Raw genomic sequence first — 144179 nt, 5'->3', positions numbered from 1 at the left:
TGCTGAATATTTATTATTATTTTATTGTTATTTTTTTAAATCCTGAAGACATCGCGTATAGAAAGCCATACTGCCTGCTGACCGGAGTCAGAAAGCAGAAATGCTTCTGCCATAGACGAAACCGGCAGCGTCGTCTTATACAACTATTAGTCTTCGTTCAAAAACAGAATAAATGTTTAATGTAGCACTTAAATTTTGTTGCTTCTATGCATATATTTAATTATTTATTAATTTTATAATTAAATGCTTTGTCATTTATTCAACATGGGCTATATATGGTATTAAAATTAAACCCCTCAAAATCAAGAGGTCTTCGCGACCCTCCGTGAATCTTTGGCGACCCATAGGTTGGGTCGAGACCCATAGGTTGGGAACCACTGCTATAGTGTATCTGTATTTCATACAATATCAGTAGTGCAATAAAAGAGAAGGTGTGTAGTTTGAGAAATGGGACGTAGCTGCCATCTCCTGGTTAAAATAAATAACTAAATGCACATATAAATAAATATCTAATTAAATAAATGAATAAATAAATAAATGTTGAAAAAAAATACATGCATAAATAATTGTATACAATTATTCATGCATGTATTTTTTATTTCAACATTTATTTATTTATTCATGTATTTATTTACCTATACAATTATTTATTTTTTCATTCATTTATTTTAACATTTCTACATTTATTTATTCATTTATTTCCACATTTCCACATATTTATTCATTTATTTATTTACCTATACAATTATTTATACGTGCATTTATTTATGTATATATTTATTTATTTCAACATTTATATATTTATTAATTCATTTATTTATTTCTACATTTATTGCATTTATTTATTTATACTTATGTCCTTTTTGGTTCTCCATAGTAAATACGCGTGCTTTCGTTTTTCACACTGCTAACCTGCCATGCAGTTACAGTGTCCGCTCACAACTTCTCCCTCCTTCTGAGCTACAAACCATGCAGAGTGCGTGTTGGATAGCGTTTGACTTGCTACAACTTCACCATACACTCTAGTGATGCCTTTTCTTCTATAGGAACAAATATTCCCAACTTTTCCACTAAGAAGGTAATTATATGCGTCCAAAGTGCGGTACGCTTTCACTGCCTCCCTGGTGTAAACACACTCCGTTTCAGCAAGGTAGTGATACACATCTGCGTAGGTCACTTCCCTCTTCAATCCTTATCAAAATGATCAGGAGAAGAGGTTTGATCATTAATTATTAATTTCTGACCATAGCGTGTTTGCTCTGTGTTCTGGAGATTTGCGAAATATGCGTTCGTCATTTTGACAGCTGAATATTTGAAAACAGCTCCACCGCAAGCATCGAAGGAACAGACATGTGCAGTAGCTTTGCTAGTGTTTTCCCTCATCGAAACGGTCTATAATAATCACAACTCTACCAAATTTTCACACGTTTTTTTTTTTTTTTTTTTTTTTTTTACAAACAGCAGAGATGTAGTAATGATTCAGGACGCTGTGACACATTACAAATACATGCTTTCATGCTTAAATACTTTATATTATGCTCTTTAACAAAGACAGACATATGGTATGGCATAGTAATAAGTGCATATATATATATATATATATATATATATATATATATATATATATATAGAGAGAGAGAGAGAGAGAGAGAGAGAGAGTTTCTATAGAGTACAGCTCAGTCTTTTACTATTATACAAAATTCAATTAGTAATGGTACCTGCTTTTTGTCTCTTCAGGATCCTCATCATGTTGGCGTCCTCCACCTCAGTGTCGGGGTCGAGGCCTCTAACAGTGTCTGAACTCTCATATATAACCACCGTTATCTCGTCTCGATCTGCTCTGTTCAGCTCCTCAAAATAGATCAGATCCTCATAAACACTCAGAGACATGTCTAATCTCTAAAAGACTGAAACACTGAATTACTGCGTCTCTGTAGAAACACTACAGCAGTGCTGCACCGCTCACCTACTTTAACTACAACAGTGGTTTTAATAAAGGAAGTGCCCAAGTGCCATCAAATATATACAGTTTCTTGTCTGAGCTGAAGGTGAAGCTGATCTTAATCTCTCATACACTACTACATTTATGAGATTACAATATAATCTGAATAGAAGTTATTTATGTATGTTTACATGTGTTTATATTTCCATGCATGGTTCTGAACATCCAGGTGACCGGAATGGAAAAAACTGGAGGCAACGAGAGGTTCCGTCCCAAGGCTATTAAAGCAGTCCAGGTCAGCAGAGCTTTCCCTATGGTGGAGTTGGCAGGAACTGAAGGACATCTGCTGGTACATCGGTACTGGACTGATAATGACATTATGGATGCAGCCTCTGGCCTATCCGACCCCCAACAATTCGGAGAAAGAAAGTTAAGTGAACTTGAGGACTTTATGTCATGTCTTGTCGCCCAACCTTGAACGAAATGCGGGCAGACATGTTGGATTACAACATGTTGACGATGGTAGAGCAAGGAGGGGTCAAGGCAGTGGCAGAGGCACTGGGAGAGATAGATTTGCTGGCAATTGGCCAGCTTCCCAGCCAAGCCAGCAGCAGCAACAAGTCTTCGAAGAAGGAGAAGACTGGACTAACCGATGCTACAGCTGTGAAAAATATGAACATTTTGCTTGGAACTGCCAAGATCAGGCCCAGGGCTCCGGAAAGACAACCGACCAGTATGTCAAGTGATCTCCCTGGCCAGAAGTAGATGCACCGTCCCATGGAAGGACCTTGGTCCATGGGCTTAACGGGTGGCCAGGGCTAAAGATTGGGTGAACACGGAGTGCCCTGACATGCAGTACAGGGCCTCCACCAGAACATGGAGGCACCCCTTTAATTACCATTTGAGGGCAGAGCCCACTGTGGAGCTTTTTTGGCCAGCTCCACTCGTGCAGGCAGCCTCACTCACAGAAGAAGAGGAACAAGACCTAGTTTCACTTCCTCCTCAGCGGTGGGCCACTAGTAAGCATGATGTGGGTCTAATAAAAGATTGTGAACCAGTGTCCATTTCACCAAAGTCTTCCTATAGGACTAGACAAGCTCAGTATCCTTTAAAACCTGAGGCAATCGAAGGCATTGGACCCGTGTTTCCAGCTCTCCTTGAGGCAGGGGTCATAGTTCCATGCCCAGATTCACCAATCCGAACACCAATCTTCCCAGTAATAAAACCCGGCTATCAAAGGCTTATGCACCTGGAATCTATAATCTCACTCAAAATATTTCTAAAATCTATAATCTCACTCAAATTTTTTGTTCATCCTGCCTGATTTCTGCCCAAAACACACACAGACAGACCAAACCACGGTCTGACATATCAGTGGGACACCCCCCACCCACAGAACCAGTTCAACACAAATACGTGCTTTCATGCTTAAATACTTTATATTATGCTCTTTAACAAAGACAGACATATGGTATGGCATATTAATAAGTGCATAAATTAATAATTAAAGAACATAATATAAAGTATTTCAGCACGTATTTGTAAGGTGTGACAGCGTCCTGAATCATTACTACATCTCTGCTGTTTGTAACAAATGAAACGGTGTGAAAATCAGGTAGAAATTGGTGGAGTTGTGATTATTATAAGTGTATTAATCCTTTTCGGGAGTAAAGTTTTGACACGCCCACTCTATTGCGTACACCACATTTCGACACGCCCACACCTTTCAACACGCCCACCTTTCGACACGCCCACACCTTTCGACACGCCCACTACTAAGATAACAGGAAACATGGTTCCCCACTATGTATGAATGAGGAATATGAGTAATATTATACATAGGCTCATAGCAACTACATATCAAATACATAGTTTCAATGTTTTTAATATATTTAAATATTTTTTTAACCGCACCCTGTCATCTGTAAAATGACAGATTCAGTCAGACTCCATGTTTGTTTTGTACATTTCTGTCTCACAGCCAGAAAATACATTACCTCAATATATGTTTGTGTGTAAATAGGTCACATTATATGTCATACATATATATAAATATATACATATATACATATATATATATATATAATTTTTATAATAATAATAATAATTATTATTATTATTATTATTATTATTACTTTGTTTTTATTTATTATTATCACCATATATATATATTTTTATACAGTACAATACATACAATTTAATAAGTGCTAAATGCTACAAACAAAATACCTCGTTGGCTGCTTGTTGAGAAAAGAGGTTCTTGAGTCTTTGAGAACTTTTGGAAAGTCACCCTTTACACAGTATTTTAAACACAAAAAACAATGAATTTACAGTATAATAAATTAATGCAATTTTAATCTAACATTAAAAACTGAGCATATTATTTATAAATTATTTACTTAATGAAAATAAATTGATTATGAAATGAAATAAAATATGCTTTATGCATGAACATCAGCACTTACACTAGCAGTGACACTGGTGTCTGATACACTTGTTCCAGCACCACACACACACACTCTTACACCACTACCATACATGTGTCACTGCTGTCAAGTACACTTATCAGTAGCCAGTACTTATTAATGGTACCTGCTTGTTGTGTCTTCAGGATCCTCATTGTGTTGGTGTCCTCCATCTCTGTGTTGGGGTCATGACCTCTAACAGCGTCTGCACTCTCGTAGATATCCTCCACCATCTCCACTTTATCTCCTCTGTTCATCTCCTCAGATCCAATCACATCATCATAAACACTCAGAGACATGTCTAATCTCTAAAAGACTGAAACACTGAATTACTGCGTCTCTGTAGAAACACTACAGCAGTGCTGCACCTCTCGCCTACTTTAACTACAATAGTGCTGTTAATAAAGGAAGTGCCCAAGTGCCATCAAATATATACAGTTTCCTGTCTGAGCTGAAGGTGAAGCTGATCTTAATCTCTCATACACTACTACATTTATGAGATTACAATATAATCTGAATAGAAGTTCTTTATGTATGTATACATGTGTTTATATTTCCATGCATGGTTCTGAACATCCAGGTGACCGGAATGGAAAAAACTGGAGGCAACGAGAGGTTCCGTCCCAAGGCTATTAAAGCAGCCCAGGTCAGCAGAGCTTTCCCTATGGTGGAGTTGGCAGGAACTGAAGGACCTCTGCTGGTACATCGGCAGTGTTGGGAAGTAACAGATTACATGTAACGGCGTTACGTAATCAGATTACAAATTATGAGTAACTGTAATCTGTTACAGTTACTGCTTCAGTAAATGGTAATCAGATTACAGTTACTCTGTTAAAATAAAAGGATTACATTGCGGTACTTTCCTATTTTTGCTCTTCCAATCCAACACCGACAAAACGCAAATAACATTTTGCGGTGAAATCGCTCTGATATGACAGGGAACTGTCTGCCCCTCCTCCCGTCTCGCTGCACACACACAGAGAGAGGAGGGGCAGACAGCGCTCACACAACGAGACGAAATTAACTGACATTTTGGTCAACGAATAAAAACGAGACGAAAATGTTTGGCAGGGACGAAATCCAATCAGAACTGATTTAGTTCTGTGAAAGGTAGTGACCAGTTAGGAAGAGATCCAATCACTGCTACTTTAGCGGAGGCGACGCGTGCTCAGTTACAAACCAGGGAATTAACCTGTCGTTACGGAGCTCGACTGGAAGTTAACTCGACAGTGTTCAGCAGGAAGAGAGAGAGGAGAGTCGATATATTTCTCCTTTGACGTCGCGAAAAACAAGATAATGTGTAAACAGAGACTCCATCTCCGGTAAAAACACCACTAATCTTCTGCAGACCAGAGTCACACAGATCTCCATGCAGAGATCCGCGTTTTAATGCTGATGTTATTTCATGAGCAGATGGTGTGTTTAACACAGCAGTGCACTAAAACACAGAACTGATACAGAACTCACTCATTAAGATCAGATCATCTGTTTAGTCTCACAGTGGGAAAGATATAGCTAGTGTTAAAGCAGCAGCAGGTCAGAAAGGAACTCAATAATATAACGAAAATAAAACAATAAAATAAGTGAATCTATGAACCCAAAAGTCTGTGTAAAGTTCCTTACAGCACTTTCTCATAAGTTTCTCACTTTAACTCATGAAGTCTCTCAGTACATCCTGAGAGCATCTCTACAGGACAGTGTGTGAATGTTTGTTTTGATCTCATTTATAGACTGTAGCTCCAGTAGATGTGCTGGAGATAAAACTAGATCCTTTAAAAGTTGTTTTTGCATCTACAGCTCTGTTTAAACTTTAATTTAACTATTCAGATGTTTTATGACCTGATTTCTAGAGCAAAAATTTAAATGTAACATATGTATAGTCACACACCTACAATAATAATAATAATAATATACATTAAATCATATATCAATATATTTCACTTTCAAACATTAACAATATTACTCAAGTGGTTATTAAACGTTTCATTCCGTATAAGTGTATAGTTAATAATTCAAGGAAACTGATGAAAAATCATTTACATTTACACCCTTTACATTTTAGTCGACTAAATTTACTGTAATTTTAGTAGACTATATTCTTATGACATTAAGTCGACTAAAACTAAAAACATTTCAGATGACTAAATTGTGACTAAAACTAAATACTATTTTCGTCACAAGACTATAACTAAGACTAAATCAAAATTTGTTGTCAAAATTAACACTGGTGGCAAACCTGCAAATAGATAGCTTACGGTTGTTGTTACATTGTTTGGTTTTAATTTGTTTTATTATCAATTTATAGAAGTGTTTCATAAAATTGTTTGATGAAATGGTTTCATAAGTATTTTTATAGAGTGATTGAAAAGGCTGTTTTATTTGTTTATCTATTTGTTAACTGGAAAGAAAAATAAAATAATAATATGCAATATGTGGTTGCTACATTCATTCAGGCTTAAAAAAATGACAATATTTAAAGTAATCAGATTACGTTACTCACTTGAAGTAATGTAACTGATTACGTTACAAATTACATTTTGAGTGATGTAATCAGTAATCTGTAAGGGATTACATTTTAAAAGTAACCTTCCCAACACTGTACATCGGTATTGGACTAATGACATTATGGATGCAGCCTCTGGCCTATCCGACCCCCAACAATTTGGAGAAAGAAAGTTTAGAGAACTTGAGGACTTTATGTCATGTCTTGTCACCCAACCTTGAACGAAATGCGGGCAGACATGTTGGATTACACCATGTTGACGATGGTGGAGCAAGGGGTCAAGGCAGTGGCAGAGGCCCTGGGAGAGATAGATTTGCTGGCAATGGGCCAGCTTCCCAGCCAAGCCAGCAGCAGCAACAAGTCTTTGAAGAAGAAGAAGACTGGACTAACCGATGCTACACCTGTGGAAAATATGGACATTTTGCTTGGAACTGCCAAGATCAGGCCCAGGGCTCCGGAAAGACAACCGACCAGTATGTCAAGTGATCTCCCTGGCCAGAAGTAGATGCACCGTCCCATGGAAGGACCTTGGTCCATGGGCTTAACGGGTGGCCAGGGCTAAAGATTGGGTGAACACGGAGTGCCCTGACATGCAGTACAGGGCCTCCACCAGAACATGGAGGCACCCCTTTAATTACCATTTGAGGGCAGAGCCCACTGTGGAGCTTTTTTGGCCAGCTCCACTCGTGCAGGCAGCCTCACTCACAGAAGAAGAGGAACAAGACCTAGTTTCACTTCCTCCTCAGCGGTGGGCCACTAGCAAGCATGATGTGGGTCTAATAAAAGATTGTGAACCAGTGTCTATTTCACCAAAGTCTTCCTATAGGACTAGACAAGCTCAGTATCCTTTAAAACCTGAGGCAATCGAAGGCATTGGACCCGTGTTTCAAGCTCTCCTTGAGGCAGGGGTCATAGTGCCATGCCCAGATTCACCAATCCGAACACCAATCGTCCCAGTAATAAAACCCGGCTATCAAAGGCTTATGCACCTGGAATCTATAATCTCACTCAAATTTTTTGTTCATCCTGCCTGATTTCTGCCCAAAACACACACAGACAGACCAAACCACGGTCTGACATACCAGTGGGACACCCCCCACCCACAGAACCAGTTCAACACTGGCAGATAAACTTCATAGAGCTTACACCAGCTGATAGGAAAAAAAAGTTTCTCTTGGTCTTGCAGGTGTATGTTCAGCAAATGGATTGAAGCTTTCCCTACAGGTACACAGAATGGCTCCTCGATAATCACCTCCTTGACCACCCACTTGTAACACATTTTGTCGATCTCCACGACACACTCTCTTTTGTGTCTAAACAGGTGGAAGCAGCACTTCCGGAAGCAGCCGACCAGGCTTTCCACGAGATCCCGCCAGGGGAGCTGGGTGCTGGTGAAGGACCACACCAAGTCCTCCTAACCACCCACACGGCGGTAAAAGACAGAGGGAAGAGGCACTTGCGTTCACCACACACTCCAAGCGACCTAGTATAGGGACCACACTCGTTTAAGGTATCCTCAAGCCTGACAGGTGTAGGACGAGTGCAATAGGGCGTGCTCGCACTCCAAATACCGAAGGGTCAAGAAAAGGCTAAGGTTACCTGCCCCGAGGTGTGGAAACCAGGGATTCTAGGCGAGTCTGTATGGCCTGGATCACACCCTAAGAAACAGCTCCAGCATGCGGATCATCATACTTCGTGCCCGCCTGGGTTCCTCGCTAGGAGCCTGGGAGGCCGCTGAAATGCAAGGTGACAGTGGCGACGGCAAACACCGTCCACCCAGACAGACACTGCTTGGTGTCTCATTCATTGCTATCCTATGGATTCCATTCCACGACCACCCCCCCCCCCCCCAGATAACACCACAGCTGTTCTACTGATATAGAATAGGTCAGACTGTGAATTGAATCTGGGGATAGAACATATGTTGAATTTTTCCCAAGAATATTTGCTAACAGGACAGCTGCCCCGATGGTATAGAAGCTTTCAAGCCTCTAAGCCCCATCGCCCGGATTGTGACCCATCGGGACCCAGGTTTAATCCAAAGTTAAGCAATATGTATTTAACTGTAGTTTCTCCATCAGGATCTACTATGTGCTTGGTTCCTTGTATTTTTAACTGCATTTCGGCAATACTTACACGTTCATTCACTGCTCAGTACCAGCTGTTACAGGTGAATTAAGAAGATGACAGCTTCCTCTCTGTGGAAAGAGGAAGTGAGAGTAGTGGCAGACAGCCTAGGCCCTTTTCTTAGACAGGAAAACAGTTGTTGTTGAACTCAAACTATGTGTTGCGGTAGAAATAGTAAATGTGTTGAGTGCGATTGCCATATAAGGGAAGTCTATGACATATCTCTGAATGCTGATTCATGTTTGTAACCATGAAAGGATGCTGAGGGAAGATATAAAAAAAACTGCTACTCAGCTCACAGAGCTCTGAGCTAGGAATCACAGACCTTTGTATCTCTGTGTATCTAACTCTCAATAAAGCTTGTTACTCATTTCGACATACGACTCAGAGGTTTGATTTTATTCTGTCTATCAACAATTTTCACCACAAGTGTAAATAATATTAAACTAGAATTATATACATACTGTACTATATATACTATATAGAGATTTATATACTGGTCTAAGCTAGGGTGACCAGATGTCCTCTTTTTTCCGGACATGTCCTACTTTTGAGACCTACAAAAATGTTCCGGGGGGGGTTTCAAAATCGTCCAGGATTTTGTTTGACTGCCCACTGTACAGTGCATTGTGATTAGAATTGCCACACCGTTCCATTCCACTCCATTCCAGGTTTCTCTGTATCGCAAATTAGTCACGCCCTTCTCCTCAAATCTATCTACTTTGCATTGTGTGTGTGAAGAAGAAAGCGTGGGCTTGCCATTCTACCCCCTAGTGTTTACAAGCGAAAGTACGTGTGTGTCCAATGGTTCTACACCTTTTCTCTGGGTGGTACTTTCAGTGTTGAGCATCAGACCAAGAGAGCAGGCTTGTGACAGAGAAACCGAGGGACAGACTGAGCAGGAATGTGTAGCACATAAACAGGTAGTAACGTTAGTAAAGTTAGTTACACAGGGACTTTGAGGTGATGGAGGTAATGTTAGCTCTATTACATGAGAATGATGAGCAATGGTTGATGAAACAGCAAACGGTCAAGACTGAGAAGTGTTGGATGAGCAGCAAGTGTGTGTTTTTAGGCTACGTTATTTTATTTTAGATATTTAGGTTAAAGGTGTGTTAAAAGGCTGCATAGTTTCAGTTTTGTAGCCTCTATGCTGTGGATCAGCATGTTTTAAAAAGCACTGAAACAAGTGAAATAACAGATTTTAAAACTGATAAATGATCAGTTAACTTAAAAAGTAAGTGTAAAAAATATAAAAGTAATATTAGCAAAAGGTATGCCCACACTGAATAGGAGTAAAACAGTGTCAAATGCTTTTAAGACATGGTTGCATTTCATGAATTCATAAAGCAGCCCTGTTTGTAGCCTGATACAAATACATGTTATAGCTGTTTAAAGGAGGAAACACCTTTAACCTAAAGAATTCGAATTTAGCTGTTATATTAGAGAAATTCAGAAAATAGCAAAAAAAAAAAGTCCTCCTTTTCAGAAACCCAAATCTGGTCACCCTAATCTGAGCTAAATCATTAAAGAAATCCACAGTTATGATCAGTATTTGCTGAGAGTTTCATAATCCTGTAAGGATCTTCAGTCAGGATTAGAAACAGGTTGAGTTTGGGTGTGATGTCATGATAAATCCACTAGAGGGAGCCAATCAGCAGCTTAAATGCTGGATCTGAGGCTGTGAGGCTGATCAGTGATTTACAGTCTGCAGTAAAATTACAGATTAAAATATTTTATTAATCTTTGTGGTGTCTCTGGACAGATCTGGATAATAAAAATAAAGGAGTAATTTATTGTAAAAATAATTAACAGTAAAATATCGTAGAATTAAATAGAGTAGAGTGTGAATAAGGGTTTCTGCTGGTGGAGCCGCCACGATTCTCTGTGTAACAGTGAGAAAGACACAGTCTCAGATACGTCTCAGCTCCATCCTCTAACCAGCGCTGTTTACTCAGAAACTGAAAACTTCATAAAGCTTTGACTCGATCGTTCAGTCTGAGACGCTTCATCTGAAAGAGGGTTCTCTGCTCTGCGTCTCTGAAAACCTGTTTATTATTATAATCACACATCCAGCACATGAGCACAGTCACAGTTTGTACAGTTTGGATATTGATGCTCTAATGAAGGTTTTCAGAAGCTCCACCCTGAGATAAAGGCTGGGTTTGGGGTTTAGTGAGGATTTGGACCAGTTCAGCTGCAGAGAGACGGTAGGAGAATGGTTTGTGCTGCTGTGTGCTGAGTGTGTGACTCCATGTTAATTAGCTTGTGTATAATTGGATTTAAATGGTTTAAACTAAAGCAGAGCGCTAAAGAGTGCATTTACATTTAGTAACTGCATCACCCTCAGAAACTGGAGTCTGAGAGAGAACAAGTCGCTGTGTGTGTGTGTGTTAACACAGGTGTCTGTTGGCTGATGTATCAGATCTGGGAATCTGGTGCTTTCTTCTGAGTGTGTTGACTGCCTAGTGATTGGGTAGTTGGACTTACAAATTGTGTAGAAATTTAATTAAAATTTGGAATAAATTATTAAGTTCAGTTGCTGTGCACTTACCGAGTGTGTGCATTTGCACGTCTGTGTCAGCAGTTTAAAGTAAGTCAATACATTCATTAGGAGGGATGTCCAAAAACATTTTAACATAATGGGTTGATTTCCCAAAAACGGATTAAACATATTCTTGTACTACACAAAAATTGTGATTGAGATTTTTCACTAAAAGTAAAAACTGTGTATGACTAAGATTAATCAGAATGAATAACAGTGAAATGAGTCTTTATAGAACACTCCTGTTTTCAGCAGATTCTTGTTTTTGTCTTTATTTAATTAAACACTTTTAAAAAGAGAAGTTATTCAGGAGTAACAAAAAGGTAATATTACACACTTCTCACACAATATCTACTCTTTATATTCTCTTTTCACACATCCAAACCAACTGATGATAACAGGCATAATCATTCCAGTTATTCACACAATCAGACCCAAAGCCGTATAAACCACAGTCCTCATCTTCGTAATTATCGGGTTGTCCAGTTTTCCAGAACCTATCAGAGAGAAGGAGAGTATCAGAGTGTTTATCAGAGCAGTGAGGAGTGAGAGTCAGTAACTGCATCATGATCAGAGTTCAGTTCAGGAGTCTCTTACCCAGTGATCAGTTCTGATCCATCCACCCATTTCCAGACCCCCTCTGTTTCACCGTCACTCAGACCAATCCAAACCCACTGACCTTTTCTCAATGTGTTAATGAAGACCTGTTGAAGACCTGTAGGAAACCTGTGAGATCAACAGCACTTAACTGTGCTCTTCTAACTGTGTTCAATTGTGTTCTTCTAATCATATTCTTCTAACTCAGTTCTTCTGACTGGACTCTTCTTCACTGAATTTGTGTTTTAAACACAGTCCACAGTCCGTCTTATTAGCTGCACTGATCATATAGGACACTGTAGTTCTATAATTACAGACAGTAGTCCCTCTATTTCTCTACATAATTTATTATCCTACTTTCACCCTGTTCTTCAATCTTCACAGAAAGTGGATGAGGCTATGATTTCAGTGGTTGTTTTCATTTTGTTCTCAACTAATTACACAATTTATATCAGTAAAGATTTTTAACTTCTCTTCTCAACCTTTCTTTCATCGAGATCCGATGCGTGATTTACGTTTTCCCAGTGTTTATGATCAGTGGAGCTAAAAAAATGAACAGAGGGAGTAGAAACAAAAAACTGTCAGAAAATGTATGTAGTTTTACAGTGCTTTACAGTTAAATACACTCTTACTGCTGCGATAAACATTACTAAACAGTTTAATACATCTCTCTCTCTCTCTCTCTCTCTCTCTCTCTCTGTCTCTTTCTCACCTGTTCTTCTCTGCTGTTGATGATCACCAGGTCTGATCCTCTCTCTCTGCAGTCGTTTCTGCTCTCTCTCCAGCTCTTCCTCTCAGTAGAGACGTAGTAAAGACTGGAGTTGAAGTAGATCCACCCGTCTCTAACTGCTTTATCTATGGATGAAACACAAAAGCAATGCATTATGAGAAAACACCTGTGGTCACTTCTGGGTCACAAATGTTTGATGCTCTTCACAGTAAAACATTTTAACTCTTTTCTCTGGTTTATATGATTACAATTCTGAGAGATGTGAAACAGAGCTGGCAGAAAGAAATGAGACACAAATGTGTGAGTTAACCTGAAAGAACGTACAATTCAGACTTTACAGATAAGATACAGATTTAATGGAACACTTAAGATTTAAGGCTGTGATTCTGTTTTCAGTGCAACAACACTGATAAAAATTTGAACGTAGAAAACAAAAAAATGATCCGAATGAATAAAAAGTGCATCTGAAAATGGAACTGAATGCACTTAGACTGTTTTTATATTTGCACTTGATGAACACCTTCAAATAACACTTTACGAGTACAACACGTTGTGGATTAAATGTAACTCCATAGTGTAACGATGTGGAATGTTTTAGTTGTACAACTCTGTACCAGTTTAACCTCAAACCAGTGTTAGAATGATGTTCCTAATAAAGTGATTAAGAACTGCAATTAATCACTAACCCAGTTCAGAAAGCCTTCTCTGGAGCCCATCTCTCTCTGCCTGTAACTGGTCTCTCTCTGCAGCCAGGTTGGTGTAACTGGTCTGTAACTGGTCTCTCTCTGCAGTCAGGTGGTTGAACTGGATCCACAGCACTGTGATGGCAGTCAGCAGGAGAACACACAGCAGACCCAGACCCACTGCAGCCAGTCTGTAGCGTCTGCTTCCTGCAGAGCGACTCTCTATGAGGAAACACAGATACAAGAACTTTACTCATAGAAATAATAAGTACACTGAAATGCCAAAAGTCATAGGACAGCAATATGTAAGTTGATCATGAAGGGTTGCCTCAGGGAAAGGCTTCGACCTGCTCCCAATCTGTTAAAACCACCCCTTTCTACACTTGTGCACAAAAGCTTCACTTGACACCTGAAAAGGTAAAAAAAAGTAACTCTGCTGTTATATAATGGACAAAAAAATTGTTCAGTGCACACATTTTCTTTTTTGTGCTTGTGAGTTCCACAGTTGAAAAACCAGTTAAAACTGGCTGTTTTTTTTCTTCACCTGGTGTTTTTGCTCCCCTGACTTGTGACATTGATGTGACGCCATAGACCAGCGAACAACACAGTCCTGAGGACAAGGGGGGCTGGCCAGAAGCCAGATGTTGACACTATCCGTCCAGACTGAGACTCCTGCTAGCTGCAGAACCTTGGGTCAGACCTAACTGAGAACATGGTAGCCAGTAAGTAAGCACTGTGATGGTAGTCAGCAGCAACAGCAAATGGGCTGTTTAAAGGGCAATAACTGCTGCCCCAAATACTTGCTCAAAGCCACTGGCTGCACCTGTAACCACTTTTCCTGCACCCAACAGCCTCTGTGAACATGTGGCTGCATTAACGTCCCAGGCTGTCCGAGAGAGTGGACCAGGACAGGACATTTGTAACCCTGTCATGTTTGCATCCATGACCCTGGTGGCTGAAATCCTAAAAGAGGGGAGTGTTACAGGGAATAACAAGAGAACCGCAGACCCACTCCCACACCACGACACTGGTTAGGGGTATCCAGCTAAAGCAAATTGAACTGATTAACCCAGCTGGGCACATTTATAAGCTGTGATAATATGCAGATCAGTCAAACAATAATACTACCCCCTGCTGACATCTAACCATCTGCGTCTCACTGCTATCAGATGCACACTGCTGCTGCTGAAACTCAACCAAGCCCTTCTGCCCTGCCTCTAAACCCATACATCACCCAGTGCCCCTCCCAAACTACCCCTCTCATTTTTTAGTCTTTTTCAAATATGAGCTTAGGTAGGGCTGTGCAATATATCGAATTTTGATCACGATGGCGATATTGGTGTCAAACGATCTCAAAATTCATAATATCGAATATAAACGATTTTTGTAATTTATCTGTGCTGCCGCTGCACTGGCGTGGCAGCGAATGGGTTGAGCAAAACATCGGCGTGTGGTACGTCATTGACGTCAGAACAGCTCTGGAGTCTCCTGCTCACTTCGTCTCCATTGAGGCTGCTGAAGAGAGTGAAGATTAGCAGCACTAATATTGGCTCGGAAATGGAAGCTACAGGGCAGGCTCAGTTAGTTGAGAAAAAATTAAGAAAAAGTTAGATGATCTGGGACCACTTCAGTTTCGAAGAAAAAGACTCAGAACAGAAGAGAATCATCTGCAAGATTTCGCCAACACAACAAACTTATTCACCCACCTCAAGGTAAACCACAGAGCAATTCAGGACGACACGATAAAGAAAAAACAAAAAATAGACTATGCCAACGTCGCCTCAACCAGCAAGACCACCCAGTCATTAATGCAAGGCACACTCTACAACGCCACTCCGTACGCCACAACTTCAGAGAGGCACAAGGCTCTCACAGAATCCATCGGCTATTTTTTAGCCAAATATATGCATGTTATCTATGCAGTAGAGGGTGAGGGTTTTAAGAAAATGATCTACGAGTTTGACAAGTTATGCTCTGCCCTCTCGACATTATTTTAGCAGAAATGTCCTGCCAGCGATGTACGAAATGTTCAGAGAGAAAGTTGCAAAAGAAGTGCTTGAAGCGGATCACTTCGCAGCAACGACAGATATTTGGTCTAGCCATACAAGCGAGCCATACATTAGCCTCACGGTTCACTTCATTGACAATGAGTTCAACTTCAAAGTGAAGTGTCTCCAGACAGCGTTCATGCCCGAAGATCATACTGGGCAAAACATCGCGGATGTACCCCCGCATGGTACAAAATAAACAATGCTAATGTATATAATTTAACAAGTAAATAGGGTCCAACTTTCTCACACCCACATTTCACTGGCTTCTGACCTAAGAAGGCCTCTTGGTTGGAAACCTTTCTTTTGTAGGCTTTTCTTAACCAAGCAGTAACACTGGTGTCTGATACACTTGTTCCAGCACCCTGCACACTCTTACACCACTACCATACATAACTGCTGTCAAGTACACTTATCAGTAGCCAGTACAATGGTACCTGCTTGAGGTGTCTTCAGGATCCTCATTGTGTTGGTGTCCTCCATCTCTGTGTTTGGGTCATGACCTCTAACAGCGTCTGCACTCTCGTAGATATCCACCACCATCTCCACTTTATCTCGTCTGTTCATCTCCTTAAAGCCAATCACGTCATCATAAACACTCAGAGACATGTCTAATCTCTAAAAGACTGAAACACTGAATTACTGCGTCTCTGTAGAAACACTACAGCAGTGCTGCACCGCTCACCTACTTTAACTACAATAGTGCTGTTAATAAAGGAAGTGTCCAAGTGTCATTGTCGGACCCATGGGAGTGTGGCCCCATGTTGTGCGTTTATTTTTTCCTACGGTGTACATGTAACTGTGTGTGTGGGACTTTTATTTTGAAGGGTAGACCCGTAGGACTGATTACCCCGGAACCTGAGCGGCAGCTCACGTTGATGGACAGATGACTGGACCAACCAGTCTGCATGGCTGCCGTAAGTGTGACCAATGGGGACGGTAGAGGGGCGGTACTACGGGCTGCTTCCGGAATAAACACAGCTGCAGCACTATGGAGGACAGAGCACGGGAACGGGAACCATCCGTGGCGTGGATGCGAAGCGGCGCGCGGCAGACACGAAGTAGGCGAGCGGTAGCGGTGAGGTGGCGTGAAGGACCCGGCCGTACCGGCGCCGACGAGCCCTACACAGGGGAGCTGCGGAGCGAGCGGCGCCAGCAGGAAGCGGGGGAGCTGAGGCAGCGTGAGGAGCTAGCGCGAGGCTACCGCTGTGGGATTTCACCCGGGCTTGGAATATACGTCCTGGGAGTTTGGACTACCCGACTCCCGGGCTAATTGTGAGTATATTCCTTTGGGTGTACTATTGCTTCTGCTGGTGGCTGACTGAGATCATTTGTGGATTTAGAGTGATTCGTAGCTTGTGTGTGGGCCAGGATACTGCTCTCCTTTCTGTTTGCTACAGCTACCTCGTCTGTGGGAGACTTGTGGGGTCAGCGTGGAGGAGAGCGAGTGTGGATTGCTGTGTCACGTGTGAGAGCCGCGCCGCCACGTGCGTGAGCCGCGTTCCTGCTGCCATTACAGATTTTATTGGACTGCTGCTGTACCTAACCAGAACCTACATTTTAGTAAGGGGGATATATGGTGTGGGAAGGGATTATAATATTTATGTTGGTTTAGATTTAATTTGTTTTTCTCTTTTTTTTTTGTTCTTTTGTTTGATAAATTGGTTATTCGTTGGAGTAATCATTTCCGATATTATAATTATACTGACTACTCTCGGGTTGCTAGGATCTATTGAGAGCAACTGTATAGCCTCGCTTATGGTATGGGGGAAACTGTAGGAAATTAGCTACTGTCCTGGGTAGCCTACAGGAGAGTCACCAGCCTCGTAGAATATTTGGAGTATTATTATCAAAAGGAGGATTTTTGTGGGTTGTGTTGCATTATTTATTTTTGGCTGTTTGTTTTTCTTTTTCTTGTGTTGGGTTGTATCCTTTAGTTGGTAGTTCTATTTTTATTGTTGTTAGTTTTTTTGTTATTTGGGTGGGATTTTAGTGATTGGGCTAGCCCTGTGTTGAAAATTATTATTGAGCGAATGGTGATCTTTTTTTTTGCATTGTCCCCTTAATTTTAAATTTAATAAACTTTGTTAAACTGTGCTTGTGAAGTGGTTATTCGGGTGCTCACCCCCAAAATACAAGGAACCTGTGTTGTGCTAAATAGTAATTAATTTTACTCTATTAACCTTGGAGTTCCTAGGACTCCACCACTCCTAGGTGGCGTAGTCGGATTAAAAGTCTTTAAGTTGTGACTCGGTGGGTGTCACATTTTTGGCGTAGTCGGCAGGATCTGGGTATTGTGAGCATTCGAGTAACCATTTTTTTTGTGTGTGTTAAAAAAAATTTGGGATTGAGAAAATGATGATGATGCCGGTATTTGCTGGTGCCCCCTGGTTACCTAAATTTAGTGGGAAGAAAAGCGAGCTTAAATATTTAGAATGGAAAGAGCAGATGTTGGGATTGTTGGGAGCTGCACAGTATACAGATGCCCAGCAGGTTAGTATTATTATGGGTACACTAGTTGGGGATGCTAAGCGAGAGGTCAGCGTGTTGGAGATAGGGGAGCGTGATAGGGCAAATAAAATTTTTCAGTTTTTAGATTCATTATATGGGGATCAAGTAACTCTTGCAGTGTTGCGCTCACAATTTTTTTCTTGTCGGCAGCGTCCCGAGGAAACCTTAAGATCATTTGTGTTGCGTTTAAAAGAACTGTCTTGCAGGCTGCGGGCTCGTGACCCAGACGAGGCACCCTCTGACGGGCAGTTGCGGGACCAGCTGCTACTCGGGATGGGAAATGGGAATTTGCGACAAGCCCTCAAGACGTATGTGCGGCGTAACCCAGACGAATCGTTTACATCAGTTTGTGGAGAAGCCATGCTACTGGATGGGGAACAGCAAGAACTAGACCTCTCGGGTGTTATGCAGCATACTCAAGGTGAGTGCTGTAGCACTAAGTTGTACCCTGCAAAGGAGGATTGGAAGCAGGCCTTCAAAGAAGAGCTTTTGAATGAAGTGAAGGATCAGATGAAAGGCTGGACACAAGAACTTCTTAAAGAGTTGAAGCCCGTAGTACATCCACCTGACCCCCACCTGCCACCATTACCTGACCCTATGGGGAGTCGTTTAAGGGTACAACCATACTCAGATAGGTGGGATCGGGAGGGCAGGCCTATTTGTCGTAGGTGCAACCAAGTTGGTCATTATGCACGTAACTGTAGGGGTGTCTCCGGCAGTAGGCCGGCTTTAAACTAGGTTCTCCCACAGTTGAGGTCAAAACTGTGGGACAGGATAAATACCAAGGGACCCAAGATGCATTTATTGGTACATGTCCAACCGTTGAGGTAGTTATTGAGGGGGTTAAGCTCACTGGGGTACTCGATACAGGGTCCCAAGTTACGTTAATGCGGCAAAGTTTGTATAGGCAACATTTTCCGGTTAGATTGAGTAGTGTGTCCGCTTCTACCGTTTTTTCTCTTAAAGCAGCTAATGGACTTATTATACCCTATTCAGGATATGTGGTAATGGATTTTGAGTTTGACGGTGTGAGAGTCCCGGGACGGGGTGTTGTCCTGGTTGAGGACAATCACCTCACTAGTCCTTTCCTAATTGGGATGAATGTTATATCGGCATGCAAAGATGTTGTGTTTCAGCAGTTGCAAGAACCAGGGGCTGAGCCGTATTTTGCACAGGGGGTTTGGAAACATGCTTTTGCGGTTTGCCAACGTGCTAGTGTAGCTACCCAGGAGGATGGGAGCGTAGGTTATGTTTGGCCTTCCAGCCGTCAGGGCATAAAGGTACCTGCACAGAGCGAGGTTGTAGTTTGGGGGCGTGCACGTATGGGTCCGCGGGGATCAGATTACTGTGGGTTAGTGGAGGGACTGAAGGGTCCCCACCCTGTTGAAGTGGCCAGAGTGGTAGCCATGGTAAGACGAGGGAGAGTCCCAGTGCGTATACGTAATGTAACCCCTTGTGTTTTGTCCATAGGGCGCTACCAAAAACTGGGTCGGCTTTATAGAGTGGGAGATGCAGATATTTATGGCTCAGGTGAGCTAGAACTGACCCCCGAAGCTGATGGCCAGGTGAGGGTCAGTGTGGTAGAGGCTGGGATACCCACTGCTGAGGTTGGTGTTAGCCCTGTGATGGACGCCTTAGGCGGTCGACCTGATTTGTCCTCTCAACAACAAGGTGAGTTGCAAGCCTTGTTGAGGAAGTGGAGTAAAGTTTTTTCTACAGATGATGAGGATTTTGGGCAGACTGATACGGTCCAGCATCGGATCCTGACAGGGGATTCCATGCCGATTAGGGAGAGATTTCGCCCTCTACCCCCGGCTATGTATAGAGAAATGAAGGTTTTGTTGGCGGAAATGTTAGAAAAACGGATTATTCGGGAGAGTGTCAGTCCTTGGGCAGCGCCTGTTGTGATGGTTAAAAAAAAGGATGGCACCTGGCGTTTTTGTGTTGATTACCGCAAGTTGAATGCAGTGACTCATAAAGATGCTTTTCCCCTCCCTCGAATAGAGGAGACCCTGACGACGCTGACCAGATCTCAGTGGTTTTCTACCTTGGATTTGGCCAGTGGGTATTGGCAGGTAGGGGTGGATCCCATAGACCGGGAGAAGACCGCTTTTGCTACTCCACTGGGGCTATTCGAATTTGAGCGTATGCCGTTCGGACTTTGCAACGCTCCGGCTACCTTCCAACGGCTAATGCAACATTGTTTGAGTGGCCAGATATCGGAGTCTTTATTAGTTTACCTAGACGATATAATTGTGTACTCACCTGACTTCTCTTCTCATCTCCAGCATCTAGATGGGGTGTTCGCCCGGCTGTCAAGGCATGGATTGAAGCTGCGCCTGGACAAGTGTAAGCTGTTGCAGGGTGAAGTGAAGTTTTTGGGACATGTAGTAGATGGCCGTGGGGTTAGACCCGATCCAGAAAAGGTTAGTGCAGTCCAGGAGTGTGTACCACCAACTACTGTTAGGCAAGTACGTGCCTTTTTAGGACTAGCTGGGTACTATAGGCGTTTTATCCCGGGGTTTGCTAAGATAGCCTCACCGCTTAATCAGCTGCTTAGTGGGGCCCCTGCGAATCAGGCACGTACCCGTAAAGTGCAGTGGACACAGGAGTGTCAAAGTGCGTTTGAGAAGTTAAAGGCTGTTTTGAGTCAGGCGCCAATATTAGCCTATGCTGACTTCTCGCTACCATTTGTTGTTTATACTGATGCTAGTAATCAGGGTTTGGGCGCAGTCTTGGCCCAAGTACAAGATGGGAGAGAGCGGGTGGTAGCCTATGCTAGTCGTAGTCTGCATCCGTCTGAGCGGAATGATTCAAATTACAGCTCCTTTAAGCTTGAACTTCTGGCGTTAAAATGGGCAGTCACAGAAAAATTTAAAGATTATCTGATGGGTACAAGGTTTACTGTGTTTACTGATAATAACCCGGTGGCCCATTTGCAAACGGCTCGTTTGGGGGCGACAGAGCAGAGGTGGGCCGCTCAATTAGCTGCTTTTGATTTTGAAGTGAAGTATCGCGCTGGTAAAGAGAATGTGAATGCGGACGCCTTATCCAGACTTGCTAGAGAACCCCTTGTTGTGGAGCAGGTAGAAGTGGGGTCGGTTGATGAGGAAATTGTTCGGCAGGTGGTGGGGGGATTGGATGGAGGGCACGAAGAATGGTTCCGTGCCCAGTCCGACGACCCTGAACTTCGGCAGGTGGTGGCGGCTGTTCAAACGGGGCACCTGCCAAGTCGTGAAGCACGAAGGGACTTTCCTATAGGAGCCAAACGGTTGCTACGACATTTTCAGAAACTCACTTTGCATAACCAAGTTTTGTGCAGGCATGCTCTCGATCCTAATACCCACGAAGACCGGCTGCAAGTTGTTTGCCCTGTTTCTCGTCGCGCAGAGGTATGGAAGCGATATCATGAAGCAGTGGGTCATGCAGGGGTGGAGCGGACCCTGTCTTGCATGCGACGACACTTTTTCTGGTCCGGTATGGAGGCCGACCTACGAGGGTTCCAGTCTGGGTGCGTTGCCTGCAGCCTGCAGAAGGACCGCGCTGAGGTAAGGGCCCCATTGGTCCCTATGACCGCCACATTTCCCCTAGAAATTGTGGGGCTAGATTTTCTGTCGTTGGGTAGACCTGACGATTTTTACCAAAACGTTCTGGTAATGACTGACTGGTTCACAAATTATTCTTGGGCTGTACCTACAAGGGACCAGACTGCCCTAACGACTGTTAGGGCACTGTGGACCCACCTTATTAGTAAGTTTGGGTGCCCAGTGCGTTTCCATTCAGATCAGGGTCCTAATTTTGAGTCCTCTCTAGTGAAAGAGTTATGCGCCCTCTATGGGGTGACTAAGAGCCGGACCACGCCTTATCATCCTAGTGGCAACGGAAAAACAGAGAGGTTAAATCAGACATTGTTAAATATGCTTAGGACTCTGGAGGAAGAGAAGCAGAATCGTTGGCCTGAGTATCTTCCAGAGCTGTTATTAGCATACAACAACACCGTACATAGTGCCACAGGTTACGCCCCTGCTTTCCTAATGTTCGGTAGACACTGTCGCCTTCCTGTCGATGTTGTATTGGATGTAGTTCCTTTGCAGGCCCCAGCTACTCGAGAGGAGTGGGTACAGAAGCACCATCAGAGGTTGTCGCATGCATTCGAGGTAGCTAGACGAAATGCAGACATGGCGGCAGGTCAGTATAAACGCAGGTATGACCGTAAGGCGGAAGCCACTCCCTTATTGTCCGGGGAGAGGGTGTGGGTGCGAGATCGGGGGCGACAGGGGAAGGGAAAATTAGGGGGCCGTTGGGACCCTACTGTTTTTATAATTGTAGAGCCGGTAGGGGATACTGGGGTAGTCTATCGGGTGAGGCCTGAGCGTGGGGGTAAAGATAAGGTTTTGCACCGTAATGCTTTGAAACCATGTTTATTGGTACCCCAGGATGCACCAGCAGAGCCCGGCCCAAGTAGCGAAGTGGAGTCCCCCAGACATGGATACTGGGTAGCTTTTCATCAGCCCGAACTAGCCCCAGAAGGTAATGGTGTGGGGCCTAGGCGTTCGGCCAGGCAAAATGTGGGCAGGCCCCCAGCTCGATATAGAGACTGAGATTTGTTGCTCGATGGCCCGGGACTGGCCATGGAAAAGACTGGGGGAGTGTCGGACCCATGGGAGTGTGGCCCCATGTTGTGCGTTTATTTTTTCCTACGGTGTACATGTAACTGTGTGTGTGGGACTTTTATTTTGAAGGGTAGACCCGTAGGACTGATTACCCCGGAACCTGAGCGGCAGCTCACGTTGATGGACAGATGACTGGACCAACCAGTCTGCATGGCTGCCGTAAGTGTGACCAATGGGGACGGTAGAGGGGCGGTACTACGGGCTGCTTCCGGAATAAACACAGCTGCAGCACTATGGAGGACAGAGCACGGGAACGGGAACCATCCGTGGCGTGGATGCGAAGCGGCGCGCGGCAGACACGAAGTAGGCGAGCGGTAGCGGTGAGGTGGCGTGAAGGACCCGGCCGTACCGGCGCCAACGAGCCCTACACAGGGGAGCTGCGGAGCGAGCGGCGCCAGCAGGAAGCGGGGGAGCTGAGGCAGCGTGAGGAGCTAGCGCGAGGCTACCGCTGTGGGATTTCACCCGGGCTTGGAATATACGTCCTGGGAGTTTGGACTACCCGACTCCCGGGCTAATTGTGAGTATATTCCTTTGGGTGTACTATTGCTTCTGCTGGTGGCTGACTGAGATCATTTGTGGATTTAGAGTGATTCGTAGCTTGTGTGTGGGCCAGGATACTGCTCTCCTTTCTGTTTGCTACAGCTACCTCGTCTGTGGGAGACTTGTGGGGTCAGCGTGGAGGAGAGCGAGTGTGGATTGCTGTGTCACGTGTGAGAGCCGCGCCGCCACGTGCGTGAGCCGCGTTCCTGCTGCCATTACAGATTTTATTGGACTGCTGCTGTACCTAACCAGAACCTACATTTTAGTAAGGGGGATATATGGTGTGGGAAGGGATTATAATATTTATGTTGGTTTAGATTTAATTTGTTTTTCTCTTTTTTTTTTGTTCTTTTGTTTGATAAATTGGTTATTCGTTGGAGTAATCATTTCCGATATTATAATTATACTGACTACTCTCGGGTTGCTAGGATCTATTGAGAGCAACTGTATAGCCTCGCTTATGGTATGGGGGAAACTGTAGGAAATTAGCTACTGTCCTGGGTAGCCTACAGGAGAGTCACCAGCCTCGTAGAATATTTGGAGTATTATTATCAAAAGGAGGATTTTTGTGGGTTGTGTTGCATTATTTATTTTTGGCTGTTTGTTTTTCTTTTTCTTGTGTTGGGTTGTATCCTTTAGTTGGTAGTTCTATTTTTATTGTTGTTAGTTTTTTTGTTATTTGGGTGGGATTTTAGTGATTGGGCTAGCCCTGTGTTGAAAATTATTATTGAGCGAATGGTGATCTTTTTTTTTGCATTGTCCCCTTAATTTTAAATTTAATAAACTTTGTTAAACTGTGCTTGTGAAGTGGTTATTCGGGTGCTCACCCCCAAAATACAAGGAACCTGTGTTGTGCTAAATAGTAATTAATTTTACTCTATTAACCTTGGAGTTCCTAGGACTCCACCACTCCTAGGTGGCGTAGTCGGATTAAAAGTCTTTAAGTTGTGACTCGGTGGGTGTCACATCATCAACAATAAACAGTTTCCTGTCTGAGCTGAAGGTGTGAAAACAGCAGAGGTCTCATGCTCTTTATTAAAGCTGATCTTAATCTCTCATACACGACTACATTTATGAGATTACAATATAAACTGAGCATAACTTCTTTATGTATGTTTATATGTGTATATTCCATGCACAGTTCTGAAAGTACAGTACATGCATCTCTCAACATTTCTAATGAGTGTTTTATCCACTGTTTCTCACACTGATCAGCAGCAGCAGTTTGATTCTCTCTCATAGATGAACTGAAGACATCAACTGTTCCATTCAGAAAACTGAGAGAAACATATTCAATATACTGAGCTCTGAAAATCCAGTATTTGCTCAAAGTTTCATAATCCTGTCAGGATCTTCAGTCTGGATTAGAAACAGGTTGAGTTTGGGTGTGACGCCATGATAAATCCACTAGAGGGAGCCAATCAGCAGCTTAAATGCTGGATCTGAGGCTGTGAGGCTGATCAGTGATTTACAGTCTGCAGTAAAATTACAGATTAAAATATTTTATAAAAAACTAAAGGAGTAATTTATAGAAAAAATAATTAACAGTAAAATATTGTGGAATTAAATACAGATTAGAGGGTGAATAAGGGATTCTGCTGGTGGAGCCGCCGCGATTCTCTGTGTTCTAACAGTCAGAAAAACACAGTCTCAGATACGTCTCAGCTCCATCCTCTAACCAGCGCTGTTTACTCAGAAACTGAAAACTTCATAAAGCTTTGTCTCGATCGTTCAGTCTGAGACGCTTCATCTGAAAGAGGGTTCTCTGCTCTGCGTCTTTTCAGAAGCTCCACCCTGAGATAAAGGCTGGGTTTGGGGTTTAGTGAGGACCTGGACCAGTTCAGCTGCAGAGAGACGGTAGGAGAATGGTTTGTGCTGCTGCTGTGCTAGAGCTTAGATTCTCTGCCCGAACCCGACCTGACCCAAGGACCGACCCGAAATTCCTCGGGCCGGGTCGGGTCGGGCTCCAGAAAATAGTCCGAGATGTAGGCATCTGTTTTCTAATTAAATTTTTATTTGATATAAAGCTCTGGTGTGATAATCACAATGTTGCCGAGTAACGAATTATTATTGTTCATGAAAGCGAACGAAATAGCAAAAACGGTAATTAAAAGGAAAAAACAGAACTAACTCGAACTGTATTGTGTGTTTATAAAACTAACTTAAATTAACTGAAAGTACTGATAGAACACCCTCATTTTCGTATTTAATTTACTTATAAGCGCTGTTGTACAGCGGGCGGTGTTGTGCCGATTCTGTTCGCGAAGCGGAGTCGGATTCAGCTGGGAGTCGGATACGGCACAGCAGCGGATACGGCACAGCAGCGGCAGCGCGCGGCACCTCGTGGTCCGTGGCGTTTGTTCTCGTTTAAAGCGCTCGCGCTAGCCGTGAAATACGACAGAAAACACTGAGAAACTGCAGAATTATGTATGGGATTACAATATGAGCGCGAGGCAGATGAAAAAGAAACAGGAGATTCAGTGTGTGAGAACCTTTACCCTAGCTCATACCAGAACTCAAATCTCTCTCTCTCTCTTTCTCGTTTCTTAGATTGTTCTCTCTGATGAGATGTGTGAAAACTAATAAAAACTATCAAGCCCACTCTAAAAACAAATTAAAACTTACTGAACTGTAGGAGAAAAAATAAAACAAAATTAAATTAAACTATAATAAAAATGAAAAAAGTAATCACGCAGCTCTGGGCCCATGTGAACGCCTCCACGTTTGACTCGCAGCACTGTGTGTAGCTGTTCTTAAAATCATTTTAATGAAATAATAGTTCTATGCTTCTATGTTACAGTGTTAATTAACATAATTCTGATTATATTTCGCTCATTCAAACAGCCCGAAAACAGACAGTTTATGGGGCGGATCGGGTCAGGCTCGGGCTCATAATGACAGTTCATGGTTCGGGTTGGGTCGGGCTGGGGCAGAACGTGCACTGGCTCGGGCAGGGTCGGGTCGGATTTTTTGGGCCCGATCTAAGCTCTACGACCAACACAGTCCAACACATGAGGACGAGAGCATGCAGCTAACCAGGAACCAGGTGTTTGCCTCACCCAGTCCAGCCTGAGACTCCTGCTAGCTTCAGAATCTCGGACAAATGGGACAATAGGCTCAGCCAAAAGCTTCCTTGGTCACCACCCCTAGTGACCAGAACCGTCACTCCTTCACCTTCAGCTCTGGCTTTCAGCTCCAGACACCAGCAAAGCGAAATAGACTGAATAGCCGAACTGGGCTCATTTATAGGCCTGGACTGTTTCCAGCACCACACACCCACTCTTACACCACTACCATACATGTGTCACTGCTGTCAAGTACACTTTTATCAGTATGAGATACCTGAGTTTACTGAGAACTTCCCAAGAACCTGTGATTTACTGATATTCTCTACAACACAATACAGTGGTGATCTGATATCTACAGTGTAGTAATTCTGCTGCTTGTTCTTTATTATCATCAGAAAACAGTTAAACTTTCTCTAAGAGTTGAGTTTATACAGAGTACAGCTCAGTCTTTTACTATTATACAAAATGTAATTAGTAACGGTACCTGCTTTTTGTGTCTTCAGGATCCTCATCATGTTGGCGTCCTCCACCTCAGTGTCGGGGTCGAGGCCTCTAACAGAGTCTGAACTCTCGTATATAACCACCGTTATCTCGTCTCGATCTGCTCTGTTCAGCTCCTCAAAGTAGATCAGATCCTCATAAACACTCAGAGACATGTCTAATCTCTAAAAGACTGAAACACTGAATTACTGCGTCTCTGTAGAAACACTACAGCAGTGCTGCACCTCTCGCCTACTTTAACTACAATAGTGGTTTTAATACAGGAAATGACCACGTACCAAATGCCGTGTTCTTCAGACAGTGTGTTTGGGGTGTGAATGCTGTTCTCACGCTCATGAACAAAGCTGCTTCAGACGCTCATACATTGTAATATTTTTAATAAAATATAATATAATCCGACTATAACTACTTTATTTATGTTTACATGTTTACAGTTCCATGCACAGTTCTGAAAGTCCAGTTCATCCATCACTCCACATTTCTAATGAATGTTTTATCAACTGTTTTTTTTATACACTGATCAGCAGCAGCAGTTTCATCAACTGTTTAATTCAGAAAACTGAGAGAAACATATTCACTAAACTGAGCTCTGAAAATCCAGTATTTGCTCAGAGTTTCATAATCCTGTCAGGATCTTCAGTCAGGATTAGAAACAACTTGATTTTGGGTGTGACGTCATGATAAATCCACTAGAGGGAGCCAATCAGCAGCTTAAATGCTGGATCTGAGGCTGTGAGGCTGACAAGTGATTTACAGTCTGCAGTAAAATTACAGATTAAAATATTTTATTAATCTTTGTGGTGTCTCTGGACAGGTCTAGATAATAAAAATAAAGGAGTAATTTATTGTAAAAAAATAATTAACAGTAAAATATTGTAGCATTAAATACAGAGTAAAGTGTGAATAAGGGTTTCTGCCGGTGGAGCCGTCGCGATTCTCTGTGTAACAGTGAGAAAGACACAGTCTCAGATACGTCTCAGCTCCATCCTCTAACCAGCGCTGTTTACTCAGAAACTGAAAACTTCATAAAGCTTTGTCTCGATCGTTCAGTCTGAGACGCTTCATCTGAAAGAGGGTTCTCTGCTCTGCGTCTCTGAAAACCTGTTTATTATTATAATCACACATCCAGCACATGAGCACAGTCACAGTTTGTACAGTTTGGATATTGATGCTCTAATGAAGGTTTTCAGAAGCTCCACCCTGAGATAAAGGCTGGGTTTGGGGTTTAGTGAGGACCTGGACCAGTTCAGCTGCAGAGAGACGGTAGGAGAATGGTTTGAGCTGCTGTGTGCTGAGTGTGTGGCTCCATGTTAATTAGCTTGTGTATAATAGGATGTTTTTGTAGTTGTTATTGGAAGTTATACAGGGTTTAAGGGTCTGACCTAAAGCAGAGTGTTAAGGAGGGTATTTACATTCAGTAGCTGTATCACCATCAGCAGCCGGAGTCCGAGAGAGGACAATTGTCTGTGTTTTCAGCTCAGGTGTCTGTTGGCTGATGTATCAGATCTGGGGATCTGGTGGTTTCTTCTGAGTGTGTTGACTGCCTAGTGATTGGGTATTGGACTTACAAATTGCGAAGAAATTGGAGTAAAATTTGGAATAAATTATTAAGTTCAGTTGCTGTGCACTTACGGAGTGTGTGCATTTGCACGTCTGTGTCAGCAGTTTAAAGTAAGTCAATGCATTCATTAGGAGGGATGTCCAAATACATTTTAACATAATGGGTTGGTTTCCCAAAAAGAGGTTAAGCATATTCTTGTACTACACAAAAATTGTGATTGAGATTTTTCACTAAAAGTAAAAACTGTGTATGACTAAGATTAATCAGAATGAAAAACAGTGAAATGAGTCTTTATAGAACACTCCTGTTTTCAGCAGATTCTTGTTTTTGTCTTTATTTAATTAAAAACTTTTAAAAAGAGAAGTTATTCAGGAGTAACAAAAAGGGAATATTACACACTTCTCCCACAATATCTACTCTTTATATTCTCTTTTCACAGATCCAAAAGAACTGGCTATTACAGGCATAATCAGCCCAGTTATTCACAGGATCAGACCCAAAGCCGTATAAACCACAGTCATCATCTCTGTAATTGTTAGGTTGTCCAGGGTCCCAGAACCTATCAGAGAGAAGGAGAGTATCAGAGTGTTTATCAGAGCAGTGAGGAGTGAGAGTCAGTAACTGCATCATGATCAGAGTTCAGTTCAGGAGTCTCTTACCCAGTGATCAGTTCTGATCCGTCCACCCATTTCCAGACCCCCTCTGTTTCAGCGTCACTCAGACCAATCCAAACCCACTGACCTTTTCTCAATGTGTTAATGAAGACCTGTTGAAGTACAATAACTGCTTACACATTTCCAACAACACACACACACACTTAATACATGTCATCATTTGAGCATTTAAAATTATTCTATAAGAACCAGCACTCTTCCACCTGTAGGAAACCCGTGAGATCAACAGCACTTAACTGTGCTCTTCTAACTGTGTTCAATTGTGTTCTTCTAATCATATTCTTCTAACTCAGTTCTTCTGACTGGACTCTTCTTCACTGAATTTGTGTTTTAAACACAGTCCACAGTCCGTCTTATTAGCTGCACTGATCATATAGGACACTGTAGTTCTATAATTACAGACAGTAGTCCCTCTATTTCTCTACATAATTTATTATCCTACTTTCACCCTGTTCTTCAATCTTCACAGAAAGTGGATGAGGCTATGATTTCAGTGGTTGTTTTCATTTTGTTCTCAACTAATTACACAATTTATATCAGAGAAGATTTTTAACTTCTCTTCTCAACCTTTCTTTCATCGAGATCCGGTGCGTGATTTACGTTTTCCCAGTGTTTATGATCAGTGGAGATAAAAAAATGAACAGAGGGAGTAGAAACAAAAAACTGTCAGAAAATGTATGTAGTTTTACAGTGCTTTACAGGTAAATACACTCTTACTGCTGCGATAAACATTACTAAACAGTTTTATACATCTCTCTCTCTCTCTCTCTCTCTCTCTCACCTGTTCTTCTCTGCTGTTGATGATCACCAGGTCTGATCCTCTCTTTCTGCAGTCGTTTCTGCTCTCACTCCAGCTCTTCCTCTCAGTAGAGACGTAGTAAAGACTGGAGCTGAAGTAGATCCACCCGTCTCTAACTGCTTTATCTATGGATGAAACACAAAAGAAATGCATTATGAGAAAACACCTGTGGTCACTTCTGGTCACGATTGCTTGATGCTCTTCACAGAAAAATACTTTTTAACTCTCTTCTCTGGTTTATATGATTACGATTCTGAGAGATGTGAAACAGAGCTGCCAGAAAGAAATGAGACACAAACGTGTGAGTTAACCTGAAAGAACGTACAATTCAGACTTTACAGGTAAGATACAGATTTAATGGAACATTTTACGGTAGTGATGTACGGTTATGGTTTCAGTGGAACAACACTGATAAAAGTTTGGAAGACTGGTGATAAAACTGTTAGACTGGCGTTCCTAATAAAGTGATTAAGAAGTGTAAGAATTACTAACCCAGTTCAGAACAGCTTCTCGGGAGATCATCTCTCTCTGCTTGTAACTGGTCTCTCTCTGCAGTCAGGTTGGTGTAACTGGTCTGTAACTGGTCTCTCTCTGCAGTCAGGTTGGTGTAACTGGTCTGTAACTGGTCTCTCTCTGCAGTCAGGTTGGTGTAACTGGTCTGTAACTGGTCTCTCTCTGCAGTCAGGTTGGTGTAACTGGTCTGTAACTGGTCTCTCTCTGCAGTCAGGTTGGTGTAACTGGTCTGTAACTGGTCTCTCTCTGCAGTCAGGTGGTTGAACTGGATCCACAGCACTGTGATGGCAGTCAGCAGGAGAACACACAGCAGACCCAGACCCACTGCAGCCAGTCTGTAGCGTCTGCTTCCTGCAGAGCGACTCTCTATGAGGAAACACAGATACATGAACTTTACTCATAGAAATAATAAGTACACTGAGTTGACAAAAGTCATGGGACAGCAATATGTAAGTTGATCATGAAGAGTTGCCTCAGGGAAGAGCTTAGGTACACCCACACTTGTATAAGTTGTAAAGCTGAACACTGATCAGTGTGCTCATGGCAAGGTGAAATTAATTATGGGAGTTCAGTTGAAGTCTGATAGTAGTGCAGATGGACGAAAACAACATTCAGTTTCTGAAACTGTATGCAGATATTTAACATTCTTCAGTCCACAGTGTCACGTCGAGGTGAGGGGAGTCTGGAAAGGACAAGGGATGGATAGAACTGGAGGAGGGACAAGTATGGCATCACATCAGTGTCAAAAGTTATTTCGAACTTCATTTTACTAGTTTTCAAGTGTTTTTTTTTTTTTCATCTTGAAATTACAGCTGTCCTTTACATTATGTGCATTGCCTGGGGCTGCTCTTTTTGCTCCAGTGAAAGTTTCGCGTCTAAGTGTAGAAAAGGGGGGTTTTGACAGTTTATTGGCGGGGTCAGGGTCATCTCCCTCATCAAATGCTGTTGGCTGATAGCTCCAGGTTTTGTGATAGACGGCTTACTACCAATAGTCTGTTTCAGAAAGTAAAGATGGAGGAGGGTGAAAAAAGGACAACAGTAGAGTTAATTTCTGTGATGGTCAATAAATGAAAGTTCAACGAGACTTTTATCAGAATTCCCCTCAAGCGGGACCCTCACAGCCAGGTTTGTGATTCCTGCAACCAACAAAATATGAACCCTCAGCAACCAGGAAGCAGAGTTTCAGTCCAGAAAAATCCAGAAAAAAAAGGATTCCTTTGGTTTTAATAAAGGTTGCATGTCTTTTCTGCTATGCTAGCTATTCTACCGTGATAATCTTTCCACCAAATGGAAGGTAGAAATAACCTCTGATAATTAAGTGCATTATATAACAGCTGTTCACTTTCTTCAAATCATTAGGTGTGTCTGTCTAATTTGCAAACTGCAGAAGGTTTAAGTCTGTTATGTTTTTGCTTGGGGCATCCAAATGCCTTGAAACAACCCTGGATGGAGACCGCACTGAGAACATGGGGGCCAGTCAGGTGGTTGAACTGGATCCACAGCACTGTGATTGTAGTCAGCAGGAGAACACACAGCAGACCCAGACCATCTGCAGTCAGCCAGGTCTTGCGGCCCTGCAGCACCATCAGTCTTGGTGGAGATGGGGCTGTTTGAAGGGCAACAACTGCTGCCCCAAGTGCCTGCGCAATGCCATTGGCCACATGTGCAACCATTTTTCTGCCCCCCAACAGCCTCTGTGAACATGTGGCCGCATCCCAGTATGCACAGGAGAGTGGACCAGGACAGGACATTCATTACCTCATCACATCTGCCTCTAGCTTTCAGCTCCAGAGACCAGACACCAGGCTGAAATCTTAGAAGAGGGTAGTGCAACAGGGAAAAGCGAGAGATTTCACAGTACATATTGGAGTGCATGTGTCCCTCAATGAAATGTAACTCCCCAACAACCGCTGCACTCATGCAGCCCCAGACCATGGCATTCCCACCACCATGCTTGACTGTAGGCTTGAGATACTTATCTTTGTACTCCTTACTTGATTGCAGCCACACATGCTTGAGACCATTTGACCAACCAAATTAATCTTGGTCTCATCAGACCACAGGATATGGTTCCAGTAATCCATGTCCTTTGTTGACATGTATTCAGCAAACTGTTTGCAAGCTTTCTTCTGTACAGACTTCAGAAGAGGTTTTCTTCTGGGGTGACAACCAATTTGATGTACTGTGCAGCGTAAGATCTGAGCACTGACAGGCTGAACCCCCACTTCTTCAATCTCTGCAGCAAAGCTGACAGCACTCCTACACACCTATCTTTCAAAGATGGATATTTCATCCATGTTAACTCTCCAGACTCTAGCTTCACAAAGGACTTTTTAGCAATTCTTGAATGCTTTCATGTTGCACAGCATGTAAATTTCCCCAACCATGACAAAGGTCACACCCTTGACTTGGTCTGTTCTTCATCCTTGTCTGTTATTAATCCACATCCTCTACTGTTCCCACTCTCTGATCATAAGTTGATACTGTTTACTGCTCCTCTGCCTGTGCCACGCCACTCTACTCAAAATAAGAGTATTTCCTTCCGTAAAACTCTGTCCGTTGATCCTCTTCTCCACATCCAGTCTATTTCTTCTGCCTTTCCTGTTGACGCTGCTCCTTCTTCTCCCGAAGTTCATGCTATGTTGTTAAATGAGGCTCTCTCTGAAGCTTTAAATGCACTAGCTCCTCTAAAAACCAAAACTGTGTCCTTTTCCACCCCTGCTCCCTGGTATACCCGTGAGCTTCGTAGTATGAAGCAGGTTGGTCGCCGTCTGGAGCGACTTTATAAGAAGTCAAAGCTCACCGTTCATGGTGAGGCTTATAAACAACATACATCTAAATACAGAGACGCCTTACATACAGCTAAGTCAACTTATCTTTCCAGCCTCATCAATAAACAACATAGCACTAACTCCCGTCATCTTTTTTCAACAGTCACCAAGCTCTTTAAACCCCCTGATGAGACTGTAGCCGCTTCCTCTGAACTTTGCAACACATTCTTACATTTCTTTGAATCCAAAATTGCAACGATTAATAGCTCTCTGACAACTGCTACTTCTGCTACCCCTCTTCAATCTTCTCCTTCTACTCTTCCTTCTGGCTCTAAATCATTCACTTCCTCTCTTTCTGCCTTTAACACTGTCAACTCTTCCTTCATTGCTAATATCATAACTACTTCCAAGAACACAACCTGTTCTCTTGATCCACTTCCTACATCCTTAACTAAAGCCAGTCTACCTGTCCTGGTCCCTCACCTCACCATCCTTATTAATCAATCTCTGCTCCTCGGCCAGGTTCCTTCAATCTATAAGATTGCCGCAGTAACTCCTATCCTTAAAAAAACGGGCCTCGACAGATCTGATCTAAATAATTATCGTCCTATCTCTAACCTTCCCTTTCTGTCTAAAGTTCTTGAACGTACTGTTGTCAGCCAGCTACAGGAGTACCTTTCTCTTAATAGTCTTTTTGAACCCTTCCAGTCTGGTTTTCGTCCATTCCACAGCACAGAAACAGCTCTAATCAAGGTCACTAATGATCTCCTTGTGTCTGCAGATGCTGGTGCTTTAAACATTCTGTTACTTCTTGACTTAAGTGCCGCCTTTGACACAGTGAGTCATTCCATTCTCCTGTCTAGGCTGCACGAACTGGGAATTGATGGTACTGCCCTCGATTGGTTTACATCCTACCTGACCAATAGGCAGCAGTTTATCACCCTCTCTGGTCACACTTCCTCTACCTCTGTGGTCTCTCAAGGTGTCCCTCAAGGATCTGTCCTTGGACCTCTCCTCTTCATTGTTTATATCCTTCCCCTTGGGCACATACTTCGTCGTTACAACCTGCATTTTCACTGCTATGCTGATGACACACAGATTTACCTTAACACCAAATCACTTAAAAACCCACCCCTTTCTCACTTAGAGGCCTGCTTGACTGAAATCAAGAGTTGGATGAATCAGAACTTTCTTATGTTAAATAGCTCCAAAACTGAACTCATTCTCATTGGATCCAAGTCTATCCTTAAGAAAACTCCCACTCTTACTCTTTGTATCGATGGTGTAGCCATATCTCCCTCCTCACTTGTCCGTAATCTTGGTGTTATCCTTGATTCAACCCTCTCATTTAATGCTCATATTAACTCTATTGTCAAAATTTCATTTTTCCACCTGCGCAATATTGCTAAAATCAGATCAGCTCTCTCTCAGTCAGCTGCTGAAATCCTTATTCATGCTTTCATTTCCAGCCGTCTAGACTACTGTAACTCTCTCCTTTTAGGTATCAACTCTTCCTCCATTCACAAACTTCAAATGGTTCAGAACTCTGCTGCCCGTCTTCTCACACACACACTCGTGCACATCACCACATCACCCCTGTCCTCCAGCGTCTCCATTGGCTTCCTGTGCAATATCGCATTCAGTTCAAAATTCTTCTGCTCACCTATAAAGCCCTGAATAACCTCACCCCTTCTTACCTGTCTGATCTTCTTTCTCCCTATACACCCTCTCGCTCTCTCAGGTCATCCTCAGCTGGACTTCTCACCATCCCTCCATCTACCCTCCGAGGCTTTGGTGACAGAGCCTTCTCAACATCTGCCCCTAGACTTTGGAACTCTCTCCCATTAGTGGTTAAACAAACCACCTCACTCTCCATATTCAAATCTAATCTGAAATCTTATCTCTTCTCACTTGCCTACAACCTCCCTCATGCTTTCAATGTCTGACTGCCATTGTACAGTGTTCACTCTGTAAATCGCTCTCTTATCTCAGTCTGTTTGTTCTTCTATTTAATCTGTCCACATACTCTCTTGTATTCTTGTGTTTTTGTTGCTCTTGTTGATTGTAGTGTGTGTTCTATGTACCCTGTGCTGTAAGCATCTTTGGGTTCTTGATAAAGCGCTATAAAAAAAAAATTAAAAAAAAGATGACAACATTAGGACATGACGCTGAGCATGTGCTTCTTTGGATGACCAACGCGAGGTCTGTTCTGAGTGGACCTTGCTCTTTTAAAATGCTGGATGATTTTGGCCACTGGGCTGCAGCTCAGCTTCAGGTTAGCCTTGGCCATCATTAGTGCAACAATTTGTCTTTTAAGATCCTCAGAGAGTTCTTTGCCATGAGGTGCCATGTTGAAACTTTCAGTGACCAGTATGAGAGAGTGTGAGAGCTGTACTACCAAATTGAACACACCTGCTCCCTGTGCACACCTGAGACCTAGTAACACTAATGAGTCAAATGATTTTTTGGAGGGAAAATGACAATTAGTGCTAAATTTGGACATTTCTGGTGTAGTCTCTTAGGGGTGTACTCACTTGTGTTGCCGGTACTTTAGACTTGCTATAGAATGGCTGTATATTGAGTTATTTTGAAGGAAGTATAAATTAACACTGTTATATAAGCTACCCACAGACTATTTTTCATTGTTTCAAAGAGTCCTTTTGTCAGTGTTGTCCCATTAAAAGATATATTTAAATATCTGCAGAAATGTGAGGAGTGTACTCACTTTCCTGATACACAGTATAAGCAAGGACTATTTCATTTTCACTGCAGCGCCCTCTCAGGTTCAACTGTGCTATAGGTGAGGATGATGTGTCAGCATACTTTGGTACACAGATACATCATAATGTGCAGATCAGTCAATCAATAATTCCACCCCCTGCATCTCACCGCTATCAGAGGCAAACTGCTGCAGCTCTGCCAATCAGTTCTCCCTCCTGCTCTGTCTCTAAACCCATACATCACCCAGTAACCCTCCCAAACGACCCCTTACATTTTTTAGCCTTTTCCAAATTTGAGTCACCTAAAATCAGGGGGTTTAGCCCTGTAAGTTTATTTGGGTGTGGTGGAGGGCAACTTAACTTAATGCAATAAACGTACATTTGAGTTTAGTGAGTCTCTGTGTTTGTGTCTCTCTCTACTACTTCCTGTTTATCAGGTCTAAAGGGGTGCATGCTTATCCCCATACAGTACAAAATAAACAATGCTAAAGTATATAATTTAACAAGTTAATAGAGTCTTACTTTCTCACACCCACATTTTACTGGTTCCTGACCTAAGAAGGCCTCTTGGTTGGAAACCTTTCTTTTGTAGGCTTTTCTTAACCAAGCAGTAACACTGGTGTCTGATACACTTGTTCCAGCACCACACACTCTTACACCACTACCATACATAACTGCTGTCAAGTACACTTTTCAGTAATCAGTAATTAGTAATGGTACCTGCTTGTTGTGTCTTCAGGATCCTCATTGTGTTGGTGTCCTCCATCTCTGTGTTGGGGTCATGACCTCTAACAGCGTCTGCACTCTCGTAGATATCCACCACCATCTCCACTTTATCTCCTCTGTTCATCTCCCCAAATCCAATCACGTCATCATAAACACTCAGAGACATGTCTAATCTCTAAAAGACTGAAACACTGAATTACTGCGTCTCTGTAGAAACACTACAGCAGTGCTGCACCTCTCGCCTACTTTAACTACAATAGTGCTGTTAATAAAGGAAGTGTCCAAGTGCCATCAACAGTTTCCTGTATATAGCTGTCTGAGCTGAAGGTGTGAAAACAGCAGAGCTCTCCTGCTCATCTCTCATACACGACTACATTTATGAGATTAAATATAAACTGAGCATAACTTCTTTATGTATGTTTATATGTGTATATTCCATGCACAGTTCTGAAAGTACAGTACATGCATCTCTCAACATTTCTAATGAGTGTTTTATCCACTGTTTTTTTATACACTGATCAGCAGCAGCAGTTTGTTTCTCTCTCATAGATGAACTGAAGACATCAACTGTTTAATTCAGAAAACTGAGAGAAACATATTCACTAAACTGAGCTCTGAAAATCCAGTATTTGCTCAGAGTTTCATAATCCTGTCAGGATCTTCAGTCATGATTAGAAACAGGTTGAGTTTGGGTGTGACGTCATGATAAATCCACTAGAGGGAGCCAATCAGCAGCTTAAATGCTGGATCTGAGGCTGTGAGGCTGATCAGTGATTTACAGTCTGCAGTAAAATTACAGATTAAAATATTTTATAAAAAACTAAAGGAGTAATTTATAGAAAAAATAATTAACAGTTAAATATTGTAGCATTAAATACAGATTAGAGGGTGAATAAGTGTTTCTGCTGGTGGAGCCGCCGCGATTCTCTATGTAACAGTGAGAAAGACACAGTCTCAGATACGTCTCAGCTCCATCCTCTAACCAGCGCTGTTTACTCAGAAACTGAAAACTTCATAAAGCTTTGTCTCGATCGTTCAGTCTGAGACGCTTCATCTGAAAGAGGGTTCTCTGCTCTGCGTCTCTGAAAACCTGTTTATTATTATAATCACACATCCAGCACATGAGCACAGTTACAGTTTGTACAGTTTGGATATTGAAGCTCTAATGAAGGTTTTCAGAAGCTCCACCCTGAGATAAAAGCTGGGTTTGGGGTTTAGTGAGGATCTGGAGCAGTTCAGCTGCAGAGAGACGGTAGGAGAATGGTTTGTGCTGCTGCTGTGCTAGAGCTTTGATACTCTGCCCGAACCCGACCTGACGTGAGGACCGACCCGAAATTCCTCGGGCCGGGTCGGGTCGGGCTCCAGAAAATAGTCTGAGATGTAGGCATCTGTTTTCTAATTAAATTTTTATTTGATATAAAGCTCTGGTGTGATAATCACAATGTTGCCGAGTAACCAATTATTATTGTTCATGAAAGCGAACGAAATAGCGAAAACTGAAAGTGAAAAAACATTTGTGTTAACTGAATCTAATAAAAACTGTAATTAAAAGGAAAAAACAGAACTAACTCGAACTGTATTGTGTGTTTATAAAACTAACTTAAAGGAACTGAAATTACTGATAGAACACCCTCATTTTCGTATTTAATTTACTTATAAGCGCTGTTGTACAGCGGGCGGTGTTGTGCCGATTCTGTTCGCGAAGCGGAGTCGGATTCAGCTGGGAGTCGGATACGGCACAGCAGCGGCAGCGCGCGGCACCTCGTGGTCCATGGCGTTTGTTCTCGTTTAAAGCGCTCGCGCTAGCCGCGAAATACGACAGAAAACACTGAGAAACTGCAGAATTATGTATGGGATTACAATATGAGCGCGAGGCAGATGAAAGAGAAACAGGAGATTCAGTGTGTGAGAACCTTTACCCTAGCTCATACCAGAACTCAAATCTCTCTCTCTCTCTTTCTCGTTTCTTAGATTGATCTCTCTGATGAGATGTGTGAAAACTAATAAAAACTATCAAGCCCACTCTAAAAACAAATTAAAACTTACTGAACTGTAGGAGAAAAAACAAAACAAAATTAAATTAAACTATAATAAAAATGAAAAATGTAATCACGCAGCTCTGGGCCCATGTGAACTCCTCCGCGTTTGACTCGCAGCACTGTGTGTAGCTGTTCTTAAAATCATTTTAATGAAATAATAGTTCTATGCTTCTATGTTACAGTGTTAATTAACATAATTCTGATCATATTTCGCTCATTCAAACAGCCCGAAAACAGACAGTTTATGGGGCGGATCGGGTCGGGCTCATAATGACAGTTCATGGTTCGGGTTGGGTCGGGCTCGGGCAGAACGTGCACTGGCTCGGGCACGGTCGGGTCGGATTTTTTGGGCCCGATCTAAGCTCTACGAGCAACACAGTCCAACACATGAGGACGAGAGCATGCAGCTAACCAGGAACCAGGTGTTTGCCTCACCCAGCCCAGCCTGAGACTCCTGCTAGCTTCAGAATCTCGGACAAACGGGACAATAGGCTCAGCCAAAAGCTTCCTTGGTCACCACCCCTAGTGACCAATGACTAATTGGAGGCTGTATTGAGAACATTGGAGCCTCTCCATGTGCAGCACCATTGGCCATTGGACATCCAAGAGTATGACCCTCAGGTTTGACGGTGAAAACCGCTGACCCGAATGCCTGCTTAATGCCATTGACTGCACCACAACCACTTTTCCACCACCCAACAGCACCTGTGAACAGCCGCATTGCTGCCCCGGGCTGTATGGAAAGGAGGACCAGAACCGTCACTCCTTCACCTTCAGCTCTGGCTTTCAGCTCCAGACACCAGCAAAGCGAAATAGACTGAATAGCCGAACTGGGCTCATTTATAGGCCTGGACTGTTTCCAGCACCACACACACACTCTTACACCACTACCATACATGTGTCACTGCTGTCAAGTACACTTTTATCAGTATGAGATACCTGAGTTTACTGAGAACTTCCCAAGAACCTGTGATTTACTGATATTCTCTACAACACAATACAGTGGTGATCTGATACCTACAGTGTAGTAATTCTGCTGCTTGTTCTTTATTATCACCAGAAAACAGTTAAACTTCCTCTAAGAGTTGAGTTTATACAGAGTACAGCTCAGTCTTTTACTATTATACAAAATGTAATTAGTAACGGTACCTGCTTTTTCTGTCTTCAGGATCCTCATCATGTTGGCGTCCTCCACCTCAGTGTCGGGGTCGAGGCCTCTAACAGCATCTGAACTCTCATATATAACCACCGTTATCTCGTCTCGATCTGCTCTGTTCAGCTCCTCAAAGTAGATCAGATCCTCATAAACACTCAGAGACATGTCTAATCTCTAAAAGACTGAAACACTGAATTACTGCGTCTCTGTAGAAACACTACAGCAGTGCTGCACCTCTCGGCTACTTTAACTACAATAGTGCTGTTCATAAAGGAAGTGTCCAAGAGTCATCAACTCTATACGGTTTCCTGTTTGAGCTGAAGGCTTAAAAAACAGCAGAGCCCACCTGCTCTTTATTAAAGCTGATCTTAATCTCTCATACACGACTACATTTATGAGATTAAAATATAAACTGAGTATAACTTCTTTATGTATGTTTATATGTTTATATTTCCATGCACAGTTCTGAACGTCCAGTTCATCCATCACTCCACATTTCTAATGAGTGTTTTATCAACTGTTTATTTTTTATACACTGATCAGCAGCAGCAGTTTCATCAACTGTTCCATTCAGAAAACTGAGAGAAACATATTGACTAAACTGAGCTCTGAAAATCCAGTATTTGCTCAGAGTTTCATAATCCTGTCAGGATCTTCAGTCAGGATTAGAAACAGGTTGAGTTTGGGTGTGATGTCATGATAAATCCACTAGAGGGAGCCAATCAGCAGCTTAAATGCTGGATCTGAGGCTGGTCGGTGATCTACAGTTTGCAGTAAAATTACAGATAAAATATTTTATTAATCTTTGTGGTGTCTCTGGACAGGTCTAGATAATAAAAATAAAGGAGTAATTTATTGTAAAAAAAAAAAATTAACAGTAAAATATTGTAGCATTAAATACAGATTAGAGGGTGAATAAGGGTTTCTGCTGGTGGAGCCGCCACGATTCTCTGTGTAACAGTGAGAAAGACACAGTCTCAGATACGTCTCAGCTCCATCCTCTAACCAGCGCTGTTTACTCAGAAACTGAAAACTTCATAAAGCTTTGTCTCGATCGTTCAGTCTGAGACGCTTCATCTGAAAGAGGGTTCTCTGCTCTGCGTCTCTGAAAACCTGTTTATTATTATAATCACACATCCAGCACATGAGCACAGTTACAGTTTGTACAGTTTGGATATTGATGCTCTAATGAAGGTTTTCAGAAGCTCCACCCTGAGATAAAGGCTGGGTTTGGGGTTTAGTGATGATCTGGACCAGTTCAGCTGCAGAGAGACGGTAGGAGAATGGTTTGTGCTGCTGCTGTGCAGAGTGTGTGTCTCCATGTTAATTAGCTTGTGTATAATTGGATAATTTTACTTGTCACTGGAAGTTATACAGGTTTAAAGGGTTTAAACTAAAGCAGAGCGCTAAAGAGTGCATTTACATTCAGTAGCTGCATCATCATCAGCAGCCAGAGTCAGAGCGAGGCCAGTTGGCTGTGTGTGTCAGCACACCTGTCTCTTGGCGGATGTATAAGAGCTGGTGCTGTTTTCTGAGTGTGTTGACTGCCTAGTGATTGTTTTAAAAATGGGGTAAATTTTATTTAATTGTATATTGAGTTATTTTGAAGGAAGTATAAATTAACACTGTTATATAAGCTACGCACAGACTATTTTTCATTGTTTCAAAGAGTCCTTTTGTCAGTGTTGTCCCATTAAAAGATATATTTAAATATCTGCAGAAATGTGAGGAGTGTACTCACTTTCCTGATACACAGTATAAGCTAGGACTATTTCATTTTCACTGCAGCGCCCTCTCAGGTTCAACTGTGCTATAGGTGAGGATAATGTGTCAGCATACTTTGGTACACAGATACATCATAATGTGCAGATCAGTCAATCAATAATTCCACCCCCTGCATCTCACCGCTATCAGAGGCAAACTGCTGCAGCTCTGCCAATCAGCTCTCCCTCCTGCCCCGTCTCTAAACCCATACATCACCCAGTACCCCTCCCAAACGACCCCTTACATTTTTTAGCCTTTTCCAAATTTGAGTCACCTAAAATCAGGGGGTTTAGCCCTGTAAGTTTATTTGGGTGTGGTGGAGGGCAACTTAACTTAATGCAATAAACATTTGAGTTTAGTGAGTCTCTGTGTTTGTGTCTCTCTCTACTACTTCCTGTTTATCAGGTCTAAAGGGGTGCATGCTTATCCCCATACAGTACAAAATAAACAATGCTAATGTATATAATTTAACAAGTTAATAGAGTCTTACTTTCTCACACCCACATTTCACTGGTTTCTGACCTAAGAAGGCCTCTTGGTTGGAAACCTTTCCTTTGTAGGCTTTTCTTAACCAAGCAGTAACACTGGTGTCTGATACACTTGTTCCAGCACCCTGCACACTCTTACACCACTACCATACATGTGTAACTGCTGTCAAGTACACTTATCAGTAATCAGTAATTAGTAATGGTACCTGCTTGAGGTGTCTTCAGGATCCTCATTGTGTTGGTGTCCTCCATGTCTGTGTTGGGGTCCTCCATGTCTGTGTTGGGGTCATGACCTCTAACAGCGTCTGCACTCTCGTAGATATCCACCACCATCTCCACTTTATCTCCTCTATTCATCTCCTCAGATCCAATCACATCATCATAAACACTCAGAGACATGTCTAATCTCTAAAAGACTGAAACACTGAATTACTGCGTCTCTGTAGAAACACTACAGCAGTGCTGCACCTCTCGCCTACTTTAACTGAAATAAAGGAAGTGGTCAAGTGGCTCGTATAGTTTCCTGTGTGAGCTTAAGGTGTGAAAACAGCAGAGCCCACCTGCTCTTTATTAAAGCTGATCTTATTCTCTCATACACGACTACATTTATGAGATCACAACACATAACTTCTTTATGTATGTTTGTGTTTATATTTCCATAAACAGTTCTGAACGTCCAGTTCATCCATCACTCCACATTTCTAATGCGTGTTTTATCCACTGTTTCTCACACTGATCAGCAGCAGCAGTTTGATTCTCTCTCATAGATGAACTGAAGACATCAACTGTTTAATTCAGAAAACTGAGAGAAACATATTCACTAAACTGAGCTCTGAAAATCCAGTATTTGCTCAGAGTTTCATAATCCTGTCAGGATCTTCAGTCTGGATTAGAAACAGGTTGAGTTTGGGTGTGATGTCATGATAAATCCACTAGAGGGAACCAATCAGCAGCTTAAATGCTGGATCTGAGAATGTGAGTGCTAAAGAATGCATTTATATTTAGTAACTGCATCACCCTCACAATATTTGTGATTGAGATTTTCACTAAAAGTAAAAACTGTGTATGACTAAGATTAATCAGAATGAATAACAGTGAAATGAGTCTTTATAGAACACTCCTGTTTTCAGCAGATTCTTGTTTTTGTCTTTATTTAATTAAACACTTTTAAAAAGAGAAGTTATTCAGGAGTAACAAAAAGGTAATATTACACACTTCTCACACAAATTCTACTCTTTATATTCTCTTTTCACAGATCCAAACCAACTGACGATTACAGGGATAGTCATTCCAGTTATTCACAGGATCAGAACCAATGTCAGTTGTAACACAGTCCTCATCTCCATTACTGTTGGGTTCTCCAGGTCTCCAGAACCTATCAGAGAGAAGGAGAGTATCAGAGTGTTTATCAGAGCAGTGAGGAGTGAGAGTCAGTAACTGCATCATGATCAGAGTTCAGTTCAGGAGTCTCTTACCCAGTGATCAGTTCTGATCCGTCCACCCATTTCCAGACCCCCTCTGTTTCAGCGTCACTCAGACCAATCCAAATCCACTGACCTTTTCTCAATGTGTTAATGAAGTCCTGTTGAAGTACAATAACTGTTTACACATTTCCAACAACCCACCTCTCACAAAAATGTTTGCTGTGTCTCCCAGCATAGTCTCAAGAGAATGGAAGAGATAACAGAACCCACGAAGAGCTGGTAGCTGCTCCTTTATCTGAGGAGGACCATGAGGAGCACTGCCAGAGCCCTATAAATGGACAGTGTGGGGCCTCAGGTGGACAGAGTGTGTGGGCAGTTCCTGAATAATAAAGGCATAGATGGCATTAACTGTTCCCCAGATCTCAATCCAACTGAGACCTTCTGGGAATGTACAGTGGTATAAAAAAGTTTGGGCACCCCTGACCATTTTCATGATTTTCCTTTTTAAATTATTCAAATGTTCAGATCAGCAACTAGTTAAATATATCATATAGCAGACGAACACGGCGATATTTAAGAAGTGAAATTAAGTTTATAGGATTTACAGAAAGTGTGCAATAGTTATTTAAACAAAAATAGGCAAGTGCATACTTCTCTTCTTAACCTTTTTTTCGTTGAGATCCAATGAGTTACCAATTTATATGACGAGAGGAGCAAATAAAATGAACAGTGAGTGTAGAAACAAGGAGGTGGTCATAATATGTAAGTAGTTATACAGTGTTTTACAGGTAAATACACACTTACTCTCTCTCTCTCTCTCACCTGTTCTTCTCTGCTGTTGATGATCACCAGGTCTGATCCTCTCTTTCTGCAGTCGTTTCTGCTCTCAGTCCAGCTCTTCTCCTCAGTAGAGACGTAGTAAAGACTGGAGTTAAAGTCGATCCACCCGTCCCTAACTGCTTTATCTATAGATGAAACACATATGGTCACTTCTGGGTCACGACTGCTTTTTAACATTCTTCTCTGGTGTATATGATTACGATTCTGAGAGATGTAATACAGAGCTGCCAAAACTCATAAAGAAATGAGACACAACACAGAGTTAACCTGAAAGAACGTATCTACAATTCAGACTTTACAGGTAAGATACAGATTTAATGGAACATTTTACGGTTGTGATTCTGGTTTCAGAGATGAAAAACATTACTGGTGCAAGAATAACAACGGTAATCCAGTAGATGGAGGACAGAGCAAATCGGTTTAATCATTTTTACAACAGGTTTGACTGTCCTGCTCCTGCTGCCCCCTCCTCCTACCCTTCTGCAGCATCCACCGCCCTGTCACCACCAACGCCACCCCCCTACTCCTCCTCTCTTCCTGCAGCAGTTACCACACCATCATCACCACCACCATCTCCGTCATCGCCACCATCACCCTCACCTCCACCATCTTAATCATCACCACCATCACCCTCACCTCCACCACCAGAACCTCCAGCCAATCAGCCATCACCCTCACCTCCACCATCTGTCATCACTACCATTACTTTCACCTCCATCTTCATCATGTCCACCATCACCCTCACCTCCACCATCTCCGTCATCACCACCACCATCACCTCCACTATCACCGTCATCACCACCACCACCACCCTCACCTCCACCATCTCCACCATCACCCTCACCTCCACCATCTTAATCATCACCACCATCACCCTCACCTCCACCATCTTAATCATCACCACCATCACCCTCACCTCCACCATCTTAATCATCACCACCATCACCCTCACCTCCACCATCTGTCATCACTACCATTACTTTCACCTCCATCTTCATCATGTTCACCATCACCCTCACCTCCACCCTCACCGTCATCACCACCACCATCACCCTCACCTCCACCATCTTAATCATCACCACCATCACCCTCACCTCCACCATCTTAATCATCACCACCATCACCCTCACCTCCACCATCTTAATCATCACCACCATCACCCTCACCTCCACCATCTTAATCATCACCACCATCACCCTCACCTCCACCACCTGTCATAACTACCATTACTTTCACCTCCATCTTCATCATGTCCACCATCACCCTCACCTCCACCATCTCCGTCATCACCACCACCATCACCTCCACTATCACCGTCATCATCACCAACACCCTCACCTCCACCATCTCCGTCATCGCCACCATCACCCTCACCTCCACCATCTTAATCATCACCACCATCACCCTCACCTCCACCACCAGGACCTCCAGCCAATCAGCCATCACCCTCACCTCCACCATCTGTCATCACTACCATTACTTTCACCTCCATCTTCATCATGTTCACCATCACACTCACCTCCACCATCACCGTCATCACCACCACCATCACCCTGACCTCCACCATCTCTGTCATCAACAACATAACCCTCAACTCCACACTCCTCCTCATCATCACCACTATCACCCTCACTTCCACCATCTTCATCAACACCACCATCAGCTGGCAGACAAATCAGCTCCCCCAGTTCATCAACCTTTACTGCAGACCAAGTCAGGAGACAGCTGAGGAGACGTCACCTCAGGAAGGCAGCTGGCCCGGACAGAGTGTGCCCCAGAATGCTCAAGGCATGTGCTGTCCAACAGGGTGAGCTCCTCCAACATGGGTTTAACCTGAGTCTGCGTCTAGGGAGGGTTCCTGCCACAGGGAAGACAACCTGCCTCACTCCTGTTCCCAAGAAGGCACACCCAAAGGAGCTGAATGACTACAGGCCGATTGCTTTAACATTTCACGTGATGAAGACCATGGAGCGACTGCTGCTGCACCACCTCAGACCTCAGGTCCACCATGCTGAGGACCCACTGCAGTTTGCGTACTGCGAGAAGGTAGGAGTGGAAGACGCCATCCTCTATTTTCTGCACAGAGCTCACTCTCATCTGGACAAGAGGGGTGGTGCCTCCAGTGCCTTCAACACCATCCAGCCCCTACTACTTAGAGACAAGCTGCTCAAGATGGAGTTGGATATGCACCTGGTCACCTGGATCACTGACTAACTTACTGGGACACCACAACATCCATCCATCCATTCATCCATCTATCTATCTATCCCAGTTCAACCTCAAAACCAGTGTTAGAATGGTGTTCCTAATAAAGTAATTAAAAATTGCAATTAATCACTAACCCAGTTCAAAACACCTCCTCTGGAGCCCGTCTCTCTCTGCCTGTAACTGGTCTCTCTCTGCAGTCAGGTTGGTGTAACTGGTCTGTAACTGGTCTCTCTCTGCAGTCAGGTTGGTGTAACTGGTCTGTAACTGGTCTCTCTCTGCAGTCAGGTGGTTGAATTGGATCCACAGCACTGTGATGGCAGTCAGCAGGAGAACACACAGCAGACCCAGACCCACTGCAGCCAGTCTGTAGCGTCTGCTTCCTGCAGAGCGACTCTCTATGAGGAAACACAGATACATGAACTTTAATCATAGAAACAATAAATACACTGATTTATCAAACGTCATGGGACAGTAATAGGTAAATTGATCATGGAGGGTTACCTCAGGGAACAGTATAGGAACCTCTGGGTGGGAGGACAGGATATTTGTAATCCTTTCACCATTAGCTCTGGCTTTTAGCTCCAGACACCAGGGCACGCCTTATATTTGACCCTGGTAGGTACAATTCTAGAAGAGGGTATCATGGGGCAAGGCAAAAGGGGCCCACCCCATCGCCTCGGCCCCGGTCAGGGGTGCCAACTTCCTGGTGAAAAAAAATGCTAAAGAGCTATAATGCTCATTTAGGTTTGTTTCGGTGTGGTGGAGGGCAACTTTATTCAATAAACGTCTGTTTTATTTCATTGGGTCCCTGTGTTTGTGTCTCTCTCTACTGCTTCCTGTTCATCAGGTCCAAAATAAACAAAAGTATATAATTTAACAAGTTCATCAAGTCCACCTTTCTCACACCCACATTTCACTGGTTTCTGACCTCTTGGTTGAAAACCTTTCTTTCGTAGGCTTTTCTTAACCAGTGTCTGATACACTTGTTTGGTGGGGTCGCTCCCACTACATGTAGGGAACCAGACCAACAACCAATCAATTTAGACTACGCCACCCTAATTTATCATACAGGGTAAGGGATCCCCAAAGGTTGCCTCAAATAAATGAGAATCAAGGCTGATTAACAAAAATATATCATTTATTGTATAAAATCAGCAGAACACAAGCATAAAATACTTTAAGGCACTTTCAGTTAGCTAGTAACAGCAATTATAATAATACAGACAAAGGCTTCATAAAAAGAGAAATTCTGGCACTTTCAGTTAAACAATAGCAGCAATTATGGTTACATCAACCAAAAACTCCAAAAATGGAGGGAATAATGTTATTACTGACCCTGACAACAAAAAGAAAATAAACAAAAGAGTGTAACACCTGCAACACTTCAGTGATTGAAAACAAATCATTCACCTCAAATGAAAGAAAATAATAAATAAATAAATAAATAAATCTGTGTTATGACGCACACTAGCAACCAAAACAACCACAAACAAAATAAATCACTCTACAAACAAAACTAGTTTTGACATCAAATAAAGGATGCTACAGGTGTACACCAAATTAACAAAACACCATGAGTCAGTATCCAATGCCACTATTAGTTACATACATAAGGCCCAGTAGGGGATATTAGAAACCGTGTCTATCTAAAACACAGTAAACACAAGTAAAAATACTGAGCTCACAAAGAACTGCTGAATGGTCAGTACACAATCAACTAAACAAGATGGCTCAGAGATATTGCACAGTATTCATTAAATAAAAACGTGGTAGGAGGAAAACAGTGGCTCACAGGCAACAAGGCCCAGTTCCACTAAATTGTAGAATGCTACACTCCAACACAAGTGGAGAAGGAAGGCTGGACAATACTCAGTCTGTGTATACTTTGGCAGTGAAGCCTAAAGCTCTATTTAATTAGATGGCCCTCCACCACTGGACCACTGCACCACCAAACAACCGAGCAGAAGGAAAACCCGTGTTGGATTCCTAACACGGCTTACTGCTGCATCTATGATCTACCTCCAGACTCAGCTCCCGCCACAGCGACGACACACCAACCGAGCCGGTCCCACAACAGCGCCAGCATGCACGCCAAACAACAGCTGCCCTCTTTTGTTTCCCCATACCGGAAGTGAACCCTTATTAGGTGCTGGCCTGATATGGCGCCAGAAATTAAGTTTTTATTATTAGAAAATTCTTTTAAAACCCACTTACCCTATTGGTATTCCACTAATGTACATAAAAGAAAAAAATATATATATATCTAATAATAATAAAAATTAAATCTCTACAGATCGATTCTTCCTTAATTTATTTCCTACTAGCCATTACACAGGATTCCAGCAGGTGGCGCCAATGGACTGTTTATATATTTATTTATTTAAAACCCGTCTGTTCCCAGCCCTACTACACTTGTACCAGCACCATACACTCTTACACAACTAACATACATGTGTCACTGCTGTCAAGTACACTTTTATCAGTATGAGATACCTGAGTTTAATGAGAACTTCCCAAGAACCTGTGATTTACTGATATTCTCTACAACACAATACAGTGGTGATCTGATAGCTACAGTGTAGTAATTCTGCTGCTTGTTCTTTATTATCACCAGAAAAACAGTTAAAATATCACAAAGAGTAGATTTTAAACAGAGTACAGCTCAGTCTTTTTTACTGTTATACAAAATTCAATGTTTCTATAATTAGTAATGGTACCTGCTTGTTGTGTCCATTTATTCCTTTTCAAGTCCTCCACCTCAGTGTCGGGGTCGAGGCCTCTAACAGCGTCTGAACTCTCATATATAACCACCGTTATCTCGTCTCGATCTGCTCTGTTCAGCTCCTCAAAGTAGATCAGATCCTCATAAACACTCAGAGACATGTCTAATCTCTAAAAGACTGAAACACTGAATTACTGCGTCTCTGTAGAAACACTACAGCAGTGCTGCACTGCTAACCTACATAAACGACATTAGTGGTTTTAATACAGGAAATGACTAGGTACCAAATGCCATCCTCTTTAGACAGTGTGGTTGATTGTAAATGCTGTTCTCACGCTCATGAACAAAGCTGCTTCTGACCCTCATAAACTGTACTTCTTATATAATATAATATAATATAACTTGAGTATAACTTCCTATGTTTCTGTTTATATTCATATGCACGGTTCTGAAAGTCCAGTTCATCCATCACTCCACATTTCTAATGAGTGTTTTATCCACTGTTTCTCACACTGATCAGCAGCAGCAGCAGCAGTTTGTTTCTCTATCAACTGTTCCATTCAGAAAACAAAAAACTTATAACTCATTAGAAACACGTTCAGTTTGGGTGTGACGTCATGATAATTCCACTAGAGGGAGCCAATCAGCACCTTCAATGCTGGATCTGAGGCTGTGAGGCTGGTCGGTGATTCACAGTCTGCAGTAAAATTACAGATTAAAATATTTAATTAACCTTTGTGGTGTCTCTGGACAGATCTGAATAAAAAATAAAGGAGTCATTTATTGTAAAAATAATTACCGAAAATATCTTAGAATTAAATACAGAGTATATAATAGTGTGAATAAGGGTTTCTGCTGGTGGAGCCGCCACGATTCTCTGTGTAACAGTGAGAAAGACACAGTCTCAGATACGTCTCAGCTCCATCCTCTAACCAGCGCTGTTTACTCAGAAACTGAAAACTTCATAAAGCTTTGTCTCGATCGTTCAGTCTGAGACGCTTCATCTGAAAGAGGGTTCTCTGCTCTGCGTCTCTGAAAACCTGTTTATTATTATAATCACACATCCAGCACATGAGCACAGTCACAGTTTGTACAGTTTGGATATTGATGCACTAATGAAGGTTTTCAGAAGCTCCACCCTGAGATAAAGGCTGGGTTTGGGGTTTAGTGAGGACCTGGACCAGTTCAGCTGTAGAGAGACGGTAGGAGAATGGTTTGTGCTGCTGTGTGCTGAGTGTGTGGCTCCATGTTAATTAGCTTGTGTATAATTGGATTTAAATGGTTTAAACTAAAGCAGAGCGCTAAAGAGTGCATTTACATTTAGTAACTGCATCACCCTCAGAAACTGGAGTCTGAGAGAGAACAAGTCGCTGTGTGTGTGTGTGTGTTAACACAGGTGTCTGTTGGCTGATGTATCAGATCTGGGAATCTGGTGCTTTCTTCTGAGTGTGTTGACTGCCTAGTGATTGGGTAGTTGGAATTACAAATTGTGTAGAAATTGAATTAAAATTTGGAATAAATTATTAAGTTCAGTTGCTGTGCACTTACCGAGTGTGTGCATTTGCACGTCTGTGTCAGCAGTTTAAAGTAAGTCAATGCATTCATTAGGAGGGATGTCCAAAAACATTTTAACATAACGGGTTGATTTCCCAAAAAGAGGTTAAGCATATTCTTGTACTACACAAAATTTGTAATTGAGATTTTTCACTAAAAGTAAAAACTGTGAATGACTAAGATTAATCAGAATGAATAACAGTGAAATGAGTCTTTATAGAACACTCCTGTTTTCAGCAGATTCTTGTTTTTGTCTTTATTTAATTAAACACTTTTAAAAAGAGAAGTTATTCAGGAGTAACAAAAAGGTAATATTACACACTTCTCCCACAATATCTACTCTTTATATTCTCTTTTCACAGATCCAAACAAACTGACGATTACAGGGATAATCAGCCCAGGTCTTCACAGGATCAGAAACAATGTCAGTTAAACCACAGTCCTCATCTCCGTAACTGTTGGGTTCTCCAGTTCTCCAGAACCTATCAGAGAGAAGGAGAGTATCAGAGTGTTTATCAGAGCAGTGAGGAGTGAGCGTCAGTAACTGCATCATGATCAGAGTTCAGTTCAGGAGTCTCTTACCCAGTGATCAGTTCTGATCCGTCCACCCATTTCCAGACCCCCTCTGTTTCACCGTCACTCAGACCAATCCAAACCCACTGATCTTTTCTCAATGTGTTAATGAAGTTCTGTTGAAGTACAATAACTGTTTACACATTTCCAACAACACACACACACTTAACACATGTCATCATTTGAGCATTTAAAATTATTCTATAAGAACCAGCACTCTTCCACCTGTAGGAAACCCGTGAGATCAACAGCACTTAACTGTGCTCTTCTAACTGTGTTCAATTGTGTTCTTCTAATCATATTCTTCTAACTCAGTTCTTCTGACTGGACTCTTCTTCACTGAATTTGTGTATTAAACACAGTCCACAGTCCGTCTTATTAGCTGCACTGATCATATAGGACACTGTAGTTCTATCATTACAGACAGTAGTCCCTCTATTTCTCTACATAATTTATTATCCTACTTTCACCCTGTTCTTCAATCTTCACAGAAAGTGGATGAGGCTATGATTTCAGTGGTTGTTTTTATTTTGTTCTCAACTAATTACACAATTTATATCAGTAAAGATTTTTAACTTCTCTTCTCAACCTTTCTTTCATCGAGATCCGATGCGTGATTTACGTTTTCCCAGTGTTTATGATCAGTGGAGCTAAAAAAATGAACAGAGGGAGTAGAAACAAAAAACTGTCAGAAAATGTATGTAGTTTTACTGTGCTTTACAGTTAAATAAACTCTTACTGCTGCGATAAACATTACTAAACAGTTTAATACCTCTCTCTCTCTCTCTCTCTCTCTTTCTCACCTGTTCTTCTCTGCTGTTGATGATCACCAGGTCTGATCCTCTCTTTCTGCAGTCGTTTCTGCTCTCACTCCAGCTCTTCTCCTCAGTAGAGACGTAGTAAAGACTGGAGCTGAAGTAGATCCACCCGTCTCTAACTGCTTTATCTATGGATGAAACACAAAAGCAATGCATTATGAGAAAACACCTGTGGTCACTTCTGGGTCAAGATGTCTTGATGCTCTTCACAGAAAAATACTTTTTAACTCTCTTCTCTGGTTTATATGATTACGATTCTGAGAGATGTGAAACAGAGCTGCCAGAAAGAAATGAGATACAAATGTGTGAGTTAACCTGAAAGAACGTACAATTCAGACTTTACAGATAAGATACAGATTTAATGGAACATTTTACGGTAGTGATGTACGGTTATGGTTTCAGTGCAAACAACACTGATAAAAGTTTGGAAGACTGGTGATAAAACTGTTAGACTGGTGTTCCTAATAAAGTGATTAAGAATTGTAAGAATCACTAACCCAGTTCAGAACACCTTCTCGGGAGATCATCTCTCTCTGCCTGTAACTGGTCTCTCTCTGCAGTCAGCTTGGTGTAACTGGTCTGTAACTGGTCTCTCTCTGCAGTCAGTTTGGTGGTTCTGGTCTGTAACTGGTCTCTCTCTGCAGCCAGGTTGGTGGTTCTGGTCTGTAACTGGTCTCTCTCTGCAGCCAGGTTGGTGGTTCTGGTCTGTAACTGGTCTCTCTCTGCAGCCAGGTTGGTGTAACTGGTCTGTAACTGGTCTCTCTGTGCAGTCAGCTTGGTGTAACTGGTCTGTAACTGGTCTCTCTCTGCAGCCAGGTTGGTGTAACTGGTCTGTAACTGGTCTCTCTCTGCAGTCAGTTTGGTGGTTCTGGTCTGTAACTGGTCTCTCTCTGCAGTCAGCTTGGTGTAACTGGTCTGTAACTGGTCTCTCTCTGCAGCCAGGTTGGTGGTTCTGGTCTGTAACTGGTCTCTCTCTGCAGTCAGCTTGGTGTAACTGGTCTGTAACTGGTCTCTCTGTGCAGTCAGCTTGGTGTAACTGGTCTGTAACTGGTCTCTCTCTGCAGTCAGGTTGGGGTTACTGGTCTGTAACTGGTCTCTCTCTGCAGTCAGGTGGTTGAACTGGATCCACAGCACTGTGATGGCAGTCAGCAGGAGAACACACAGCAGACCCAGACCCACTGAAGCCAGTCTGTAGCGTCTGCTTCCTGCAGAGCGACTCTCTATGAGGAAACACAGATACAAGAACTTTACTCATAGAAATAATAAATACACTGATATGCCAAAAGTCATGGGATATCATTATATAAATTGATCATGAAGGGTTGCCTCAGGGAACAGCTTGGGAACATCCACACCTGTGTAAGTGGTGAAACTGAACACTGGTCAGTGTGCTCATGGCAAGGTGATGTGAATTGTGGGTTATTTTTACACTAAAGAATGATCAGATACAAAGTTCAGTTTGTTTACAGACTAAGTCAAGTCTGCACACACAGTTAATTTAGTCCTCCAGTAAATGTTAAACCATCAGTCTGATGATTAAAACATGTTTAACACAGAGATTTGGAGGAATTCTCTTAGTTAACATGAGAGGTAACATTCTGTTCACCACAGAACATACTCTCGTCTATCTCTAACTGAAACTCCATTCATAAACTTTTAGACGAGAATGATGGAGAGACTGGACGGACAGAAGTTTTTTTCGGTGGTGTTGGTTCTGAAGCTCGCTTGCTAAGCTAACTTCTAGTACAGATACATTGAGTATCAGACAGATGAGCTCAGTACAGCAGTTTCTGAATTAAACCAAGTATTGATGATAAAGTACTTGACGGACGTCTAAGTTAGTTAATGTTAGCTAACGGGCTAACAGCACAGACTATGTTCCAACTACTACACGTCTAGAAGATGAAGCTTTGACCCTGCACACACAGTCGGGTGTCAGTTAGTTACATTAAGAGATTGTAGCCATTTTAATAAATATAACAAGGCGTCCTATAGTGTATCTGAATTTCATACAATATCAGTAGTGCAATAAAAGAGAAGGTGTGTAGTTTGAGAAATGGGACGTAGCTGCCATCTCCTGGTTAAAATATTAATTTATCTGTCCTGTTGTTGAGACGTGGGTCTCTGCAGCTCGGAGTTGTGGGCGTGTCGAAAGGTGGTCGTCTATTGGTCTATTGGAGCTGGCGTGTCAGCGTGGCCGCCATTTTAGAGTCGGCAACCATGCGCCCCCCTGTGGATCTATTTACACTGAGGAAGGAGTTTAATAAACCTATAGACCGTTTCAGATGAATATTCATGAGCGTAGGAAGTGACGTAGCTGTTCCTGGGACACCTCCGTTTAGCGGTAAACAGCGTTCAAAACAGTGGACGTAATTTAATTTAAACCTTCCCTTACACACTGTTCCACAGCCACAATAACTGCTGCAACATGACTGCAAACTTCACCTAATCTGAGAGTCACAAACATTGAAAATCAGGTCATTAAGAAGCAGATTTTCAAATTGTTCTTCAAACAAGTAAACTATGGAGGACCAAAAATTACATAAGTATAAATAAATAAATGCACATATAAATAAATATATAATTAAATAAATGAATAAATAAATAAATGTTGAAATAAAAAAATACATGCATAAATAATTGTATAGGTTAATAAATACATTTCTTAATTATGTATTTATTTATTTATATGTGCATTTATTTATTTCAACATTTATTTATTTATTCATTTATTTATTTACCTATACAATTATTTATTTTTTCATTCATTTATTTTAACATTTCTACATTTATTTATTCATTTATTTCCACATTTCCACATATTTATTCATTTATTTATTTACCTATACAATTATTTATACGTGCATTTATTTATGTATATATTTATTTATTTCAACATTTATATATATTTATTAATTCATTTATTTATTTCTACATTTATTGCATTTATTTATTTATAAATATGTCCTTTTTGGTTCTCCATAGTAAATACGCGTGCTTTCGTTTTTCACACTGCTAACCTGCCATGCAGTTACAGTGTCCGCTCACAACTTCTCCCTCCTTCTGAGCTACAAACCATGCAGAGTGCGTGTTGGATAGCGTTTGACTTGCTACAACTTCACCATACACTCTAGTGATGCCTTTTCTTCTATAGGAACAAATATTCCCAACTTTTCCACTAAGAAGGTAATTATATGCGTCCAAAGTGCGGTACGCTTTCACTGCCTCTCTGGTGTAAACACACTCCGTTTCAGCAAGGTAGTGATACACATCTGGGTAGGTCACTTCCCTCTTCAATCCTTATCAAAATGATCAGGAGAAGAGGTTTGATCATTAATTATTAATTTCTGACCATAGCGTGTTTGCTCTGTGTTCTGGAGATTTGTGAAATATGCGTTCGTCATTTTGACAGCTGAATATTTGAAAACAGCTCCACCGCAAGCATCGAAGGAACAGACATGTGCAGTAGCTTTGCTAGTGTTTTCCCTCATCGAAACGGTCTATAATAATCACAACTCTACCAAATTTTCACACGTTTTTTTTTTACAAACAGCAGAGATGTAGTAATGATTCAGAACGCTGTGACACATTACAAATACGTGCTTTCATGCTTAAATACTTCATATTATGCTCTTTAACAAAGACAGACATATGGTATGGCATATTAATAAGTGCATAAATTAATAATTAAAGAACATAATATAAAGTATTTCAGCACGTATTTGTAAGGTGTGACAGCGTCCTGAATCATTACTACATCTCTGCTGTTTGTAACAAATGAAACAGTGTGAAAATCAGTTAGAAATTGGTGGAGTTGTGATTATTATAAGTGTATTAATCCTTTTCGGGAGTAAAGTTTTGACACGCCCACTCTATTGCGTACACCACATTTAGACACGCCCATACCTTTCAACACGCCCACCTTTCGACACGCCCACACCTTTCGACACGCCCACTACTAAGATAACAGGAAACATGGTTCCCCACTATGTATGAATGAGGAATATGAGTAATATTATACATAGGCTCATAGCAACTACATATCAAATACATAGTTTCAATGTTTTTAATATATTTAAATATTTTTTTAACCGCACCCTGTCATCTGTAAAATGACAGATTCAGTCAGACTCCATGTTTGTTTTGTACATTTCTGTCTCACAGCCAGAAAATACATTCAGACAGTGCAAAGATACATTACCTCAATATATGTTTGTGTGTAAATAGGTCACATTATATGTCATACATATATATAAATATATAAATATATACATATATATATATATATATATAATTTTTATAATAATAATAATAATAATTATTATTATTATTATTATTATTACTTTGTTTTTATTTATTATTATCACCATATATATATATTTTTATACAGTACAATACATACAATTTAATAAGTGCTAAATGCTACAAACAAAATACCTCGTTGGCTGCTTGTTGAGAAAAGAGGTTCTTGAGTCTTTGAGAACTTTTGGAAAGTCACCCTTTACACAGTATTTTAAACACAAAAAACAATGAATTTACAGTATATTAAATTTAGGGCTGGGGCGACGCGTCGACATAATCGACGTCATCGATTACGAAAATACATCGATTTGCATAACGTGCGTCGGCGCGTCGTAAATATGTTCATTAACACGGTAACATAGAAGCATAGAACTATTATTTAATTAAAATGATTTTTAAGAACAGCTAAACACAGTTCTGCAAGTCAAACGCGGAGGAGTTCACGTGCGAGAGAGAGAGAGAGAGAGAGAGAGAGAGAGACACACACACACAGAGAGAGAGAGAGAGAGACACAGAGAGAGAGAGAGAGAGAGAGAGAGAGATTCGCTTGTTCTGGTGAGAGCTCATATTCTAGTCCCATACATAATTCTGCAGCTCCCTCAGTGTTTTCTGCCGTATTTTGCGGCTAGCGCGAGCGCTTACAACTGACACCGCGGACCGCGAGGTGCTGCCGCGCTTGTGCCGAATCCGACTCTCTGCTGAATCTGACTCCCGCTTCGCGGACAGAATCGGCACAACACCCCCGCTGTAGAACTGCGGTAGTGAAAACAGCTACAAAAAAACGCCAGCGGGCATCTAAAGTTTGGGAGCATTTCACGCAAAAGGGCAACAATGTGGTCCTCTGCCATATGTGCAAAAGGAGCACTTGAAGCGCAAACATCCAGGAGCACTATGTCAACAGGGTCACACAGTAAGTTACCGATTACATCAGGGTCTCCGCGGGTGTCCTTAAAAAGACTTAAGGCTGTCTACCAAAGGTTTTAAACCTGCCACAGGCAGAAATTATACAGTTTTGGTTTATATTTGTGCATGGCATTTCACAGTTTCCAGAAACAGTAGCATTATTCATAAGTTCAGGTGTTTAGCTAAGCTAGCTGCCTTAAGTTATTTTAGCTAGCGCCGTCGGCGCTGCGGTGTTACACCGTTTTCTGTCACCGTCGGAATTTTGTGACCAGTGCTCATGGTTATGAGCGTTCATTGGCAAAACGGAAGCTTTCTATATCTACACCTTACCCTCAGCCCTAAACTTAACCGTTTTGGCCAGTCGGGGTAAACATTAGAAACGAACACGTTTCGAATCGGCCAGTGCACCGGTCTGCTGAGAACTACTTGCCCGTGGTCACAAAATCTAGCGGTCACAGAAAACAGTGCAACACACGGTTGTGGTGTATGGGAGCTTATTCATTTTTAGCGTTATAGATCTAAACGTGTTGTACATGTAAGTGATTATAAGTGTGGGGTTTGGTTTAGTAGGCTTGTGTTGCTGTTGTTGTTATTATATATAAATATAGTATTTTATCGTTTGCTTTAAAACGTAAAATAATAATTATTTAAATATGTTTCTCAATAAATAGATTAGTCGACTAATCGAAAAAAATAATCGTTAGAATAATCGTTTAAAAAATAATCGTTAGGGACAGCCCTAATTAAATTAATGCAATTTTAATCTAACATCAAAAACTGAGCATATTATTTATTAATTATTTACTTAATGAAAATAAATTGATTATGAAATATGTTATGAAATATTATAAAATATGCTTTATGCATGAACATCAGCACTTACACTAGCAGTGACACTGGTGTCTGATACACTTGTTCCAGCACCACACACACACACTCTTACACCACTACCATACATGTGTCACTGCTGTCAAGTACACTTATCAGTAACCAGTACTTAGTAATGGTACCTGCTTGTTGTGTCTTCAGGATCCTCATTGTGTTGGTGTCCTCCATCTCTGTGTTGGGGTCATGACCTCTAACAGCGTCTGCACTCTCGTAGATATCCTCCACCATCTCCATTTTATCTCCTCTGTTCATCTCCCCAAATCCAATCACATCATCATAAACACTCAGAGACATGTCTAATCTCTAAAAGACTGAAACACTGAATTACTGCGTCTCTGTAGAAACACTATAGCAGTGCTGCACCGGTCGCCTACTTTAACTACAACAGTGGTTTTAATAAAGGAAGTGCCCAAGTGCCATCAAATATATACAGTTTCCTGTCTGAGCTGAAGGTGAAGCTGATCTTAATCTCTCATACACTACTACATTTATGAGATTACAATATAATCTGAATAAAATTTCTTTATGTATGTTTACATGTGTTTATATTTCCATGCATGGTTCTGAACATCCAGGTGACTGGAATGGAAAAAACTGGAGGCAATAAGAGGTTCCGTCCCAAGGCTATTAAAGCAGTCCAGGTCAGCAGAGCTTTCCCTATGGTGGAGTTGGCAGGAACTGAAGGACCTCTGCTGGTACATCGGTACTGGACTGATAATGACATTATGGATGCAGCCTCTGGCCTATCCGACCCCCAACAATTTGGAGAAAGAAAGTTAAGTGAACTTGAGGACTTTATGTCATGTCTTGTCGCCCAACCTTGAACGAAATGCGGGCAGACATGTTGGATTACACCATGTTGACGATGGTGGAGCAAGGGGTCAAGGCAGTGGCAGAGGCCCTGGGAGAGATAGATTTGCTGGCAATGGGCCAGCTTCCCAGCCAAGCCAGCAGCAGCAACAAGTCTTTGAAGAAGGAGAAGACTGGACTAACCGATGCTACACCTGTGGAAAATATGGACATTTTGCTTGGAACTGCCAAGATCAGGCCCAGGGCTCCGGAAAAACAACCGACCAGTATGTCAAGTGATCTCCCTGGCCAGAAGTAGATGCACCGTCCCATGGAAGGACCTTGGTCCATGGGCTTTACGGGTAAACATGCAGTACAGGGCCTCCACCAGAACATGGAGGCACCCCTTTAATTACCATTTGAGGGCAGAGCCCACTGTGGAGCTTTTTTGGCTAGCTCCACTCGTGCAGGCAGCCTCACTCACAGAAGAAGAGGAACAAGACCTAGTTTCACTTCCTCCTCAGTGGTGGGCCACTAGCAAGCATGAGGTGGGTCTAATAAAAGATTGTGAACCAGTGTCTATTTCACCAAAGTCTTCCTATAGGACTAGACAAGCTCAATATCCTTTAAAACCTGAGGCAATCAACCCGTGTTTCCAGCTCTCCTTGAGGCAGGGGTCATAGTGCCATGCCCAGATTCACCAATCCGAACACCAATCTTCCCAGTAATAAAACCCGGCTATCAAAGGCTTATGCACCTGGAATCTATAATCTCACTCAAAATATTTCTAAAATCTATAATCTCACGCAAATTTTTTGTTCATCCTGCCTGATTTCTGCCCAAAACACACACAGACAGACCAAACCACGGTCTGACATACCAGTGGGACACCCCCCACCCACAGAACCAGTTCAAAACTGGCAGATAAACTTCATAGAGCTTACACCAGCTGATAAGAAAAAAGTTTCTCTTGGTCTTGCAGGTGTATGTTCAGCAAATGGATTGAAGCTTTCCCTACAGGAAACTGTCCCAAGATGGGGTCTGCCTTAACGAATCTCAAGCTAAAGTGGCACAACAAACAGGGTTAAATTGGGTTAAGGTATTGCCTTTGGTTTTGAGGTAGAGCAGGACCAAAATCCAAGCCAGAACATGCCTGAGCGCTCTTGAGATTGTTTTTGGCAGACCACCAAATGTAGAGATAGGGCCCCCGCCCCTCGATAATCACCTCCTTGACCACCCACTTGTAACACATTTTGTCGATCTCCACGACACACTCTCTTTTGTGTCTAAACAGGTGGAAGCAGCACTTCCGGAAGCAGCCGACCAGGCTTTCCACGAGATCCCGCCAGGGGAGCTGGGTGCTGGTGAAGGACCACACCAAGTCCTCCTAACCACCCACATGGCGGTAAAGACAGAGGGAAGAGGCACTTGCGTTCACCACACACTCCAAGCGAACTAGTACAAAGACCACACTCATTTAAGGTATCCTCAAGCCTGACAGGTGTAGGTAGAGTGCGATAGGGCATGCCCGCACTCCAAATAACGAAGGGTCAAGAAAAGGCTAAGGTTACCTGCCCCGAGGTGTGGAAACTAGGCAAATCTGTATGGCCTGGATCACACCCTAAGAAACAGCTCCAGCATGCGGATCATCATACTTCTTGCCTGCCTGGGTCCCTCGCTAGGAGCCTGGGAGGCCGCTGAAAAACAGTGTCAAGGGAACAAGGCCTGCAAGGTGACAGTGGTGACGGCAAACGCCGTCCACACAGACAAACACTGCTTGGTGTCTCATTCATTGCTATCCCATGGATTCCCACCCACCCCCACCTAGATAACACCACAGCTGTTCCACTGATACAGAATAGGTCAGACTGTGAACTGAATCCGGGGCTAGAACATATGTTGAATTTTTCCCAAGAATATTTGCTAACAGGACAGCCCCATCACCCGGATTGTGACCCATCGGGACCCAGGTTTAATCCAAAGAAGCTACTATGTGCTTGGTTCCTTGTGTTCTTAACTGCATTTCGGCAATACTTACACGTTCATTCACTGCTCAGTACCAGCTGTTACAGGTGAATTAAGAAGATGACAGCTTCCTCTCTGTGGAAAGAGGAAGTGAGAGTAGTGGCAGACAGCCTAGGCCCTTTTCTTAGACAGGAAAACAGTTGTTGTTGAACTCAAACTAGGTGTTGCGGTAGAAATAGTAAATGTGTTGAGTGCATTTGCCATATAAGGGAAGTCTATGATATACAGTTGTGGTCAAAAGTTTACATACACTTGTAAAAAAACATAATGTTATGGCTGTCTTGAGTTTTCAATAAGTTCTACAACTCTTATTTTTCTGTGATAGAGTGATCGGAACACATACATGTTTGTCACAAAAAACAGTCATAAAATTTGGTTCTTTCATAAATTTATTATGGGTCTGCTGAAAATGTCACCAAATCTGCTGGGTCAAAAATATACATACAGCAACATTAGTATTTGGTTACATGTCCCTTGGCCATTTTCACGGCAACTAGGCGCTTTTGGTAGCCATCCACAAGCTCCTGGCAAGCTTCAGGTCGAATGTTTGACCACTCTTCTTGACAGAATTGGTGCAGTTCAGCTAAATGTGATGGTTTTCTTGCATGAACCCGTTTCTTTAGCACTGTCCACATGTTCTCAATGGGGTTTAAGTCAGGACTTTGGGAAGGCCATTCTAAAACCTTAATTCTAGCCTGGTTTAGCCATTCCTTTACCACTTTTGATGTGTGTTTTGGGTCATTGTCTTGTTGGAACACCCAACTGCGCCCAAGACCCAACCTTCGGGCTGATGGTTTTAAGTTTTCCTGCAGAATTTGGAGGTAATCCTCCTTCTTCATTATCCCATTTACTTTCTGCAAAGAACCAGTTCCACTGGCAGCAAAACATCCCCAGAGCATAATACTACCACCACCATGCTTGACAGTAGGCATGGTGTTCCTGGGATTAAAGGCCTCACCTTTTCTCCTCCAAACATATTGCTGGGTGTTGTGGCCAAACAGCTCAATTTTTGTTTCGGCTGACCAGAGAACTTTCCTCCAGAAGGTTTTATCTTTGTCCATGTGATCAGCAGCAAACTTCAGCCGAGTCTTAAGGTGCCTTTTCTGGAGCAAGGGCTTCTTTCTTGCACGGCAGCCTCTCAGTCCATGGCGATGTAAAACACGCCTGACTGTGGAGACTGACACCTGTGTTCCATCAGCTTCCAAATCCTTGCAGACCTGCTTCTTGGTGATTCTTGGTTGACTCTTGACCATCCTGACCAATCTCCTCTCGGCAGCATGTGATAGCTTGCGTTTTCTTCCTGATCGTGGCAGTGACACAACTGTTCCATGCACTTTATACTTGCGTATAATTGTCTGCACAGTTGCTCTTGGGACCTGTAGCTGCTTTGAAATGGCTCCAAGTGACTTCCCTGACTTGTTCAAGTCAATAATTCGCTTTTTCAGATCCACACTGAGTTCCTTTGACTTTCCCATTGTAGCTTTTGTAGCTGAGTCTAGTCACTGGGTCAAATGAGCCCTATTTAAATGGGCTCATGAGAAGTCAACAGCTGTAGTCAATCAGAATCACTTACAAGAAGTGAAGAGGCCATGACATGAAGCTAATTTGATTGACACAACTCGCTACATCACCAAAATTGACAAATTTTGTTGCTGTATGTATATTTTTGACCCAGCAGATTTGGTGACATTTTCAGCAGACCCATAATAAATTTATGAAAGAACCAAATTTTATGACTGTTTTTTGTGACAAACATGTATGTGTTCCGATCACTCTATCACAGAAAAATAAGAGTTGTAGAACTTATTGAAAACTCAAGACAGCCATAACATTATGTTTTTTTACAAGTGTATGTAAACTTTTGACCACAACTGTATCTCTGAATGCTGATTCATGTTTGTAACCATGAAAGGATGCTGAGGGAAGATATAAAAAAACTGCTACAGAGCTGGGAATCACAGACCTTTGTATCTCTGTGTATCTAACTCTCAATAAAGCTTGTTACTCATTTCGACATACGACTCAGAGGTTTGATTTTATTCTGTCTATCAACAATTTTCACCACAAGTGTAAATAATATTAAAGTAGAGTTATATACATACTGTACTATATATACTATATAGAGTTTTATATACTGGTCTAAGCTAGGGTGACCAGATGTCCTCTTTTTCCCGGACATGTCCTACTTTTGAGACCTACAAAAATGTTCCGGGGGGATTTCAAAATCGTCCGGGATTTTGTTTGACTGCCCACTGTACAGTGCATTGTGATTAGAATTGCCACGCTGTTCCATTCCACTCCATTACAGGTTTCTCTGTATCGCAAATTAGTCACGCCCTTCTCCTCAAATCTATCTACTTTGCATTGTGTGTGTGAAGAAGAAAGCGTGGGCTTGCCATTCTACCCCCTAGTGTTTACAAGCGAAAGTACGTCTGTGTCCACTGGTTCTACACCTTTTCTCTGGGTGGTACTTTCAGTGTTGAGCATCAGACCAAGAGAGCAGGCTTGTGACAGAGAAACCGAGGGACTGAGCAGGAATGTGTAGCACATAAACAGGTAGTAACGTTAGTAAAGTTAGTTACACAGAGACTTTGAGGTGATGGAGGTAATGTTAGCTCTATTACATGAGAATGATGAGCAATGGTTGATGAAACAGCAAACGGTCAAGACTGAGAAGTGTTGGATGAGCAGCAAGTGTGTATTTTAGGCTACATCATTTTATTTTAGATATTTAGGTTAAAGGTGTGTTAAAAGGCTGCATAGTTTCAGTTTTGTAGCCTCTATGCTGTGGATCAGCATGTTTTAAAAAGCACTGAAACAAGTGAAATAACAGATTTTAAAACTGATAAATGATCAGTTAACTTAAAAAGTAAGTGTAAAAAATATAAAAGTAATATTAGCAAAAGGTATACCCACACTGAATAGGAGTAAAACAGTGTCAAATGCTTTTAAGACATAGTTGCATTTCATGAATTCATAAAGCAGCCCTGTTTGTAGCCTGATACAAATACATGTTATAGCTGTTTAAAGGAGGAAGTACCTTTAAGATGAAGAATTAGAATTGAACTGTTATATTAGAGAAATTCAGAAAATACCAAAAAAAGGTGTCCTCCTTTTCAGAAACCCAAATCTGGTCACCCTAATCTGAGCTAAATCATTAAAGAAATCCACAGTTATGATCAGTATTTGCTCAGAGTTTCATAATCCTGTCAGGATCTTCAGTCTGGATTAGAAACAGGTTGAGTTTGGGTGTGACGTCATGATAAATCCACTAGAGGGAGCCAATCAGCAGCTTAAATGCTGGATCTGAGGCTGTGAGGCTGATCAGTGATTTACAGTCTGCAGTAAAATTACAGATTAAAATATTTTATTAATCTTTGTGGTGTCTCTGGACAGTTCTAGATAATAAAAATAAAGGAGTAATTTATTGTAAAAATAATTAACATTGAAATATTGTAGAATTAAATACAGATTAGAGGGTGAATAAGTGTTTCTGCTGGTGGAGCCGCCACGATTCTCTGTGTAACAGTGAGAAAGACACAGTCTCAGATACGTCTCAGCTCCATCCTCTAACCAGCGCTGTTTACTCAGAAACTGAAAACTTCATAAAGCTTTGTCTCGATCGTTCAGTCTGAGACGCTTCATCTGAAAGAGGGTTCTCTGCTCTGCGTCTCTGAAAACCTGTTTATTATTATAATCACACATCCAGCACATGAGCACAGTCACAGTTTGTACAGTTTGGATATTGATGCTCTAATGAAGGTTTTCAGAAGCTCCACCCTGAGATAAAAGCTGGGTTTGGGGTTAAGTGAGGATCTGGACCAGTTCAGCTGCAGAGAGACGGTAGGAGAATGGTTTGTGCTGCTGCTGTGCTGAGTGTGTACCTTCATGTTAATTAGCTTGTGTATAATTGGATGTTTTTGTAGTTGTTATTGGAAGTTATACAGGTTTTAAGGGTCTGACCTAAAGCAGAGTGTTAAGGAGGGTATTTACATTCAGTCGCTGTATCACCATCAGCAGCCGGAGTCCGAGAGAGGACAATTGTCTGTGTTTTCAGCTCAGGTGTCTGTTGGCTGATGTATCAGATCTGGGGATCTGGTGCTTTCTTCTGAGTGTGTTGACTGCCTAGTGATTGGGTATTGGACTTACAAATTGCGTAGAAATTGGAGTAAAATTTGGAATAAATTATTAAGTTCAGTTGCTGTGCACTTACGGAGTGTTTGCATTTGCACGTCTGTGTCAGCAGTTTAAAGGAACTGAATGCATTCATTAGGAGGGATGTCCAAAAACATTTTAACATAACGGGTTGGTTTCCCAAAAAGAGGTTAAGCATATTCTTGTACTGCACAAAATTTGTGATTGAGATTTTTCACTAAAAGTAAAAACTGTGTATGACTAAAATTAATCAGAATGAATAACAGTGAAATGAGTCTTTATAGAACACTCCTGTTTTCAGCAGATTCTTGTTTTTGTCTTTATTTAATTAAACACTTTTAAAAAGAGAAGTTATTCAGGAGTAACAAAAAGGGAATATTACACACTTCTCCCACAATATCTACTCTTTATATTCTCTTTTCACAGATCCAAAAAAACTGGTTATTACAGGGATAATCAGCCCAGTTCTTCACAGGATCAGACCCATAGCCGTATAAACCACAGTCCTCCTCTCCGTAATTGTTGGGTTCTCCAGCTCCCCAGAACCTATCAGAGAGAAGGAGAGTATCAGAGTGTTTATCAGAGCAGTGAGGAGTGAGAGTCAGTAACTGCATCATGATCAGAGTTCAGTTCAGGAGTCTCTTACCCAGTGATCAGTTCTGATCCGTCCACCCATTTCCAGACCCCCTCTGTTTCACCGTCACTCAGACCAATCCAAACCAGCTGATATTTTCTCAATGTGATAATGAAGTCCTGTTGAAGACATGTCATCATTTGAGCATTTAAAATTATTCTATAAGAACCAGCACTCTTCCACCTGTAGGAAACCTGTGAGATCAACAGCACTTAACTGTGCTCTTCTAACTGTGTTCAATTGTGTTCTTCTAATCATATTCTTCTCAGTTCTTCTGACTGGACTCTTCTTCACTGAATTTGTGTTTTAAACACAGTCCACAGTCCGTCTTATTAGCTGCACTGATCATATAGGACACTGTAGTTCTATAATTACAGACAGTAGTCCCTCTATTTCTCTACATAATTTATTATCCTACTTTCACCCTGTTCTTCAATCTTCACAGAAAGTGGATGAGGCTATAATTTCAGTGGTTGTTTTTATTTTGTTCACAACTAATTACACAATTTATATCAGTAAAGATTTTTAACTTCTCTTCTCAACCTTTCTTTCATCGAGATCCGGTGCGTGATTTACGTTTTCCCAGTGTATATAATCAGTGGAGCTAATAAAATAAACAGTGGGAGTAGAAACAAAAAACTGAAACAAAAAATTTAAACAGGACTATGTAGTTTTACAGTGCTTTACAGGTAAATAAACTCTTACTGCTGCGATAAACATTACTAAACAGTTTAATACATCTCTCTCTCTCTCTCTCTCTCTCTCACCTGTTTTTCTCTGCTGTTGATGATCACCAGGTCTGATCCTCTCTTTCTGCAGTCGTTTCTGCTCTCACTCCAGTTCTTCTTCTCAGTAGAGACGTAGTAAAGACTGGAGCTGAAGTAGAACCACCCGTCCCTAACTGCTTTATCTATGGATGAAACACAAAAGCAATGCATTATGAGAAAACACCTGTGGTCACTTCTGGTCACGATTGCTTGATGCTCTTCACAGAAAAATACTTTTTAACTCTCTTCTCTGGTCTATATGATTACGATTCTGAGAGATGTGAAACAGAGCTGCCAGAAAGAAATGAGACACAAATGTGTGAGTTAACCTGAAAGAACGTACAATTCAGACTTTACAGGTAAGATACAGATTTAATGGAACACTTAAGATTTAAGGCTGTGATTCTGGTTTCAGTGCAACAACACTGATAAAAGTTTGAACGTAGAAAACTAAAAAATGACCAGAATGAATAAAAAGTGCATCTGAATATGGAACTGAATGCACTTAGACTGTTTTTATATTTGCACTTGATGAACACCTTCAAATAGCTCTTTACGAGTACAACACAATGTGGCTTAAATCAAACTCCATAGTTTAACAATGTGGAATGATTTAGTGGCACAACTCTGTACCAGTTTAACCTCAAACCAGTGTTAGAATGGTGTTCCTAATAAAGTGATTACGAATGTCAATTAATCACTAACCCAGTTCAGAAACCCTTCTCTGGAGCCCGTCTCTCTCTGCCTGTAACTGGTCTCTCTCTGCAGTCAGGTTGGTGTAACTGGTCTGTAACTGGTCTCTCTCTGCAGTCAGGTTGGTGTAACTGGTCTGTAACTGGTCTCTCTCTGCAGTCAGGTTGGTGTTACTGGTCTGTAACTGGTCTCTCTCTGCAGTCAGGTGGTTGAACTGGATCCACAGCACTGTGATGGCAGTCAGCAGGAGAACACACAGCAGACCCTGACCCACTGCAGCCAGTCTGTAGCGTCTGCTTCCTGCAGAGCGACTCTCTATGAGGAAAAAAAAACAGATACATGAACTTTACTCAGGTGTTCACGTCACCCTGTCCAGCCTGAGACTCCTGCTAGCTTCAGAATCTGGGACAAATGGGACAATGTGCTCAACCACTGTTTCAGCCAACAGCTTCCTTGGTCACTGCCCCTAGTGACCAATGATTAATTGGAGGCTGTATTGAGAACATTGGAACCTCTCCATGTGCAGCACCATTGGCCATCCAAGAGTATGACCCAGGTCTGGCCAGCCCTGCATTAACCTCAGGTTTGATGGTGAAAACCGCTGACCCAAATGCCTGCTCAATGTCTTTCACTGCACCACAGCCACTTTTCCACCACCCAACAGCACCTGTGAACAGCCGCATTGCTGCCCCGGGCTGTATGGAAAGGAGGACCAGAACCATCACTCCTTCATCTTCAGCTCTGGCTTTCAGCTCCAGACACCAGGGCCCGCCTCATCCATGTCCCTGATGGGTAAAATCCTAGAAGAGGGGAATGTCATCGGGCAAGGCAAGAGGGCTTACCCTGACGCCACGGCCCTGGTCAGGGGTGCCCAGCAAAGCGAAATAGACTGAATAGCCAAACTCGGCTCATTTATAGGCTGGGACTGTTTTACTTTCTAGCTAAAAAATGCTAAAGAGATACAGATACAGGCCACTTACATCTGTGTACGTGAACCATCTATAAAGCCAAATCCAATCGGAGCAAAAAATCGGATTAGAGCAATGAGCAATGTGGTAATGTGAATGTAGTCTCAGACGACTATCATACATCTGTCACTGCTGTCAAGTACACATTTATCAGTATGAGATACCTGTGTTCACTGTTTAACTTCCCAAGAACCGGTAATTCACTGATATTCTCTACAACACAATACAGTGGTGAACTGCTTGTTCCTTATTATCACCAGAAAAGTTACATTTTCACAAAGAGTAGACTTCTACAGTGTAGAGCTCAGTCTTTAACTATTTTACAAAATTCAGTCAGTAATAGTACCTGCTCGTTGTGTCTTCCGTATTCTCATCTTATTGGTGTCCTCCATCTCTATGTTGGGGTCATGACCTCTAACAGCGTCTGCACTCTCCTCAGATCCAATCACATTATCATAAACATTCAGAGACATGTCTAATCTCTAAAAGACTGAAACACTGAATTACTGCGTCTCTGTAGGAACACTACAGCAGTGCTGCACCGATCACCCACTTCAACTACAATAGTGCTGTTAAGGAAGGAAGTTCCCAAGTGCCATCAACAATATACCGTTTCCTGTCTGAGCTGAAGGTGTAAAAACAGCAGAGCTCTCATGCTCTTTATTAAAGCTGATCTTAGTCTCTCATACACTACTACATTTATGAGATCACAACACATAACTTCTTCTATGTATGTTTATGTGTTTACATTTCCATACACGGTTCTGTACATCCAGTTCATCCATCACTCCACATTTCTAATGAGTGTTTTATACACTGTTTCTCACACTGATCAGCAGCAGCAGTTTGATTCTCTCTCATAGATGAACTGAATACATCAACTGTTCCATTCAGAAAACTGAGAGAAACATATTCACTAAACCGAGCTCTAAAAAGAAATCCAGCACTGCTGACTGATATTCAGTGATTGAGCTGCTCTTGGTTTCCTCTAGAGGGCAGTAGAGAAGTGTGTGTGCTGTGGAAAAGCTCAATAGTGCGGCTGCTCTTCTCAGTCAGACCAGTGAAAACAGTTCCAGCTCTACTTTAGCACTCATGCTAAACTGCACTAAAAGCTACAGACACTCTGCTTCACTTTAACTCACTTTCAGGTTGAGTTTGGATGTGACGTCATGATTAATCCACTAGAGGGAGCCAATCAGCAGCTTAAATGCTGGATCTGAGGCTGTGAGGCTGATCATTGATTTACAGTCTGCAGTAAAATTACAGATTAAAATATTTTATTAATCTTTGTGGTGTCTCTGGACAGGTCTGGATAATAAAAATACAAATGTATTGTAAAAGTAATTAACAGTAAAATATCGTAGACTTAAATACAGATTAGAGGGTGAATAAGTGTTTCTGCCGGTGGAGCCTCCACGATTCTCTGTGTAACAGTGAGAAAGACACAGTCTCAGATACGTCTCAGCTCCATCCTCTAACCAGCGCTGTTTACTCAGAAACTGAAAACTTCATAAAGCTTTGTCTCGATCTTTCAGTCTGAGACGCTTCATCTGAAAGAGGGTTCTCTGCTCTGCGTCTCTGAAAACCTGTTTATTATTATAATCACACATCCAGCACATGAGCACAGTCACAGTTTGCACAGTTTGGATATTGAGGCTCTAATGAAGGCTTACAGAAGCTCCACCCTGAGATAAAGGCTGGGTTTGGGGTTTAGTGAGGACCTGCACCAGTTCAGCTGCAGAGAGACGGTAGGAGAATGGTTTGTGCTGCTGCTGTGCTGAGTGTGTGACTTCATGTTAATTAGCTTGTGTATAATTGGATAATTTTACTTGTCATAGGAAGTTATACAGGTTTAAAGGGTTTGATCTAAAGCAGTGTGCTAATGAGTGCATTTACATTCAGTAACTGCATCACCCTCAGCAACCGGAGTCCGAGAGAGAACAATTGTCTGTGTTTTCAGCTCGGGTGTCTGTTGGCTGATGTATCAGATCTGGGGATCTGGTGCTTTCTTCTGAGTGTGTTGACTGCCTAGTGATTGGGTATTTGGACTTACAAATTGAGTAGAAATTGGGTTAAAATTTGGAACAAATACTTAAGTATAGTATCTGTCCATTTAGAGTGTTTGCATTTGCACGCCTGTGTCAGCAGTTTAAAGTAAGTCAATGCATTCATTTGGAGGGATGTCAACCAAAAAAATTTAAACACAATGGGTTGATTTCCCAAAAAGGGATTAAGCATATTCTTGTACTACACAAAATTTGTAATTGAGATTTTTCACTAAAAGTAAAAACCGTGTATGTGTTGGACAGGTCAAAAAGTGGTTATTTGATTTATTTTATTTATATTATAATATGATTTTGTGTGGCATTATTGTGAGATTTATTTTGGACTTCTGTTTATTTGCTGTGATTATTGTGGAGTGTATTTTGGATTTTTTGTCTATTTGCTGTGATGTGTGCTGTGTTTTGAGGTGGTTCGTCACTGATTATTTCTTTAAGGCTGTCTAATTACCTGAACAGCTGACTGTCTGTTTCTTGCCATTCTTTTTCTTTCGCCAATCAGAGCAGCGGGAGAGCGCGGGCATGTCGGGACTTTTATTTTAAAAGGTGGACTCTTATCGTGTGGAGGAGAGCAGCAACAGGGCAGGAAGCAGGAAGTGGGGTTCGTGCAGGGGACGCGCGCGCGAGTCGGAACTGCGCAGACTCAGGAGCGGCAGCGGTGGACTCGGCGTGCGGCGGGGTGAGAACGCCGAGAGAGAGTTGGAGTACGGACCGCGAGACTGGCTGGACAAACAGGCTCGAGTGGGACACTTGCAGCACACCTGGGAGGTCGTCGGGAGCGCGTTGGACTGGTGACCGAGGGTCGAGCCATACACTGTGGGCAAGCGGCTGCTGGTTCTGAGTAAAGTTTTGACTATTGTATTTTACTTGTGTATGTGGCTGTAGAGTGATAGTTGGCTTGCTGTTTAATTCAGTTTAAGTTTAATTTAGTAAACTGCATAAGTTAAGCTTTTGTTGTATTGTTCACCCCTGCATTATATATTAGAGGCTGGTTAGTTTAAAGCAACTTGTTACTGTTCAGCCTTTGCTGTGCCCTCTTAGATACGTGGACCCTGTGGATCGAAAAGAGCTGCATTTGCCTGCCCTGGAAGCTGTTCATCTAAGAGTTTGGGACATTTTGTTTATCTTGTCTTTTGTTTGTTAATTTTGGTCTTTTTGTTTATTGGTTATCCATTCTGGTCTTTTCAGCTGGTTTATTGTCTAGATCAGTGTTTCTCAACCTGGGGTGCCGTCTGGCTTCATCGGGGGTGCCGTCAAAAATAGCGCCTCACGTGCATATTTCCTTTCCAGAGTCAGCTCGTGTCGGGGTGTGTCCCAATTCACAGGCAGCACTAATCGCGCTAATTGTGACGCGCTATTTTATTTCATATTCCGCCAGCAACACCCCCCCCGTTCTCAACTGAAGTACTGCGCCAGCACCCCCCCCCCCCCCCGTTCTCACCTGAAGTACTGCGCCAGCACCCCCCCCCCCCCGTTCTCACCTGGAGTACTGCGCCAGCAACCGCTCCCCCCCCTCCCCGTAAACTGGGGTGCCTTGACATCTCGCATATATTTAAAGGGTGACGTGATACAAAAAAGGTTGAGAAACGCTGGTCTAGATATAATAATTTAATAAAAGGTTTTGTTTCTTATTTTTGTTGTCTCCTTCTGTAATTCTACTGCTATAGGCTATATTCCCTCCCAAACTGAATCATATTTTAATAATTAAGCTAGGTTAGTTCCAGGGGTTACTTAGTGTGCAATATTGGTGTCCATTGTTAAATTTAAGGATTGGGTTGTGAGTGGGATAATTAAGTCCCTTTGTGGATAAACTTACTGGGTAATCCCTCATTAACAAGAGGTTCTTCCTGATTTTCACCACGCAATCTGGGTTCTTTTAGGTTTAGGACCTTAACACACGCACCCTTGTATTTTGTCCCTGGGACATATGACTAAGATTAATCAGAATGAATAATAGTGAAATGATTCAATTTCTTGTTTTTGTCTTTATTTAATTAAACACTTTTAAAAAGAGAAGTTATTCAGGAGTAACAAAAAGGTAATATTACACACTTCTCACACAATATCTACTCTTTATATTCTCTTTTCACAGATCCAAAAAAAAAGGTTATTACAGGGATAATCAGCCCAGTTCTTCACAGGATCAGACCCATAGCCGTATAAACCACAGTCCTCATCTCCGTAACTGTTAGGTTCTCCAGGGTACCAGAACCTATCAGAGAGAAGGAGAGTATCAGAGTGTTTATCAGAGCAGTGAGGAGTGAGCGTCAGTAACTGCATCATGATCAGAGTTCAGTTCAGGAGTCTCTTACCCAGTGATCAGTTCTGATCCGTCCACCCATTTCCAGACCCCCTCTGTTTCACCGTCACTCAGACCAATCCAAACCCACTGACCTTTTCTTAATGTGTTAATGAAGTCCTGTTGAAGTACAATAACTGCTTACTCATTTCCAACAAGCCATTTTTTCTCAACATATTACACAATTTATATCAGTAAAGATTTTTAACTTCTCTTCTCAACCTTTCTTTCATCGAGATCCGATGCGTGATTTACGTTTTCCCAGTGTTTATGATCAGTGCAGCTAATAAAATGAACAGTGGCAGTAGAAACAAAAAACTGTCAGAACTGTCAAATTTAAACAGGACTATGTAGTTTTACAGTGCTTTATAGGTAAATACACTCTTACTGCTGTGATAAACAGTTTAAAACATCTCTCTCTCTCTCTCTCTCTCTCTCTCTCTCTCTCACCTGTTCTTCTCTGCTGTTGATGATCACGAGCTCTGATCCTCTCTCTCTGCAGTTGTCTCTGCTCTCAGTCCAGTTCTTCCACTCAGTAGAGACGTAGTAAAGACTGGAGCTGAAGTTGATCCACCCGTCTCTAACTGCTTTATCTATGGATGAAACACAAAAGCAATGCATAATGAGAAAACACCTGTGGTCACGTCTGGGTCACGATTGCTTGATGCTCTTCACAGAAAAATACTTTTTAACTCTCTTAAAGTGATTAAAAACGGCAATTAATCACTAACCCAGTTCAGAACACCTTCTCTGGAGCCCGTCTCTCTGTAGTCAGGTTGGTGTAACTGGTCTGTAACTGGTCTCTCTCTGCAGTCAGGTTGGTGTTACTGGTCTGTAACTGGTCTCTCTCTGCAGTCAGGTGGTTGAACTGGATCCACAGCACTGTGATGGCAGTCAGCACGAGAACACACAGCAGACCCAGAACCACTGCAGCCAGTCTGTAACGTCTGCTTCCTGCAGAGCGACTCTCTATGAGGAAACACAGATACATGAACTTTACTCATAGAAACAGCAAGTACACTCTTATGGGACAGCATTATGTAAATTGATCATGAAGGGTTGCCTCAGGGAACAGCTTGGGAATGCCCACACCTGTATAAGTGGTGAAACTGAAAACTGGTCAGTGTGCTCATGACAAGGTGATGTGAATTATAGGAGTTGGAGTGAGGTCTAATAGTAGTGCAGATGAATGGGACATTCCATATCTGAAGCTGTTTACAGACATTTAACACGTGTGTGCAGAGAATACATCATAGACGGCAGTAGGGTTGGCCAGTATCTATTTTATTTATATCATCATAGCGTATCTCAGATTATCCATTTCCATTTTACTAGACCTTTTAATGTGCATGTCTGGGAGGGACTGGCGACCAACACAGTCCAACACATGAGGACGAGAATAGCTAACCAGGAACCAGGTGTTCACGTCACCCGGTCCAGCCTGAGACTCTTGCTAGTTTCTGAATCTGGGACAAATGGGACAATAGGCTCAACCTGTGCTGTTTCAGCCAACAGCTTCCTAGGTCACTATGCCTAGTGACCAATGATTAAATGGAGGCTGTACTTAGAACATTGGAGCCTCTCCATGTGCAGCACCATTGTCCATTGGCCATCCAAGAGTATGACCCAGGTCTGGCCAGCCCTGCAGTACTCTCAGGTTTGATGGTGAAAACCGCTGACCCGAATGCCTGCTCAATGCCTTTGACTGCACCACAACCACTTTTCCACCACCCAACAGCACCTGTGAACCGCCGCATTGCTGCCCCGGGCTGTATGGAAAGGAGGACCAGAACCGTCACTCCTTCACCTTCAGCTCTGACTTTCAGATCCAGACACCAGGGCACGCCTCATTCATGTCCCTGGTGGGTAAAATCCTAGAAGAGGGGAGTGTCATGGGGCAAGGCAAGAGGGCTCACCCTGAAGCCACGGCCCATGTCAGGGGTGCCCAGCAAAGTGAAATAGACTGAATAGCCGAACTGGGTTCATTTATAGGCCGGGACTGTTTTATTTTCTGGTTAAAAAACACTGAAGAGCTATAATGCTGTTTTGAGTTTGATTGGGTGTGGTGGAGGGCAACTTGTGTGCCTCTCTACTGCTTCCTGTTTATCAGATCCACAGGGGTGCACGCCTATCCCCTTACAGAACAAAATAAATAAAGTGTATAATTTAATAAGTTATCAAGTTCACCTTCCTCACACCAACATTTCACTGTTTTTTGACACAAGAACCCCTATTGGCTGAAATTCTTTCTTTAGTAGTCTTTTCTAAACCATGCACTGACACTGGTGTCTGATACACTTGTTCCAGCACCACACACACACACTTACACCACTACCATACATGTGTCACTGCTTTCAATTACACTTTTATCAGTATGAGATATCTGAGTTTACTGAGAACTTCCCAAGAACCTGTGATTTACTGATATTCTCTACAACACAATACAGTGGTGATCTGATAGCTACAGTGTAGTAATTCTGCTGCTTGTTCTTTATCATCACCAGAAAAACACTTCCGTAAAGACTAGAGTTTCTACAGAGTAAAGCTCAGCATTTTACTATTATACAACAAATTTAGTTACAGTACCTGCTTTTTGTGTCTTCAGGATCCTCATCATGTTGGCGTCCTCCACCTCAGTGTCGGGGTCGAGGCCTCTAACAGAGTCTGAACTCTCATATATAATCACCGTTATCTCGTCTCGATCTGCTCTGTTCAGCTCCTCAAAGTAGATCAGATCCTCATAAACACTCAGAGACATGTCTAATCTCTAAAAGACTGAAACACTGAATTACTGCGTCTCTGTAGAAACACTACAGCAGTGCTGCACCTCTCGGCTACTTTAACTAAAATAAAGGGAGTGCCCAAGTGTCTCGTATAGTTTCCTGTGTGAGCTGAAGGTGTGAAAACAGCAGAGCTCTCCTGCTCTTTATTAAAGGTGATCTTAATCTCTCATACACTACTGCATTTATGAGATCACAACACATAACTTCTTTATGTATGTTTATGTGTTTATATTTCCATGCACAGTTCTGAACGTCCAGTTTATCCATCACTCCACAGTGGAGTGTTTTAGCCACCGGTTCTTACGCTGAGCAGCAGCAGCAGTTTGATTCTCTCTCATGCATGAACTGAATATATCAACTGTTCCATTCAGAAAACTGAGATAAACATATTCACTAAACTGAGCTCTGAAAATCCAGTATTTGCTTAGAGTTTCATAATCCTGTCAGGATCTTCAGTCTGGATTAGAAACAGGTTGAGTTTGGGTGTGATGTCATGATAAACCACTAGAGGGAGCCAATCAGCAGCTTAAATTCTGGATCTGAGGCTGTGAGGCTGATCAGTGATTTACAGTCTGCAGTAAAATTACAGATTAAAATATTTTATTAATCTTTGTGGTGTCTCTGGACAGGTCTGAAAAAATAAAGGAGTAATTTATTGTAAAAAAAAATTAACAGTAAAATATTGTGGAATTAAATACAGATTAGAGGGTGAATAAGGGTTTCTGCTGGTGGAGCCGCCGCGATTCTCTGTGTAACAGTGAGAAAAACACAGTCTCAGATACGTCTCAGCTCCATCCTCTAACCAGCGCTGTTTACTCAGAAACTGAAAACTTCATAAAGCTTTGTCTCGATCGTTCAGTCTGAGACGCTTCATCTGAAAGAGGGTTCTCTGCTCTGCGTCTCTGAAAACCTGTTTATTATTATAATCACACATCCAGCACATGAGCACAGTTACAGTTTGTACAGTTTGGATATTGATGCTCTAATGAAGGTTTTCAGAAGCTCCACCCTGAGATAAAGGCTGGGTTTGGGGTTTAGTGAGGATCTGGACCAGTTCAGCTGTAGAGAGACGGTAGGAGAATGGGTTGTGCTGCTGCTGTGCTAGAGCTTAGATTCTCTGCCCGAACCCGACATGACCCGAGGACCGACCCAAAATTCCTCGGGTCGGGTCGGGCTCCAGAAAATAGTCCGAGATGTAGGCATCTGTTTTCTAATTATATTTTTATTTTATATAAAGCTCTGGTGTGATAATCACAATGTTGCCGAGTAACCAATTATTATTGTTCACGAAAGCGAACGAAATAGCGAAAACTGAAAGTGAAAAAACATTTGTGTTAACTGAATCTAAAAAAACTGTAAATAAAAGGAACTAACTTAACTAACTTAAACTAACTGAAATTACTGATAGAACACCCTCATTTTCGTGTTTAATTTACTTATAAGCGCTGTTGTACAGCGGGCGGTGTTGTGCCGATTCTGTTCGCGAAGCGGAGTCGGATTCAGCAGGGAGTCGGATACGGCACAGCAGCGGATACGGCACAGCAGCGGCAGCGCGCGGCACCTCGTGGTCCGTGGCGTTTGTTCTCGTTTAAAGTGCTCGCGCTAGCCGCGAAATACGACAGAAAACACTGAGAAACTGCAGAATTATGTATGGGATTACAATATGAGCGCGAGGCAGATGAAAGAGAAACAGGAGATTCAGTGTGTGAGAAACTTTACCCTAGCTCATACCAGAACTCAAATCTATCTCTCTTTCTCTTTCTCGTTTCTTAGATTGATCTCTCTGATGAGATGTGTGAAAACTAATAAAAACTATCAAGCCCACTCTAAAAACAAATTAAAACTTACTGAACTGTAGGAGAAAAAACAAAACAAAATTAAATTAATTAGCTCTGGGCGCACGTGAACGCCTCCGCGTTTGACTCGCAGCACTGTGTGTAGCTGTTCTTAAAAATCATTTTAATGAAATAATAGTTCTATGCTTCTATGTTACAGTGTTAATTAACATAATTCTGATTATATTTCGCTCATTCAGACAGTCCGAAAACAGACAGGATCCAGTCGGGCTCGGGCTCATAATGACAGTTCATGGTTCGGGTTGGGTCGGGCTCGGGCAGAACGTGCACGGGCTCGGGCTGGGTCGGGTCGGATTTTTTGGGCCGATCTAAGCTCTATGCTGTGCTGAGTGTGTGACTCCATGTTAATTAGCTTGTGTATAATTGGATGTTTTTGTAGTTGTTATTGGAAGTTATACAGGTTTTAAGGGTCTGACCTAAAGCAGTGTGTTAAGGAGGGTATTTACATTCAGTCGCTGTATCACCATCAGCAGCCGGAGTCTGAGAGAGGACAATTGTCTGTGTTTTCAGCTCAGGTGTCTGTTGGCTGATGTATCAGATCTGGGGATCTGGTGCTTTCTTCTAAGTGTGTTGACTGCCTAGTGATTGGGTAGTTGGACTTACAAATTGCGTAGAAATTGGGTTACAATTTAGAATAAATACTTAAGTATAGTACCTGTCCATTTAGAGTGTGTGCATTTGCACGTCTGTGTCAGCAGTTTAAAGTAAGTCAATGCATTCATTAGGAGGGATGTCCAAAAACATTTTAACATAATGGGTTGGTTTCCCAAAAAGAGGTTAAGCATATTCTTGTACTGCACAAAATTTGTGATTGAGATTTTTCACTAAAAGTAAAAACTGTGACTAAGATTAATCAGAATGAATAACAGTGAAATGAGTCTTTATAGAACACTCCTGTTTTCAGCAGATTCTTGTTTTTGTCTTTATTTAATTAAACACTTTTAAAAAGAGAAGTTATTCAGGAGTAACAAAAAGGTAATATTACACACTTTTCACACAATATCTACTCTTTATATTCTCATTTCACAGATCCATTTCATCTGGTTATTACAGGGATAATCAGCCCAGTTATTCACAGGATCAAACACATAGCTGTATAAACCACAGTCCTCATCTCCATTACTGTTGGGTTCTCCAGGGTTCCAGAACCTATCAGAGAGAAGGAGAGTATCAGAGTGTTTATCAGAGCAGTGAGGAGTGAGAGTCAGTAACTGCATCATGATCAGAGTTCAGTTCAGGAGTCTCTTACCCAGTGATCAGTTCTGATCCGTCCACCCATTTCCAGACCCCCTCTGATTCAGCGTCACTCAGACCAATCCAAACCAGCTGACCTTTTCTCAATGTGTTAATGAAGACCTGTTGAAGTACAATAACTGTTTACACATTTCCAACAAGCCACCACACACACACACACACACACACTTAATACATTTCATCATTTGAGCATTTAAAATTATTCTATAAGAACCAGCACTCTTCCACCTGTAGGAAACCTGTGAGATCAGCAGCACTTAACTGTGCTCTTCTAACTGTGTTCAATTGTGTTCTTCTAATCATATTCTTCTAACTCAGTTCTTCTGACTGGACTCTTCTTCACTGAATTTGTGTTTTAAACACAGTCCACAGTCCGTCTTATTAGATGCACTGATCATATAGGACACTGTAGTTCTATCATTACAGACAGTAGTCCCTCTATTTCTCTACATAATTTATTATCCTACTTTCACCCTGTTCTTCAATCTTCACAGAAAGTGGATGAGGCTATGATTTCAGTGGTTGTTCTCATTTTGTTCTCAACTAATTACACAATTTATATCAGAGAAGATTTTTAACTTCTCTTCTCAACCTTTCTTTCATTGAGATCCGATGCGTGATTTACGTTTTCCCAGTGTTTATGATCAGTGGAGCTAAAAAAATGAACAGAGGGTGTAGAAACAAAAAACTGTCAGAAAATGTATGTAGTTTTACAGTGCTTTACAGTTAAATACACTCTTACTGCTGCGATAAACATTACTAAACAGTTTTATACATCTCTCTCTCTCTCTCTCTCTCTCTCACCTGTTCTTCTCTGCTGTTGATGATCACCAGGTCTGATCCTCTCTCTCTGCAGTCGTTTCTGCTCTCACTCCAGCTCTTCCACTCACTAGAAATGTAGTAAAGACTGGAGCTGAAGTAGATCCACCCGTCTCTAACTGCTTTATCTATGGATGAAACACAAAAGCAATGCATTATGAGAAAACACCTGTGGTCACTTCTGGGTCACGATTGCTTGATGCTCTTCACAGTAAAATACTTTTTAACTCTCTTCTCTGGTTTATATGATTACGATTCTAAGAGATGTGAAACAGAGCTGCCAGAAAGAAATGAGACACAAATGTGTGAGTTAACCTGAAAGAACGTACAATTCAGACTTTACAGATAAGATACAGATTTAATGGAACACTTAAGATTTAAGGCTGTGATTCTGGTTTCAGTGCAACAACACTGATAAAAGTTTGAACGTAGAAAACTAAAAAAAATTATCCGAATGAATAAAAAGTGGAAGTGTAGACAAAAAACAAATGACTGAATCTGAATATGGAACTGAATGCACTTAGACTGTTTATTTGCACTTGATGAACACCTTCAAATAGCTCTTTACGAGTACAACACGTTGTGGCTTAAATGTAACTCCATAGTGTAACGATGTGGAATGATTTAGTGGCACAACTCTGTACCAGTTTAACCTCAAACCAGTGTTAGAATGGTGTTCCTAATAAAGTGATTAAGAACTGCAATTAATCACTAACCCAGTTCAGAAAACCTTCTCTGGAGTCCGTCTCTCTGTGCCTGTAACTGGTCTCTCTCTGCAGTCAGGTTGGTGTAACTGGTCTGTAACTGGTCTCTCTCTGCAGTCAGGTGGTTGAACTGGATCCACAGCACTGAGATGGCAGTCAGCAGGAGAACACACAGCAGACCCAGACCCACTGCAGCCAGTCTGTAGCGTCTGCTTCCTGCAGAGCGACTCTCTATGAGGAAACACAGATACATGGACTTTAATCATAGAAATAATAAGTACACTGAGATGACAAAAGTCATGGGACAGCAATATGTAAATTGATAATGAAGGATTGCCTCAGGGAAGAGCTTAGGTACACCCACACTTGTATAAGTTGTAAAGCTGAACACTGATCAGTGTGCTCATGGCAAGGTGAAATTAATTATGGGAGTTCAGACGAAGTCTGATAGTAGTGCAGATGGACGAAAACAACATTCAGTTTCTGAAACTGTATGCAGATATTTAACATTCTTCAGTCCACAGTGTCACGTGTATAAATTAAAAGGTCCAATATAACCACAAAGTCGAGGTGAGGGGAGTCTGGAAAGGACAAGGGATGGATAGAACTGGAGGAGGGACAAGTATGGCATCACATCAGTGTCAAAAGTTATTTCGAACTTCATTTTACTCCTTTTCAAGTGTTTTTTTTTTCATCTTGAATTTACAGCTGTCCTTTACATTATGTGCATTGCCTGGGGCTGCTCTTTTTGCTCCAGTGAAAGTTTCGCGTCTAAGTGTAGAAAAGGGGGGTTTTGACAGTTTAGTGGCGGGGTCAGGGTCATCTCCCTCATCAAATGCTGTTGGCTGATAGCTCCAGGTTTTGTGATAGACGGCTTACTACCAATAGTCTGTTTCAGAAAGTAAAGATGGAGGAGGGTGAAAAAAGGACAACAGTAGAGTTAATTTCTGTGATGGTCAATAAATGAAAGTTCAACGAGACTTTTATTCGAATCCCCCTCAAGCGGGACCCTCACAGCCAGGTTTGTGATTCCTGCAACCAACAAAATATGAACCCTCAGCAACCAGGAAGCAGAGTTTCAGTCCAGAAAAATTGGTTTTAATAAAGGTGGCATGTCTTTTCTGCTATGCTAGCTATTCTACCATGATAATCGTTCTACCAAATGGAAGGTAGAAATAACCTCTGATAATTAAGTGCATTATATAACAGCTGTTCACTTTCTTCAAACCATTAGGTGTGTCTGTCTAATTTGCAAACTGCAGAAGGTTTAAGTCTGTTATGTTTTTGCTTGGGGCATCCAAATGCCTTGAAACAACCCTGGATGGAGACCGCACTGAGAACATGGGGGCCAGTCAGGTGGTTGAACTGGATCCACAGCACTGTGATTGTAGTCAGCAGGAGAACACACAGCAGACCCAGACCATCTGCAGTCAGCCAGGTCTTGCGGCCCTGCAGCACCATCAGACTTGGTGGAGATAGGGCTGTTTGAAGGGCAACAACTGCTGCCCCAAGTGCCTGCGCAATGCCATTGGCCACATGTGCAACCATTTTTCTGCCCCCCAACAGCCTCTGTGAACATGTGGCCGCATCCCAGTATGCACAGGAGAGTGGACCAGGACAGGACATTCATTACCTCATCACGTTTGCCTCTAGCTTTCAGCTCCAGAGACCAGACACCAGGCTGAAATCTTAGAAGAGGGTAGTGCAACAGGGAAAAGCGAGAGATTTCACAGCACATATTGGAGTGCATGTGTCCCTCAATGAAATGTAACTCCCCAACACCTGCTGCACTCATGCAGCCCCAGACCATGGCATTCCCACCACCATGCTTGACTGTAGGCTTGAGATACTTATCTTTGTACTCCTTACTTGATTGCAGCCACACATGCTTGAGACCATTTGACCAACCAAATGAATTAATCTTGGCCTCATCAGACCATAGGACATGGTTCCAGTAATCCATGTCCTTTGTTGACATGTATTCAGCAAACTGTTTGCAAGCTTTCTTCTGTACAGACTTCAGAAGAGGTTTTCTTCTGGGGTGACAACCAATTTGATGTACTGTGCAGCGTAAGATCTGAGCACTGACAGGCTGAACCCCCACTTCTTCAATCTCTGCAGCAAAGCTGACAGCACTCCTACACCTATCTTTCAAAGACGACAACATTAGGACATGATGCTGAGCATGTGCTTCTTTGGATGACCAACGCGAGAGCTTTGATACTCTGCCCGAACCCGACCTGACCCAAGGACCGACCCGAAATTCCTCGGGCCGGGTCGGGTCGGGCTCCAGAAAATAGTCCGAGATGTAGGCATCTGTTTTCTAATTAAATTTTTATTTGATATAAAGCTCTGATGTGATAATCACAATGTTGCCGAGTAACCAATTATTATTGTTCATGAAAGCGAACGAAATAGCGAAAACTGAAAGTGAAAAAACATTTGTGTTAACTGAATCTAATAAAAACGGTAATTAAAAGGAAAAAACAGAACTAACTCGAACTGTATTGTGTGTTTATGAAACTAACTTAAATTAACTGAAAGTACTGATAGAACACCCTCATTTTCGTATTTAATTTACTTATAAGCGCTGTTGTACAGCGGGCGGTGTTGTGCCGATTCTGTTCGCGAAGCGGAGTCGGATTCAGCTGGGAGTCGTGCACCTCGTGGTCCGTGGCGTTTGTTCTCGTTTAAAGCGCTCGCGCTAGCCGCGAAATACGACAGAAAACACTGAGAAACTGCAGAATTATGTATGGGATTACAATATGAGCGCGAGGCAGATGAAAGAGAAACAGGAGATTCAGTGTGTGAGAAACTTTACCCTAGCTCATACCAGAACTCAAATCTCTCTCTCTTTCTCTTTCTCGTTTCTTAGATGGATCTCTCTGATGAGATGTGTGAAAACTAATAAAAACTATCAAGCCCACTCTAAAAACAAATTAAAACTTACTGAACTGTAGGAGAAAAAAACAAAACAAAATTAAATTAAACTATAATAAAAATGAAAAAAGTAATCACGCAGCTCTGGGCGCTAGTGAACGCCTCCGTGTTTGACTCGCAGCACTGTGTGTAGCTGTTCTTAAAAATCATTTTAATGAAATAATAGTTCTATGCTTCTATGTTACAGTGTTAATTAACATAATTCTGATTATATTTCGCTCATTCAAACAGCCCGAAAACAGACAGTTTATGGGGCGGATCGGGTCGGGCTCGGGCTCATAATGACAGTTCATGGTTCGGGTTGGGTCGGGCTCGGGCAGAACGTGCACTGGCTCGGGCAGGGTCGGGTCGGATTTTTTGGGCCCGATCTAAGCTCTACGAGCAACACAGTCCAACACATGAGGACGAGAGCATGCAGCTAACCAGGAACCAGGTGTTTGCCTCACCCAGCCCAGCCTGAGACTCCTGCTAGCTTCAGAATCTCGGACAAACGGGACAATAGGCTCAGCCAAAAGCTTCCTTGGTCACCACCCCTAGTGACCAATGACTAATTGGAGGCTGTATTGAGAACATTGGAACCTCTCCATGTGCAGCACCATTGGCCATCCAAGAGTATGACCCAGGTCTGGCCAGCCCTGCAGTACCCTCAGGTTTGATGGCGAAAACCGCTGACCCGAATGCCTGCTTAATGCCTTTGACTGCACCACAACCACTTTTCCACCACCCAACAGCACCTGTGGACAGCCGCATTGCTGCCCCGGGCTGTATGGAAAGGAGGACCAGAACCATCACTCCTTCACCTTCAGCTCTGGCTTTCAGCTCCAGACACCAGCAAAGCGAAATAGACTGAATAGCCGAACTGGGCTCATTTATATGCCTGGACTGTTTCCAGCACCACACACCCACTCTTACACCACTACCATACATGTGTAACTGTTGTCAATTACACTTTTATCAGTATGTGATACCTGAGTTTACTGAGAACTTCCCAAGAACCTGTAATTTACTGATATTCTCTACAACACAATACAGTGGTGATCTGATAGCTACAGTGTAGTAATTCTGCTGCTTGTTCTTTATTATCATCAGAAAACAGTTAAACTTTCTCTAAGAGTTGAGTTTATACAGAGTACAGCTCAGTCTTTTACTATTATACAAAATGTAATTAGTAACGGTACCTGCTTTTTGTGTCTTCAGGATCCTCATCATGTTGGCGTCCTCCACCTCAGTGTCGGGGTCGAGGCCTCTAACAGCGTCTGAACTCTCATATATAATCACCGTTATCTCGTCTCGATCTGCTCTGTTCAGCTCCTCAAAGTAGATCAGATCCTCATAAACACTCAGAGACATGTCTAATCTCTAAAAGACTGAAACACTGAATTACTGCGTCTCTGTAGAAACACTACAGCAGTGCTGCACCTCTCGCCTACTTTAACTACAGTAGTCCTGTTAATAAAGGAAGTGTCATCAACAATATACAGTTTCCTGTATATAGCTGTCTGAGCTGAAGGTGTGAAAACAGCAGAGCTCTCATGCTCTTTATTAAAGCTGATCTTAATCTCTCATACACGACTACATTTATGAGATTAAAATATAAACTGAGTATAACTTCTTTATGTATTTTTATATGTTTATATTTCCATGCACAGTTCTGAACGTCTAGTTCATCTATCACTCCACATTTCTAATGAGTGTTTTATTCACTGTTTTTTTTATACACTGATCAGCAGCAGCAGTTTCATCAACTGTTCCATTCAGAAAACTAAGAGAAACATATTCACTAAACTGAGCTCTAAAAATCCAGTATTTGCTCAGAGTTTCATAATCCTGTCAGAATCTTCAGTCAGGATTAGAAACAGGTTGAGTTTGGGTGTGATGTCATGATAAATCCACTAGAGGGAGCCAATCAGCAGCTTAAATGCTGGATCTGAGGCTGTGAGGCTGATCAGTGATTTACAGTCTGCAGTAAAATTACAGATTAAAATATTTTATTAATCTTTGTGGTGTCTCTGGACAGATCTGAATAAAAAATTAAGGAGTAATTTATAGTAAAAATAATTAACAGTAAAACAGTGAGAAAGACACAGGGCCTCATTTATAAAACTCTGCGTAGGTTCTGGAGTGAGAGTGTGCGTACGCACAAAAAAACAGGAAATGGCGTACGTCCAAAAAAAAAATCAGATTTAAAAAAGTGTGCGTACGCACACCTGAACGCAGTTTCCTCTTTATAAATCACAATCTGCTTATAAATGTGCGCAGGTGACCAAGCCTCGCGCTCCGCCTCCGTACCGCCCACATTTACCCAATTAATCAAATCACCCAATGAATATTTAAATGGGTGATTCCCCATTCATTCTGATCGGGATGATGGAGGAACTCAAAGCAAAGAAGCGAAATTTAGGAGATTGTGAAGTGGAAGTCCTTGTTTCAGAGGTTGAGGCAAGGAAGGATGTGTTGTTTGGTGGCCTTAGTAGTGGCATTACCAACAAACGCAAGTTTGTTGAGTGGCAGCATGTGGCTGCAGCAGTAAACAATGTGAGCTCCATAAGCCGAACTATTGCAGAGGTAAAGAAAAAGTGGTCAGATTTAAAAGTCGACGCAAAGAAGCAAATTGCTTTGCACCGAAAAAAATTAACTGCAACTGGAGGAGGAAAGGCTACACCTGCACTGTCTCTTTTTCACGAGAGGATGGCGGGGAGAGAAGGAGGGTGACACGGACTTAGCTGATGAACCCTGCACGGGAGAACAAGGTAACTTTTTTAAAAATATATATTTTATATATTTGAATAAAGACGCGAAAACTAGGATTGCTACTTAGAATTGTTTATTGAACATTTTTTAAAGATGGGACTGTGGATGTTGAGTGGCCATGAAGCGGAGGAGATGCCGCTGGGGCTGCCAACCCGGCCCCAGCGGCATCTCCGGTGCTGCTCATGCCTCCAGCGGAGTCTCCAGTGCTGCTCATGCCTGCAGTGGTGTCTCCGGTGCCCCACGTGTCTCCTTCCATGGTTGTGTTCTTACTGCTGTGCTGCAAACACAAGTCAGCACAATTGCAGCAATTGAAAGGCTAACAACTGAGATGAGAGAAATAAAGGGGGTACTATCAGAAATGTCAAGCACATTAAAAGAACTTGTTAAATACCTTTGCGTTGATCTTCAGTTATTCACAATCGAAGCATCACGTCCTCGCGCAGTCTAACTGCTTGGAGAGAGTCTGGTGGGTAAGGGTGTGGATCTGGTTCAGGGTCCTCAAGTTGGTTGGCAGTTAACAGAGAGAGACCATTTTTCTGTGCTATATTGTGTAGCACAGCACATGCTCTCACAAGCTGGCAAACCATTTCTGGATGGTAAAGCAATCTCCCACCTGATGCATCTAAACAACGCCATCGGCCTTTTAGCAGCCCGATGGTGCGTTCCACAACAGAGCGCGACAAAGCGTGTGCATCATTGTAGCGTCTCTCTTGTCTGCTGTGTGGGTTGGGGAATGGCGTAAGAAGCCAGCGCTGGAGGGGATAGCCACTGTCGCCTATAAAAATGGTGCAGAAATAAGGCTGCTAATAGATTATTGTATAAAACTGCTTAAAGTCTTGAATAACCACTTTAAAGTTTTCACTTACCAAGAAGCCAACCATCCGGCACAGCTCTGTTTTCAAGCCGGTTTCCTACACTACTATTCCTCACAATAAAGGAATCATGTGTTGAACCAGGCCATCGAGCAACCACATTGGTTAAAATCATGGTCGCATCACAAATAACCTGTACGTTTATAGAATGAAATTGCTTTCGGTTGATGAAAGCAGCTTCATTCTGGCTCGGCGCTCTTATAGCAACATGAGTGCAGTCAATTGCTCCGATTACATTTGGGAAACCGGCCACTGCTGCAAATTGCGCTCTGATTTGAGCCTGTTCATTTGCAGTGTAAGGAAATCTGATGTACCGACTTGTCAATCTGATTATGCCAGCTAATAAGGCTGGCATTATGGAGCTTAAAGATGGTTGAGATATCCCTGACCTGTCTGCTAATTCTCTCTGAAAGCTACCCGTCGCCAGGAATCCAAGAGTTGTTAGCACCTGTAAGTGGACATGTATTGCCCGATTCTGCAACAATGGTCTCTGTAAATCTGTCCCCAACTCGGCACACAGTTCCATGAGAATGGCTCTTGGAAACCTAAATCGGCTTATTAACCAGTCATCATCATTCGCAAAAAAATCTTAATGATCTCTGAAAACACGTTGTCGCCGTATATGTCGGTTAGCTACGTCCTCAAGTAATGCCAAAAACGCCATTATAACAGACAGTGCCTCACTATTTTCTGCCTATTTATAGAGCTGTTATTTTATGCAAGTAGGTACAGCTGTTTATGATCGTAATTATCTGCAACTATTAAACTTTTACCAGCCCTTAACACTTTCCTCTCTCTTTATTATAGAGTATAATTTGTTGCAATAATAATAATAATAATAATAATATTTACATATATATATATATATACTGTATATATGAGATGTTGCTTACGCACATTTCTGCCCTCTTTTTATGTGTACGCACTCTTTATAAATGAGGCCCCTGGTGCTTTCTTCTGAGTGTGTTGACTGCCTAGTGAGTGGGTAGTTGTAAAATTGTAAAAAAATTGGAGTAAAATTTGGAATAAATTATTAAGTTCTGTTGCTGTGCACTTACCAAGTGTGTGCATTTGCACGTCTGTGTCAGCAGTTTAAAGGAACTGAATGCATTCATTAGGAGGGATGTCCAAAAACATTTTAACATAATGGGTTGATTTCCCAAAAGAGCGTATTCTTGTATTACACAGAATTTTGTAATTGAGATTTTCTACTAAAAGTAAAAACTATCTATGAATAGGATGAATCAGGCTTAAAAATAGTGAAATCAGTCTTTATAAAATACTTCTGTTTTTAGCAGATGAACTTTTTATTTATTTATTTAATTAAAACACTTAAAAAAGAGAAGTTATACAAAGTACCAAGAAAAGTAATATAATTACACACTTCTCACTTCATAAAGCTTTGTCTCGATCGTTCAGTCTGAGACGCTTCATCTGAAAGAGGGTTCTCTGCTCTGCGTCTCTGAAAACCTGTTTATTATTATAATCACACATCCAGCACATGAGCACAGTCACAGTTTGTACAGTTTGGATATTGATGCACTAATGAAGGTTTTCAGAAGCTCCACCCTGAGATAAAGGCTGGGTTTGGGGTTTAGTGAGGACCTGGACCAGTTCAGCTGTAGAGAGACGGTAGGAGAATGGTTTGTGCTGCTGCTGTGCTTAGTGTGTACCTTCATGTTAATTAGCTTGTGTATAATTGGATGGTTTTTTAGTTGTTATTGGAAGTTATACAGGTTTTAAGGGTCTAACCTAAAGCAGAGTGTTAAGGAGGGTATTTACATTCAGTAGCTGTATCACCATCAGCAGCCGGAGTCCGAGAGAGGACAATTGTCTGTGTTTTCAGCTCAGGTGTCTGTTGGCTGATGTATCAGATCTGGGGATCTGGTGCTTTCTTCTGAGTGTGTTGACTGCCTAGTGATTGGGTATTGGACTTACAAATTGCGAAGAAATTTGAGTAAAATTTGGAATAAATTATTAAGTTCAGTTGCTGTGCACTTACCGAGTGTGTGCATTTGCACGTCTGTGTCAGCAGTTTAAAGGAACTGAATGCATTCATTAGGAGGGATGTCCAAAAACATTTTACCATAATGGGTTGGTTTCCCAAAAAGAGGTTAAGCATATTCTTGTACTGCACAAAATTTGTGATTGAGATTTTTCACTAAAAGTAAAAACTGTGTATGACTAAGATTAATCAGAATGAATAACAGTGAAATGAGTCTTTATAGAACACTCCTGTTTTCAGCAGATTCAACTTCTTGTTTTTGTCTTTATTTAATTAAACACTTTTAAAAAGAGAAGTTATTCAGGAGTAACAAAAAGGTAATATTACACACTTCTCACAAAATATCTACTCTTTATATTCTCTTTTCACAGATCCAAACCAACTGATGATAACAGGCATAATCATTCCAGTTATTCACACAATCAGACCAAAAGCCGTATAAACCACAGTCCTCATCTTCGTAATCATCGGGTTGTCCAGTTCCCCAGAACCTATCAGAGAGAAGGAGAGTATCAGAGTGTTTGTGAGCAGGGAGGAGTAAAGCCCAATTTAAACATCTTCGTCAAACCTACGCTGTAGCTCATCGCACACGTCTTTGCAACTACGCATCGCGCCACGCAGACAGTCATAGCTGTGATTGGTCCACCGGGCATCACATCCTCTCCCACACAATCCAGCCTTCGAAGTTTAAACTGCAGAGCGACGGAGAGCTGCTGATATTCACACGCAGAAATTTAAATGTGCTCCACTACACTCCACTAGCATACAGCGTAGGTTCAATGCAGAAGTATAAATTGGGCTTAAGAGTCAGTAACTGCATCATGATCAGAATTCAGTTCAGGAGTCTCTTACCCAGTGATCAGTTCTGATCCGTCCACCCATTTCCAGTCCCCCTCTTTTTCAACGTCACTCAGACCAATCCAAACCCGGTGATCTTTTCTCAATGTGTTAATGAAGATCTGTTGAAGTACAATAACTGCTTACACATTTCCAACAACCCAGACATATCTCACACAACACACACACACGATGATTTCAGCATTTTAGATTATTCCATAAGAACCAGAACTGTTCCACAGAACTGACAGAAGTGTCCTTTTGTGTTTAACAAATTACACAATTTATATTAGTAAAGACTTTCAACTTCTCAACCTTTCAGTGGAACTGATATAATTAACAGTGAGTGTAGAAACAACTTTTACTGCTGAGATAAACAGTATTCACAGATATTGCACCAACAGAAATATTTAAACAATGTAGACCCCCCCCCCTCTCTCTCTCTCTCTCTCTCTCTCTCACCTGTTCTTCTCTGCTGTTGATGATCACCAGATCTGATCCTCTCTTTCTGCAGTCGTTTCTGCTCTCAGTCCAGCTCTTCCACTCAGTAGAGACGTAGTAAAGACTGGAGCTGAAGTAGATCCACCCGTCTCTAACTGCTTTATCTATGGATGAAACACAAAAGCAATGCATTATGAGAAAACACCTGTGGTCACTTCTGGGTCACAAATGTTTGATGCTCTTCACAGTAAAACATTTTAACTCTTTTTTTCTGGTTTATATGATTACGACTCTGAGAGATGTGAAACAGAACTGCCAGAAAGAAATGAGACACAAAGAACGTACATTTCAGACTTTACAGGTAAGATACAGATTTAATGGAACACTTAAGATTTAAGGCTGTGATTCTGGTTTCAGTGCAACAGCACTGATAAAAGTTTGAACGTAGAAAACTAAAAAATGATCCGAATGAATAAAAAGTGCAAGTGTAGACAAAGTGCAAATTACTGCATCTGAATATGGAACTGAATGCACTTAGACTGTTTTTATATTTGCACTTGATGAACACCTTAAAATAGCTCTTTACGAGTACAACACATTGTGGCTTAAATGTAACTCCATAGTGTAACGATGTGGAATGATTTAGTGGCACAACTCTGTACCAGTTTAACCTCAAACCAGTGTTAGAATGATGTTCCTAATAAAGTGATTAAAAACTGCAATTAATCACTAACCCAGTTCAGAAAACCTTCTCTGGAGCCCGTCTCTCTCTGCCTGTAACTGGTCTCTCTCTGCAGTCAGGTTGGTGTAACTGGTCTGTAACTGGTCTCTCTCTGCAGTCAGGTTGGTGTTACTGGTCTGTAACTGGTCTCTCTCTGCAGTCAGGTTGGTGTTACTGGTCTGTAACTGGTCTCTCTCTGCAGTCAGGTTGGTGTAACTGGTCTGTAACTGGTCTCTCTCTGCAGTCAGGTGGTTGAACTGGATCCACAGCACTGTGATGGCAGTCAGCAGGAGAACACACAGCAGACCCAGACCCACTGCAGCCAGTCTGTAGCGTCTGCTTCCTGCAGAGCGACTCTCTATGAGGAAACACAGATACATGAACTTTACTCATAGAAACAGCAAGTACACTGAAATGCCAAAAGTCATAGGACAGCAATATGTAAGTTGATCATGAAGGGTTGCCTCAGGGAAAGGCTTCGACCTGCTCCCAATCTGTTAAAACCACCCCTTTCTACACTTGTGCACAAAAGCTTCACTTGACACCAGAAAAGGTAAAAAAAGTAACTCAGCTGTTATATAATGGACAAAAAAATTGTTCAGAGTGCACACATTTTCTTTTTTGTGCTTGCGAGTTTCGCAGTTGAAAAAACAGTTAAAACTGGCTGTTTTTTTTTTTTCTTCACCTGTTGATTTTGCTCCCCTGACTTTTGACATTGATGTGACTCCATAGACCAGCAAACAACACAGTCCTGAGGACAAGGGGGGCTGGCCAGAAGCCAGATGTTGACACTATCCGTCCAGACTGAGACCCCTGCTAGCTGCAGAACCTTGGGTCAGACCTAACTGAGAACATGGTAGCCAGTAAGTAAGCACTGTGATGGTAGTCAGCAGGAGAAAACACAGCAGACCCAGACCCACTGCAGTCACCCAGGCCTCACCAGGCCTGCAGTGGCCTCAGCCTTGGTGGAAAATGGGCTGTTTGAAGGACAATAACTGCTGCCCCAAATCCCTGCTCAAAGCCACTGGCTGCACCTGTAACCACTTTTCCTGCACCCAACAGCCTCTGTGAACATGTGGCTGCATTAACGTCCCAGGCTGTCCGAGAGAGTGGACCAGGACAGGACATTTGTAACCCTGTCATGTTTGCATCCATGACCCTGGTGGCTGAAATCCTAGAAGAGGGGAGTGTTACAGGGAATAACAAGAGAACCGCAGACCCACTCCCACACCACGACACTGGTTAGGGGTATCCAGCTAAGCAAATTGAACTGATTAACTCAGCTGGGCACATTTATAAGATGGGATAATATGCAGATCAGTCAATCAATAATACTAACTACTGCTGACATCCAACCATCTGCATCTCACCGCTATCAGAGGCATACTGCTGCTGCTGAAACTCAACTAAGCCCTTCTGCCCTGCCTCTAAACCCATACATCACCCAGTGCCCCTCCCATTTTTTAGTCTTTTTCAAATATGAGCTGAGAGCTGAGTCAACTAAAATTAGGGGGTTTAGTTACCCTTTACATCTGCTTGGGTTTGGTGGAGGGCAATTTTATTCAATAAACGTACGTTTTAGTTCCTGTGTTTGTGTCTCTCTCTACTGCTTCCTGTTTATCAGGTCCACAGGGGTGCACATCTATCCCCATATGGTACAAAATAAACAATGCTAATGTATATAATTTAACAAGTTAACAGTCTTACTTTCTCACACCCACATATCACTGGTTTCTGACTTAAGAAGGCCTCTTGGTTGGAAACCTTTCTTTTGTAGGCTTTTCTTAACCAAGCAGTAACACTGGTGTCTGACACACTTGTTCCAGCACCACACACACACACACACACTCTTACATCACTACCATACATGTGTAACTGCTGTCAAGTACACTTATCAGTAATCAGTAATTAGTAATGGTACCTGCTTGTTGTGTCTTCAGGATCCTCATTGTGTTGGTGTCCTCCATCTCTGTGTTTGGGTCATGACCTCTAACAGCGTCTGCACTCTCGTAGATATCCACCACCATCTCCACTTTATCTCCTCTGTTCATCTCCCCAAATCCAATCACATCATCATAAACACTCAGAGACATGTCTAATCTCTAAAAGACTGAAACACTGAATTACTGCGTCTCTGTAGAAACACTACAGCAGTGCTGCACCTCTCGCCTACTTTAACTACAATAGTGCTGTTAATAAAGGAAGTGTCCAAGTGTCATCAACAATAAACAGTTTCCTGTCTGAGCTGAAGGTGTGAAAACAGCAGAGCTCTCATGCTCTTTATTAAAGCTGATCTTAATCTCTCATACACGACTACATTTATGAGATTACAATATAAACTGAGTATAAATTATTTATGTATGTTTATATGTTTATATGTCCATGCATAGTTCTGAACATCCATTTAATCTATTACTTCAACATTTCTAATGAGTGTTTTATCCACAGTTTTTATAAACTGATCAGCAGCAGCAGTTTGATTCTCTCTCATAGATGAACTGAAGACATCAACTGTTTAATTCAGAAAACTGAGAGAAACGTATTCACTAAACTGAGCTCTGAAAATCCAGTATTTGCTCAGAGTTTCATAATCCTGTCAGGATCTTCAGTCTGGATTAGAAACAGGTTGAGTTTGGGTGTGATGTCATGATAAATCCACTAGAGGGAGCCAATCAGCAGCTTAAATGCTGGATCTGAGGCTGATGAGTGATTTACAGTCTGCAATAAAATTACAGATATTTTATTAATCTTTGTGGTGTCTCTGGACAGGTCTGAAAATAAATAAAGGAGTAATTTATTGTAAAAAATAATTAACAGTAAAATATCTTAGAATTAAATACGGAGTAGAGTGTGAATAAGGGTTTCTGCTGGTGGAGCCGCCACGATTCTCTGTGTAACAGTGAGAAAGACACAGTCTCAGATACGTCTCAGCTCCATCCTCTAACCAGCGCTGTTTACTCAGAAACTGAAAACTTCATAAAGCTTTGTCTCGATCGTTCAGTCTGAGACGCTTCATCTGAAAGAGGGTTCTCTGCTCTGCGTCTCTGAAAACCTGTTTATTATTATAATCACACATCCAGCACATGAGCACAGTTACAGTTTGTACAGTTTGGATATTGATGCACTAATGAAGGTTTTCAGAAGCTCCACCCTGAGATAAAGGCTGGGTTTGGGGTTCAGTGAGGATCTGGACCAGTTCAGCTGCAGAGAGACGGTAGGAGAATGGTTTGTGCTGCTGCTGTGCTGAGTGTGTGGCTCCATGTTAATTAGCTTGTGTATAATTGGATGTTTTTGTAGTTGTTATTGGAAGTTATACAGGTTTTAAGGGTCTGACCTAAAGCAGAGTGTTAAGGAGGGTATTTACATTCAGTAGCTGTATCACCATCAGCAGCCGGAGTCCGAGAGAGGACAATTGTCTGTGTTTTCAGCTCAGGTGTCTGTTGGCTGATGTATCAGATCTGGGGATCTGGTGCTTTCTTCTGAGTGTGTTGACTGCCTAGTGATTGGGTATTGGACTTACAAATTGCAAAGAAATTGGAGTAAAATTTGGAATAAATTATTAAGTTCAGTTGCTGTGCACTTACCGAGTGTGTGCATTTGCACGCCTGTGTCAGCAGTTTAAAGTAAGTCAATGCATTCATTAGGAGGGATGTCCAAAAACATTTTAACATAATGGGTTGGTTTCCCAAAAAGAGTTTAAGCATATTCTTGTACTACACAAAATTTGTGATTGAGATTTTTCACTAAAAGTAAAAACTGTGTATGACTAAGATTAATCAGAATGAATAACAGTGAAATGAGTCTTTATAGAACACTCCTGTTTTCAGCAGATTCTTGTTTTTGTCTTTATTTAATTAAACACTTTTAAAAAGAGAAGTTATTCAGGAGTAACAAAAAGGTAATATTACACACTTCTCACACAATATCTACTCTTTATATTCTCTTTTCACAGATCCAAAAATACTGGCTATTACAGGGATAATCAGCCCAGTTATTCACAGGATCAGACCCAAAGATGTATAAACCACAGTCCTCATATCCATAACCGTTGGGTTCTCCAGGATACCAGAACCTATCAGAGAGAAGGAGAGTATCAGAGTGTTTATCAGAGCAGTGAGGAGTGAGAGTCAGTAACTGCATCATGATCAGAGTTCAGTTCAGGAGTCTCTTACCCAGTGATCAGTTCTGATCCGTCCACCCATTTCCAGACCCCCTCTGTTTCACCGTCACTCAGACCAATCCAAACCGCCTGACCTTTTGTCCACATGTTAATGAAGACCTGTTGAAGACATGTCATCATTTGAGCATTTAAAATTATTCTATAAGAACCAGCACTCTTCCACCTGCAGGAAACCCGTGAGATCAACAGCACTTAACTGTGCTCTTCTAACTGTGTTCAATTGTGTTCTTCTAATCATATTCTTCTAACTCAGTTCTTCTGACTGGACTCTTCTTCACTGAATTTGTGTTTTAAACACAGTCCACAGTCCGTCTTATTAGCTGCACTGATCATATAGGACACTGTAGTTCTATAATTACAGACAGTAGTCCCTCTATTTCTCTACATAATTTATTATCCTACTTTCACCCTGTTCTTCAATCTTCACAGAAAGTGGATGAGGCTATAAACTCTTACTGCTGCGACAAACATTACTAAACAGTTTAATACATCTCTCTCTCTCTCTCTCTCTCTCTCTCTCTCTCTCTCTCACCTGTTCTTCTCTGCTGTTGATGATCACCAGGTCTGATCCTCTCTTTCTGCAGTCGTTTCTGCTCTCAGTCCAGCTCTTCCACTCACTAGAGACGTAGTAAAGACTGGAGTTGAAGTAGATCCACCCGTCTCTAACTGCTTTATCTATGGATGAAACACAAAAGAAATGCATTATGAGAAAACACCTGTGGTCACTTCTGGGTCACAAATGTTTGATGCTCTTCACAGAAAAATACTTTTTAACTCTCTTCTCTGGTTTATATGATTATGATTCTGAGAGATGTGAAACAGAGCTGCCAGAAAGAAATGAGACACAAATGTGTGAGTTAACCTGAAAGAACATACAATTCAGACTTTACAGGTAAGATACAGATTTAATGGAACACTTAAGATTTAAGGCTGTGATTCTGGTTTCAGTGCAACAGCACTGATAAAAGTTTGAACGTAGAAAACTAAAAAATGATCCAAATGAATAAAAAGTGCAAGTGTAGACAAAGTGCAAATTACTGCATCTGAATATGGAACTGAATGCACTTAGACTGTTTTTATATTTGCACTTGATGAACACCTTCTAATAGCTCTTTACGAGTACAACACGTTGTGGCTTAAATTTAACTCCATAGTGTAACGATGTGGAATGGTTTAGTGGCACAACTCTTTACCAGTTCAACCTCAAACCAGTGTTAGAATGATGTTCCTAATAAAGTGATTAAAAACTGCAATTAATCACTAACCCAGTTCAGAAAACCTTCTCTGGAGCCCGTCTCTCTCTGCCTGTAACTGGTCTCTTTCTGCAGCCAGGTTGGTGTAACTGGTCAGTAACTGTTCTCTCTCTGCAGCCAGGTTGGTTTTACTGGTCTGTAACTGGTCTCTCTCTGCAGTCAGGTTGGTGTTACTGGTCTGTAACTGGTCTCTCTCTGCAGTCAGGTTGGTGTAACTGGTCTGTAACTGGTCTCTCTCTGCAGCCAGGTTGGTGTAACTGGTCTGTAACTGGTGTCTCTCTGCAGTCAGGTTGGTGTAACTGGTCTGTAACTGGTCTCTCTCTGCAGTCAGGTTGGTGTTACTGGTCTGTAACTGGTCTCTCTCTGCAGTCAGGTGGTTGAACTGGATCCACAGCACTGTGATGGCAGTCAGCAGGAGAACACACAGCAGACCCAGTCCCACTGCAGCCAGTCTGTAGCGTCTGCTTCCTGCAGAGCGACTCTCTATGAGGAAACACAGATACATGAACTTTAATCATAGAAATAATAAGTACACTGAAATGCCAAAAGTCATAGGACAGCAATATGTAAGTTGATCATGAAGGGTTGCCTCAGGGAAAGGCTTCGACCTGCTCCCAATCTGTTAAAACCACCCCTTTCTACACTTCACTTCACTTGACACCTGAAAAGGTAAAAAAGAGTAACTCAGCTGTTATATAATGGACAAAAAAATTGTTCAGAGTGCACACATTTTCTTTTTTGTGCTTGCGAGTTCCACAGTTGAAAAACCAGTTAAAACTGGCTGTTTTTTTTCTTCACCTGGTGTTTTTGCTCCCCTGACTTGTGACATTGATGTGACGCCATAGACCAGCGAACAACACAGTCCTGAGGACAAGGGGGGCTGGCCAGAAGCCAGATGTTGACACTATCCGTCCAGACTGAGACTCCTGCTAGCTGCAGAACCTTGGGTCAGACCTAACTGAGAACATGGTAGCCAGTAAGTAAGCACTGTGATGGTAGTCAGCAGGAGAAAACACAGCAAACCCAGACCCACTGCAGTCACCCAGGTCTCGCCAGCCCTGCAGTGGCCTCAGCCTTGGTGGAAAATGGGCTGTTTAAAGGGCAATAACTGCTGCCCCAAATCCCTGCTCAAAGCCACTGGCTGCACCTGTAACCACTTTTTCTGCACCCACCCAACAGCCTCTGTGAACATGTGGCCGCATTAACGTCCCAGGCTGGACCAGGACAGGACATTTGTAACCCTGTCCTGTTTGCATCCATGGCCCTGGTGGCTGAAATCCTAGAAGAGGGGAGTGTTACAGGGAATAACAAGAGAACCGCAGACCCACTCCCACACCACGTATCCAGCTAAAGCAAATTGAACTGATTAACCCAGCTGGGCACATTTATAAGCTGTGATAATATGCAGATCAGTCAAACAATAATACTACCCCCTGCTGACATCTAACCATCTGCGTCTCACCGCTATCAGATGCACACTGCTGCTGCTGAAACTCAACCAAGCCCTTCTGCCCTGCCTCTAAACCCATACATCACCCAGTGCCCCTCCCAAACTACCCCTCCCATTTTTAGTCTTTTTCAAATATGAGCTTAGGTAGGGCTGTGCAATATATCGAATTTTGATCGCGATAGCGATATTGGTGTCAAACGATCTCAAAATTCACAATATCGATTCACAAAACGATTTTTGTAATTTATCTGTGCTGCCGCTGCACTGGCGTGGCAGAGAATGGGACGTCAGAACAGCTCTGGAGTCTTGTGCTCACTTCGTCTCCATTGAGGCTGCTGAAGAGAGTGAAGATTAGCAGCACTAATATTGGCTCGGAAATGGAAGCTACAGGGCAGGCTCAGTTAGTTGAGAAGTAAGAAAAAGTTAGTATATTACTATAATATAATAATATTAATATAATAATATTAATGGGTGTGCAATTTTCCTCATGACTCAAAGTATACATCCCCGTTATTCTGATGTGTATAAACCCTAAGGATATGGAGCTATTGGTGTTTTTTTTTCTCTTAAAGCCATCTATTCTTATGTGGGAACATTAATAGGCATTTTTATGTACTGAAGTGATTTGGAGGTAAATAAATGAGTGTGTACAGATGTAGAGGTGGTCTAGAAGTACATGCATTTTATTCTGACAGGAAAAGTGCGCTTAGTTTTTTGGTATTAACGCTAAAAGGGCGTTGCGCAAATTTCACCCAAACAGTAAAAGGAAGGGTGTGCGTCACTCTCTGTGGTCGTACTGTCCTGATGTAAGTATCTGCTGGCTACCATCCTCCGTTCAGAAGTAATTAGAACCGAAAAGTCGAATATCAAAAATGAAACTAACTTTACCGTGGTCATATATTTGCCTAAAAAATAGCCAATGGATTCTGTGAGAGCCTTGTGCCTCTCTGAAGTTGTGGCGTACGTTGTGGCGTACGGAGTGGCGTTGTAGAGTGTGCCTTCCATCTCAGTTTAGAGCGCACTTTAAATGCAGGATTCACGCTGATGTCCAGTAGCTGCAAATACTTCGTTGCCCTGACAAGCCCTGGAAAATCTACACACTTATCTCTTGGGCTATAAGGCTTATAGTATAAGCTCAATATAAAATAGTTCGTTTGTTTAGAAATTATTTTATATTCTTAAACCATGTTAAATTATATTCGATCATTCAGACATCATTCTTGTAGGCTAATTTACAGATTTTTCTTAAATAATAGATCTATGCTTCTTCAGTGTTATAATGTTAATTAACATAATTCTCAACAGATTTCTCTCGTTCAAACAGCCCGGAAATGCTTTTAAAAAGCTCAGTTTCACCGTTCTACTTACTAAAAAAAAGGGTAAGGTAATCGTAAGGTAACTTTGTTGACAACTTGAAGGTAGCTACCTAGGCTGAAACCTGCCATTCTCTCCAAAACAATCAAACAAAAAACATGGACACTATGCTAAAACATTTAGTCGACAAATTGGCTACAATGTTCTTAATTGAGTAAATGAGGGCTTATTAAAATATATCGTTTAAAATATCGTCATATCAATATTGAGTGAAAATATCGTGATATTGATTTTTCCCATTATCGAGCAGCCCTAAGCTTAGGGCTAAGTCAACTGTACTCAGGGAGGTTAGTTACCCTTTAATTTGGCTTGGGTGTGGTGGAGGACAACTTTATTCAATAAACATATGTTTTAGTTCACTGTCCCTGTGTCCCTGAATCTACAGCTTCCTGTTTATCAGGTCCACAGGGGTGCACATCTATCCCCATATGGTACAAAATAAACAATGCTAATGTATATAATTTAACAAGTTAATAGGGTCCAACTTTCTCACACCCACATTTCACTGGTTTCTGACCTAAGAAGGCCTCTTGGTTGGAAACCTTTCTTTTGTAGGCTTTTCTTAACCAAGCAGTGACACTGATGTCACACTTGTTCCAGCAACACACACACTCTTACACCACTACCATACATAACTGCTGTCAAGTACACTTATCAGTAGCCAGTACTTAGTAATGGTACCTGCTTGTTGTGTCTTCAGGATCCTCATTGTGTTGGTGTCCTCCATCTCTGTGCTGGGGTCATGACCTCTAACAGCGTCTGCACTCTCGTAGATATCCACCACCATCTCCACTTTATCTCCTCTGTTCATCTCCTCAAATCCAATCACATCATCATAAACACTCAGAGACATGTCTAATCTCTAAAAGACTGAAACACTGAATTACTGCGTCTCTGTAGAAACACTACAGCAGTGCTGCACCGCTCGGCTACTTTAACTACAATAGTGCTGTTAATAAAGGAAGTGTCCAAGTGCCATCAACAATAAACAGTTTCCTGTCTGAGCTGAAGGTGTGAAAACAGCAGAGCTCTCATGCTCTTTATTAAAGCTGATCTTAATCTCTCATACACGACTACATTTATGAGATATATATATATATAGACAATATAAACTGAGCATAAATTATTTATGTATGTTTATATGTGTATATTCCATGCACAGTTCTGAAAGTACAGTACATCCATCACTCAACATTTCTAATGAGTGTTTTATTCACAGTTTTTTTATACACTGATCAGCAGCAGTTTGATTCTCTCTCATAGATGAACTGAAGACATCAACTGTTTAATTCAGAAAACTGAGAGAAACATATTCACTAAACTGAGCTCTGAAAATCCAGTATTTGCTCAGAGTTTTATAATCCTGTCAGGATCTTCAGTCAGGATTAGAAACAGGTTGAGTTTGGGTGTGACGTCATGATCAATCCACTAGAGGGAGCCAATCAGCAATTTAAATGCTGGATCTGAGGCTGTGAGGCTGATCAGTGATTTACAGTCTGCAGTAAAATTACAGATTAAAATATTTTATTAATCTTTGTGGTGTCTCTGGACAGGTCTGGATAATACAAATAAAAATTAAAGGAGTAATTTATTGTAAAAATAATTAACATTGAAATGTCGTAGACATAGGCGTAGGAACCGGGGGGGATGGGTGGGACATGTCCCACCCAATATTAGAAACAGGTGGATTTGTCCCCCCCAAAAATGATATCAGTTCGCTCAGGTCAGCTGTACTATTAATGAGGAGACAGACCGGACCAATCACGGAGCCGGTTCAGGTATTAAGTCACGCCTCTCAGTAGAAACAGCCAATCAGCTTGCTGGTTTTGCGGCGCGCGGAGCAGAGGCAGTTTGCTGTTGGGGAAGCCCCGCCCCCTCGCTGTGAGATTTAGCAGCGGGATCGGGACGCAGCAGCTTCAGCTGATTTAAAAACAGAGATGAATATACGGAGATTTTACTAAAATAAAGGTAACGATAGGCTAACCACTTCAACTGTGATGATATGTTTCTGATAGCTGGTTAAAAATACACGTCTCTGAATCAGCACACAGTTTAAACCCACTGTGATTAATAAACTGCAGCTGTGTTAGTGTGTAAGCTTATCTTTGGAATTAGCTAGATTGGGAGTCAGGGTTAAAGGAAAAAAATAAAATATATATGTAATGTTTCCCTGTACCTGATCAGCTAATCACTTTAATTTTCAAACTGTTTATTCATTTAGGATTACAGGACTTACTGTGAGCTATAATGAACGAAAATTGATTTAACTAACTAGTTATCTAGAAGCTGGATGTAGATGATCGCCAGAATTTCGTACAGTACTTTAAGTTGGTAGTTTAAAGCAGTTACTTAACCCCGATCACTGCCCTAAACTAGTGTTTTCCACCTGATCAGCTAATAAACAGTCATTTACTGAGTTTACCTGTTAAAATCCTTTAGCCCCCTATGGAGCCTAAATTAATCATGTATATCCACCAGAGGAAGCTCTAGAATATGCAGAACAGTGTTAATATGCAGTAGAATATGTAAGAACTGGGTTGAGAAACACTGCTGTAACGTGACTTCTGTTCATTTGTATTTCACAGTAAGACCACATATCCTGACGTTTATAAAAGTCTCTATGAAACGTAAAGTTTAAAGTTTTACATAAAAGGACACCATCTTAAGAAGAGCTCTCAGTAGAAAAAATAAAAGTGCAGGAGAAAATGTAAATATACAACAGAATTGACATGCCAATACATAATAATAATAATAATAATAATAATAATAATAATAATAATCTGTTATATTATTTTAAATATTAGGTGATAACTGAAATTTTTGGTCATATGTACATAATTCAGACATTGCTTGCATAATTTTTCTAACAACAGTAACTGTAATGTGGAGTAACATGTTTAGGTTGTAAAATCACCTTATAATAATAATTTACTTTTAATTTAAAGTAATTTCCACAAATGTTGTTCTAGGAAACTATTGGGTGGGCTTGGGTTCATATTGGCAAATGTGTCCCCCCCAATATCAAGCCCGCTCCTACGCCCTTGGTCGTAGAATTAAATACAGATTAGAGGGTGAATAAGGTTTTTGTCAGTGGAGCCGCCACGATTCTCTGTGTAACAGTGAGAAAAACACAGTCTCAGATACGTCTCAGCTCCATCCTCTAACCAGCTCTGTTTACTCAGAAACTGAAAACAATTACAATTACATTACAATATGAGCGCGGGGCAGATGAAAGAGAAACAGGAGATTCAGTGTGTGAGAACCTTTACCCTAGCTCATACCAGAACTCAAATCTATCTCTCTTTCTCTTTCTCGTTTCTTAGATTGATCTCTCTGATGAGATGTGTGAAAACTAATAAAAACTATCAAGCCCACTCTAAAAACAAATTAAAACTTACTGAACTGTAGGAGAACAAACAAAACAAGATAATATTAAACTATAATAAAAAATATGAAAAATGTAATCACGTAGCTCTGGGCGCACGTGAACGCCTCCGCGTTTGACTCGCAGCAGTGTGTGTAGCTGTTCTTAAAAATCATTTTAATGAAATAATAGTTCTATGCTTATATGTTACAGTGTTAATTAACATAATTCTGATTATATTTCGCTCATTCAGACAGTCCGAAAACAGACAGTTTATGGGGCGGATCGGGTCGGGCTCTTAATGACAGTTCATGGTTCGGGCAGAACGTGCACGGGCTCGGGCTGGGTCGGGTCGGATTTTTTGGGCCGATCTAAGCTCTATGCTGTGCTGAGTGTGTGACTCCATGTTAATTAGCTTGTGTATAATTGGATGTTTTTGTAGTTGTTATTGGAAGTTATACAGGTTTTAAGGGTCTGACCTAAAGCAGAGTGTTAAGGAGGGTATTTACATTCAGTCGCTGTATCACCATCAGCAGCCGGAGTCTGAGAGAGGACAATTGTCTGTGTTTTCAGCTCAGGTGTCTGTTGGCTGATGTATCAGATCTGGGGATCTGGTGCTTTCTTCTGAGTGTGTTGACTGCCTAGTGATTGGGTAGTTGCACTTACAAATTGCGAAGAAATTGGAGTAAAATGTGGAATAAATTATTAAATTCAGTTGCTGTGCACTTACGGAGTGTGTGCATTTGCACGTCTGTGTCAGCAGTTTAAAGGAACTGAATGCATTCATTAGGAGGGATGTCCAAAAACATTTTAACATAACGGGTTGGTTTCCCAAAAAGAGGTTAAGCATATTCTTGTACTGCACAAAATTTGTGATTGAGATTTTTCACTAAAAGTAAAAACTGTGTATGACTCAGATTAATCAGAATGAATAACAGTGAAATGAGTCTTTATAGAACACTCCTGTTTTCAGCAGATTCTTGTTTTTGTCTTTATTTAATTAAACACTTTTAAAAAGAGAAGTTATTCAGGAGTAACAAAAAGGTAATATTACACACTTCTCACACAATATCTACTCTTTATATTCTCTTTTCACAGATCCATTTCATCTGGTTATTACAGGGATAATCAGCCCAGTTCTTCACAGGATCAAACCCAAAGAAGTATAAACCACAGTCCTCATCTCTGTAATTGTTAGGTTGTCCAGGGTACCAGAACCTATCAGAGAGAAGGAGAGTATCAGAGTGTTTATCAGAGCAGTGAGGAGTGAGAGTCAGTAACTGCATCATGATCAGAGTTCAGTTCAGGAGTCTCTTACCCAGTGATCAGTTCTGATCCGTCCACCCATTTCCAGACCCCCTCTGTTTCAGCGTCACTCAGACCAATCCAAACCCACTGATCTTTTCTCAATGTGTTAATGAAGACCTGTTGAAGACATGTCATCATTTGAGCATTTAAAATTATTCTATAAGAACCAGCACTCTTCCACCTGTAGGAAACCTGTGTGATCAACAGCACTTAACTGTGCTCTTCTAACTGTGTTCAATTGTGTTCTTCTAATCATATTCTTCTAACTCAGTTCTTCTGACTGGACTCTTCTTCACTGAATTTGTGTATTAAACACAGTCCACAGTCCGTCTTATTAGCTGCACTGATCATATAGGACACTGTAGTTCTATCATTACAGACAGTAGTCCCTCTATTTCTCTACATAATTTATTATCCTACTTTCACCCTGTTCTTCAATCTTCACAGAAAGTGGATGAGGCTATGATTTCAGTGGTTATTTTCATTTTGTTCTCAACTAATTACACAATTTATATCAGTAAAGATTTTTAACTTCTCTTCTCAACCTTTCTTTCATCGAGATCCGGTGCGTGATTTACGTTTTCCCAGTGTTTATGATCAGTGGAGATAAAAAAATGAACAGAGGGAGTAGAAACAAAAAACTGTCAGAAAATGTATGTAGTTTTACAGTGCTTTACAGTTAAATAAACTGTTACTGCTGCGACAAACATTACTAAACAGTTTTATACATCTCTCTCTCTCTCTCTCTCTCTCTCTCTCTCTCTCTCTCTCTCTCTCTCTCTCTCTCTCTCACCTGTTCTTCTCTGCTGTTGATGATCACCAGGTCTGCTCCTCTCTCTCTGCAGTCGTTTCTGCTCTCAGTCCAGATCTTCTCCTCAGTAGAGACGTAGTAAAGACTGGAGCTGAAGTAGATCCACCCGTCTCTAGCTGCTTTATCTATGGATGAAACACAAAAGCAATGCATTATGAGAAAACACCTGTGGTCACTTCTGGGTCACAAGTGTTTGATGCTTTTCACCGTAAAACATTTTAACTCTTTTCTCTGGTTTATATGATTACGATTCTGAGAGATGTGAAACAGAGCTGCCAGAAAGAAATGAGACACAAATGTGTGAGTTAACCTGAAAGAACGTACAATTCAGACTTTACAGATAAGATACAGATTTATTGGAACATTTTACGGTAGTGATGTACGGTTATGGTTTCAGTGGAACAACACTGATAAAAGTTTGGAAGACTGGTGATAAAACTGTTAGACTGGTGTTCCTAATAAAGTGATTAAGAAGTGTAAGAATTACTAACCCAGTTCAGAAAACCTTCTCAGGAGATCATCTCTCTCTGCCTGTAACTGGTCTCTCTCTGCAGTCAGGTTGGTGTAACTGGTCTGTAACTGGTCTCTCTCTGCAGCCAGGTTGGTGTAACTGGTCTGTAACTGGTCTCTCTCTGCAGTCAGGTGGTTGAACTGGATCCACAGCACTGTGATGGCAGTCAGCAGGAGAACACACAGCAGACCCAGACCCACTGCAGCCAGTCTGTAGCGTCTGCTTCCTGCAGAGCGACTCTCTATGAGGAAACACAGATACATGAACTTTAATCATAGAAATAATAAGTACACTGAGATGCCAAAAGTCATGGGACAGCAGTATGTAAATTGATAATGAAGGGTTGCCTCAGGGAAGAGCTTAGGTACACCCACACTTGTATAAGTTGTAAAGCTGAACACTGATCAGTGTGCTCATGGCAAGGTGAAATTAATTATGGGAGTTCAGACGAAGTCTGATAGTAGTGCAGATGGACGAAAACAACATTCAGTTTCTGAAACTGTATGAAGATTTCTGTGATGGTCAATAAATGAAAGTTCAACAAGACTTTTATCAGAATTCCCCTCAAGCGGGACCCTCACAGCCAGGTTTGTGATTCCTGCAACCAACAAAAAATGAACCCTCAGCAACCAGGAAGCAGAGTTTCAGTCCAGAAAAATCCAGAAAAAAGGATTCCTTTGGTTTTAATAAAGGTGGCATGTCTTTTCTGCTATGCTAGCTATTCTACCATGATAATCTTTCTACCAAATGGAAGGTAGGAATAACCTCTGATAATTAAGGGCATTATATAACAGCTGTTCACTTTCTTCAAATCTTTAGGTGTGTCTGTCTAATTTGCAAACTGCAGAAGGTTTAATTCTGTTATGTTTTTGCTTGGGGCATCCAAATGCCTTGAAACAACCCTGGATGGAGACCGCACTGAGAACATGGGGGCCAGTCAGGTGGTTGAACTGGATCCACAGCACTGTGATTGTAGTCAGCAGGAGAACACACAGCAGACCCAGACCATCTGCAGTCAGCCAGGTCTTGCGGCCCTGCAGCACCATCAGTCTTGGTGGAGATAGGGCTGTTAGAATGGAAACAACTGCTGCCCCAAGTGCCTGCGCAATGCCATTGGCCACATGTGCAACCATTTTTCTGCCCCCCAACAGCCTCTGTGAACATGTGGCCGCATCCCAGTATGCACAGGAGAGTGGACCAGGACAGGACATTCATTACCTCATCACATTTGCCTCTAGCTTTCAGCTCCAGAGACCAGACATGCTTGACTGTAGGCTTGAGATACTTATCTTTGTACTCCTTACTTGATTGCCGCCACACATGCTTGAGACCATTTGACCAACCAAATGTATTAATCTTGGTCTCATCAGACCACAGGATATGGTTCCAGTAATCCATGTCCTTTGTTGACATGTATTCAGCAAACTGTTTGCAAGCTTTCTTCTGTACAGACTTCAGAAGAGGTTTTCTTCTGGGGTGACAACCAATTTGGTGTACTGTGCAGCGTAAGATCTGAGCACTGACAGGCTGAACCCCCACTTCTTCAATCTCTGCAGCAAAGCTGACAGCACTCCTACACCTATCTTTCAAAGACGACAACATTAGGACATGACGCTGAGCATGTGCTTCTTTGGATGACCAACGCGAGGTCTGTTCTGAGTGGACCTTGCTCTTTTAAAATGCTGGATGATTTTGGCCACTGGGCTGCAGCTCAGCTTCAGGTTAGCCTTGGCCATCTTTAGTGCAACAATTTGTCTTTTAAGATCGTCAGAGAGTTCTTTGCCATGAGGTGCCATGTTGAAACTTTCAGTGACCAGTATGAGAGAGTGTGAGAGCTGTACTACCAAATTGAACACACCTGCTCCCTGTGCACACCTGAGACCTAGTAACACTAAAGAGTCAAATGATTTTTTGGAGGGAAAATGACAATTAGTGCTAAATTTGGGCATTTCTGGTGTAGTCTCTTAGGGGTGTACTCACTTGTGTTGCCGGTACTTTAGACTTGCTATAGAATGGCTGTATATTGAGTTATTTTGAAGGAAGTATAAATTAACACTGTTATATAAGCTACCCACAGACTATTTTTCATTGTTTCAAAGAGTCCTTTTGTCAGTGTTGTCCCATTAAAAGATATATTTAAATATCTGCAGAAATGTGAGGAGTGTACTCACTTTCCTGATACACAGTATAAGCTAGGACTATTTCATTTTCACTGCAGCACCCTCTCAGGTTCAACTGTGCTATAGGTGAGGATGATGTGTCAGCATACTTTGGTACACAGATACATCATAATGTGCAGATCAGTCAATCAATAATTCCACCCCCTGCATCTCACCGCTATCAGAGGCAAACTGCTGCAGCTCTGCCAATCAGCTCTCCCTCCTGCCCTGTCTCTAAACCCATACATCACCCAGTACCCCTCCCAAACGACCACTTACATTTTTTAGCCTTTTCCAAATTTGAGTCACCTAAAATCAGGGGGTTTAGCCCTGTAAGTTTATTTGGGTGTGGTGGAGGGCAACTTAACTTAATGCAAAAAACGTACATTTGAGTTTAGTGAGTCTCTGTGTTTGTGTCTCTCTCTACTACTTCCTGTTTATCAGGTCTAAAGGGGTGCATGCTTATCCCCATACAGTACAAAATAAACAATGCTAATGTATATAATTTAACAAGTTAATAGAGTCTTACTTTCTCACACCCACATTTCACTGGTTTCTGACCTAAGAAGGCCTCTTGGTTGGAAACCTTTCTTTTGTAGGCTTTTCTTAACCAAGCAGTAACACTGGTGTCTGATACACTTGTTCCAGCACCACACACACTTACACCACTACCATACATGTGTAACTGCTGTCAAGTACACTTATCAGTAATCAGTAATTAGTAATGGTACCTGCTTGTTGTGTCTTCAGGATCCTCATTGTGTTGGTGTCCTCCATCTCTGTGCTGGGGTCATGACCTCTAACAGCGTCTGCACTCTCGTAGATATCCACCACCATCTCCACTTTATCTCCTCTGTTCATCTCCCCAAATCCAATCACATCATCATAAACACTCAGAGACATGTCTAATCTCTAAAAGACTGAAACACTGAATTACTGCGTCTCTGTAGAAACACTACAGCAGTGCTGCACCTCTCACCTACTTTAACTAAAATAAAGGAAGTGCCCAAGTGGCTCGTATAGTTTCCTGTGTGAGCTTAAGGTGTGAAAACAGCAGAGCCCACCTGCTCTTTATTAAAGCTGATCTTAATCTCTCATACACTACTGCATTTATGAGATCACAACACATAACTTCTTTATGTATGTTTATGTGTTTATATTTCCATGCACAGTTCTGAACGTCCAGTTCATCCATCACTCCACATTTCTAATGAGTGTTTTATCCACTGTTTCTCACACTGATCAGCAGCAGCAGTTTGATTCTCTCTCATAGATGAACTGAAGACATCAACTGTTTCATTCAGAAAACTGAGAGAAACATATTCACTAAACTGAGCTCTGAAAATCCAGTATTTGCTTAGAGTTTCATAATCCTGTCAGGATCTTCAGTCAGGATTAGAAACAGGTTGAGTTTGGGTGTGATGTCATGATAAATCCACTAGAGGGAGCCAATCAGCAGCTTAAATGCTGGATCTGAGGCTGTGAGGCTGATCAGTGATTTACAGTCTGCAGTAAAATTACAGATTAAAATATTTTATTAATCTTTGTGGTGTCTCTGGACAGGTCTAGATAATAAAAATAAAGGAGTAATTTATTGTAAAAATAATTAACAGTAAAATATTGTGGAATTAAATACAGATTAGAGGGTGAATAAGTGTTTCTGCCGGTGGAGCCGCCACGATTCTCTGTGTAACAGTGAAAAAAACACAGTCTCAGATACGTCTCAGCTCCATCCTCTAACCAGCGCTGTTTACTCAGAAACTGAAAACTTCATAAAGCTTTGTCTCGATCGTTCAGTCTGAGACGCTTCATCTGAAAGAGGGTTCTCTGCTCTGCGTCTCTGAAAACCTGTTTATTATTATAATCACACATCCAGCACATGAGCACAGTCACAGTTTGTACAGTTTGGATATTGATGCTCTAATGAAGGTTTTCAGAAGCTCCACCCTGAGATAAAGGCTGGGTTTGGGGTTTAGTGAGGACCTGGACCAGTTCAGCTGCAGAGAGACGGTAGGAGAACGGTTTGTGCTGCTGCTGTGCTGAGTGTGTGGCTCCATGTTAATTAGCTTGTGTATAATTGGATGTTTTTGTAGTTGTTATTGGAAGTTATACAGGTTTTAAGGGTCTGACCTAAAGCAGAGTGTTAAGGAGGGTATTTACATTCAGTAGCTGTATCACCATCAGCTGCCGGAGTCCGAGAGAGGACAATTGTCTGTGTTTTCAGCTCAGGTGTCTGTTGGCTGATGTATCAGATCTGGGGATCTGGTGCTTTCTTCTGAGTGTGTTGACTGCCTAGTGATTGGGTATTGGACTTACAAATTGCGAAGAAATTGGAGTAAAATTTGGAATAAATTATTAAGTTCAGTTGCTGTGCACTTACGGAGTGTTTGCATTTGCACGTCTGTGTCAGCAGTTTAAAGTCAATGCATTCATTAGGAGGGATGTCCAAAAACATTTTAACATAACGGGTTGGTTTCCCAAAAAGAGGTTAAGCATATTCTTGTACTGCACAAAATTTGTGATTGAGATTTTTCACTAAAAGTAAAAACTGTGTATGACTAAGATTAATCAGAATGAATAACAGTGAAATGAGTCTTTATAGAACACTCCTGTTTTCAGCAGATTCTTGTTTTTGTCTTTATTTAATTAAACACTTTTAAAAAGAGAAGTTATTCAGGAGTAACAAAAAGGTAATATTACACACTTCTCACACAATATCTACTCTTTATATTCTCTTTTCACAGATCCATTTCTCCTGGTTATTACAGGGATAATCAGCCCAGTTCTTCACAGGATCAGAATCAATGTCAATTAAACCACAGTCCTCATCTCCATAACTGTTGGGTTCTCCAGGTCTCCAGAACCTATCAGAGAGAAGGAGAGTATCAGAGTGTTTATCAGAGCAGTGAGGAGTGAGAGTCAGTAACTGCATCATGATCAGAGTTCAGTTCAGGAGTCTCTTACCCAGTGATCAGTTCTGATCCGTCCACCCATTTCCAGACCCCCTCTCTTTCACCGTCACTCAGACCAATCCAAACCCACTGACCTTTTCTCAATGTGTTAATGAAGACCTGTTAATGCAATGTTGTGCAATAACTGTTTACACATTTCCAACAAGCCACCACACACACACTTAATACATGTCATCATTTGAGCATTTAAAATTATTCTATAAGAACCAGCACTCTTTCTCCTGTAGGAAACCTGTGAGATCAACAGCACTTAACTGTGCTCTTCTAACTGTGTTCAATTGTGTTCTTCTAATCATATTCTTCTAACTCAGTTCTTCTGACTGGACTCTTCTTCACTGAATTTGTGTATTAAACACAGTCCACAGTCCGTCTTATTAGCTGCACTGATCATATAGGACACTGTAGTTCTATAATTACAGACAGTAGTCCCTCTATTTCTCTACATAATTTATTATCCTACTTTCACCCTGTTCTTCAATCTTCACAGAAAGTGGATGAGGCTATGATTTCAACTAATTAAACAATTTATATCAGTAAAGATTTTTAACTTCTCTTCTCAACCTTTCTTTCATCGAGATCCGATGCGTGATTTACGTTTTCCCAGTGTTTATGATCAGTGGAGCTAAAAAAATGAACAGTGGAGTAGAAACAAAAAACTGTCAGAAAATTTAAACAGGACTATGTAGTTTTACTGTGCTTTACAGGTAAATAAACTCTTACTGCTGCGATAAACATTACTAAACAGTTTAATACATCTCTCTCTCTCTCTCTCTCTCTCTCTCTCTCTCTCTCTCTCTCTCACCTGTTCTTCTCTGCTGTTGATGATCACCAGGTCTGATCCTCTCTTTCTGCAGTCGTTTCTGCTCTCAGTCCAGATCTTCTTCTCAGTAGAGACGTAGTAAAGACTGGAGCTGAAGTAGATCCACCCGTCTCTAACTGCTTTATCTATGGATGAAACACAAAAGCAATGCATTATGAGAAAACACCTGTGGTCACTTCTGGGTCACAAGTGTTTGATGCTCTTCACAGTAAAACATTTTAACTCTTTTCTCTGGTCTATATGATTGCAATTCTGAGAGATGTGAAACAGAGCTGCCAGAAAGAAATGAGACACAAACGTGTGAGTTAACCTGAAAGAACGTACAATTCCGACTTTACAGATAAGATACAGATTTAATGGAACATTTTACGGTAGTGATGTACGGTTATGGTTTCAGTGCAAACAACACTGATAAAAGTTTGGAAGACTGGTGATAAAACTGTTAGACTGGTGTTCCTAATAAAGTGATTAAGAAGTGTAAGAATTACTAACCCAGTTCAGAAAACCTTCTCGGGAGATCATCTCTCTCTGCCTGTAACTGGTCTCTCTCTGCAGTCAGTTTGGTGGTTCTGGTCTGTAACTGGTCTCTCTCTGCAGCCAGGTTGGTGGTTCTGGTCTGTAACTGGTCTCTCTCTGCAGCCAGGTTGGTGGTTCTGGTCTGTAACTGGTCTCTCTCTGCAGCCAGGTTGGTGGTTCTGGTCTGTAACTGGTCTCTCTCTGCAGCCAGGTTGGTGGTTCTGGTCTGTAACTGGTCTCTCTCTGCAGCCAGGTTGGTGGTTCTGGTCTGTAACTGGTCTCTCTCTGCAGCCAGCTTGGTGGTTCTGGTCTGTAACTGGTCTCTCTCTGCAGCCAGGTTGGTGTAACTGGTCTGTAACTGGTCTCTCTGTGCAGTCAGCTTGGTGTAACTGGTCTGTAACTGGTCTCTCTCTGCAGCCAGGTTGGTGTAACTGGTCTGTAACTGGTCTCTCTCTGCAGCCAGGTTGGTGTAACTGGTCTGTAACTGGTCTCTCTGTGCAGTCAGCTTGGTGTAACTGGTCTGTAACTGGTCTCTCTCTGCAGTCAGGTTGGGGTTACTGGTCTGTAACTGGTCTCTCTCTGCAGTCAGCTTGGTGTAACTGGTCTGTAACTGGTCTCTCTCTGCAGTCAGGTTGGTGTTACTGGTCTGTAACTGGTTTCTCTCTGCAGTCAGGTGGTTGAACTGGATCCACAGCACTGTGATGGCAGTCAGCAGGAGAACACACAGCAGACCCAGACCAACTGCAGCCAGTCTGTAGCGTCTGCTTCCTGCAGAGCGACTCTCTATGAGGAAACACAGATACAAGAACTTTACTTATAGAAACAATAAATACACTGATATGCCAAAAGTCATGGGATATCATTATATAAATTGATCATGAAGGGTTGCCTCAGGGAACAGCTTGGGAACATCCACACCTGTGTAAGTGGTGAAACTGAACACTGGTCAATGTGCTCATGGCAAGGTGATGTGAATTGTGGGTTATTTTTACACTAAAGAATGATCAGATACAAAGTTCAGTTTGTTTACAGACTAAGTCAAGTCTGCACACACAGTTAATTTAGTCCTCCAGTAAATGTTAAACCATCAGTCTGATGATTAAAACATGTTTAACACAGAGATTTGGAGGAATTCTCTTAGTTAACATAAGAGGTAACATTCTGTTCACCACAGAACATACTCTCGTCTATCTCTAACTGAAACTGGACGGACAAAAGTTTTTTTCGGTGGTGTTGGTTCTGAAGCTCGCTTGCTAAGCTAACTTCTAGTACAGATACATTGAGTATCAGACAGATGAGCTCAGTACAGCAGTTTCTGAATTAAACCAAGTATTGATGATAAAGTACTTGACGGACGTCTAAGTTAGTTAATGTTAGCTAACGGGCTAACAGCACAGACTATGTTCCAACTACTACACGTCTAGAAGATGAAGCTTTGACCCTGCACACACAGTCGGGTGTCAGTTAGTTAGATTAAGAGATTGTAGCCATTTTAATAAATATAACAAGGCGTCCTATAGTGTATCTGAATTTCATACAGTATCAGTAGTGCAATAAAAGAGTAGGTGTGTAGTTTGAGAAATGGGACGTAGCTGCCATCTCCTGGTTAAAATATTAATTTATCTGTCCTGTTGTTGAGACGTGGGTCTCTGCAGCTCGGAGTTGTGGGCGTGTCGAAAGGTGGTCGTCTATTGGTCTATTGGAGCTGGCGTGTCAGCGTGGCCGCCATTTTAGAGTCGGCAACCATGCGCCCCCCTGTGGATTTATTTACACTGAGGAAGGAGTTTAATAAACCTATAGACCGTTTCAGATGAATATTCATGAGCGTAGGAAGTGACGTAGCTGTTCCTGGGACACCTCCGTTTAGCGGTAAACAGCGTTCAAAACAGTGGACGTAATTTAATTTAAACCTTCCCTTACACACTGTTCCACAGCCACAATAACTGCTGCAACATGACTGCAAACTTCACCTAATCTGAGAGTCACAAACATTGAAAATCAGGTCATTAAGAAGCAGATTTTCAAATTGTTCTTCAAACAAGTAAACTATGGAGGACCAAAAATTACATAAGTATAAATAAATAAATGCACATATAAATAAATATATAATTAAATAAATGAATAAATAAATAAATGTTGAAATAAAACAAATACATGCATAAATAATTGTATACAATTATTTATGCATGTATTTTTTTATTTCAACATTTATTTATTTATTCATTTATTTATTTACCTATACAATTATTTATTTTTTCATTCATTTATTTTAACATTTCTACATTTATTTATTCATTTATTTCCACATTTCCACATATTTATTCATTTATTTATTTACCTATACAATTATTTATACGTGCATTTATTTATGTATATATTTATTTATTTCAACATTAATATATATTTATTAATTCATTTATTTATTTCTACATTTATTGCATTTATTTATTTATACTTATGTCCTTTTTGGTTCTCCATAGTAAATACGCGTGCTTTCGTTTTTCACACTGCTAACCTGCCATGCAGTTACAGTGTCCGCTCACAACTTCTCCCTCCTTCTGAGCTACAAACCATGCAGAGTGCGTGTTGGATAGCGTTTGACTTGCTACAACTTCACCATACACTCTAGTGATGCCTTTTCTTCTATAGGAACAAATATTCCCAACTTTTCCACTAAGAAGGTAATTATATGCGTCCAAAGTGCGGTACGCTTTCACTGCCTCCCTGGTGTAAACACACTCCGTTTCAGCAAGGTAGTGATACACATCTGGGTAGGTCACTTCCCTCTTTAATCCTTATCAAAATGATCAGGAGAAGAGGTTTGATCATTAATTATTAATTTCTGACCATAGCGTGTTTGCTCTGTGTTCTGGAGATTTGCGAAATATGCGTTCGTCATTTTGACAGCTGAATATTTGAAAACAGCTCCACCGCAAGCAGACATGTGGAACAGACATGTGCAGTAGCTTTGCTAGTGTTTTCCCTCATCGAAACGGTCTATAATAATCACAACACACACTTTTTTTTTTTTTTTTTTACAAACAGCAGAGATGTAGTAATGATTCAGGACGCTGTGACACATTACAAATACGTGCTTTCATGCTTAAATACTTTATATTATGCTCTTTAACAAAGACAGACATATGGTATGGCATAGTAATAAGTGCATATATATATATATATATATATATATATATATATATATATATATATATATAGAGAGAGAGAGAGAGAGAGAGAGAGTTTCTATAGAGTACAGCTCAGTCTTTTACTATTATACAAAATTCAATTAGTAATGGTACCTGCTTTTTGTCTCTTCAGGATCCTCATCATGTTGGCGTCCTCCACCTCAGTGTCGGGGTCGAAGCCTCTGATAGCGTCTGAACTCTCATATATAACCACCGTTATCTCGTCTCGATCTGCTCTGTTCAGCTCCTCAAATCCAACTACATCATCATAAACACTCAGAGACATGTCTAATCTCTAAAAGACTGAAACACTGAATTACTGCGTCTCTGTAGAAACACTACAGCAGTGCTGCACCGCTCACCTACTTTAACTACAAAAGTGGTTTTAATAAAGGAAGTGCCCAAGTGCCATCAAATATATACAGTTTCCTGTCTGAGCTGAAGGTGAAGCTGATCTTAATCTCTCATACACTACTACATTTATGAGATTACCAAATAACCTGAATAAAATTTCTTTATGTATGTTTACATGTGTTTATATTTCCATGCATGGTTCTGAACATCCAGGTGACTGGAATGGAAAAAAACTGGAGGCAATAAGAGGTTCCGTTCCAAGGCTATTAAAGCAGCCCAGGTCAGCAGAGCTTTCCCTATGGTGGAGTTGGCAGGAACTGAAGGACCTCTGCTGGTACATCGGTACTGGACTGATAATGACATTATGGATGCAGCCTCTGGCCAATCCGACCCAACAATTCGGAGAAAGAAAGTTAAGTGAACTTGAGGACTTTATGTCATGTCTTGTCGCCCAACCTTGAACGAAATGCGGGCAGACATGTTGGATTACAACATGTTGACGATGGTAGAGCAAGGAGGTGTCAAGGCAGTGGCAGAGGCACTGGGAGAGATAGATTTGCTGGCAATTGGCCAGCTTCCCAGCCAAGCCAGCAGCAGCAACAAGTCTTCGAAGAAGGAGATTACTGGACTAACCGATGCTACACCTGTGGAAAATATGAACATTTTGCTTGGAACTGCCAAGATCAGGCCCAGGGCTCCGGAAAGACAACCGACCAGTATGTCAAATGATCTCCCTGGCCAGAAGTAGATGCACCGTCCCATGGAAGGACCTTGGTCCATGGGCTTAACGGGTGGCCAGGGCTAAAGATTGGGTGAACACGGAGTGCCCTGACATGCAGTACAGGGCCTCCACCAGAACATGGAGGCACCCCTTTAATTACCATTTGAGGGCAGAGCCCACTGTGGAGCTTTTTTGGCCAGCTCCACTCGTGCAGGCAGTCTCACTCACAGAAGAAGAGGAACAAGAACTAGTTTCACTTCCTCCTCAGCGGTGGGCCACTAGTAAGCATGATGTGGGTCTAAGAAAAGATTGTGAACCAGTGTCTTCCTATAGGACTAGACAAGCTCAATATCCTTTAAAACCTGAGGCAATCGAAGGCATTGGACCCGTGTTTCAAGCTCTCCTTGAGGCAGGGGTCATAGTGCCATGCCCAGATTCACCAATCCGAACACCAATCTTCCCAGTAATGAAACCCGGCTATCAAAGCCTTATGCACCTGGAATCTATAATCTCACTCAAAATTTTTGTTCATCCTGCATGATTTGTGCCCAAAACACACACAGACAGACCAAACCACCGTCTGACACACCAGTGGGACATCCCCCACCCACAGAACCAGTTCAACACTGGCAGATAGACTTCAAAGAGCTTAAACCAGCTGATAGGAAAAAGGTTTCTCTTGGTCTACATATGTATGTTCAGCAAATGGGTTAAAGCTTTCCCTACAGGTACACAGGATGGAGTAGCAGTAGCCAAGCTGTTCCTACAGGAAACTATCCCGAGATGGCGTCTGCCTTAACGAATCTCAAGCTAAATTGGCACAACAAACTGGGTTAAATTGGGTTAAGGTATTACCTCTGGTTTTGAGGTAGAGCAGGACCAAAATCCAAGCCAGAACCCATGCCTGAGCGCTCTTGAGATTGTTTTTGGCAGACCACCAAACGTAGGGATAGGGCCCCCGCCCCTCGATAATCACCTCCTTGACCACCCACTTGTAACACATTTTGTCGATCTCCACGACACACTCTCTTTTGTGTCTAAACAGGTGGAAGCAGCACTTCCGGAAGCAGCCGACCAGGCTTTCCACGAGATCCCGCCAGGGGAGCTGGGTGCTGGTGAAGGACCACACCAAGTCCTCCTAACCACCCACACGGTGGTAAAAGACAGAGGGAAGAGGCACTTGCGTTCACCACACACTCCAAGCGACCTAGTATAGGGACCACACTCGTTTAAGGTATCCTCAAGCCTGACAGGTGTAGGTAGAGTGCGATAGGGCGTGCTCGCACTCCAAATACCGAAGGGTCAAGAAAAGGCTAAGGTTACCTGCCCCGAGGTGTGGAAACCAGGGATTCTAGGCGAGTCTGTATGGCCTGGATCACACCCTAAGAAACAGCTCCAGCATGCGGATCATCATACTTCGTGCCTGCCTGGGTTCCTCGCTAGGAGCCTGGGAGGCCGCTGAAATGCAAGGTGACAGAGGCGACGGCAAACACTGTCCACCCAGACAGACACTGCTTGGTGTCTCATTCATTGCTATCCCATGGATTCCATTCCACACCACCCCCCCCTCCCCCCCCAGATAACACCACAGCTGTTCTACTAATGTAGAATAGGTCAGACTGTGAATTGATAGGGGATAGAACATATGTTGAATTTTTCCCAAGAATATTTGCTAACAGGACAGCTGCCCCGATGGTATAGAAGCTTTCAAGCCTCTAAGCCCCATCGCCCGGATTGTCACCCATTGGGACCCAGGTTTAATCCAAAGTTAAGCAATATGTATTTAACTGTAGTTTCTCCATCAGGATCTACTATGTGCTTGGTTCCTTGTATTTTTAACTGCATTTCAGCAATACTTACATGTTCATTCACTGCTCAGTACCAGCTGTTACAGGTGAATTATAAAGATGACAGCTTCCTCTCTGTGGAAAGAGGAAGTGAGAGTAGTGGCAGACAGCCTAGGCCCTTTTCTTAGACAGGAAAACAGTTGTTGTTGAACTCAAACTATGTGTTGCGGTAGAAATAGTAAATGTGTTGAGTGCGATTGCCATATAAGGGAAGTCTATGATATATCTCTGAATGCTGATTCATGTTTGTAACCATGAAAGGATGCTGAGGGAAGATATAAAAAAAAACTGCTACTCAGCTCACAGAGCTCTGAGCTAGGAATCACAGACCTTTGTATCTCTGTGTATCTAACTCTCAATAAAGCTTGTTACTCATTTCGACATACGACTCAGAGGTTTGATTTTATTCTGTCTATCAACAATTTCCACCACAATTGTAAATAATATTAAACTAGAATTATATACATACTGTACTATATATACTATATAGAGTTTTATATACTGGTGTGAGCTAGGGTGACCAGATGTCCTCTTTTTCCCGGACATGTCCTACTTTTGAGACCTAAAAAAATGTCCGGTGGGAATTTCATAATCGTCCGGGATTTTGTTTGACTGTACAGTGCATTGTGATTAGAATTGCCACGCCGTTCCATTCCACTCCATTCCAGGTTTCTCTGTATCGCAAATTAGTCATGCCCTTCTCCTCAAATCTATCTACTTTGCATTGTGTGTGTGAAGAAGAAAGCGTGGGCTTGCCATTCTACCCCCTAGTGTTTACAAGCGAAAGCACGTCTGTGTCCAATGGTTCTAGACCTTTTCTCTGGGTGGTACTTTCAGTGTTGAGCATCAGACCAAGAGAGCAGGCTTGTGACAGAGAAACCGAGGGACAGACTGAGCAGGAATGTGTAGCACATAAACAGGTAGTAACGTTAGTAAAGTAAAGTGTAAAAAATATAAAAGTAATATTAGCAAAAGGTATGCCCACACTGAATAGGAGTAAAACAGTGTCAAATGCTTTGAAGACATGGTTGCATTGCATGAATTCATAAAGCAGCCCTGTTTGTAGCCTGATACAAATACATGTTATAGCTGTTTAAAGGAGGAAGTACCTTTAAGCTGAAGAATTACAATTGAACTGTTATATTAGAGAAATTCAGAAAATACCAAAAAAAAAGGTGTCCTCCTTTTCAGAAACCCAAATCTGGTCACCCTAATCTGAGCTAAATCATTAAAGAAATCCACAGTTATGATCAGTATTTGCTCAGAGTTTCATAATCCTGTCAGGATCTTCAGTCAGGATTAGAAACAGGTTGAGTTTGGGTGTGACGTCATGATAAATCCACTAGAGGGAGCCAATCAGCAGCTTAAATTCTGCATCTGAGGCTGTGAGGCTGATGAGTGATTTACAGTCTGCAGTAAAATTACAGATTAAAATATTTTATTAATATTTGTGGTGTCTCTGGACAGGTCTGAAAAAAATAAAGGAGTAATTTATTGTAAAAAAAAAAAATTAACAGTAAAATATTGTAGACTTAAATACAGATTAGAGGGTGAATGGTTTGTGCTGCTTCTGTGCTAAATGTGTGTGTCTCCATGTTAATTAGCTTGTGTATAATTGGATGCTAATTTACTTGTTGTTGGAAGTTATACAGGTTTAAAGGGTTTAAACTAAAGCAGAGCGCTAAAGAGTGCATTTACATTCAGTAGCTGCATCATCATCAGCAGCCGGAGTCAGAGCGAGGCCAGTTGGCTGTGTGTGTGTCAGCACAGCTGTTTCTTGGCTGATGTATCAGAGCTGTTGCTGTTTTCTGAGTGTGTTGACTGCCTAGTGATTGTTTAAAAAAATTGGGTAAAATTTAGAATACATTTTTCTAAATCTACAAGTTCTGTTGTTGTGCACTTAGAGTGTGTGCCTTTGCACGTCTGTGTCAGCAGTTTAAAGTAACTGAATGCATACATTAATGCATTACATTACAATACAGACTCTTTATATTTTCTTTTCACAGATCCAAATCAACTGCTGATTACAGAGATAATCATCCCAGTTCTTAACAGGATCAGACCCATAGCCGTATAAACCACAGTCCGCATTTCCGTGATTATCGGGTTGTCCATTTCCCCAGAACCTATCAGAGAGAAGGAGAGTATCAGAGTGTTTATCAGAGCAGTGAGGAGTGAGAGTCAGTAACTGCATCATGATCAGAGTTCAGTTCAGGAGTCTCTTACCCAGTGATCAGTTCTGATCCGTCCACCCATTTCCAGACCCCCTCTGTTTCACCGTCACTCAGACCAATCCAAACCCACTGACGTTTTATCAATGTGTTAATGAAGTCCTGTTGAAGTACAATAACTGCTTACTCATTTCCAACAACCCAGATGTCTCTCACACAACCAAACACACACACACACGATGATTTCAGCATTTTAGATTATTCCATAAGAACCAGAACTGTTCCACATATTTCTATGATTATTGCACAGATATTTCACTAACAGAAATATTTAAACAATGTAGACCCCCCCTCTCTCTCTCTCTCTCTCTCTCTCTCTCACCTGTTCTTCTCTGCTGTTGATGATCACCAGGTCTGATCCTCTCTCTCTGCAGTCGTTTCTGCTCTCAGTCCAGCTCTTCTTCTCAGAAGAGACGTAGTAAAGACTGGAGCTGAAGTTGATCCACCCGTCTCTAACTGCTTTATCTATGGATGAAACACAAAAGCAATGCATTATGAGAAAACACCTGTGGTCACGTCTGGGTCACAAGTGTTTGATGCTCTTCACAGTAAAACATTTTAACTCTCTTCTCTGGTTTATATGATTACAATTGTGAGAGATGTGAAACAGAGCTGCCAGAAAGAAATGAGACACAAATGTGTGAGTTAACCTGAAAGAACGTACAATTCAGACTTTACAGGTAAGATACAGATTTAATGGAACACTTAAGAATTAAGGCAAATTACTGCATCTGAATATGGAACTGAATGCACTTAGACTGTTTTTATATTTGCACTTGATGAACCTTCAAATAGCTCTTTGTGAGTACAACAGGTTGTGGCTTAAATGTAACTCCATAGTGTAACGATGTGGAATTATTTAGTGGCACAACTCTGTACCAGTTTAACCTCAAACCAGTGTTGAATGGTGTTCCTAATAAAGTGATTAAGAACTGCAATTAATCACTAACCCAGTTCAGAAAACCTTCTCTGGAGCCCGTCTCTCTCTGCCTGTAACTGGTCTCTCTCTGCAGTCAGGTTGGTGTAACTGGTCTGTAAATGGTCTCTCTCTGCAGTCAGGTGGTTAAACTGGATCCACAGCACTGTGATGGCAGTCAGCAGGAGAACACACAGCAGACCCAGACCCACTGCAGCCAGTCTGTAGCGTCTGCTTCCTGCAGAGCGACTCTCTATGAGGAAACACAGATACATGAACTTTAATCATAGAAATAATAAGTACACTGAGTTGACAAAAGTCATGGGACAGCAGTATGTAAATTGATAATGAAGGGTTGCCTCAGGGAAGAGCTTAGGTACACCCACACTTGTATAAGTTGTAAAGCTGAACACTGATCAGTGTGCTCATGGCAAGGTGAAATTAATTATGGGAGTTCAGATGAAGTCTGATAGTAGTGCAGATGGACGAAAACAACATTCAGTTTCTGAAACTGTATGCAGATATTTAACATTCTTCAGTCCACAGTGTCACGTGTATAAATTAAAAGGTCCAATATAACCACAAAGTCGAGGTGAGGGGAGTCTGGAAAGGACAAGGGATGGATAGAACTGGAGGAGGGACAAGTATGGAATCACATCAGTGTCAAAAGTTATCTCGAACTTCATTTTACTCCTTTTCAAGTGTTTTTTTTTCATCTTGAATTTACAGCTGTCCTTTACATTATGTGCATTGCCTGGGGCTGCTCTTTTTGCTCCAGTGAAAGTTTCGCGTCTAAGTGTAGAAAAGGGGGGTTTTGACAGTTTAGTGGCGGGGTCAGGGTCATCTCCCTCATCAAATGCTGTTGGCTGATAGCTCCAGGTTTTGTGATAGACGGCTTACTACCAATAGTCTGTTTCAGAAAGTAAAGATGGAGGAGGGTGAAAAAAGGACAACAGTAGAGTTAATTTCTGTGATGGTCAATAAATGAAAGTTCAACGAGACTTTTATTCGAATCCCCCTCAAGCGGGACCCTCACAGCCAGGTTTGTGATTCCTGCAACCAACAAAATATGAACCCTCAGCAACCAGGAAGCAGAGTTTCAGTCCAGAAAAATCCAGAAAAAAAAGGATTCCTTTGGTTTTAATAAAGGTGGCATGTCTTTTCTACCATGATAATCTTTCCACCAAATGGAAGGTAGAAATAACCTCTGATAATTAAGGGCATTATATAACAGCTGTTCACTTTCTTCAAATCATTAGGTGTGTCTGTCTAATTTGCAAACTGCAGAAGGTTTAAGTCTGTTATGTGTTTGCTTGGGGCATCCAAATGCCTTGAAACAACCCTGGATGGAGACCGCACTGAGAACATGGGGGCCAGTCAGGTGGTTGAACTGGATCCACAGCACTGTGATTGTAGTCAGCAGGAGAACACACAGCAGACCCAGACCATCTGCAGTCAGCCAGGTTTTGCGGCCCTGCAGCACCATCAGTCTTGGTGGAGATAGGGCTGTTTGAAGGGCAACAACTGCTGCCCCAAGTGCCTGCGCAATGCCATTGGCCACATGTGCAACCATTTTTCTGCCCCCCAACAGCCTCTGTGAACATGTGGCCGCATCCCAGTATGCACAGGAGAGTGGACCAGGACAGGACATTCATTACCTCATCACATTTGCCTCTAGCTTTCAGCTCCAGAGACCAGACACCAGGCTGAAATCTTAGAAGAGGGTAGTGCAACAGGGAAAAGCGAGAGATTTCACAGTACATATTGGAGTGCATGTGTCCCTCAATGAAATGTAACTCCCCAACAACCGCTGCACTCATGCAGCCCCAGACCATGGCATTCCCACCACCATGCTTGACTGTAGGCTTGAGATACTTATCTTTGTACTCCTTACTTGATTGCAGCCACACATGCTTGAGACCATTTGGCCAACCAAATTAATCTTGGTCTCATCAGACCACAGGATATGGTTCCAGTAATCCATGTCCTTTGTTGACATGTATTCAGCAAACTGTTTGCAAGCTTTCTTCTGTACAGACTTCAGAAGAGGTTTTCTTCTGGGGTGACAACCAATTTGATGTACTGTGCAGCGTAAGATCTGAGCACTGACAGGCTGAACCCCCACTTCTTCAATCTCTGCAGCAAAGCTGACAGCACTCCTACACACCTATCTTTCAAAGATGGATCTTTCATCCATGTTAACTCTCCAGACTCTAGCTTCACAAAGGACTTTTTAGCAATTCTTGAATGCTTTCATGTTGCACAGCATGTAAATTTCCCCAACCATGACAAAGGTCACACCCTTGACTTGGTCTATTCTTCCTCCTTGTCTGTTATTAATCCACATCCTCTACTGTTCCCACTCTCTGATCATAAGTTGATACTGTTTACTGCTCCTCTGCCTGTGCCACGCCACTCTACTCAAAATAAGAGTATTTCCTTCCGTAAAACTCTGTCTGTTGATCCTCTTCTCCTCATCCAGTCTATTTCTTCTGCCTTTCCTGTTGACGCTGCTCCTTCTTCTCCTGAAGTTCATGCTATGTTGTTAAATGAGGCTCTCTCTGAAGCTTTAAATGCACTAGCTCCTCTAAAAACCAAAACTGTGTCCTTTTCCACCCCTGCTCCCTGGTATACCCGTGAGCTTCGTAGTATGAAGCAGGTTGGTCGCCGTCTGGAGCGACTTTATAAGAAGTCAAAGCTCACCGTTCATGGTGAGGCTTATAAACAACATACATCTAAATACAGAGACGCCTTACATACAGCTAAGTCAACTTATCTTTCCAGCCTCTTCAATAAACAACATAGCACTAACTCCCGTCATCTTTTTTCAACAGTCACCAAGCTCTTTAAACCCCCTTGTATGGGCCACGTACTGAAACTAATCAAAGCTGTTATTTATGTTTATTTAATTATGTTAATTTTATTTTGTGGTTATTGGTATGAGAAGTTTTTACTGAATGAGACCATTTTTAGTTTGTGTAATATTTAGTTCATTAATATCTAGGCAAATAAGTTTTCCCTATTTGTTAGTTCATTGTGTGGTACTGCAGTCTCAATGTAAACGGGTACTGTCTCTTTAAGAGAAACGCTATTGGGGGAAAGCAGTGATTAGCGTGCATGGAGAGAGTTTTGTTAAGAGCCATCAGCTGTGGAAGCACACGGTTTTCTTAACGTGGCCAGCGTTTTTGTTGGATAATTGTACTTGTGGAAACGTGGAAATAAAGTTTGTTTTTTCCTTTAAAACATCCTGTGGAGTGGAAAATGGATAATTATCTGACTCAACGACATGGCGCGAGTAAACCATTGCTTCACCTTAACTAAAGGATTTGCCTCTACATTAGTAAGAAAACCTGCTTCGTCACACTGTGCAGGTGGATAAAGAGGAAGAAAAGTTAATGAAGTAAGTGCAAGTTTGCTGTGGCAGCTAGGCTAACAGGTGGAAAGCTAATAAGCTAAGCTATGGCTGATGATTCAGCTTCAGTGGAAAAAAGGCAAGTAAAACCAACAGTGAAAGCTATGGAGGATGCTTTACAGAGGCAAACATGTGCTAGGAGGGCTAAGCTAAGTCAGCTAACCGGAAAGAAAAACGAAATGCTTGAGTTAATGGAGGATGATGGCAATGTGGATGTGGTGAAAACTAAGTTGCACACAGAGTTTAACCAACTATTTGGAGATTTTTGCAACCTTAACACTTCTGTAAAGGGGCTTTTACACCAGGTTATGTCTGAAGACGAAATGAAAAGGGATCAGCAGAGTTGGTTTGAGCCTAAAGGTACATCATTTCGTGAATTTATTAATGAGGTCAGTGCATGGTTTGAAGCTGTTGCCCAACGTAGAGAAGAAGCAAGAAAGTTCAATGAGAGTGTGAGCCCTGGAGATAGCATATCAACCACATCCTCTAGGAGGTCTAGGAAGTCTAGAGAAAGTTCTGGAAGCTCTAAAGCATCGTCTGTAGCCTCCTCTGCACGTTTAAAGGCAGAACTGGAAAAGGCTACGCTATTGGCTAAAGCTGCAGCATTAGAGCAAAGACATGCTTTGGATAAACAAGAGCTGAAGGTTAAAGCTGAAAAGGAGCAGCTTGAGCTAAAGGCTGCACTTGCTGCTGCTGATGCTCAACTTAAAGTTCTACAAAAATATGAAGAGTCACATGAGTTAAGTGATGCAGGTGTGGTTCCCATTGTAAAGGAGGAGGAGTCCATTACTGGACCTGATAGAGCGGACTGTCGGTCAATCAACAGTTCTGCTGCACAAGTTCATAGTTCTACTGCTGATGATTTTCAGCCACAGTCCCCCGCTAATGGTGTTGCTCCTTCTAATAGCCCAGTTAATACTCAGACTCTATGCACTGTAATGCAGCGGCAGAATGAGATTACAGAATGCTTAGTACAGCAGCAAAGACTCTCTTCTTTACCCCGTCAAAGCATTCCCACATTCAAGGGAGATCCTTTGGATTACATACTTTTCATGAGAGCATTTGAACACAGTGTAGAGAGTAGAACGGAAAACAGCAGAGACAGACTGTATTTTTTAGAGCAGTACACCACTGGGCACCCAAGAGATTTAGTGCAGAGTTGTTTTCACATGAAGCCTGAAGAAGGGTATTGTGAAGCTAAACGTCTCCTAAAGGAATATTTTGGAAATGAATACAAAATATCTGTAGCATATATGGATAAGGCATTAAACTGACCTGACATCAAGGCAGATGACAGTGAAGCACTTAACTCCTATGCACTTTTCCTGACAAGCTGCAGAAATGCAATGGCAGAGTTGGAATATATGGATGAGATGGATAATGCTGCCAACATGCGTGCTATCATTTCCAAATGCCCATATAAGTTGAGAGAAAAGTGGAGAGGTGTGGCCTGTGACATACAGGAAAAACAAGGACGAAAACCCAGATTCAGAGATATAGTGGGGTTTGTTACCAGACAAGCAAAGATTGCTCTCCACCCAGTGTTTGGAGAAGTAAAGGACAAACACAAAATGCAGACAAAATCTCTGCCAAACGTGAGGTCAGATAGAATGGGTAGTAAGAAGAGTTTCACTACCACAGTGACCAAGTTAAATAATCCACAGAGTGCAGTTACAGAGTTATGTCCAAGTAAAAATGATCCTAACACCGCTCCTAAATCAGTGAGTAAGCACTGTATCTTCTGTCAAGGGGAGCACACATTGGAGCAGTGTAAAAAGCTGCAGAAGTCTCTGCATAAAGAAAAGCTGGACTTTCTCAGAAGTAAGGGCCTATGCTTTAGTTGCCTTAAACCAGGGCACATGAGTAAGGCATGTGGAGAGAAACTGAGATGCCAACTATGCTCAATGATACATCCCACTCTTCTGCATATGAAGATCAAAGAGAAAGTTGTACCTAGTTCAGAGCAAGCAAAGGACCCAGAAAATCCAACAGTAATCAGTAGCTTTGTGGACATAGCCGACAAATATGACTGCAACGGGGCCGGGAACACAGACAGTGTTCTTGCTATTGTCCCAGTACAAGTAAAAGCAAAGAAGGGCAGCAAGATAGTGACTTCTTACGCTTTTTTGGATCCTGGCAGCAACGCCTCCTTTTGCACTGAAAGGCTTTTAGATGAGCTTAACCTTTGTGGACGAAATGTTAACATTCTCCTGACCACAATGGGAGAGCAGAGGATTGTTCGCAGTAATGCTGTAGCTGGGTTGGAAGTGAGTGGCCTTCATAGTAACAACTTTCTTGAGCTAAGGGAGGTGTTCTCCCAAAAGGCAATTCCAGTAAGCAAGGCAAACATCCCAAGACAAGAAGAAGTAGACAGGTGGCCTCATTTAAAAGGTGTTCAAATTCCAAGCATAATTGGAGAAATAGGACTACTAATTGGTGCAAATGTGCCAAGGGCATTGGAACCAGAGGAGGTAATCCACAGTGTAAAGAATGGGCCCTATGCTGTGAAAACAATGCTAGGATGGACTGTTAATGGACCTCTTAGGGAGGACAGCTGTAGCAGGACCAAAACTGGTGTACCACATGTACTGTCAAATCGTATATCAGTGGACCGACTCGAAGAACTGTGGAATCAACAGTTCAAGTATGACTTTCCTGAGGGCAGGCAAGATGAGCAGGCAGAGATGTCAAAGGAGGATCTTCTTTTCATGAACAGGGTGTCCACATCCGCTCAGTTGAAAGGTGGTCACTACTGTATTGGTTTGCCCTTAAAGAATGAGGAGGCTAAAATGCCCAACAACCGTGCCATTGCTGAACAGCGTGCATTAAATTTGAAGAAGAAGCTTCTCAAAAACACTCAGTTTCAAGAGGACTACATCACATTCATGAATGATATGATTTCTAAAGGCTATGCAGCGAAGGTTCCAAACAAAGACATCAACCGTAGTGATGGAAGGGTGTGGTACATTCCACATCATGGAGTGTACCATCCCAAAAAACACAAAATCCGTGTGGTGTTTGATTGTGGAGCATCATATCAAGGAACCTCATTAAATGAGCAACTACTCCAAGGGCCCAACCTGAGCAATACTTTGATTGGAGTCTTAACAAGATTCCGTCAAGAGCCTCTGGCGGTAATGGCTGACGTGGAAGCCATGTTCCACCAGGTAAAGGTTCCTGCTGAAGATGCCGACCTGCTCCGATTCTTGTGGTGGCCAAATGGTGATGTTAGTCAGAACCTGGAAGAGTACAGGATGGAAGTGCACTTATTTGGGGCCACTTCATCGCCCAGTTGTGCTAGCTATGCTCTAAGGCGATGTGCAGAGGACAACAAGCACATGTTTGATGCATCTGTTGTTAACACAGTGTTGCACAACTTTTACATTGATGATCTTTTAAAATCTGTTGCATCTCCTGAGCAAGCATTGTCGTTGTACCATGATCTGAGGGAGCTCTGCCAGACTGGAGGCTTCAGGCTAACAAAGTGGATCAGCAACAGCACAGAAGTTTTGTCTAAGATTCCAGATGAAGAAAAGGCACATGGCACTAAAGATCTTGATCTGGACCATAATCAATTTCCTGTTGAAAGAGCATTAGGAGTGCAATGGTGTGTCCAGTCTGACTCCTTCAGGTTCAGAATTGTCATCCAGAACAAACCACTTACCAGAAGAGGCATCTTGTCCATGTTGAGTTCAGTATACGATCCTCTCGGGATCTTGGCACCAGTTATCTTGCCTGCGAAGAATATCTTGCAAGAACTAAGCAGATCAAAATTCAGCTGGGATGATGCTGTGCCTGAGAACCTTGCCCAGCAGTGGTTTAAGTGGGTAAAGGGCATACAGCAGCTCTGCGAGTTTGGACTGGATCGATGTTTGAAGCCGGCATGCTTTGGAGATCCTGTATCTGCTCATCTGCATCATTTCTCAGATGCCAGTGAAGTGGGCTATGGCACAGTCACATATCTCGTCCAACAGAACTGTCACAATCAAATACACTGCACCTTTGTCCTAGGAAAGGCTAGAGTCGCCCCTCTCAAGCCCACAACCATCCCACGAATGGAACTGACTGCAGCGACCTTACCTACACGTGTGGATTGCATGCTACGAAGGGAAATGCAACTTCCACTAGGGGACTCTGTTTTTTGGACAGACAGCACAGCTGTACTGAAGTATATCGCCAATGAAACTACAAGATTCCGCACCTTTGAGGCCAACAGAGTGGCAGCCATTATAGAGACTTCTGCGGTCTCTCAATGGAAGTACATCTCCTCTCAACAAAATCCTGCAGATTATGCATCAAGGGGGCAAGATGTTGATACATTTATGCAGAACAAAGCTTGGATTAGTGGGCCAGAGTTTCTCACAAAGCCAGTAAATAACTGGCCAGAGACGTCTGTTCACCTGGATGAGCCTACGGCAACAGACCCTGAGGTAAAGAAGACTGTAATGGTCAATGCTATTGCAGTTGAAGAATCAAGAGACACACTGAAGCAGCTCATTGAGCACTTCTCCTCATGGCTACGTCTTAAAAAGGCAACAGCATGGCTTCTCAGAATAAAAAACACACTGCTGAAGCTATCTAAAAGGAGAAAGGAATTAATCCAGTGTCATTCGCAGACTGAGATAGAGAAAGAAATGTCAGGCTTCAGAAGGAAACTTGTCAAGAGAACTCTAACAGTGGAAGAGCTTCAGAGAGCTGAACAAGACATTGTTCATTATTGCCAGCAAAAGAAATTTCATGAGGAAATTTTGGCTCTTAAAATGAACAAGAACGTTAGGAAAGGCAGTCATCTCTGCAAGCTTAATCCAGTGTTGATTGATGGCATTCTCAGAGTTGGTGGGAGACTAAGGCGAGCAGCCATTCCAGATGAAGCCAAGTACCCTACCATTCTGCCCAAAGACCATAAAATATCTGAGCTGATTGTGCAAGAGGTCCATAAAGAAATAGGTCATGGTGGACGTAATCACGTTCTCTCCCAACTCCGTCAGAAGTACTGGATTCCCAATGCTACGGCCTTAATTCGAAAGATCCTCTCAAAGTGCGTCACCTGCCGGAGATTGCAAGGCGGTACTGGTCAACAACAAATGGCAGACTTGCCCACAAACAGAGTCCTACCAGACGAACCGCCATTCACCAAAACAGGAGTAGATTACTTTGGCCCGTTCAATGTGAAGCGTGGAAGAAGCACAGTAAAGAGATATGGGGTCATCTTTACTTGCCTGACTGTACGAGCAGTCCATATTGAAATGGCTGCAAGCTTGGACACAGACTCATTTATCCACGCCTTGCGCCGCTTCATTGCAAGACGTGGCCAAGTGTTGGAAATGCGTTCCGATAATGGAACAAATTTTGTTGGTGCTGAACGAGAGCTAAAAAACGCTATTCAACAGTGGAACACCTCCAAAATAGAGAATACCTTGCTTCAGCGTGGCATCAAGTGGATGTTCAACCCTCCATCCGGTTCTCATCACGGAGGAATTTGGGAACGCATGATCCGTTCCATCAGGAAAGTGCTTAACACCACCCTAAGAATGCAGAATTTGGACGAGGAAGGTCTACACACGTTCCTCTGTGAAGCAGAGGCCATCTTGAACAGTCGGCCAATCACCACGCCATCAAACGACCCAGATGACATGGAGGCACTTACCCCAAACCATCTCCTGATGTTAAAAACTAGGCCCTCTATGCCTCCAGGACTGTTTGAAAGGGAGGACCTGTATGCACGGAGAAGATGGAGGCAGGTGCAATACATGGCTGACATTTTTTGGAAAAGATGGGTTAGGGAGTATCTGCCTGAGTTACAGAAACGTCAAAAGTGGACAAGAGTGACACGGAATTATGTTCCTGGAGACATTGTGTTGATTGTGGATGAGTCTGCACCAAGAAATTCATGGGTGTTGGGTAGAGTTACCCATACAGTAAAAGATGAGCATGGACTTGTTCGCAGAGTTCGAGTGAAGACAAAAACCAGTGAGCTTGACAGACCCATTACTAAAATTTGTCTTCTTCACGCCACAGAATGAGGCAGTGGTAAAGACTGCACTCCTACGGTGTGTCAAGTGCTGGCAACCTCTGACACCAGAAGACTTGATCTTTTTTGTTTTGTTTTGAAGGACTTTAATGTTTGTATAGGGTATTGCCTTTATGTAAGATAATTGTTTCTATTAATAGAATACAATTAGGGGCCGGGGTGTGTATGGGCCACGTACTGAAACTAATCAAAGCTGTTATTTATGTTTATTTAATTATGTTAATTTTATTTTGTGGTTATTGGTATGAGAAGTTTTTACTGAATGAGACCATTTTTAGTTTGTGTAATATTTAGTTCATTAATATCTAGGCAAATAAGTTTTCCCTATTTGTTAGTTCATTGTGTGGTACTGCAGTCTCAATGTAAACGGGTACTGTCTCTTTAAGAGAAACGCTATTGGGGGAAAGCAGTGATTAGCGTGCATGGAGAGAGTTTTGTTAAGAGCCATCAGCTGTGGAAGCACACGGTTTTCTTAACGTGGCCAGCGTTTTTGTTGGATAATTGTACTTGTGGAAACGTGGAAATAAAGTTTGTTTTTTCCTTTAAAACATCCTGTGGAGTGGAAAATGGATAATTATCTGACTCAACGACATGGCGCGAGTAAACCATTGCTTCACCTTAACTAAAGGATTTGCCTCTACACCCCTGATGAGACTGTAGCCGCTTCCTCTGAACTTTGCAACACATTCTTACATTTCTTTGAATCCAAAATTGCAACGATTAATAGCTCTCTGACAACTGCTACTTCTGCTACCCCTCTTCAATCTTCTCCTTCTACTCTTCCTTCTGGCTCTAAATCATTCACTTCCTCTCTTTCTGCCTTTAACACTGTCAACTCTTCCTTCATTGCTAATATCATAACTACTTCCAAGAACACAACCTGTTCTCTTGATCCACTTCCTACATCCTTAACTAAAGCCAGTCTACCTGTCGTGGTCCCTCACCTCACCATCCTTATTAATCAATCTCTGCTCCTCGGCCAGGTTCCTTCAATCTATAAGATTGCCGCAGTAACTCCTATCCTTAAAAAACCGGGCCTCGACAGATCTGATCTAAATAATTATCGTCCTATCTCTAACCTTCCCTTTCTGTGTAAAGTTCTTGAACGTACTGTTGTCAGCCAGCTACAGGAGTACCTTTCTCTTAATAGTCTTTTTGAACCCTTCCAGTCTGGTTTTCGTCCATTCCACAGCACAGAAACAGCTCTAATCAAGGTCACTAATGATCTCCTTGTGTCTGCAGATGCTGGTGCTTTAAACATTCTGTTACTTCTTGACTTAAGTGCCGCCTTTGACACAGTGAGTCATTCCATTCTCCTGTCTAGGCTGCACGAACTGGGAATTGATGGTACTGCCCTCGATTGGTTTACATCCTACCTGACCAATAGGCAGCAGTTTATCACCCTCTCTGGTCACACTTCCTCTACCTCTGTGGTCTCTCAAGGTGTCCCTCAAGGATCTGTCCTTGGACCTCTCCTCTTCATTGTTTATATCCTTCCCCTTGGGCACATACTTCGTCGTTACAACCTGCATTTTCACTGCTATGCTGATGACACACAGATTTACCTTAACACCAAATCACTTAAAAACCCCTTTCTCACTTAGAGGCCTGCTTGACTGAAATCAAGAGTTGGATGAATCAGAACTTTCTTATGTTAAATAGCTCCAAAACTGAACTCATTCTCATTGGATCCAAGTCTATCCTTAAGAAAACTCCCACTCTTACTCTTTGTATCGATGGTGTAGCCATATCTCCCTCCTCACTTGTCCGTAATCTAGGTGTTATCCTTGATGCAACCCTCTCATTTAATGCTCATATTAACTCTATTGTCAAAATTTCATTTTTCCACCTGCGCAATATTGCTAAAATCAGATCAGCTCTCTCTCAGTCAGCTGCTGAAATCCTTATTCATGCTTTCATTTCCAGCCGTCTAGACTACTGTAACTCTCTCCTTTTAGGTGTCAACTCTTCCTCCATTCACAAACTTCAAATGGTTCAGAACTCTGCTGCCCGTCTTCTCACACACACTCGTGCACATCACCACATCACCCCTGTCCTCCAGTGTCTCCATTGGCTTCCTGTGCAATATCGCATTCAGTTCAAAATTCTTCTGCTCACCTATAAAGCCCTGAATAACCTCACCCCTTCTTACCTGTCTGATCTTCTTTCTCCCTATACACCCTCTCGCTCTCTCAGGTCATCCTCAGCTGGACTTCTCACCATCCCTCCATCTACCTTCCGAGGCTTTGGTGACAGAGCCTTCTCAACATCTGCCCCTAGACTTTGGAACTCTCTCCCATTAGTGGTTAAACAAACCACCTCACTCTCCATATTCAAATCTAATCTGAAATCTTATCTCTTCTCACTTGCCTACAATCTCCCTCATGCTTTCAATGTCTGACTGCCATTGTACAGTGTTCACTCTGTAAATCGCTCTCTTATCTCAGTCTGTTTGTTCTTCTATTTAATCTGTCCACATACTCTCTTGTATTCTTGTGTTTTTGTTGCTCTTGTTGATTGTAGTGTGTGTTCTATGTACCCTGTGCTGTAAGCATCTTTGAGTTCTTGATAAAGCGCTATAAAAAAAAATAAAAAAAAAGATGACAACATTAGGACATGACGCTGAGCATGTGCTTCTTTGGATGACCAACGCGAGGTCTGTTCTGAGTGGACCTTGCTCTTTTAAAATGCTGGATGATTTTGGCCACTGGGCTGCAGCTCAGCTTCAGGTTAGCCTTGGCTATCTTTAGTGCAACAATTTGTCTTTTAAGATCCTCAGAGAGTTCTTTGCCATGAGGTGCCATGTTGAAACTTTCAGTGACCAGTATGAGAGAGTGTGAGAGCTGTACTACCAAATTGAACACACCTGCTCCCTGTGCACACCTGAGACCTAGTAACACTAATGAGTCAAATGATTTTTTGGAGGGAAAATGACAATTAGTGCTAAATTTGGACATTTCTGGTGTAGTCTCTTAGGGGTGTACTCACTTGTGTTGCCGGTACTTTAGACTTGCTATAGAATGGCTGTATATTGAGTTATTTTGGAAGTATAAATTAACACTGTTATATAAGCTACCCACAGACTATTTTTCACTGTTTCAAAGAGTCCTTTTGTCAGTGTTGTCCCATTAAAAGATATATTTAAATATCTGCAGAAATGTGAGGAGTGTACTCACTTTCCTGATACACAGTATAAGCTAGGACTATTTCATTTTCACTGCAGCGCCCTCTCAGGTTCAACTGTGCTATAGGTGAGTATGATGTGTCAGCATACTTTGGTATACAGATACATCATAATGTGCAGATCAGTCAATCAATAATTCAACCCCCTGCATCTCTCCCTCCTGCCCTGTCTCTAAACCCATACATCACCCAGTACCCCTCCCAAACGACCCCTTACATTTTTTAGCCTTTTCCAAATTTGAGTCACCTAAAATCAGGGGGTTTAGCCCTGTAAGTTTATTTGGGTGTGGTGGAGGGCAACTTAACTTAATGCAATAAACGTACACTCTACTACTTCCTGTTTATCAGGTCTAAAGGGGTGCATGCTTATCCCCATACAGTACAAAATAAACAATGCTAATGTATATAATTTAACAAGTTAATAGAGTCTTACTTTCTCACACCCACATTTCACTGGTTTCTGACCTAAGAAGGCCTCTTGGTTGGAAACCTTTCTTTTGTAGGCTTTTCTTAACCAAGCAGTAACACTGGTGTCTGATACACTTGTTCCAGCACCCTGCACACTCTTACACCACTACCATACATGTGTAACTGCTGTCAAGTACACTTATCAGTAATCAGTAATTAGTAATGGTACCTGCTTGTTGTGTCTTCAGGATCCTCATTGTGTTGGTGTCCTCCATCTCTGTGTTGGGGTCATGACCTCTAACAGCGTCTGCACTCTCGTAGATATCCACCACCATCTCCACTTTATCTCCTCTGTTCATCTCCCCAAATCCAATCACATCATCATAAACACTCAGAGACATGTCTAATCTCTAAAAGACTGAAACACTGAATTACTGCGTCTCTGTAGAAACACTACAGCAGTGCTGCACCTCTCGCCTACTTTAACTACAATAGTGCTGTTCATAAAGGAAGTGTCCAAGTGCCATCAACTCTATACAGTTTCTTGTCTGAGCTGAAGGTGTGAAAACAGCAGAGCTCTCATGCTCTTTATTAAAGCTGATCCTAATCTCTCATACACGACTACATTTATGAGATTACAATATAAACTGAGCATAACTTCTTTATGTATGTTTATATGTTTTTATGTCCATGCACAGTTCTGAACGTCCATTTAATCTATTACTTCAACATTTCTAATGAGTGTTTTATCCACAGTTTTTATAAACTGATCAGCAGCAGCAGTTTGATTCTCTCTCATAGATGAACTGAAGACATCAACTGTTCCATTCAGAAAACTGAGAGAAACATATTCACTAAACTGAGCTCTGAAAATCCAGTATTTGCTTAGAGTTTCATAATTCTGTCAGGATCTTCAGTCAGGATTAGAAACAGGTTGAGTTTGGGTGTGACATCATGATAAATCCACTAGAGGGAGCCAATCAGCAGCTTGAATGCTGGATCTGAGGCTGTGAGGCTGATCAGTGATTTACAGTCTGCAATAAAATTACAGATTAAAATATTTTATTAATCTTTGTGGTGTCTCTGGACAGGTCTGAAAAAAATAAAGGAGTAATTTATTGTAAAAAATAATTAACAGTAAAATATCTTAGAATTAAATACAGATTAGAGGGTGAATAAGTGTTTCTGCCGGTGTTTCGGCCACGATTCTCTGTGTAACAGTGAGAAAAACACAGTCTCAGATACGTCTCAGCTCCATCCTCTAACCAGCGCTGTTTACTCAGAAACTGAAAACTTCATAAAGCTTTGTCTCGATCGTTCAGTCTGAGACGCTTCATCTGAAAGAGGGTTCTCTGCTCTGCGTCTCTGAAAACCTGTTTATTATTATAATCACACATCCAGCACATGAGCACAGACACAGTTTGTACAGTTTGGATATTGATGCTCTAATGAAGGTTTTCAGAAGCTCCACCCTGAGATAAAGGCTGGGTTTGGGGTTTAGTGAGGACCTGGACCAGTTCAGCTGCAGAGAGACGGTAGGAGAATGGTTTGTGCTGCTGCTGTGCTGAGTGTGTACCTTCATGTTAATTAGCTTGTGTATAATTGGATGTTTTTGTAGTTGTTATTGGAAGTTATACAGGTTTTAAGGGTCTGACCTAAAGCAGAGTGTTAAGGAGGGTATTTACATTCAGTAGCCGTATCACCATCAGCAGCCAGAGTCCGAGAGAGGACAATTGTCTGTGTTTTCAGCTCAGGTGTCTGTTGGCTGATGTATCAGATCTGGGGATCTGGTGCTTTCTTCTGAGTGTGTTGACTGCCTAGTGATTGGGTATTGGACTTACAAATTGCGAAGAAATTGGAGTAAAATGTGGAATAAATTATTAAGTTCAGTTGCTGTGCACTTACGGAGTGTGTGCATTTGCACGTCTGTGTCAGCAGTTTAAAGTAAGTCAATGCATTCATTAGGAGGGATGTCCAAAAACATTTTAACATAACGGGTTGGTTTCCCAAAAAGAGGTTAAGCATATTCTTGTACTACACAAAAATTTGTGATTGAGATTTTTCACTAAAAGTAAAAACTGTGTATGACTAAGATTAATCAGAATGAATAACAGTGAAATGAGTCTTTATAGAACACTCCTGTTTTCAGCAGATTCTTGTTTTTGTCTTTATTTAATTAAACACTTTTAAAAAGAGAAGTTATTCAGGAGTAACAAAAAGGTAATATTACACACTTCTCACAAAATATCTACTCTTTATATTCTCTTTTCACAGATCCAAAAAAAATGGTTATTACAGGGATAATCAGCCCAGTTCTTCACAGGATCAGACCCATAGCCGTATAAACCACAGTCCTCATCTCCATAACTGTTGGGTTCTCCAGGGTACCAGAACCTATCAGAGAGAAGGAGAGTATCAGAGTGTTTATCAGAGCAGTGAGGAGTGAGAGTCAGTAACTGCATCATGATCAGAGTTCAGTTCAGGAGTCTCTTACCCAGTGATCAGTTCTGATCCGTCCACCCATTTCCAGACCCCCTCTGTTTCACCGTCACTCAGACCAGTCCAAACCCGCTGACCTTTTCTCAATGTGTTAATGAAGTCCTGTTGAAGTACAATAACTGTTTACACATTTCCAACAACCCACCTCTCTCCCCTCTGTAAACTATTTTATAAGAACCAGAACTCTGTTAGGTCAACAGCACTGAACTGTGCTCTTCTAGCTGTGTTCAACTTTGTTCTTCTAAACATATTCTTTTAACTATGTTCTTCTCACTGGCCTCTTCTTCACTGTGTGTATGATCAATAGAGCTAATAAAATTAACAGTGGTGAAACAAGGAACTGTCATATTATTTTGACAGAACTAAGTAGTCATACAGTGTTTTAGAGGTAAATACACTCTTACTGCTGACATAAACAGTATTAAACATCTCTCTCTCTCTCTCTCTCTCTCTCTCTCTCTCTCTGCGCATGCGTGAGCGTGAGTGTTGGAAGGAGACGGAGGGTGTGTGTGTGAGAGCGCTTGGCGTTTTTGCCAAACTTTTTTTTTGTTGTTTACTTTCGTTTTCGTTTTGATTGAGTGGATTGTTTGAGTGTGTGAGTGAGTTTATCCGCGTGTGTGTGTTGTAGCTGTGTGGTGTGTGTGCGCGCTGCTGAGCGCGGGTGTGTGTGTGTGTGAGTGGCGTGAGCATGGCCTGGAGTGCGGAGGCTCGGAGGAGCTCTGCGGCTCCAAAGAGTTCGCCGTTTGAGCAGCTCTCCAGGCAGAATGGAGTGAAGTTCGCCTGTAAGGCGAGTATTGAGACCTGTTGCCTTGCTGTCGGAGAGCTCGTGGGACATGAAAACGTGCTCTCCGCCTCCCGCATGAACAACTCCATGGTTCTGTTTTTAAACACCGTGGAAAGAGCGAACGACCTGATCAGTAAGGGAGTAATTATAAACGGTCAGCTCTTCCCGGTGTTGCCCCTCAGTACCCCCGCGAGAAAGGTGATACTGTCGAATGTTCCCCCATTCATTAAAGACGAGCTACTTGTCCGTGAGCTTTCCCGCTACGGCAAAGTTCTCTCCTCCGTGAAGAGGCTTAGTCGCGGACTTAAATCTCCCCTGTTAAAGCACCTGGTGTCTTTTAGGAGGATGGTTTTACTAAACCTGAAGGATGGGGAAGATCTGGACCTGGTTCTGAAGTTAAAAGTCGATGAGTTTGACTACACCGTGTACGTGTCCACTGACACCGATATAAAGTGCTTTTGGTGTGGACAAGCGGGTCATCTGGTGCGAGCCTGCCCGGAGAAGGCTAACGCGAGCTCAGGTGTGCCCGCAGGTGCTGAGCGCGAGTGGCCGGGTACTGCTGCTGCGGAGCCCGCAGTGGCCGTTCCCCCTGCGGCGGCTGCGGGCTTGGGCGCGGGAGATGCGCCGACTGCCCCGGGGTCGGAACAGGGCGAGGTGAGCGGGTCCGAGGCTGAAACGGAGGAGACCGGGGGAACTGCACGCGCCGCGGAGGCACCTTCATCATCTCCTCCAGCTGTGGAGGAGCCGCTCGTGGAGGAGGCGTGCAGCGCGGCGGGGGGCACTGAGGGGCAGACAGCAGAGGTGAGTGACTGCGATAAACCTGCCTCTGCTGAAGTTGTGGTTTTAAATGATGTGGAGATGGTGGATGAACCTGTTTTTAAAGTGCCAACTAAAAGGAAAAAGTCAGGAAAGGAAACAGGGAAAAAGCAGGCAAAGACTGAGGTCAGTGGTACAGATGAGGAGGTGAAGGGGAGTGAGGGTGATGATGAAGGTGAAAATGATGGCTCTGTTTCTGACTCTGGGTGGTCTGTGTGCTCTCAGGATGAGAGAATCCCTGTTGTGTATACTGCTGTTAACATTAAGAAGTTTTTAAGAGAGTCTAAAGGGCAGAGAGGTGTGCGGGTGGAGGATCATTTTACAGACACAGACCAGTTCATCCATGACGTTAAACTTTTAAGACGAGAGAAGGCTTTTACCACTACAGAAGTTTACAGATTAAACAAGATACTGACCAGCCTGCAAAGCTTGTAATGATGCTGTTTTTAAAGTTTTTTAGTCCCTGTTTTGGACTGGCCCTTGCCATCACTGTTTTATGTTATTTTATCATTTTAATGTCTGATATTAAGATTGCTTCTTTAAACTTAAATGGTGCACGAGACCCCGTTAAGAGAGCAATGTTTTATGAGTTGGCCAAACAAAAGCGTGCTGATGTCTTTTATATCCAAGAGACGCACAGTGATGATGAAATGAACATAGAATGGGCAAAAGAGTGGGATGGCTTGGCCATTTTAAGTAATTATTCTTCTGTTAGCAGTGGAGTTGGTATTTTATTTGTGTCCAGTTTTATCCCCTACTCTTACACAGTAGATGAGATTTTACCTGGGAGGCTGCTAAAAGTAAAAGCCTGTTTTGAGAATGAGACCTTTGTTTTTATTTGTGTGTACGCTCCCACTCTAGGAGTGGAGAGGATGTTGTTTTTAGACAGGCTCAGCTCTGTACTCTCTGACTGTGATTTTACAGATTTTTTAGTCTTGGGTGGGGATTTTAACTGTACAGCTGATAGCTTGGATAGGAACCACCTGGAGCCACACACTGCATCCCGCAGGCGGCTGTGTGAGCTTATTGAGACTCATGATTTGTGTGACATATGGAGGAATTTACATGGTGTACAAAAGCAATATACATATGCACATTCTAGAGATAATGCTCTCTCCCTGGCCAGGCTTGACCAATTTTATGGTTTTAAGCATCATTTATCTGTTTTTACGCACTGTTTTATTTCTCCTGTTGGTTTTACGGACCACTGTGTGGTTCAGTGTACTTTTAGAAAAAGTAATATTAAACCTCAGAGTGCGTATTGGCATTTTAATACCTCACTTTTAGATGATGCTAATTTTACAGAGTCTTTTACCTTTTTTTGGGATGTTTTAAAGTCACAGAAAGCATCTTTTATTTCATTACAGAGTTGGTGGGACGTAGCAAAAGTACACATTAAAGTGTTTTGTCAGCAGTACACTGTCAATGTCACTAGAGACATTACCAGATCTCTGAAAGCTCTGGAGATTGAGATCGTGGAGCTTCAAGGTTTTACAGAACCCACAGGAAATCAAGAGCGTATTACAGCTCTTAAAAGAAAAAAGGCTGCGTTAGCTGATCTGCTAGGCATTACAGCACAGGGGGCGCTGGTCCGTTCTCGTTTCCGTAATGTAACGGAAATGGATGCTCCTTCAAAGTTCTTCTTTGGTCTCGAGCGTAAAAATGGACAGAAAAGGTTTATGCATGCTGTGCGAACTGAATCAGGGGATCTCGTATCTGAGCCTTCTGAAATTCGGCAGCAGACAGTCAGCTTTTTCTCAAAGCTGTATGAGAGTGAGCGAGCCAATGTACAGGGTGTAGAGGAGAGATTCTTCCCCCTTCAGGCAAAGATCACGTCGCAGTCTGCCAGAGCACTAGACGCTGAGCTCACTGTGGGGGAGCTGTATGAAGCCCTCCAGGGCATGGAGAACGGCCGGGCTCCGGGCATTGATGGCCTCCCGGTCGAGTTCTACAAGGCGTTCTGGTCAGTGTTGGGTCAGGACGTGCTGGAGGTGCTTCAGACCAGCGTGCAGGATGGGAAGCTCCCACTGAGCTGCAGGAGAGCTGTCCTGACCCTACTGCCAAAGAAGGGGGATCTGACTTGGATGAAAAACTGGCGCCCTGTGTCATTGTTGTGTACAGACTGCAAGCTACTCTCAAAAGCATTAGCCTTGAGACTGGGGAAGGTGATGGAGCAGGTGGTTCACCTTGACCAGACGTACTGTGTGCCTGGCAGGTCTATTTTTGATAATGTTCATTTAATTCGAGATGTTTTGGCCGTCTCCAGACTATTGGGTTTGAAAACTGGTCTCGTATTTTTGGACCAGGAAAAGGCTTTTGATCGGGTTGAACACGAGTATTTGTGGAAAGTTCTGGAGAACTTTGGGTTCAACCCTGGTTTCATAGCTATGATCAAAGTTCTGTACAGTGACATAGAAAGTGTACTGAAAGTAAACGGTGGTTTATGCGCTCCTTTTAATGTTCATAGAGGTATCAGGCAGGGGTGTGCTCTTTCGGGAATGTTATACAGCCTGTCTATCAAGCCTCTGCTCTGCCAGCTGCGGCAGAGGCTCTCCGGATTTATCATCCCGAACTGTAGCACACCTCTACCCCTTTCTGCTTATGCGGATGATCTGACTGTCCTGATAACCTCACAGAGTGACATTGATGTTTTAGTGGATGTTTTAAATGATTTTAGGATTTTATCATCTGCTAAAGTGAACTGGACGAAGAGCACTGCTGTTTTAGTGGGCGAATGGCCTGGTGGGGGACCCGCACTGCCTGGGTTGTCATGGAGGACGGGTGGTTTTAAATATCTGGGAGTGTACTTGGGAGACAGCGATTATGAAAAGCAAAACTGGGAGGGAACTATTGAGAAGGTGAAGGGTCGTCTCAATAGGTGGAACGGGATAATCCCTCAGCTGTCTTATCGGGGTCGGGTTTTAATTGTGAATAACCTTGCTGCTTCGTTTTTATGGCATAAGCTGGCGTGTGTGGATCCCCCACCGAACCTACTTGCTGGCATTCAGGCTTTACTGGAGGACTTTTTCTGGGACCGACTGCACTGGTTACCACAGGCAGTTCTCTTCCTGCCCAAGGAGGAAGGAGGACAAGGGCTGGTCCACCTAGCCAGCAGGACTGCTGCCTTTCGCCTCCAGTTCATACAGAGACTGCTCACCGGCCCAAAGGACTTGATATGGAGAACAGTGGCATGCAGGATTTTACAAATGGTGGGCGGAATGGGATTGGACAGAACTCTGTTTTTAATGGATACTAAAGCACTGGATTTTACTGGATTACCTTTGTTTTACTGTGGACTTTTTAGAATTTGGAACTTTTTTAACACGTCCAGACTGGGTGAAACCTCGTTGTACTGGCTCCTGGAGGAGCCTCTGGTCTATGGGTCACGACTGGATGTGACGAGCCGGACCTCCCCCGCACTGGTCAGGACACTGGTCATCACGAACGTCATGACGCTTCGTCGGCTGGTGGAGGTTGCAGGGCCTGGGTTGGACAAAGTGGAGAACCTGGCGGTGTGTCTGAGGGTGAGGTCCTTTAGAGTCGTGGCCCAGATCCTGCAGCGCTGGAGGTCTGCGCTGTCTTCTGAGGAGCGGGTTCTGCTGACAGACTTTGGCAAAGGAGTACTCAACCCTGATGGAGATGACCCCTTTCCCAGGGTCATCATCACTCCGGACTATCAGGGCTGTCAGGGACCACTCCTGGACAACACAGAGGAGCCGGACATGGACCTCAGCTCGGTGTCGGGTAAAAGACTGTACAAGACCTGTATGAAAGTTTTTAACAGAAAGAGACTGGAGACCAGAGCAGACACACCATGGCGTGATGTTCTGGGTCTAAATGATGAGGTTCACCCAGAATGGAGAGCGCTATATAAACCACCGTTAACTAAGAGAGTGGCTGACCTGCAGTGGAGGATTTTACACGGTATTGTCTCTGTGAATTCTTTTATTTCCATTTTAAATCCTGATGTCACTCAAGGTTGTCCCTTCTGTTCTCAGAGGGAAACGGTGTTTCACGCTTTTATGCACTGTTTTAGGCTATGTCCCCTTTTTAAGGTTTTACACTCTGTTTTTATGGCTCTTAATGTGGTTTTTACACCTCAGATTTTTATCCTGGGTTTTAAATATGTGCGGAGAGAGAGATTCAGGTGTCAGCTGATCAATTTTATCCTTGGTCAGGCTAAGTTGGCGATCTACATTAGTCGCAGGAACAAAGTGGCTCAAGCAGCTGACACCGACGCAGTAACAATCCTGTCTAGACTTGTCAGATCCAGGGTTTTAATTGATTTTAATTATTACAAATGTATGTCGGATCTTATAACTTTTACGGCAGTGTGGTGTTGTGGTGAGGCTGTGTGCTCAGTTTTAGATGATGAGCTCTGCTTTGCACCTCAGTTTTAAACTGCGAGGAATGATTTACGGTTATTTATTTATATATTTATTTATTTATTTATTTATTTACCCATATGCTGTTGTGATCCTCTGTTTTTAAAATGATTATTTTAACGGCCGAGATGGCCTAAAACTGACTTTTAAGATTTTATAACACAATTTGGTTATAATAAAGTGTCGTTAAAAGTCAAAGTCTCTCTCTCTCTCTCTCTCTCTCTCTCACTTGTTCTTCTCTGCTGTTGATGATCACCAGGTCTGATCCTCTCTCTCTGCAGTCGTCTCTGCTCTCAGTCCAGTTCTTCTTCTCATTAGAGACGTAGTAAAGACTGGAGTTGAAGTAGACCCACCCTTCCCTAGCTGCCTTTTCTATGAATGAAATACAAAAGCAATGCATTATGAGAAAACACCTGTGGTCACTTCTAGGTCACGATTGCTTGATGCTCTTCACAGTAAAATACTTTTTAACACTTTACACTGGTCTATATGATTACGATTCTGAGAGATGTGAAACAGATCTGCCAGAACTTGTAAAGCAATGAGACACAAATGTGAGTTAACCTGAAAGTATGTATCTACAATTCAGACTTTACAGGTAAGATACAGATTTAATGGAAAGCTTTAAGGCTGTGATTCTGGTTTCAGTGCAACAATACTGAAAGTTCTAACGTAGAAAACTGAAAAATGATCTGAATTAATGAAAAGTGCAAGAGTAAACAAAATGCTAATTTCTGTTGCTGAATATGGAACTGAATGCACTATTGACTATTTTTATATTTGCACTTGATGAACACCTTCAAATAAACTATGAGTACAACATGTTGTGGCCTAAATATAACTCCATAGTGTAACGATGTGGAATGATTTAGATGTACAACTCTGTACCAGTTTAACCTGAAACCAGTGTTAGAATGATGTTCCTAATAAAGTGATTAAGAACTGCAATTAATCACTAACCCAGTTCAGAAAGCCTTCTCTGGAGCCCGTCTCTCTCTGCAGTCAGGTTGGTGTAACTGGTCTGTAACTGGTCTCTCTCTGCAGTCAGGTTGGTGTAACTGGTCTGTAACTGGTCTCTCTCTGCAGTCAGGTGGTTGAACTGGATCCACATCACTGTGATGGCAGTCAGCAGGAGAACACACAGCAGACCCAGACCCACTGCAGCCAGTCTGTAGCTTCTGCTTCCTGCAGAGCGACTCTCTATGAGGAAACACAGATACATAACTCATTTAAACAATAAGGATACTAAAATGGCAAAAGTCATAGGACAGAAATATGTAAACTGATCATGAAGGTGTGCCTCAAGGAAAGGCTTCAGTACGCCCACACTTGTATAAGTTGTGAAGTTGAACACTGGTCAGTGTTCTCATGGCAAGGTGAAATGAATTTATGCGAGTTGGCATGAGGTCTGGTAGTAGTGCAGATGGATGGAAACATCCTTCCATTTCTGTAGCTCTCTATACAGATATTTAACATTCCTCAGTCCACAGTGTCACAAGTGTAAATTAAAAGGTCCAATAAAACTGAGCCGGGGGGAGTTTGGAAAGGACAAGAGAAGGATATAACCGGAGAAGGGACCAGTGTGGCATCACATCAATGTCAAATGTTGGGGGCGCAAAAAAGGTGAAAAAATCTATCCTGCGAAAAAATTATTGAAAAAAAAAAATTGCCTGTGTAAATTTCTGGTGAACAGCTCGTTCCAGGCGCTAAAGCCGGTCTGACGATCCTGGCGAGTGGCTTGTTCCACTTGCTGAAGCTGGGCTGACAGTGTTTGGCTTTTAGCATAGCTAGCTAACTGTCCTGCTGTCCTTCTTCCTCGCCCTCCTCTGTCTTTGCTTCTAAAAGAGGTTATTCGTAGAAGGCAGTGACTCACAAAACCTGAAGATATCAATCAATAGTAATGGCTGAGGAAGTTGACCATGACCCTGCTCCCAAGC

The 144179-nt window shown here is 42.0% G+C and overlaps 4 protein-coding genes and 1 pseudogene across 4 annotated transcripts in view; 1 reads left to right on the top strand and 4 right to left on the bottom strand.

Moving 5' to 3' along the window:
- Positions 1-28878: 28878 nt before the first annotated feature.
- LOC125787613 (hepatic lectin-like) lies at positions 28879-40057 on the bottom strand. The gene is made up of 7 exons (XM_049472030.1): positions 39886-40057; positions 35336-35372; positions 34167-34335; positions 32027-32174; positions 29950-30092; positions 29154-29260; positions 28879-29053 (listed from the first exon to the last, which is right to left on the bottom strand). The coding sequence occupies exons 1-7, from the start codon at positions 40055-40057 to the stop codon at positions 28915-28917; spliced, it is 915 nt and encodes a 304-aa protein (XP_049327987.1). The 3' UTR covers positions 28879-28914.
- An 11178-nt stretch (positions 40058-51235) lies between these two features.
- LOC125787675 (CD209 antigen-like protein E) lies at positions 51236-75689 on the bottom strand. Its single transcript, XM_049472244.1, has 9 exons — positions 75426-75689; positions 74261-74265; positions 58499-58620; positions 53279-53503; positions 52781-52816; positions 52504-52519; positions 52269-52398; positions 51475-51581; positions 51236-51374 (listed from the first exon to the last, which is right to left on the bottom strand). The coding sequence occupies exons 1-9, from the start codon at positions 75522-75524 to the stop codon at positions 51236-51238; spliced, it is 879 nt and encodes a 292-aa protein (XP_049328201.1). The 5' UTR covers positions 75525-75689.
- Positions 75690-85489: 9800 nt separating this feature from the next.
- Positions 85490-86409, top strand: LOC125787677 (uncharacterized; annotated as a pseudogene).
- Positions 86410-94658: 8249 nt separating this feature from the next.
- Positions 94659-99941, bottom strand: LOC125787612 (CD209 antigen-like protein E). Its single transcript, XM_049472029.1, has 6 exons — positions 99688-99941; positions 96448-96665; positions 95792-95813; positions 95462-95604; positions 94922-95028; positions 94659-94821 (listed from the first exon to the last, which is right to left on the bottom strand). The coding sequence occupies exons 1-6, from the start codon at positions 99857-99859 to the stop codon at positions 94683-94685; spliced, it is 801 nt and encodes a 266-aa protein (XP_049327986.1). The 5' UTR covers positions 99860-99941; the 3' UTR covers positions 94659-94682.
- A 36072-nt stretch (positions 99942-136013) lies between these two features.
- The window catches only part of LOC125787610 (CD209 antigen-like protein E), a 15162-nt gene continuing 6996 nt past the window's right edge, over positions 136014-144179 (bottom strand). Inside the window, exons 4-6 of the mRNA XM_049472028.1 lie at positions 142472-142596; positions 136253-136359; positions 136014-136152 (exon numbers count right to left, since the gene is read on the bottom strand). Coding sequence (XP_049327985.1) covers positions 136014-136152; positions 136253-136359; positions 142472-142596 — 371 coding nt within the window. The remainder of the gene's footprint in view (positions 136153-136252; positions 136360-142471; positions 142597-144179) is intronic.

The sequence above is a fragment of the Astyanax mexicanus genome, chromosome 25 (assembly GCF_023375975.1).
Source record: "Astyanax mexicanus isolate ESR-SI-001 chromosome 25, AstMex3_surface, whole genome shotgun sequence".
Taxonomy (NCBI): Eukaryota; Metazoa; Chordata; class Actinopteri; order Characiformes; family Acestrorhamphidae; genus Astyanax; species Astyanax mexicanus.
The sequence above is the reverse complement of the archived record's forward strand: the minus strand, read 5'-3'. Positions and strand labels throughout refer to the sequence as shown.

Bases quoted from the DNA above. Each gene is read 5' to 3' on its own strand.
- LOC125787675 (XM_049472244.1), bottom strand. From the start codon at position 75,524: ATGTCTCTGAGTGTTTATGAGGATCTGATCTACTTTGAGGAGCTGAAC. The intron at 52,817-53,278 runs GTTACACCAAGC...AGTTACAGGCAG, and splicing joins GAGAGACCAGTTACAGACCA to AGAGAGATGATCTCCCGAGA. The intron at 51,375-51,474 runs GTAAGAGACTCC...TCTCTCTGATAG, and splicing joins GGATCAGAACTGATCACTGG to GTTCTGGAGAACTGGAGAAC.
- LOC125787612 (XM_049472029.1), bottom strand. From the start codon at position 99,859: ATGTCTCTGAGTGTTTATGATGATGTGATTGGATTTGAGGAGATGAAC. The intron at 95,814-96,447 runs CAGACCAGTTAC...TTACCTGTAAAG, and splicing joins CTGCAGAGAGACACCAGTTA to TCTGAATTGTATGTTCTTTC. The intron at 94,822-94,921 runs GTAAGAGACTCC...TCTCTCTGATAG, and splicing joins GGATCAGAACTGATCACTGG to GTTCTGGTATCCTGGAGAAC.
- LOC125787613 (XM_049472030.1), bottom strand. From the start codon at position 40,057: ATGTCTCTGAGTGTTTATGAGGATCTGATCTACTTTGAGGAGCTGAAC. The intron at 30,093-32,026 runs GTCTGGGTCTGC...TTTCATCCATAG, and splicing joins GACCTGGCTGACTGCAGATG to ATAAAGCAGTTAGAGACGGG. The intron at 29,054-29,153 runs GTAAGAGACTCC...TCTCTCTGATAG, and splicing joins GGATCAGAACTGATCACTGG to GTTCTGGGACCCTGGACAAC.